Source organism: Crotalus tigris, unplaced genomic scaffold (assembly GCF_016545835.1).
Source record: "Crotalus tigris isolate CLP2741 ecotype Arizona unplaced genomic scaffold, ASM1654583v1 scf7180000019640.300790, whole genome shotgun sequence".
NCBI lineage: Eukaryota > Metazoa > Chordata > Lepidosauria > Squamata > Viperidae > Crotalus > Crotalus tigris.
The window spans coordinates 154,598-298,400 of record NW_024097634.1 but is presented as its reverse complement, the minus strand read 5'-3'; the positions used below and the strand labels follow the sequence as shown (position 1 = coordinate 298,400).

Sequence of the window (143,803 nt, the reverse complement as noted above, 5' to 3'; positions counted from 1 at the left end):
TTATATTTCTTGCAGACAGCTGGTCATTTGCATTCTTTTAGAGAGTCAATGAGGCCACCTGGAAGTGTATCTGTGTCCTCAGGGTCACCTGAGTAGTGGAGCCTTCTTGGAACTGCTGAAAGGACTATGTTATAGATTGGAGACAGATGATGTCATATCCCTCCCCATCTATTGAGAGAAAGCTGTTCAATTTTAACATAGATGGCCTTTTTGATCCCTCTTTCAAACCAGCGGTCCTCTCTGTCCAAAATGTGGACTTTGCTGTCTTCAGAAGAGTGGCCTTTGTCTTTTAAATGCAAATGGACTGCTGAATCTTATCCTGATGAGTTTGTTTTCCTACTGTGTTTCTTTTGGGCTCTGAAGTAAGCATTATTTTGCCTCGTCACAGGCCGTCTGTCCACGCAGGCCCTTAAGTGGGGTTTACTTTCAGAGGCCCACCCCACAAAAATCAGCTGGGGCTTATTTTCAGGGGTGGGTTTACTTTTGGGGAAACATGGTATGTTGTGCCAATGCGTTTATGAAGTGGTCGTTTTGTTTCCCCAATGTACAGATCTGCACATGTCTCACTGCATTGTACTGCACATGCTACATTGCTTAGTTTGTATCTGGGTGTTTTATCCTTGGGGTGGACAAGCTTCTACCCTAGTGCATTCTTGGGTTTAAAGTGTGCATGTATGTTGTGTTGGCTGAAGATCCTTCTGAGCCTTTCAGATATTCCTGCAATGTATGGAATGATGACGTTGCTTTGTTTATTGTTCTGTTATGGGGGAGCTCCTGCTGGGTCTTTTTTGGGATTTGATGAAGGCCCAGTTGGTATAGCCACATTTTCTGATGATTTCCTTGATATGTTTTAGTTCTCTCCCTCCCATCTTTGCTGATAGTCAGGTCTTCAGCTCTAGTGGGTGGTGAGAATCAAAATGTAAATATTGCTCTTTGTGTGGGACTTTTCTGTAAACTTCAATGTTAAGGCTTCTGTCTTCCTTAAGTGTATTGCACAGTCCAGGAAAGCTAGACTATTTTCTTTAACATTTTCCCATGTGAATTTGATGTATCTGTCCATAGAGTTATGTTTGGTGAGCACATGTTTTGATCTTGACCCAAGTATCATCCACATACCTATACCAGTCAGTGGGTAGAATTCCTGTGAAGGAGTTTAGGGCTTTGGTTTCTACTTCTTCCATGTAGAGATTGACCACAATGAGGGATAAAATAAGGTGAGCCCATGGCACAGCCATGTTTTTGTCTATAAAAACCTTCATTGTATTTAAAATAGGTAGTGGTCAGGCAGAGGTCCAGCATGGCACATATGTGGTCTGGGCTGAGGTTGGTTCTTTCACCTAAGGTGCTGTTTTGTACCAGAGTTTCTTCACTACCATGACAGCTTCAGTTGTTGCAATGCAGGTAAGAGGAAAGTCATATCATAGGAAACCATGGTCTCATCCGGATCCAGTTAGAGTTTCCAATATATCCCTTAATTCAGCCGACTTACTCTGATTTCCTGTCCTTGTTCCCTATGACACTTTAAAATGTACTTGGACAGTGATACCATGAGTCCACTCAATCTTCTTTTCTACTCATTGACTATCTGAAGTTCTGGGTAGCCTGAAAGTTCTTTCAGCCTGTCTTCATGGGCTGAAGTCCCTGTATCATTTTCATCACCTTCCTCTGAACTTGTTCCTATTTATCAATATCCTTCTGGAACTGTAGTATCCAGAGTCATAAACAGTACCCCAGCATGGTCTCATCCATGCAGAATAGAGGGGAATAAGGGCTTCTCTTTCTTTAATACAAATCCTCTTCTAATTAAATCCAGAACTGTATTAGCCCTTCTAGCAGCTGTCTCACACTTTCAACTCATGCTCAGTTTGTTGTCCTTAACCAAAACCAAATCCTTCTCAGAATAGTGCTTCCAAGCCACGATTCTTCATCTTATATGTGTGTGCCATATTTTGCCCTCTCTAATTGTAATAGCTTAGATGTCTCCCTGTTGAAGGACATCTTATTCCTCTTATCTCAGTCTTCCAGCTTGTCCAAATGAGATTGCCATCTTGATCTGTCATCCTGGATATTGGCCAGATTTCCCAATTGTGTGTGTCAGCCACAAATTTGATAAACAGCCCATGAATTTTGTTATCTAAGTTGTCAATAAAAAATTGAATAAGACTGGACCTAAGACATAACCTTGCATGATCAAACTGGATATTCCTGTCCAACCTGATGTAATCCACTTGAGTGTGGTTGGTGAACCAACTGTGGTGTCTTCCCAACCACAATTTAACAACTTGTAAATGAGAATGTCATGTGGAATCCTGTCAAAGTTTTTGCTGAAATTGAGGAAGATCACATGCAAAGCATTCCTCTAGTTCACTAAAGCAGCTATCTTTTTAAAGGAGATGGAGGACAGATACATGCTGACTCTTGGTAATCAAGACATTGTCTTCAATATGTTTACAAATTGCTTCTCTTATAAACTGTTCTAATATAATATATTTTTCCCCAGTTCAGATATAATTTAACATTCCTAATTATCTTGTAAACGGGACAAGGAATATTTCCAATGCTACATTTCCCTATACAGAAATTAGAAAACCGTTCTCATATAAAGTATTTATTTTAAAACTACTTGAATAAAAAACATCTTACTTCATAGAAATTGTTCTTGGCTCTGAGCTAGGCCCAGTGGCTTACTTTTTCATAAACACATTTTTATTGAATTCAGGAGCATTGCTGAAAAAAATGATACAGGATGGGATCTGGTGAAGAATGCCCTGAAAAGCCTTTTGCTTGGGTTCTAAATTCACATTAAAAATGTAGAAGAATAAACAGTGCTAATGATATTGGCAGTTTATACTAAATTGGGAGGTGTCAGAACAGCAGAGAGTACAGCAAGGAGAGAGGAGGGGTGACGATAGAAAGTGTAGCAAATGTCAGAGGGCAGTAAATGGAAATGCGTGACTTGTGAAGGCATTGAGACAATGAGGGTGCAGACCAGGGAGCTGGGAACAATGAACAGGATATTAGAGTTGAGCTGGCAGGCAGATATGGTGGTGGAAGGCTTGGTAGAGTATGCTGGAAAGGTGGTGGAGAGGAGGAGGGTTCGTATTCTGTGTTTTGCTGTCAGTCCAAATATGGCAAAGGTACTGAAAGACTGCATACATCAATACTGACAAATTGTAAGAACTGTAGAGATGTTAACTTTGTATGATTTAATTGTGACTCAAAGAAAAAAAAGTGCTGTGGAATGGCAGTTGGGACTTGCAGTTTCCTCTTAAACATGTTCTCACTTCATCACATTATGGCAGTGGGAAAGATTCTTCAAAGTATAAATATAAAATTTACGATACTTTGTCAATTTAAATTGCTGTTTTCTTTCTGTAAGTGCAAATTAGTGTAATGAATATTCCAAGCTTGTGATATTTTAGACATTATTTTGCTCAAAACAGGAGTATTTGTTCAAAGTTTAAAATGACTTTACCTTAGCAATTTATCTTATGAATTTAAAATAAACTGACCTAATAATCATTTCTGTGTTGGCTTATTTTTAAAAAACAAAAAAGGCACTTGTTCTAAATGTTACATTTCATGCTCTGAATAAATTGAAGGTTTGGGTACTGGAGAGTGACCCAAGTCAAGAAAAATCTCAGCTTGAACAGAAAAGAAGCAAACAAAAGACCCCTTTCGGATTAGCTTGTTATTTTATCTCTGTGCCCCAAGATTCAAAAGACATATTAGAAATCCAAGCTGCAGACTACAGAAATCCAGGTTGCAGGCTATTCCAACGGTGCTGAACCAACTCCCATCAGTCCCAGCCAATTGGCCATAGCAAGGGACCAGAAGAGCTGTAGTCCAAAATATCTGGAGGGTGCTAGATTGCCTGCATCCCCCTTTATATTTTAAAACAAGATGATATATTTCTTCATTGTATCATCATAGTCCAGATGTTCGTCATAGTGAGAGATTCATAAAAGGTATTGGACAAAATAGAACTCAGTTTTTCATCTGCTACTTTCCCCATAATGCACATTAATATTAAACCGCATAACATGTTTTCTCCTCTCTACCCAGGATGGCTTATTTTTAATGCTTTTCAGTTACCGTAATGCACAGATGTTCTTGAACAAGAAAAGCAACTCAGAAAGACATATAACCCAGGGAAGGAGGTTATGCATATAGTTTGCATTAATACCAGTAACATTCATGATCAAGAGGAGAAAGGGACCTAACTGAAATTTCCCAAAATTGCTATCAAAGAGATTTTCCTCCCAAAGAATCCAGAACCTTGCTGTGTGTATAGGAGGCTGGGTACTTTGCCAGTATTCTTTGATTTCTCCTGATTTTGTTCTGTTGACATGGCATACCTTAACCAAGGTTTAGGTAACCAGCTCATCACAATACAGGATTTTCTCCTCCAGTCAGCTAAAAGAGCATCACCCAGGATGGGTGCCTCTTAGATAGTTCTTCAGCACAATGAGAAATCCTGTTCACTAAATGTATCTCTTTTTAGCAACTATTAGAGGCTTGCTCTGTCCACTAATGCTACTCAAGCTCACCTCCCTTCCATCTTATCCTTCTGCTTTCCCCACCACGCTGCCCATTCCTCATGACTTGCCTTTCCACTGTTCCCTTGGTGGGCTATGCCCTGGGGAGCTATTTGAAATCTTCCTGTCGCCACTCACCAGGACATTGCTCAAAATGTGAATTATTCATTCTCACTAAAAGCCCTTTTTGCTGTCTTGCTTTTCTCAAGTATTTGCTATTGCTGTGTAACCGGAGCTACTGCCACATGGTCCCTTTTTCTGTGGTCATCTCCCCACCAGCTAACAGTCATGAGGAGGGGGCTGGGAGTATCTGGCCTGGCACCAAGGTGCACATTTGCCTAGTCTAGTTTCAAGGTGATTATCAACTTCCCAGGAATTTCATAGACAGCAGCAAGAGAGTCTGTCTCTCAGGAAGGCATGAGTCATTAAATGGAATACCTTTTCCATCATGGCCCCCAATCATGAGGAATTTTCCTCAAAAGTTCCAGAGTGCTTCTTTTTGTTGATCTAATGAAGGATTGAACTACTATACAATTGCCAACATGAGTTTGTCAAAAACAGATCATGCCAGAAAAAAAGTATTGCCCTCTTTGACAAAATGACTAAATTAGTGGACCAGTGAAATGCTGCAGACATTTGTATACTTAATAAGGCATTTGACAAAGTAGACCACAGTGTACTTCTTGGTAAGACAGAAAAAAAAATGGGATAGACTGCATCACCAACAGATGGATTCATAACTGGCCAAACAATGTACTCAACAGAATTACATTCACATAGAGGGAAGCCTGCAGTGGGGTGTCCCAAGGTTCTGTCTTAGGTCCAGTGCTCTTCAACATCTCCATAAACAGTTTAGATGAGGGGATAGAAAGGGAACTCATAAAATTTTCAGATGACACCAAGCTGGGGAGAACAGCCAACACTTGACAGGCTTGAGCACTGGTCCCTATCCAACCTAGAACCAAGGAGAAATTTCCTGACAGTGAGATCAATTAACCAGTGAAATGACTTGTCTCCAGAAGTTGTGGGTGCTCCATCCCTGGAAGTTTTTAAGAAGAAATTGGACAGCCATTTGTCTAGAATGGTATAAAGTCTTGTGCTTGAGCAGGGGGTTGGACTAGAGAACCTCCAGTGGTCTTTCCAACTCTGTTTTATTGCTTCTGAACGGGCCCTATTATCTTACCATACCGTGATAGAATCAGCCTGGATTATGACCTCAAGATAGTCAAACTTCTGCATATGATCAGCAGTCTGATAGCACCTTTTCCAACAAATGAGCTTTATTAAAATGTTTAAATGCACAAAAGATTGTACCACTTGGAAAAGGTGCTCCTAGACTCCCAGGTTTTGGGTTTTTTTTTTACCACCATAGAGAAAAGTTATCTCCTTCTATCTATATGAAGAGTTACCTTCTCCTGTAACTTCTGCACATGTTAAATTTTGGGATGGCTTCACCTATGAAACTAGGAACGTTTGCTTAAAATATTTGTTTGTACCTATAGAAGAGAATATTTGTAGCTCAGTGTTGAGCTGTGGGGTCTTTGGTGCTCTCTGAGAGTACCAAAGACCCTACATTTGTTTGTGTATGCCCACTTGAGCAAAAAAAGATTCTTAGAACAGCTTACCCAGATCAATAGTAAGTTTTCCTTTAGTCTTTTATTCTAAAAAGCCATAGCACACATTGAAAAAGGTGTGCGGAGTAAGTAGCGGAAAAACAAGCTGAAATATGCATAATGTGCTTAAAATTATACTCGGTTAACCCCAAAAAAGGAAAAGCTTATAATTAGTAGCAGTGAGGAGGAAAGTCAGAGCAACAAGTCCCTCACGAATGGCATGAAACAGTCCTGCTTTTCTCCTCTATCCTGCAGCACGTTGGAGTGGGTATTGCTAAATGCCAATTGTAATATTAACTGAAAAAAGATGGTTGTTGACGACAGTAGTAACATTGCTGAAGAAGCAGCAATACAAGGCAAATTGGGACGAGCTGAGGAACAGTGTGCAGCTGCCCTTAGATGTGTTATGATCTATACAGTGTTTCCAAAGCAGGGAGACCAAGCATTGTGCAGATTCTATGCATAGGTACATGGAAATGGTCTTAAGAATGACTGGACATATGCTAAATCTCAAGCCTCAATATTTTAAGAAGTGTCCAAATAAATCTGGGGATCTATTCACTTTCTCATTCCATTGCCATTCATGCTAGAGAGTTAGTATATGTGGGAGGAGAGGAACTAAAGGGCACATTGGTTGAGGCAATGAGGCCAGCCTTTTGTTTCTTTCTCATATATTGGGATAGAATTTGAGATAGGTCTTTGTTTTATAAACCATATTAAAAACATTCAAGTTTTCTTCTGTTTCGTTCCTCAAAATATCAGAAACCATGCCCTGAGTTCCAGTAATTATGCCCAGAGAGGTACACAAAAGAGGCTTGGGGTCCATTTTCGGCCATAGATTGTCCCATTTGTGATATACACAGAGACAGAACCTGCTAAAGATGAGGTATTTTTGTATGAAGTTGTTGTCTGAGAAGTGCCATTTGTCTATTTCCTCTGTGTTGCTTGGCAATTAGCATTTTGTAGCATTTCTTCAATGCTTCCTTCAGCCTGATTTCTGCTGCAGTGCTAACATGTACAGTTATGTGGAATGAATGCATGATAAATGAATGTACAGGTAATGAGAAATAAGAATCACCTGGCATGTATAAGCAGTAAGCAAATCAATGTGGGTTATGTACACATTTAATGTAACATCTAAATACATAATAATCCCTTTTTATATCATATTCAGGTCAAGTAATATTGCAGTTAGATAAATATTATTTTTTTGCCCTCCTTTCACCCTGATTTTTCTATATTCTAGGAATATGGGGTAGCTAGTGGCAAACTGTTGCTTCAGCATCAGTATTGGACAGTGTCATAATCCCATCAAGCTTCAGAGTTTGGAGCCCACTGCAAACTACATGTCGTGTGCTGTGATGCTGCATCATGGCTAGCACTTCTCATGTTTAGCATCTAAAGCTTAGATTCAATAAAGTATCTTAGTACTCTAAAGAAATGTGATCTTGGGAGTAAGAAGAGCATCTGTATTTGTCATATTTATCAAGGTATTAAAGACGATGGAAAATTAAGTTTGGTGTCTTCAAATCTGCTTTTCACTAAGAAGCTATCAAAAAAAGCAAGCTAAAGTTGTGTTTTCAGCTGCTTCTGAAGTCCACTTCTAATAATTTCCTTATCCATGGAGAAGCCAGAATAGCTTGTGGCATAAAAGAGAAATCCAGAACTCGAACTGCATGTGCTTACAGAAACCTTTGGGAAATGGCATAGCTAGAAGACACATGAGTTACCATGAAAGGAGGACAGAAAAGACCTACTCAGCTCCCCTTTACTGATCCTCATGAAAGATGGATTAGCACACACTAGATCATGTTGATTAATCATTTCCATTTATTGTCTACCAATAATTTTTGGGTTTCAAATGGATGCCACCTGACATAACTGTCCCTCCCAGTCAGGGCCGGTGCACACTGATAAGAAGCATCTTTTTACCATTGTCTGGACTGAAATGAGTGCTGCCAAATACTAGGCATAATGCATTGTAACAATCTAACCTAGCCCCTCCCAAAAGTGGAGTCCAAAGATCTGGGCTACATCAGTAATGTCTGGTCTCAGAAATGGTTGCTAGTTGAACAGCACTTGTTAACCCTCTCTACAGCAAGGTCACAAGCACAATCTGAATTTGTGTGACAGTGTCATGTCTTCCAGATAGAGAAGACATTTCCAAAAGCCCAGTTTCCAAGTGCAAATATATTTACTGGTCCTAGCTTTAGACCTTGCCTAGATGAAAGCCCACAAGTTCTGTGTTTCTCTTGGTAACTTAGTTTCTCATGCTAGTGGTCTGTGTAGTCCCTGGTATAGAGTTACTTTGTCACTATTAACGTATTTTAAGATCCCATTGTTATTTCTCCAACACAACCCAGCCCAGCCCATCCACATATGAGAACAGCTCTGAGACTTGAAACCTGAAATCCTTTTGTGTCATTCTACACAGCTGCTGCTCTCATCTTCTCATGTGTAGGAGCTTGGGAGTTAACCCTTTCTGCAGCAAGGTCAGAAACACAATTTGAATTTGCTTGACAGCATCACGTCTGTATCCACCAAGATGCTCTAGGGATGTACTGGCCGTGATGTTACTTGGAGACAGTGATAATTAGCCTCGCTCATAGAATCTGCTCAAGCTCCACCAGTTGGTACCTACCCCAGGAGTCCAAAAAAGGGAAACTCTTCGCTAAAGAGGAAATAGGAACTAAGTGTCATGGTTTGTACTAACAGAAGGATGAATGGCTCTTTACAGTCATGGTAAATAACAGTAACAATAATGTCTGAGAACATTCTATGACATTTTTTTAAAAAAGCATTTTATAATGAATATAAAGTGATAGTGCTGTTTAAAGGCATAACACCTCTCATATACCCAGACACATATAAAGTCTTGTTATTAAGCAAAATGACAACTGAGGGAGCAGTAGTGGCAGGCTTCTATGATGTTTTCTTTGTTGAACAGCCAGTGCTTTTTTTGTACATACATAAAAAAAGGCGCCAGAACTCACACATGTCATATAACCCGCCTTGCCTACCCTACAAGATTCCATCCAAAAAAGGTGCCGGAACTCCGTTCTGGGTGTTCTATGAGAAAAAAAAAGCCCTGTGAACAACAGTTATATATGACATACATCTTGTTCTGAAATCTTTGAAACCTCTAAACTGTTTCAAGCATGATAGTGAATTTCACTCTTTTGCTGGTACCAGACTTGCCAATATCTTCATGTGAGATGGGAAATAGGCACCGTTTTTGTCACCACCAACAAAATGATTAGGGCCATTCTTGGCAACTGGAGATTCAGCTTTTCAATCTAGATCAGGGGTGTCAAACTCAATTTCATTGAGGGCCGCATCAGCATTGTGGTTGCCCTCGGGAGGGCCGGATGGGTGCGGCCTACTGGGTGGGCATGGATGTAGTGGGTGTGGCCTACTGGGTGGGCATGGTCAGCTCTACATCATTCGCATCAAGGGTGCCTGTGGGAGCCTGGGCAGGAGTGGGACAGATCTGAGGGTCTCTGGCAGAAAGGGAGGGACCAGGGCAGAGCCCATCAAGCTGGATATGTGAAGTAGGCGAGGGCCATTTGCTGGCCACTTCCAGGCGATGGTGCATTTCTTCATTCCTCACAAAGAGTGACACTTCCCCAGCATGCAATCAGGGGGCGGGGCCGACACAACAGGGGCTGGTTCCTCACTGTTTCCAGATGGTCTTGTGGACCTAAGACTGAATGCATTTCAGCATAGATGGCCATCACAGAATTGTACATTGGCTCCCGGCCGGCCTAGGCCAGGGCCAAGGCAGCAGGGGCAGTTCCTTCACTATTTCCAGGATGGCTTCGCGGGCCACATGAAACCACTTCGCGGGCCGCATCTGGCCCTTGAGCCTTGTGTTTGACATGTCTGATCTAGATCTATCACCAATTTACCTAGGGAAATTATTATTCTTTTTTGTTTTGCTTTTATCTTTGGAAGTTAGATTGGAACCATCCTGAGACAAGGATCTGTCTTTCTTTATATTACTTTATCAAGAGCCATGATCAGAACATCAGTGTAACAATGAACAATAATTGGAGGCTTTTGTGTTACAACAAATCTTGGCAGATTAATCCCTGTAGACCTTGCTCGTAATTGGTTGTTCTTTTATTTTATCCTTTGTTGAAAGTGGTCTAAATTTGCCAGCTCCAGATGAAATGTATTTTTTTTTAAATTAACATTTGCCTAAACATAAAATAGTGCAATCATGTTACAGAAGCAAGGGGTGGAATTCAGCTGCATAATCTGAGGTAATTTGAAATAAGAAAATTCAGCTCTACTTCAAGAGATGGAAAAAGTAAGTTTTACATACCCTGTCCCACGTGTGTTTGTATACTGCTTAAACTAGACTCTCTCTCTCTCCTTTTTCTTTCCAAATTCTGGATCAAGGAATCACATTGTTTTTATTAAATCCTAGGATTTGGTTTTCTCCCTACAACATGGGTGTCAAACTCGCCGCGTCACATGATGTGTTGTGACATATCACAATTTTTTTTGCATTGCCGGAGCTGGGGTAGGCACAGCTTCCACATGATGCAACCGGTGGCACCCCTGCCCTACAACAGAAAAAGGATTATGGATAAAAAGCATGGTGTAATGAACTAGGGGTTATAATGTTGTAGAAAACAATGGAAAAGAAATAGGAATTCCAAAGATTTCCCAGACATTGTGTTATATTTTAAAGTCCTCTTTATATAACCATAGGGACTAAAACTTTTCTTTAATAATATTAGACAACTAATATTAGATTTTGAACACATTCTGTAAGTTAGCCCACTTGAAATTTCTTGGTTCAAATTGTTGCTCTATGATGCACCATTTTGCCCAGTTAAAGGTTATGACAACAAAGGTTTTAGTATGTATAGATAAACAAATGCTATGATTTTTTTGGAATCCAAAATTTCATATAAATAATGAAAACTGTCAGTTCTATAACTCCTTAATGATATTAGATTTACTGTGTCATGATCTGCACTCTGCAACTCACTTCAACAGATACAGTACTGCAGATGATGGACAGTGCTCTATACTGATTAAATCTTAAAAGTTGCACTTTTCTGTGATGCTGCTTCTGAGGATCTGAGGGAACTTGACAGGAGGCTGATGAGGCAAAAGGCCTCGAGCAATCAGACCCAGTGGAAGAATAAACATGTCCTGAGTCTGAACTTGAAAATTATAAGTTGCTTTCTATTTTAAGGAATGACCTTAATTTCACCAGTTACAGGTAATCCTCAACTTACAACCACAACTGAGCCCAAATGTCTGTTGCTAAGTGAGGCAGTTGTTGCTTTACCCCATTTTACAACCTTTTTTGCCACAGTTGTTAAGTGAATCACTGCAGTTGTAGTAACATGGTTGTTAAGTGAATCTGGCTTCCCCATTGACTTAACTTGTCAGAAAGTCACAAAAGGGGATCACATGACCCTGGGACACTGCAACTATCATAAATATGAACCAGTTACCAAGCAACCAAATTTTGATCATGTATCCATGGGGATGCTGAACAGTCTTAAATACGAAAAACAGTCATAAGTCACTTTTTTCAGCGCTCTTGTAACTTTGAATGGTCACTAAATTAATTGTTGTAAGTTGAGGACTACCTATAGTTCCTTCAAAAAACAATTTTCTTGTCATACAAAAAGATTGTTATATTATATTTAAACAGTTATTTTTTTTTATTTTAGGGCACTTCCTACTCTTTGAAACTGTCCTGTAGAATTCCATAGATGTTTTCAAGTTAGAGCAATTTTGATTTGGCTATCTGGTGGTTGCTCTTTTTCCAAAAAAAACAAGGGCTCCTGTTGCATTGTGGGGCAACAGTTGATGGCCCTGAAAGGCCTTCTCAAACAGCATACAAAGACTGATAGCTCCTTCTTCATGAGTGCTTATCCTGTCACTCACCAGGTCCCTGAGGCCTTTCCAACTGCAGTTACACATCAGCAGATAATGAGAGAGAGAACAGCCAGCAGACCCAGAAACATCATCAAAACGGAGTCAAGAAGATGCTAGAGAAGAATGCACAAACCCTATAAGAGTCATTCAAAAAAGGTGATATGCGGTAGCTGAAGTGGAACATTCCTACCATCACAGATAGGACTTAAGAAATTAGGTAGTGTGGCCAATGGATATAGATAATTATGGAAATGAATAGAATAGAATAGAATAGAATAGAATAGAATAGAATAGAATAGAATAGAATAGAATAATTTATTGGCCAAGTGTGATTGGACACACAAGGAATTTGTCTCCGGTGTATAAGGTCTAGATTCCGGGGGCAGAAGACAAGAGGTCTCCTAAACTATTATTTTAAATATGCTTTGGAGCATATTTTTCAAGTCTGGTGCTTTCCAGATATTCTTGGACTGTACTCCAGCTGGAAATTCTGGGAGAAGCAGTCACAACTGGAAGGTTATTTTATAGAAATACATTTGAAATCACAGGTTCACTATTGTCTAAAAAAAAGAAAATCCTCTTCTCTGAAATATCATGACAGTCCACTGATAGGGAAACTATACTAGATTAAATTCTCAGTTCTGTGCAACTACTAAAAGGATAGGTGTCTTCTTAGTGGATGGATTTGGCAACTCTGCTGATAGAATGGGGAATATCATTCCCCCTTCTTCATTCAAGGCCTTGCTTGCCGCAGGAGATTCTGTTGCTGGGCTGAAATAGCTACATAAATCCAAGCAGAGTTTTCTTCAGGATCCATGAGGATAGAAAAAGAGTTGAAACTGGCATCAACCGTCCCTTCTGCACTGTCTTCCGCTTAATAGGCCTTTCCTATCAAGAACCAAAAGTGGTCAGATTTACGGCATCATCCTTTACCCAAGCGGTCATTTTATTTTAAAAATTCTCATGCTTCAGGCTCCTCACCCTCCTTTGTGCCTGGATGCCAATGAATTTTTAAGTTTTCTGGAAATTCTTTAGAAGCAAAAGGTTTTCAGTAAGTGTGCATGGATCATGGAAAGAGGACAATGGCCTGTGTAGATTGAAGAAGGATTGAATAGCAGTATAGTTGCCCCCCCCCCCACTAGCTGTTTAACACTCAGGATGCTACTGTAGTGTTCAGAAATGTGAGGGAGGGGAGAATCGCCATTAGAAACTTGGTAGTAAACAGTTATTCTGCTACTGCTGCTATGGAAACAGCAGCTAAAATCAGAATAATGTCCATAGTTGGACTGACAGGAGACCCCACAGTATAGGCTGAATTGCCCAGGTCTGTTGAGGGCTTTGAGAACTCTAGTAAATATTAATTCTCCAACATGCCAGGTTGTCCTGCATAGCAATAGGGTGATGCTAAGAGTAAGCCCTAATATTCCCTACTTTTCAACTTACCAAGTTCATTCCCTACAATATTGGTGTTAGAGCAGGGTTGATAATAGGCTACAGCTGCAAAACCTTTTCTTTTTTCTTGCAATTTTCATAGCCCCTTCCAATGGCAATTGCTAAAAATCAAGAACATGATTTCCTGCCATTTTGTTTTTGTAAGTACATGAAAAATGTAAAGTAAGTCCTAAAAGAAGACTTAAAAGAGAGCTCATCTGGTGGTTAAGGCACCAGATTAGAAAATGGGAGACATGAGTTCAAGTTTTGCCTTAGTCATGAAAGACAGCTCGGTGAGTTTGGGTCTATCACTCTCTCTCAATCCAATCCACCTCACAGGGTTGGGAGGGGGGAAATAAGAGGAGGAAGGTGCACTGGGTATATTCGGTGACTTGGGCTGTTTGTAAAAAATAATAAAATTGAGATACAAATAAATAAATAAATAGAATACCATAGAAATGCTTTAGAAATAACATAGTTAAAATTCCCAAATCCCCCCTCCCACAATTATAAGGAAAGGAAAAAAACCCTCAGACATTGCCTACTCAAATTCACCTTTATAGCATCACTGCCCTGATCAGGTACTTGCTTTCAGAAATCTTAAAGAGCGTGGCTCTATCAACCAAAAAGTTTCACTTTTTCCCCAGCAGTCTTCAGCAATATTCCTAATGTAAGAACTTCAGCAACATTTCTGGCCAGAAGTGGTTATACAAGAGGAAGTCAGACAATCTTGTATATTGTAATATGATTGAAAGAGTGGTGTTTCCTTGCAGGAGCAAATGAAGGAACCCACCGGAAGCTGCTGCTGAAATATACTTCTGTTCATATGTGAGGCAATTTTGATGTTAGAAGAAAGCCTCTTTGGCCTCACTCAATGGATACGTTCTTTGATGTTTCTACCTTCAAACATGGCAAGTCAGATTTAAATGTGACGGGAGGGCATCTTTGAAGGGCACATTTGTACAACAGCCCATTAAACTAATTATCCATTTAAGATCAGCCCTTTCACTTCTCTGATGACCTGCATACAAGCCATCCAGACTTAAGAATCCCCAGCATGCTAATGTTGCATGAAGAGGTGATACAACCTGATTTAAACAAATATTGTTTGAATGCTGTCCCACTAAGGTAAGGTTTCTTCTATCCCTGTCACTTATTATGAGGTCTCACAGAAAAAAGGAACTACAATTTCATTTTTTTTTTAATGACAGGAAAGCTTTACTCCTGGCATAATGATCAGAAGTTAGAGGCCATTCATAACAATTCTTAAAAGAAGGTGCATGGAAGCACAAATGTGTCTAAACTTCATGCATCTTGCACAAGACCAGGCTTCCAGCCACTCCCTTAACCTCCATAAATCATTTTCTAATTTATAACATGAATAATTGATTTTGCTGTAGCAGCCTCAGCGATAAATCTCCCATGCACACATGCATAAGAAAATAATAATCCCTCTTGGAGTGATTGGGGCTCCCTCTATTGATTACCTGTGCAGAGGGGCTCTTGCCCACGATTCATGTTCCAGCTCATCTTGCAGTACTGCTGGCAGATATGTGGGGAGACAGAGGAGACAGATCTTGCTAGACCAGGGACACACCGCAGCTCTGTAGGCATGTGCTGTTTAAGGTCACAAGATTCTCCAGGAAGAAAAGGGGGAAAAGGGGAACTGTGGCAAGAAAAGATCTTGCATTTCTTGTTTTCCTGACACTTTATTTTGGAAAGTACTTGTCATGAGAGAGATGCCTTTGTCCTAACTTTGTATTTGGTGTAGGAACCTTCCATGGGAAGCTGGGATGAGCATATGTGTGCATTAGTTGTGGGGCCATAACAAGGAGTAGGAGAGGCCATGACTGAAGTAAGTGTGACCACCACCCTTTTTCTTTCTGCCCCAGCTAGATGACTTTTGCTGGAAATCTGAAGTTCTTGCAAAAGGCTTTTCAAATTAAACTGTTTTGCAGCTTTCTCTTTAGCTTGAGTTTGAAGCTTGTAAAATGGGCCTCCTGTTTGGAAACAAGCACCTACTTTGCCCTTTAATTCCACATGCTTGAGGGCTGTGTGGCTTCTTATTCATTATGAAAAAATAATTCTGCCCATAACCCATAGCATGCCCATTGCTTATTATTGTACTTCAGATCCTCACTTGATGTGACCTGGGAGTAAGAATGGACAATGGTACAGAACCTTGCACAATCTCAGCTCACATATTTTTAAACATCCCTGCCCCTATGCACCTTTAATAGTAATTGAGAATTGGTTGTTCCATAAAAAGTGCTGGTAATGGGATAGTGCATGGCGGAGGAATTTCCAGTCCCCTATCCTGTTCCAAAGTCTTTGCTAACCTTAAAGTGTCAGAATCTTTATAATAAATCAACAGAGCAACTGCATGCTTACAGTTTCTGCAAAGATATGGTCTAAAGTTGGTTCCTCAGCAGAATTCATCCTTTGTGCACACACATGCATGAGCATAAGACAAGCACAAAGCAAGATTCAGGAGGTGCATGCTTCAAGAAGCTTGGATTAAGATCTTGAGAAAGTGAGAATCGTTTGAAAAATGCACACAAAGTGGCATGTTCTATTGATCTCATTATAATGTACTTCCCCACAAAGTGTGCTTAGAAGATGGCAGCCATGGACAGTTACTTCATTGACTGTTTCTGTCTTTTTACACATTTTCTTATTTCCTTTGCAACATCCAACAGTAGCAGGTTCTACAGGCAATTATGTGCTAACCATAATTTTAGAATTTTCATGGGGGATGAACAGGTAATTTCCTCCTTTCCATGCTCTTATGGATTCACAAATAAATATTCTCTATGGAGTTACAATATCCCAACATATTCTGGGAATGCTCCAACACATGTTCTGATGGACTTGAAGGAAACAATCCACATTATGCATGCACCCTGTGGTTACTCTTAGGAAAAGGATACAGTGCTGGTGTAAATGTGTATTACTATAGTGCTATTTGGACTATTTTCTCCCCCCCCCCTTTTTTTTGTTGTTGTTTGTTCCACTTTAGCCTGTCTTAATTGATCCATTCACATTGACTAAAGTTTGGATTTAGAGATGTCCCTCTTTTATTTCTTGGGTTAATTGGATAAAAGTGTCAGGCATATATATGACTACTGTGTTTCCTTAGTTGTTCCAGGCAATCTACACACACACACACACACACACACACACACACACACCTAATATATTGAAGCAAAAGTTGTTTCAGGTAGAAAAACATAGAAATACACACAAATGGAGTAGTTATATAAATTTTAAAGCAGATGTGTACTCTTATTCCATTTAATTTGGTCCTCTACAAGGTTATGAAAAAGGACAAGTGGGAAGGGAGAGATTTAAAGCAGAGAATAGGTGGGCAGGTATGCGTGGAACTCTACCTGGGCCTTTTTCCTTAAATTGCTTTTTCTCTCCTGAAGCTAGTTATTTTCAGTCATTAATGGCTAAAATAATTTCAAAAGGAGATTGAAAAGAAAGGGAGATATGATTATGGGGGTGGAGAGGTTACATACATACACACCTGCTCATGATGTGCTTTGAATCCTCCTCTTCCTGCTTTGTGAAAATTCAGCAGCATCTGCTGCCACATTTTCCTTGTTGTGGCCCCAATGTTCAATCTATTTGTCCCAGCATCCCGATCTGTGTGCCTATGAGTGCAGCCATGCATAGATTCTTTCATTACTTAGCAGAGGTCTCTCCCCGTTGCCCTTCCAGCCCAGGTCCAGAGCCCTAGAAAGTTGCAGCAATGTCACTTCAGCCCTGCCGGAAACTAATAAAGCAGGAGAGTAACCGGGTGAATCTCTATACTTTTAATATACAACGTTAAAGGGTAATGGGAAAATCAATCCCAGCAACAGCAGGGTTCCCTCTGCTGCAAGTGCAACAAAGACACAAGTAGCATTTGTTGGGTCCTGCCAAGGAAGCCAGAGGGGTCAAGTGCTGTGTATTTCAAGCTGTGCCAAGTTTTGTATCCCATGACTAGCTGGATGTTCATGTAGTACCATCCCTTCAAAAGTGTGAACAATGAGGTACATAGCAAAAAAAGATGTAACCATTTATCATTTTTTTAGATACAACTTTTTTTTCTGTTTAGCATCATCTGTTAAATGCTGGGTCATCATACCATCCTAAATTATACCCTGAAATGCATATTTGAGGGGGTAGCACTAGCAGGTGTTTCTGCCTTTTTGGAGGTACAAAGCTCCAATTGCAGAGTAGATAATAATTCTGCAATCTTGGCCAAAGTAGGAAGCTGGGTTCTCCTTACTTAGTCCACCTCCTACTTTATAAATCTAGTCTGGTGTTGGACCACAGAAGGTGCTCTTCTGGCTGCTACTGTTCAGGAGTTGTGGTTAAGGATGTTTAACAACTAACAGACCAATATGGACTGAAAGTGAGCCATTAATGTTTGCCAGTTTCTTCCTAGAGAACCAGGAACTCCAAATCAGATATTCAGCAATTCCGTTTCAAACCCATTCAAATTAGTGCAGAATTTAACAACAATGGAAGCCAGGAGAAAAATAAGTTTGAAATTAACATGGGTGACCAGAATATTTTCTTTCCCTCTTTCAGTCCTCCTTTCCTCCTTCTAGACATCCATCCATGTATTCTTATATCCTGACAAGCATTTGAAAATGCAAGGTTACTGAGAGTTGCAGGAATATTCATATTCCAGCAGTGAAGGGCAGGAATCGCTACTGTTATTACATCTTCCATGGCTTAGAAGAATAGGCACTTATCATCTGCATCAGTAAAACCTCCCTGCTTAGTAAATTAAACACAGCAGAGAGTAACATACCAGCTAGTATCACATATGCTGGCTCCTGCCAAAATACAAGGCACAGCACCTGGTACCTACTGCTGTGTGCCCAGAGTGAAGCTTTTTTCTCCCTATTGTGCATATTTTGTATATCCTCCAATAATATAAAGGAGTGTTAGATTGGCAATTCAAAAGAAATAATTGAATCTATCATAATGATACTGTCTTTGTTGTCTCAGCTAGTTGCCCACTTCAGACTTGTTTGTCCCACCAAAGTGAAATTTTCATGACTTGGAGGCGTTCTGCCTATCCCTATCAAAAAATAGAGCAGGTGAATATCTCCAGCTTTGATAAATTGATTATGCGCCATCAAGTCATTTTCAATTCTTAGCGTCCATATAGATAGATTCTCTCCATAATGATCTATCCCTAATTTGATTTTAGATTCTCTCCATAATGAACTGTCCCTAATCTGGTCTTTTAACATCTCTATAACTGAACCCTCCCAGCTTGCTTGCTAGTAATCCTCTTCTTCTCTTTCCTTTCACTGTTCCCAGAATTAGGGCTTTCTCCAGAGAGCTGTATAATGTGTCCAAAGGAAGATAATTTGTGCCTGGTCATTTGTGCCTCAAGTGAGAACTCTGATTTTTTTGATGATGATTTGTTTTCTTGACTGTCCAACTGTATTCTCAGGAGTCTTCTCCAATCCCAAAGTTCAAAAATGTCAATATTCCTATCCTATTTCTTTATTCATTTCTATAGAGTGTCTCATGGAACATCAAGGTTTGCACAATTCTGATCTTTGTAAGTATAGACTTATCACAACTTTTGAATATTTTTTCTAAGGCCTTCATGACTACTAAGTGCTAATCTGTGGTGTATTTCTTGATTGCTTGTTCCTTTCATATTGGTGGTTGGTCTTAAAAGGCGGAAGCTATACACCACACTGACATCTTCATTATCAATACTAACACTAGTTCTTCTACCTTTTGTCATTAGTTTGGTCTTCTTTATATTGAAATTAAGTCCCATTTATTTCACTTTGCTTCTTGATTTTTATTACTAGAGCTTGCAGAACTTTGAATGTTTGGCTGTCAAGATAGTATCATCAGCACAGCACAGATTATTGATGTTTCTCCCTCCAATTTTCTTCTCATCTTTTCCAATCCAGTTTGCCTTAATATATATTCATTATAGAGATTGAATAAATAATGGCAAGTATATAGCCTTATCAGACTTCTTTGCCAACCTGGAACCAGTCTGTTTCACTGTGTTTTCCCTAAACATTAATTTCTTGATTTATATATACATTTCTCATGAAAACAATGAGATTTTTCTGGGATTCTCGTCTTTCTAGGATTCAACAACTTGAAGTGACTGACAAAATCAAAGGCCTTTCTATGATTAATGGAGCCATAGTGTCTTTTTGGGGGGTATTCTTTGGCTTTCTCATTTATCCCCATGCATCAGCAATAAAGTGTTCCTTGGCCTTTTCTAAAGCCATCTTGAACATCTGGCATCTCTTTTCCCATTTCTTCCTCTAATCCAGTGGTTCTCAACCTTTTTAATGCTGCAACCCCCAACTGGTCGTAAGTCGAGGACTACTCAACTGGTGCAGCACCGTTTGCAGAATGGGACTTTTGGCGGGCTCAGTAGGGCAGAGACAGCCTGGACAATTCCTATTGGCTTTTGAAAGCCAATAGAATTAGACTCTATTCAAGAGAGTCTATTGTATTGGCTTTCAAAAGCCAATAGAATAAAAGGGAGTAGCACAGCTAAGGAAAAGGGGGAAAAAATGGCAGACTGCATTGTTTGGAGACCCCGTGAAATGGTCGTTCGACCCCACATGGGGTCCTGACCCACAGGTTGAGAACCACTGCTCTAATCTATGTTGGATGATCCTAAGCACTATTTTGCTAGCATATGAAATTAAAAATATTATATAATAGTTCGCACTTTCTCCAGTTTTACTTTAACTCATATCCAGAACAACTAATTGGCAACATTCCTAACGGAAAAGTGAGGTGAAGTACAGTTGCAGAAAAGTATTGAACAGAGTTGGATACATGTGGCATCTTCAGGACTGTGATAATTACTCTTTCATTACCTGAGAGTCTGATTAATTAACTTTACTGCTTCCAGGAAAACTAATATGCACACATCTTCGTATCAATAGATTCTTGGATTTCAGTGATCCAGTTCATTTTTTTACATTATTGTGTAAAGGACTTATATTAACATAGATGTGGAATTGTATTTGTCTATTCTCTCTCATGAGGAAGGGGAACAGGGAAAAACATTTTACAATTTAATGATTTTTGACCTTAGCTACTGTCTTGCAATTGCCTTTGGTCAATGAATCAACAACATGATACAAGATTATTCTTGTAACATAGGAATAGGTCTAGTAATTAAGCATAGGTAGAGTTGATTCATGCTGGTTTCAAGGAGCACTAGGACTTTGTGGGGTCCTGGGCACTAGAGGCTTCAGACATAACCATATAGCAGCAGCCATATATTTTCCTGAGGACAAGACGATATCTCTTTCTCTATCATGCCACCATCCTTTTCTTCTTAGTTTTGATGTGATCTTGTTGGCACAATTTCACTGGGGCTAAATACTATAGTTGTAATTAATTTATAGTTAAAATGAATAAAATCACAATTGTATAACACCAAACAAAAAGTTAATAGAATAAGAGCCAAACAATTAGTAAATGAGTCTCAAATGGAGAAAAAAAACCCTTCATGTTCATGGTATCTCCCTTGTCAGGTAAATATCTCCCCAACCATTGATGTAATTAATGTAGCCAAGCAATGTGACAGATCTACCCCACAGGCTGCCATTACAATTTCAAGAACTTTCCTCCTCCTTCTCTGTAAATCTAAGCCAAGAACTTGTTTCTTGCCTCTAAACAAGCTCCCTCAAGCTTCAGCACCATCAAGGATTAGAGTACATAGTCATGCTTTGCTTCTAAGAAGAAACACATTTATCAGATAGGACTAGCTGGGCTAAAGATTCTTCCATAAAGGTTAGCATCTTACCTGGCAAGATCTTTTATAAGTGTCCACAGAGGAAAGGCCAAATTGCAAGTGGAAAAGAGCACTTAACACATATGGGGAGATACATAATATATTTCTTGTGGATTGAATTACCTCTAAGTCTCTCATGTCATTATCATTATAAAAGCAGGACTACACTACACAAAGCATAAGGCTCAACATCTTACATCTGAACATTTTGATTTCAGAATAATATCCACTACAGCTAACAAACCGAGTTATGGCATTCTGGATCTTGGGGTTTGAAGTATTGTGTACCTATACAGTTTTGGTTTCTTCATAGTTGTAGATGTTTGGATGAAGGTATCTAGATATTTGACAAATCTTTGACTTGTTCAGTTACAGATACTATTATGTGCAATTGTAAAAGCAGTTAGCTTTTACAATTGATCCACTTCTTCTGAAAGTGGGTGGCCAAGTTTTCTTCATTGCAGATGGTTGCCAAGGTTGCAAACTCTGGATGTGTGTCAGGGACAAGACACCTGCATCATCAGCACAGAGGAGGAGAGTTAGTAGTTTATTCACTAACTTCTGGTGAAATTTATTATGTATTTAGTTAACAAATTTATATAGCTGCCCAACTCACACATAGATAACTCCAGGTGGCTTACAACCTTGATTGACTGTAGTGTGCCATGACTGATTCTGGACAGCTTACATTCTTTCAAAAAGGTAATAAGGATACAATTAAAATTAGCAATATAATGATAATCTAATAATATAACAGGATAATAAATAACAAATTACATGCCAAGTAATAAGAAAGACTAAAATGATTCCTAGAGCCCCAAAATGTCTGCTAAACCAGGCTTTAATGACTTTGTGAAAATCCAATAGGGTAGAGAAATGAAGTTCGAGAGAAAGGAGTCAGAGATTGAGAAACTTAGTTTTAGACAGAGCTTGAAGGATAGAAATGATAGAAAGTTGAAAAAGGAGACCGTAGTACATCCTTAATAACTCATTTCCAATAGGTATTGCCAAATCCTCCAAAGGTGGCGCTTCTAACCTGCATGTAAACTATTTTATGGTATGTAACATTACAATTAATCAAAGGTACTCTAGAGTTCTTTCTGCCAATTTCAACCATAGGTTCTCTGTAGATATTGAGCCAAAGACTGCCTTCAAATTAATGAAAGTGACAAACATTGGGATTGACTAGAATACCTACTGAATACTGAGAATCTATCTGAAATCTTTTCCACAAAGCTCTTCTGTAAAGGTATATGAGATCTTATAGAGCCAGGTTAAAAACCACTAGCTCAAATACATCTTCCCAAGGGAAAACAAAGCACAGGCTCATCTAGGCAGTATAAAACTAAGCAACTAACAAACACTTTACTTAAAAAACTTAGTCACAGAATGTTTAGAAGGCCAAAATGTGCTATAAACTTGGAAAAGATCTTGGAAGGGGAGCAGAGTTCTGGGGCAGCAGAAGAACATAACTTCCTGGAAGCAAACTATGTTCATGATATGCTACCTTTTTGGTCTTTCAAAGTTTATCTTTGTAGTTTACCCCATTACCTCATAGTTATACCCTAATAGCCTCAAATGATATGTGTCACCCAATAAAATTCCAGATTGCTCTGTTGGTCAATCACATGTATATTCCAGTTCACATAAGATTGTAACCCCACCTCTCCTTAAGCCTGTATTTGCCTCCAGTGCTGTCAATAAAGATATTTATGTTTCATTGTAATGTGTCCTGGTCTGCAGTTCACATGGAGAGCATGACAATTAGATATTTTATTACAAAGGAAAGCTGAACTCAATCTCTATTTATTGGCTTTCAATCCTTCTAATTGAAATATCAACAAACATTGTATAGAAAAAAATGAAAGAGAAAAAGAAGCAGAAGCAGGAGGGGGAGAAAGGATAGATAGAATGGTAGCTACTGCTACTCATTGTATTGCCTTAGTATTCTTCATTACTCTACATGGTATTTACCCTCACTATTTATTAGTTGCTCTAGCTGGGCTACCTATGGATCCTCTAAAACCCTAATTATTGGTCCTAAAGACTGAGGTTGATGGGAATCATAGATCAACAATAGTTGGAGAGCACAGGTTTCCCAGCCCTGTTTCAATCTGAGATGCAAGGTTTTTCTTTTTGGGGAGAGCCAAGCTTTTCCTTCCCTACATAATTTGTATTCCAAATCTACAACTCACCCTCAAATGATGTACCACTTGTTTCCAATTATGGTAATTTAAAATTAGTTTACTGATGATAGAAAATGTAATTGGATAGGATAGGAGAAAACTAACATTAAGTTGCAATGTAAAATGAAATAAAAGTCCAGAATGGGACAAGTATGCAAATCTTCTGGTCTGCTGACAGAGAAAACAGTGAAAGCTAGGATTTCTCATGCTGTAGATGCCTATTTCATGGCGCTTCTGTTCCATCGTTGAAAAGAATACAGGGCTTTCAACCAGCCTTTTGTTTTCAATTGAAATATCATCTCTGGATTTGTAAATGTTATCCATAGTACAGCCTTCAGTTTCTTAGCTTCAGGCGAGTCTCATTGCTCCCTAGACTAGCACAAATAAGTTACTATTGACCTTCCTCTAGCATTCATTAGCCTGACTCCAAACCTGTGATACACAAATATAGGCTGACCAGAGGAAAGGACAAGATGTCCTGTCCTTCCATTCCATTTCCAGAAGACAATGACTCTGAGAGCTCAATCAGAGTTCAACTCTAACAAAAGAAACGGATCATTCCCCACATCTGACAATGACAGCAGGCTATTTTAGGGGATGAAGGGTAGACCATGTGGCATATACTGCTTGGTGATCCAAGAGACGAAAATGGCCTAAGACCATACAGAGGCCACAGAAGAATCATCTTGGCGGATTTCATTGTTATCTTCCAATATCTGCTGCCTGAAGCAATAGTTTCACTTTGTCTAATGGCAGGGCGAATACAGCACAAGCAAAATTCTTTCATTTTTTTTTTTTTTTTAAGAAGCAAGAATTCAGGAGAAGCCTGTTGGCATCTTTTCCGGTTAACACAATTTATTAAAAGGCATATGCTTTCATGATGCTCGTTATGATAAAGGGAACTGCAAATTATAAAAATCTGTTGCTATTGCACGGTGCCTCAGGAGACTGGCAATAGGACAATTAATATATTTATAAACTTTTACAAGTGGTTGTGATGGAGAAAGGTCAGGGTAAGAAAAGCTTAGGTTTCAAAAGATATCCCAATACATGTTGCCTTTTTTTTTTTTTTTTTTTTTTTTTTTGAGGCATCTGAGTCTCTGGAAAAGAAAATATCTCATCAGGGCATCAGCTAAGGCAGGCATTAGACCAGAATGCTGCCTGCCAGAAAGTTAATGAATTGTAATATAATGACACTTTTATTGCCTTCTCTTTGTGATATTTTTGATGAACATGCCAAAGAATCAAGCTCTTCAGAAGCAAACAGCCTGAAAGTGATTCAAGAATAGAGGCCTAAGACAGGATTGGCCCCTGACAATAAGGCAGAAATGGGAGATGACAACACAAAGCACAGTCAAATAGATCACATTCAGTCTAATGGCAAACCAATATTACCCATATGTTGGTTTATGCTCCCCAACATTCTAACACAGAAATTTTTGTTTAGCTTTTCACCTTAACCATTAAGTGGAAATGTCAATTAGTTTGAAATTTAGGACTTCATACATATTAGCAATTGTTTTTGTCACAAATTAGAGATTCTTATACCATGATAAGAACCAAGATTGTTGTTATGTATACATGTGAACAAGCAAAATTCAAGACCAGTGTTTGTTATTCTGTAAAATCTTTTCATAGACAAAACTCTACTCCTAGCAACCCCACAAGAAGACAGTTTTCTTGCAAACAATACAGAAATGGATTTCCATTTCCTTCATCTGTTTTTTTTTAATCCCCAATCTAGCTGCAGCCCTAGAATTATTTTGGGGTTTCCTCTTCAACCTCTACCAGACAAGCCCCAGCTTCTGAGTCCAAACAAGATCAACTAGTTGCTGTTGCTTCTTTTGCAGTAAGTGCGACATAGTTTCTGCTTTATACTGGGTTGAATTAATCAAATTCCTTGATTTGCTGTCATTCCATGGATATACAGTACAATTAGCTGCATGTTCTTAATGGCACCTATTTTCACTTCTCTCCATTAAATCCTTGTGACAGATGACCTTATATGATTACCATTCCACCACTATTTGCATACAGTATCTTAAAATTTCTTTGTCAGTTTTCCTATCTTTATTTCATACTGTACCCAGGTGCACAATTTCAGCAATTTGCTCTTCTTCTTTTTGGAGTTGTTACGTATGTACTTATTATTTGCATTTTCTAGTAAAACAAAGCTACCTCCTTGGTCTTTGATAGGTTAATGTTCAGATTCATCCTTCTCCTTGCATTATACTAAGATTTGTTGCAAATCATTCAGGTTCTCAGATAATAATAAAAAAATCCCTGCTCACCCCTATGGGTACAATGTGTCTTCCTTAGTCTCAGGTCTCTGTCAGTGGTCTGGGAGTTTGACAGTTCTATGCAATAGCTTAGCTGTTCCTAGCACTGCACTCTTCCAGACAGTGACCTCTGTTGTGGTTCCGGAGATCTATTGGAGTCACTCTCTCAGTTTAGGAGTCACAGCCCTGAATGCTCCTACTTTCTGATATTGCTGTTGCTTGGCACTGCTACATCTATCACCATCATTATCTTCTGCTCTTGTCTACACCATGATATCTTGCTAATTTGCCTATCAATCCTTCTGGATCTGGAACTCCCACAGGATCATAGCCCTCTTATTTTCCACAGCCTTATATGAAATCTCCCATCCAGACTTGGCATGGTTTTGCCCATACACTGAGCAGATGTTCCTGTACACAATGCCAGCTACTTGGTTGTGCCTTTTGGTGTATATGCTATTCCTGCCTGCATCTTACATCTCACCACTACGTATTGGACTGTCTCTGGGGCCCCTCTGCACCTTGGTACTGTCTAGTGTGGTAAACCTTTGCTTTTATGAATCTGTTGCTTAGTGCCTGTTCTTGTGCTGCTGTGATCAGTGCCTCATACTACCTTTTAATCACACCGTTTCTAGCCTTCTAGGATTTTCCAGTGTCTGCCATCTCAGCTATCTGCAGGGTTTTGTCTTGTCATGGCACTTCTTCTATTTGACCCCCCCCCTCCATGTCTTCTGCTGCCTCAGGCATTCTCCAGCAGTTCATCTTTATGCGCCATATTACTGATGTGCTCTTAGATGCTCTGGCTTTCATTCAGGACAGTGGTTTTGACACTCACCAAACCCTGCCTGCCCTCTTTCTGGCTGATTTACAGTTTCTGGATATTGGACTTGGGGCAGAAACCTCTAAACATAGTGAGGAGATCTTAGGTTTTCACATTGGCAGGTTTCCTGTCTTGTTTTGGCCAGCCTACTTTTCTGGCAGGATATCTGATGACTGGCAGTGCATACACGTTGATGACATGGATCTTGTTCTTCCCATTGAGCTGGCTCTTCGGGGCCTACAGTGTATTATCCTTTGATGATACCTAGATGTTTCTGTCTTCCTTGAGTACTTATCAGTGATTGTGGAATACCAAGGTACTTAATAGCTGGTCTGTATGTCTGCTATATGGCACACTGGTAGTTCCACCCCATCGGTCACAACTGCTTTCCCTCTCTTGACTACCATCTGGCCAACTTCCAAATGACATCCCAATGTTCTCACTTTAGATCCATGTCTGATGGATCAGTGAGTCAATATCTTGTTCACTCTTAGCATATAACTCGATATCATCCATGTAGAGGAGGTGATTGATGATAGCTCCATTCTTGAACTTGTATCCATACCCAGTCCTTATGGTTATCTGGCTGAGTGGGTTCAAGCCTATGCAGAACAGCAGTGGGGTCAGTATGTCACCTTGATACACGTGATGACCATTTGTGTGAGCTGTCTTGAGTTGACTTCCAGTGTTGTCTTCTGCAGTCCCATTGAATTCTTGAGGAGTGTATTTAATGTCCTGTTGACTTTGTATAGTGCCAAGTACTCACACATCCTTGTATATGGCATTGTGTTGTAGGCTTTCCTGTAATCAATCCAGCTTCTGCTCAGATTGGTTGGTCTAAGACAGTGGTTCTCAACCTTTTTAATGCCGCAACCCCCAACCGATCGTAAGTCGAGGACTACTCAACCAGTCGTAAGTCGAGGACTACTCAACTGGTGCAGCACCATTTGCACAATGGGACTTTTGGCGGGCTTGGCAGGGCAGAGACAGCCTGGAAAATTCCTATTGGCTTTTGAAAGCCAATAGAATTAGACTCTATTCAAGAGAGTCTATTCTATTGGCTTTCAAAAGCCAATAGAATAAAAGGGAGTAGCACAGCTAAGGAAAAGGGGAAAAAAATGGCGGACTGCATTGTTTGGCGACCCCCGTGAAATGGTCATTTGACCCCAAATGGGGTCCTGACCCACAGGTTGAGAACCACTGGTCTAAGAGATACACTAGAGAAGCAGAGGCTAAGAAGATAAATGCCCTGTTCTCCAAAGGTGTACTCTCATGTGCAGTGCAACAACACAGTAACAGCAGAGCCACCAACAGCAGGCACTGAAGAGTACTGAAAAATCATATAGGAGAAACAGAAGACACAACAGCAATGCAAAGTGGCTGCAGAACCTAAGAGGTGACCACAACAATCTCCCAGAACAGGAACCAGTCATTTTCACAGTAGCAGATACCCAAGAGCAGATTAAGAACATAAGAATCTGGACAGCACCTGGCCTCGACACCTACTTGAATGAGTCTACATTCACATCTACTTGATAAAGAACCTAATAGCACTGCACAAATGCCTAGCAGCACAGATGAACCCATGCTAGCAGCAGGTTCCCACTCATACTGGTTAATACAAGGAAGGATAGAGCTGATTATGAAAGCCCCCTCATAAGAGAATGGCACCGCCCATCTACTGGCCAACAACCTGCCTTCCCTCAACATGGTAAATCTTATCGGGAATCATAGTGGCCAAGCTATAGGACTACACGGGCCAGTATGTGAGCATAACTCAAAATGGCATTGAGAATAACACCAGAGACTCAAACACTAGTTGCTCATAGATAAAGCAGTTGTCTAAGACAAGCTCTAAGCTCATAGCAGTGCTTTGAGCCTTTGTTTAGCAGATTCTAGGGTTTCAAGTAGACTCAGGTCCTTGTTTTTTTTTTTCAGTAGCTGGGTCTTTTCTTTAATGTTCACACCCTTCTATAATTCCACCAGCTCTCTTCAAGTTGCCTTAATCTTAGTCTCCAACCTCATTTTCTGGGGAGGGATACTTGTTGCTGTTCTTATTGATTGTGTAGCCAAGCATCTCCAGAATTACAGCAGCTGTGTTGTATATTAGTTCATTGGTCTGAAATATGGTGGTAGTAGAGATTGTCATGAGGCCCCTACTGACATAGCATACTATCTGACGGTACTTCTCCACTGAGCCTTGGTAATCTGTCTCGAGAGTTGACTTTAGCTAGTTTATCCATAAACTTATGCCTCATGTCAGCATCTGCACTCTATAATGGAGAGGTGGTAGTGATGTTCCAGCTTCAGGGACTGGCTGCATATCTATTATCCTTCTGGATCTTCTTGAATATGGGACATAATGTTGATCTATCTCAAGTTGTGAGACCAGCTTCCTTTTCACTATGTTGAAGCATTAGGTAACTACCAGTAGCTGTTTCTCAGTTAGTATGGATGCAGGTCTTTTGTCCATCCACAGTTCCTTCATACATTTCATATATTTCCTCTGTCAGATCTCCTGTTGTGGTAGCATTCCATAAATTTTAGGTTCTCTTGTCTCATCCATGTGGTCTACTCAAGTAGTGCACTTATCATCAGATTGTCTTAGTTCCCCAACAGCTAATATGGGTCTTGTTAATTCGAGTCTGTAATATTAATTGTAATATTACATTTGAGATAGACAGGTAAACTGTTAGTTTGCTTTTGCTCAAGGACTTCTAGTGGTAAGGTAGGTGCCAGCTAGAATTTGAACTTGTCTCCTTGTCAAAAGCAGCACTCTAACATTATGTTATTCAGCCACACACAGTATTTGTGTGTGTGGGTTCATTTTTCCACTCAATACATTTCTAATGTCATCACAATATTTCTTATTCATTTATCTGTAAATATATTTAACAAATAGGGATGCTCTGTATGAACCATTTACTATGCATGCTACTTATTTTTGTGCATGATTTACTTCCATTCTATACAATGGTGGGATTCAGATATGTGAACAACTGGTTCTCTGTGTGGATGCCGCTTCCAGAAGTCTATTCTGGTCTGGGCAACAAAAAATTAGCTACCGGTTCTGCCAAACTGGTGCGAACTGGCTGAATCCCACCACTGACTCTATAGCATTCTTATCAAATTCTGTAATCAATATTTAACTCTATATTCATGTAAAACATTCATAATTCAAGCCTATTCAGTTTAGCATACATTTTCTCCACAGCAATGGATATACAATGGAATGTCTTTCTTATATTTATAAGTTTCTTAATGAACAGTAGGCGTGAGCTTAAATGGACTCTAGAAGATACAGGAAGACCTGGAGGAACATTGTCCATGAGGTTGTGATGGGTTGGAGACGACTTTGCAACTAACAACAAAATGAACAGCAGAAGAGCAAAAAACTAGTCTATACCCCTGCTTGCCATTTAGCCATAATGCACTTCACAAACTTTGCTCAATGATGCAGCTCACATGGTCTTCAGGCATACTTAAACCAATTCCTGCCTTCCACCATATTGGTGAAATTACTTTCAGGTAAAGCCATGTGAGATAATGAATGTGCTGAAATCTTACTAGCTGTGCTGCTACTATTTTAAAAGCAGTTCTGAAATTGAACTTAGCAGTCTTACATATGGTCCACAATCAATAATCATTTGCTAATACCAAATAAATAATAGTTGATAATTGTTTTCCATATTTAAATTATTTGGCTCTTTATGCATTTCTATTGCCTTTCTAATAATTATGCAGATTTGTTACAGTGTGCCAAGATGCTGACATTCACAAAATCTATTTTGGATTTGGTTCTTGTTCATTAAGTCAAATTCCTTTCATGTTCTTTAACTCTTTAAGTTTCATTTGTCCAATGTAAGTGTTCCTACACTGATCAATTTATTTTACATAGTCTTTCAGTTCTTAGATGACCATTTATCCTTATTAAAGGTAACTGTTGTTATATCTTGCCCATCAACCCAAATCCTATTGCTATACTTTTTTGTATAACATTTCTCATCAAGTTAAACACATCTGAGATGTGTAAATAGTTTGCAGGCTGTTCATACTTTGGCTGTTCTGATATTTTTGTTGCTCTAATAATGTTTTTAAGTGTATCCATTATTTATAAGGGTGTTGAATTTCTTTTGGTTTGATGGCTACATCAATTATTCTCAAATGCAAGTCATAACATATAGAGCCAACTACAATCAAAACATTCAAAGTAGCAATAGTAATAGCATTTAGACATATATAGCTCCATAGTGCTTTACAGCACTCTATGAATGGTTTACAAGATCAAAATATTGCCCCCAACAATCTGGATCCTCATTTTACCAATCTCCGAATGATTGAAGGCTGTGTTAACCTTGAGCTGGTCAGGATCAAACTCCCGACTGTGGGCAGAGTTAGCTTGCAATACTGCATTCTAACCATTGTACCCCCAAGACTCTTACTTCTAAAGCATGACATAATAAATCCCCCTCCTCTAAAGCATTCCTACAACCCACTGCAAAGACTGAGGAACAAGCAGGTGATATTATCAACCAGTCACATATATCCAAGAAATGAACAGTAAGCTCCTCTATCTACACCACCCAAGCCATCATGAATTCTAAGATTTGTAAATCTACCTTCTCCATTGTGCCCATTGTCAGCAATATCAAGTCACCCATCTATAGACATCATTGCATATTGAGAAACATCTCTAATATTTCTTTGGAAAATAGCACTGTTTGATAAAAAGAATAACCAACCAACCTTGGAGCATTTCAGTGATATCTTTATAAAATTGAGAATAAATAATTTAATGACACTTTGGTGTAGTTTACATTTTTATTTATCAGCAGATTTAGCATCCCTGAACCACCAGATATACACATAATAAAGGAGATATGTATAGGCAGTTGCTTCAATGCTTCAATGCAACACAACCCTCTATAAAATGACAGCTATTCCCTTACCTTCCCTTTTTATTATTTGCTATTCTAAGTCATAATTTTCCATACATCATGCTTGTCACTAGATGAGCCCATAGATCTTGACTACTACCAATAATCACGGCTTTTGTAAATAGAAATGTTAACTTAAATCTTTTTATTAAGCTATGTAAGAAGTAAATAAAATTACAGCTTTGTCATGCCTCAACCACAATACCCAATGAGGTACTGGATAATTTGATTAATATGGCAGAAATGCAACTAGTTTTATCCTAAGTAACTTCACATTATTCTGTACAAGCTGCCATATTTAAAATCTAAACACTGTGTTATATTGTGCACATCTTATCAATTGGGAGGAATATATAGTATACTGATACACTCAGGAATGACAGGATATTTGGAAATTGCAGAAACATAACAGTTATCTCTCTGTGGATACAAAGTACATAGCAATGAAGGAAAAAGCTCATTTAGGCTATTCCAAATTCTGTGGGAAAAGATTTTGCTACTTGTGAGTGTTCCCAAATTAAGTGATAACCAATTAACTGGCTGTGGACATTTGATCAGATGTATTTACATTGTTTTCAGAACAGCCAATCATCTACACATATACTGGGTAAGCAAATTAGAGTATGAGACTAACAGTCTTAACATTGTTATTTATAACTTCCAGAGTTTCTGGGCAAATTATATGGCAACTTTCTACTGACTTAATGACAAAAGTCTTCTACCCAGAATCCTAACTACAGTAAGACCCTGACAGCAAATTTTCACTGAATGTTATTTCTCTATCTGTCCTCCCCATTAGCTCTAGCTTTACTCAAAATATGTGCATTTTCAATTCGGTCAGTGTCTTGTTATCAGCACCAGCCTTCTAGCGTTGGCATTTCTCAAGAGATTCTGCTGGTTGGTATTTCTGACTTTGCAATATGGTACTGCCATTCTTCAGTACCACATGAATACTCTCATCACAATCAGATAAGCAGCATCAAACAGACACATTCAGACAGAAAAGAAGTCCAGACAGAGCTCCTCTTCTGAACATGAATACCTAGGGATTTAATAACCCAGCTGGGTCAATCTTTTATATCCTAGTTTCTATCACCCAAGCACTATCATGAAACTATCTAGACTGATTGCCTGCAAAAGATAGAACCACCAGTCTTTGACATATATAGTCAAAGTCACTACTCAATTCCAACATCCAAATTAAAGTATCTCTGACATATGACTGCCTTGATTATAAGAGAACACTTTTCAGAAGGAGCAGTTTAAATAGTTTTGCTGCCAAATTGCTCTTATTAGGAAGTTTTTTTCCTTATTATTCCATCTTTCCTTTAACTTCTCCATTATTTCATATCCTGAATTCTGAAATGATGTGAAACAGATTTCTTTCTTCTGTATTCCATGCATTCAGTTATTGAGTTGCTATCATACTACAGCTTCCCTCAGCATTCTGTTCATCATTATCATCACCATCATTTTAGTCATTGTCTATCTCCATGGTGGTGAACCTATGGCACGTGTGGCACTCAGAGCCCTCTCTGTGGACACGCGTGCTGTCGCCCAGTCCTAGGCCTTCAGCTGGGTTTCATAAAACCTTTTCGCTTTAGGCCTCCGCTGCCGTGTGCAAAAAAAGAAAAAGGTTCAATCAATCAATTTTAACTATTCGCAGGGAAAAAAAGATCTCGCAAAGTTGGAATTGATTGATTGAACTTTTTAATCCCACCCAGTCGGCCATTACCACTGCAGCCATCCCCACCCGATGGACCACGCCCACCCAATGGGCCACACCCACCCGATGGGCCATGCCCACCTGGCACCCGACAATACATAAGTGGGTTTTGGGTTGCAGTTTGGGCACTCAATCTCTAAAAGGTTCGCCATCACTGGTCTATCTACCACAGGATGAAGGTCTCTTCCACATGTTTCCAACCAATATGGTCCTGAGCTTTCTTTTGCCAATTGGGCCCACAATATTTGCTGATGTCATTGATCCATCTTGTTTTAGGTCTCTTTTGTGGACACTTTTTATCCAGTGTCTGGATAAAAAGTGTCCACACTTGATGACTGCCTTGGTGTACCTGCCATCAGTTCTTCTTGCCATGTGACCATTTCAATTCTTTTACTCTCTTGATGATATCGTATACTTTTGTTTGTTCTCTAATCCATGTGCAAGTCTTTCTATCTTGTCTTGTAATGCTGAGCATGTATCTTTCCATGGCTCTTTGCTTTTGTATCTATTGTGAGGTTAGTGTCCAAAGATACTGTAAGGACCCACCCCACTTTGCATCTTAAGAAGACAGAACTCTTGGAATAATTCTTCCAACAGGAATCCTTTATTAAGAGAAGTGGTTGCAGGCATGCTAGACAGGACTTGGGGTTCAAGCTCTTCCATTCAAGGTTTTAAGGGGTTCCCCAGTAGTCCCACCCAATCAACCCCCCTTCCAGTGATAGTTTCAAGTATCACAATTCCACCCCTTTTCTTCTTTCTTCCGTCTGGATGGAGACTTCAGATAACTACATGAAAGGCAAATACTCTCCTTTGGTATGCTAACACTTCGAGGTTACAATAAACACACATTCAACATTCAGCCCTTTGAAGTGTACTGAAGGAAGTGAGGGCCATAAAGCCCCTTTGTTCTCCCCCTTCTCTCCCTCTTATGGCAGAATCCAGAGATGGCAGAATTGGGAGTTTCTATATTTGATAATTAAAGATGAAATATAATTGGATTCTGACATCCGGCCCCTCTTAACAATAAGAGAGATCCACCTGAAAGAAAACACAAGTATAAAATTTAGTCAGGCTTGTTAGGATACTCTGTGTGAAACTTCTTCAATAGCTTCGGGGCTCTGACATGACGTTTATGGACCCACTCATTTTGTGAGGCAGGGAGGTGTTTCCAGGCAACTAGGTACTGAGTTGCCCCATGATATCTCCTAGAATCAAGGACTTCCTTTATTTCGAAGTGTTGTTCACCCTCCACCATGAGTGGAGGTGGTGGTGGGGGGATTTTTGGCCGTAGATGTGACTGATGCTCTCTTTTCAGCAAGCTGCAATGAAAAATTGGGTGTATTTGCCTGAGGTTTTTGGGTAATTCCAATTCTACTGTTACTGGATTTATGATTCTTTTAATTGGAAAAGGTCCTATATATTTTGGTCCAAGTTTTTTACAGGGCTGTAGGGACTTTAGGTATTTTGTAGATAAGTACACCATTTCTCCTATAATGAATGGTGTAGGCTCAACCCTTTTTTTATCGGCTTGTGCTTTGTATGCCCGCCTAGCTTCATCTAGTGATTTTCTGACTATTGGCCAGGTGTTTTGTAGGTTTTCCATCCATTCTTTCAGTGAAGGGATCGTTGGTTCTTTTGGGGTTAACTCTGGCATAGGGTTGAAACTTTGACCGTTGGCTATTTGAAAAGGAGTGTAGCCTGTGCTGGAGTGGACTGCATTATTGTAGGCAACTTCTGCAAAAGGAAGTAAGTCCGTCCAATCACTCTGTTGGAAATTTAAAAAACATCTCAAATATTGCTCAAGTACCGACTGGCAGCGTTCCGCTTGTCCATCTCCTTGAGGGTGGTGGCTAGATGTCAATCCCTGAGTGGTCCCTAAGAGGGATAAAAATTCCTTCCAAAATGCAGACGTAAATTGCACTCCCCTATCAGAGATGATGCGTTGGGGTGCCCCGTGCAATCTGTAAATGTGCTGGATGAAAAGTTTTGCTAAGGCCTTTGCAGTGGGAATTTTTTGGCAAGGGATAAAGTGCACCTGTTTGGAAAATAGGTCCGTGACTGTCCAGATAACAGTATTCCCATTGCTTTCTGGCAATTCCACTATAAAATCCATGGCTATTTCCCTCCAGGGGGCTGAGGGACTTGCCACTGGTTGTAATAGCCCTGGCGATTTCCCTTGCAACCTCTTTGCTGATGCACAGGTTGGGCAGCTGGCAACATAACTTTCTATGTCCTTTTTTATTGATGGCCACCAAAATTGCCGTTTAATTAAGTGTAAAGTTTTTACAAATCCAAAATGCCCTGCTGATTTTGTGTCATGGCAAAGGTGCATGAAAGTTAGTCTTTGAGTTGTTGGTATATATAACTTTTCCCCTACCCAAGGCAACCCGTCTCTCATTGTGCACACATGTTTGTTTTTCTGGAACCAGTCATCTGTTTCCAAACTTTTTCTGAATTCAATCCCAGTTTGGCTGTCCAGTTGTGGTTTTATTTTGGCTTGGGTTCTTGTGGTTACTGGTGCTGCCAGTTGTGACTCTGCCATTATTGGTCTAGAGTCTGTGGTTCGTGCGCTGTTATATTGAGGCATGCGAGATAGTGCATCTGCCAGGAAGTTCTTTCTTCCTGGTAAATGTTTGAGCTTAAATTGGAATTGGTGAAAATGCTGGGACCAGCGGGCTTGTTTGGGATTGAGTTTCCTGGAAGTTTTCAGGGCTTCTAAATTTTTGTGATCAGTCCACACCTGGAAGGGGATTTTGTTGCCTTCCAGGAACTGTCGCCACGTGAGTAATGCCCAACGTATCCCATAAGCCTCCTTCTCCCATACGGGCCAGCGCTGTTCTGTTTCCGTGAGTTTCTTGGATGTATATGCACAGGGTTGCAATACTGTATCATCATTTTCTTGTAATAGCACAGCCCCCACTGCCACATCACTTGCATCTGCCTGTATTATGAAGGGCTTGTCCATGTCTGGGTGCCTTAGTACTGGTTCGGCAGAAAAAAGTCTCTTTAGTCTCTCAAACGCTGCTTGGCACTCCATTGTCCATGTTAGTGGCTGGCTAGGTTTTACTGAGGATGTTCCCTTCGTTTTTAGTAAGTTAGTGAGGGGCAAGGCTATCTGTGCAAATGAGGGGATGAATTGGCGGTAAAAATTTGCAAAGCCCAGGAAACTTTGTAGTTGCTTTCTTGTGCGGGGTGGTGCCCAATTTAGTACTGCTTTGACCTTCTCCGGGTCCATTTCAATACCCTGTGGGGATATGCGATAGCCTAGGTAGTCTATCCTTTCCTGGTGGAATTCGCATTTTGAGAGTTTGGCATATAGGTGAGCGGCTCGCAGCTTCTTTAAAACCGCTCTGACAAGTTTGACGTGTTCTTCTTTTGTTTCAGTAAAGATAAGAATGTCGTCCAAGTAAACAAGGACCCCCTTAAATAGGTGCTCCCTTAGAACGTCATTGATTAATTGCATAAAGACTGCAGGGCCCCCTTGTAATCCAAATGGCAAGACTTTGAATTGATAGCACCCCATGGGGCAGTGTAAGGACCCACCCCACTTTGCATCTTAAGAAGACAGAACTCTTGGAATAATTCTTCCAACAGGAATCCTTTATTAAGAGAAGTGGTTGCAGGCATGCTAGACAGGACTTGGGGTTCAAGCTCTTCCATTCAAGGTTTTAAGGGGTTCCCCAGTAGTCCCACCCAATCAACCCCCCTTCCAGTGATAGTTTCAAGTATCACAATTCCACCCCTTTTCTTCTTTCTTCCGTCTGGATGGAGACTTCAGATAACTACATGAAAGGCAAATACTCTCCTTTGGTATGCTAACACTTCGAGGTTACAATAAACACACATTCAACATTCAGCCCTTTGAAGTGTACTGAAGGAAGTGAGGGCCATAAAGCCCCTTTGTTCTCCCCCTTCTCTCCCTCTTATGGCAGAATCCAGAGATGGCAGAATTGGGAGTTTCTATATTTGATAATTAAAGATGAAATATAATTGGATTCTGACAGATACATAAAGAGCTGCACAAGGCAGGGGAACCATTTGGCTTAAAAATAAACCTGAAAAAAGTCAGGTTATGTTTAATAAATTCACCAAAGAAAGAACTTTTTTTTATGGAATAGAACTAGACATAGTAACACTACATATACTTTGGCCAACGGATCTCAATGTAAGGTGATACAATAAAGGAAATTGAACGGTATGTGGTTGGCAGGCATTCAGCAAGCTAAGCATAATTTTTAAGAACAACTTCCCCCTATGCCTGAAGAGAAAACTTTTTGGTCAGTGTGTATTACCTGCCATAACATATACCTATATTTCTGTTGTTAAACTATGCAATCATAAAGTGAGATGTCAGGCTTAGTAATGTCAATCCTAGCAGTCCTGTTTACAGAACTATGTTGGTCATTAACTAGGAAGTGATACAAGTCCCAGGCAAGCAGGCCCGTGGGTGCACAGATGCTGCAGGGGGTAGTTGTTACAAATCATGAGTAAGGGGATGGATGCTATGGTGGCTATGGACAAATATCATAGGATAGGAGGTGTGGTGTCACAGGGTGCTGCTGTGGGCAGGGACTACCAAGCACAGGCAGGAGTTTGTATGATCTTGCTACCTTCACATCATGCTATTTCGGGGGAGCAATATTACATGAAGCAGTTAAAAGGGTAAGAAATAGCAAAGAAAAGAAGTTAAAGAATTTGATAGGAGGAGGAAGGGAAACACAGCTTAATCGTGTTTATATCAACACCATTTGCTCTCCCTCCTCATATCTATTCTTGCATATCATGTTGCTTCCACCATATCCATACATTACCTCATACCTTGATGTTTCTTCAGAATCTAATCTTCCCAACAATGGCTTTTTTGATCTTCCCTTTGTCTCAACTCATTTTCTTTTTTTCCTATATTTCTCTTAAGATTCATTTGCTATTCCATCTCCTTACATGAACAAATTACCTCTACATACCTTTGGCCTGGTTACTTACCTTTGTATTCAGTCCACATGTATTCAACACCCATTTCTGATTCTATATTTTCTTGTTTTATCATACACACTTCTTCATCACCCATTTCCCAGTGCACCCGTCTCACATTTATATTTCTTCTGATATACGAACTGTCATCTTCATATAATGAACTGGGAAGAAGCACACTCTAATACTCGGACATTTTTCTTTCAACAACAGATTTCCTTGCAACAGACTGTGTAATACTCACTATCTGTTTCTGTAGTACTATATCTATCTATCTATCTATCTATCTATCTATCTATCTATCTATCTATCAGCATTTTCACTTTTTAATTCTTAGTAAGCATTCTACTAAATTCATCTACTTATTGGGGGGAGGGGTTTGCCATCCACATATAACTTGCAACTGCATTTTTCAGATCCACACTCTTTGTTTCATCATACAAACTATTCAACTTTTGCCATAATTTAGAACAGGGGTCCTGTTGGAATCAGAGACCAGTCATAGCAGGATGCCAATATATCGCACTGCCTTTCGCAGTGTTTATTGCTTTATACAGTTTTCCAAGCAGCAAAAGATAACAGAGCAACAGCATAGCAACAGCATTTTTATTGGTGGATTCTCCTTGTCAATCCTTAAGAATATCAGCTAGGGGCACCAGCAAGGGGCAGTTTTCTGCAACATCCTGTTGGTGTGAACTAGATGAGATCATGTGAACTAAGTGAAATCATGTACCAGCCTGGGGTAGGTTTCCTACATCACCATGGCAATATGAATGGGATAAGATCATGCAGGGATTTGAGGCATGTGGCATTTGAGGTAGGCAGTTTGCTACTCACGACCTCTACCTGACCTCTATTTTTACAGGGTCCCAACTCTCCAGTCTGTGGACCAGTACTGGGCCGCAGCATGCCAGCAAAAGGTCTGCACAAACAAGCAAAGCACCATCCGCGAGATGCAGGCAGCACACAAAACCACGTACCCTCTGGTCCACGGAAAAACCTTTCTCCGTGGAACCGGTCCCTGACGCCCAAAAGGTTGGGGAATTCTGATTTAGAATGTTATACGGCACCACTTGAATGGCATCATATGCATACAAAAATGTTCATGTCCCCAACAATATATCTCTAACATTACACAAACTTTCCTTATACATTTATCCATGTACATTAAACAACCAAAGGCAAATAACCTTGTCTTACCATTTGCTCAGTGTTAAACCATTCACTAAGCGTTCCAGGCATGCTTTACTTCCATGTTACATTAACTTTATCATGTTCGGCAACCAACTTTAAGCTCCATATTTTATGCAAGTGTTCTACAATTCAAGTTCATCAACAAATCTACAATAAATGTTGTTTCTCACACAAATATCTCATATAAAAATCCAAAAGAGAAGTGATAATAAGAAATATAATATCCAAAAAAGGAGTTTCAGTGAGATATAGATCCATTCAGTCTCCAGCTCTTCACTATTGAAAGATTTCTGCTGAAGAATTTTCTTGATCAGCAAGTTTTTCTAAGTTAATACACAATGGTGTACATAAAATTATTCAAGTGAGAAATAAATTCTTAATCCTGGATTTTTAAAAATGATATAAAAAAACCATTAAAATGTAGTGAATGAGAAATCATACATAAATATAACCATAATTATTATCTTGCTTGCCAACAAAATGTAAAGGCTCATAGAAAGTTTGAAAGTCTAGTCTAACCTATCAAAGTAATTTGAATTTTATTTCTACTTTACAAGGTAGTAGCCATCTTGCCCAATTAGGGTCAAACACTAATGTAATAAGCAATCTGTCTATTGTACAACTTCATATATGTCATTGAAATTGGTGAAAGTGCAAGATGCAAAGTGCAAAGTGCAAGATGCGGGACTGAACTATGTTTGAAGATTCATTGATTAATATCTGAGTCTAATTTTTTAGTCCGATATGCATCACTTAGATTAGCAATAGCACTTAGGAAGGAAGGAAAGAGAAAGAGATTGAAGGGGAAGGGATGGAGATGGAAGGAAGGAAGGAAGGAAGGAAGGAAGGAAGGAAGGAAGGAAGGAAGGAAGGAAGGAAGGAAGGAAGGAAGATCGAAGGGGAAAGGAAGGAGATGGAGAAGAAGGAGATTGAAGGGGAAAGGAAGGAAGGAAGGAAGGAAGGAAGGAAGGAAGGAAGGAAGGAAGGAGAAAGAGATTGAAGGGGAAGGGATGGAGATGGAAGGAAGGAAGGAAGGAAGATTGAAGGGGAAAGGAAAGAGATGGAGAAGGAAGGAGATTGAAGGGGAAAGGAAGGAAGGAAGGAAGGAAGGAAGGAAGGAAGGAAGGAAGGAAGATTGAAGGGGAAAGGAAGGAGATGGAGAAGGAAGGAGATTGAAGGGGGAAGGAAGGAAGGAAGGAAGGAGAGAGATTTAAGGGGAAGGGATGGAGATGGAAGGAAGGAAGGAAGGAAGGAAGGAAGGAAGGAAGGAAGGAAGGAAGGAAGATTGAAGAGGAAAGGAAGGAGATAGAGAAGGAAGGAGATTGAAGGAGGAAGGAAGGAGAGATTGAAGGGGAAGGGAAGGAGATGGATGGATGGATGGAAGGAAGGAAGGTTGAAGGGAAAAGGAAGGAGATGGAGAAGGAAGGAGATTGAAGGGGGAAGGAAGGAAGGAAGGAAGGAAGGAAGGAAGGGAGAAGGGAAGGAGAAATTGAAGGGGAAGGGAAGGAGATGGATGGATGGAAGGAAGGAAGGAAGGAAGGAAGGAAGGAAGGAAGGAAGGAAGGAAGGAAGGAAGGAAAAGGTGCCTTATAACGCCCGACGGGGAAAGATATTTTAACCCCCGGTGGCTGATTGAGGAAGCCAGGTCCGTCGGACCAATTTCCAAATAAGCCTGATTGGGGAAGCGGGAGTGTAAATGAAGTATCAAAGGACACTTCCCATTGCCCCTTCCCCTCCCTTTTTGGCTACCACTGGGGAAAACGCACAGGCGCATGCATACAGGGGTAAGAAAGCACAAACTCCCGGATTAAAACTGGTGCCAACATTTCCAAAGGAAATGCTCCGAGCCGCGAAGCCTTATCCAAAGTGGGGTTCGCTCGAATGATTTCTTTTCCCTTCCAGCCATTTTTTTCATCCCCCATATCTGAGCAGAGCCACTGCCAGCCTCCCCCCGTAGCCAAGGGTCCTGGACCAGCGCCTTTCCAAACTCTGGCACTGCTTGTGGCAGGGGTCGGTGTGGGAGAGAGGGATCCTTTCTTACAGCCCCAAAACGAGTTTTCTCCTTTGATTTTGGGGCCCCGTTGCCGGCTCGAGGGAGTGGATCGTGGCTCTGTAATCTGCCTCAATCGATAGAAAGCCAGGAGGTGAAAAGAAGGAAGGAAGGAAGGAAGGAAGGAAGGAAGGAAGGAAGGAAGGAAGGAAGGAAGGAAGGAAGAAAGGAAGGATTGACCTTTGGAGAGTCATGTTTTCCCAGATGGTGATGAACTGCAATTCCCAGCATTCCCCACTCTTCCACAGTGCTTTTTAGGGCTGCTGGGGATGGTAGTCCAGTAAGGTCTGGAGAAACACACAGATGCCCTAGCAGAGAAAATTGGCTGGGTAATTGCTGTGGCTTTACTTGGAGGCATTCTGCAGCTCCTGAAAATCACTTTAACCAATTTTCAGCAAAGGCAACAAGTAATAAAACAAGCAACAGGTACCATTAATAAAATAGCTCAAATTGTCCTTTCCAGCGCAGATGAAAAGAACCAGGGAAAGGGAAATCGCATCTGCCTCTTTGACCAACGGGAAGAGAAGTGGTAGGAAAAGAGCTGCATTTTGGCCTGGGCACATAGCCTTGCCCACAGGCAAGGATGCACAAGCAGCTCCGCACAATTCCCGGGGAGGGGGGGGGAGGCTCTGGCGGAGCAGCCCAGCGGCAGCGCCAGCAACGGCCCAGACCCGGCTCGGCCTGGCTGCCCACGCAGCTGAGCCGGTCGGGGGCGTGCACGATGGCGCTGCGGCAGCAGGAGCAGGCGCTGTCGGAGAAGGGCACCCTGGAGGCTGAGGAGCCGGTGGAGGAGGAGGAGGAGGAGGGCGGCGGCTGGATAGAGGAGTGGTGTCTCGGTTCCTAAGACCATCAGAAATATGTGTTTTCCGATGGTCTTAGGCGACCTCTGTGAAAGCATTGTTCAACCTCCAAAAGGATCGCGACCCACAGGTTGAGAACCGCTAACTTAGACTTATATAGTGCTTCACAGTGCTTCACAGCCCTCTCTAACTGGTTTAAAGAATCAGCCTATTGCCTCCAACAATCTGGGTCTTCATTTTACTGACCTCAAAGGATGGAAGGCTGAATCAACCTTGAGCCCAGAGACTCCAACTGCCAAATGCTAGCAGCCGGGAGCCAGCAGAAGTACCTGCAGTACTGCACTCTAACCACTGCGCCACCTGGGCTCAGAATCAAAATGGTTTACTTTGGTCACTGAGTCCAACCCAGTTTAATGAGAGTATGAATATGAGCATACAGTTTTCTGCCTGTTTGTCCTACCTATACAGTGGCTGTTGCAGTCATACATACATACATACATACATAGAATCAAAAGACTCAGCAAAACACTAAGTGAATCAAAAGACTCAGCAACCTCAGAAGAAAAAAAACAGGACTCATGTACAAAATACACTGTGGGAAGGGCTTTAGTTAGCTTATGTTCTGCACTGATTTCATGTGGTTGCAGTAGTGTGTTGGTGGTTTCTGAGCTATTCTTGATGTATTGGGTTTGTTTGTGCTGTATGGGGTTGAGTGCTTAGGCACTTTTTGATAAAATTATGTGGATATCCATTTTGTTGGAAGATGTTGTATAGATGCTCTGTTTCCTTTTTCTTGCTGTTTAGGATTGCTGCAATGAATTTATACTCTTTAAATAAAGTTCTTACACAGCGTCTCTTGTAGGAGGTTGGGTTATTGCATTGGTAGTGGAACATTTGATTGATGTGGCTAGTTTTTTGGTACACTTGTGTTTCTAATTTGCCTTTGTGGTCTCTGCTGATCAGGATATCCAGGAAGGGTGTGAATTGTTCTCTGCTTCTCTGGCAAACTGGATTCCTTCGAAGATGCTGTTGATGGTTTTGTGAGTGTTCTCTAATTGGTCCTTTTTATTATGGTGAAGGTGTTGTCTACATATCTGATCTGTATTTTGGGTTGCATTTGTAGAAGTGCTATAGCGTCTAGATGTTGCATAACGACCTCCACTATAAGTTACCTTGAGGTAACAGGAGTGGCCTAACTTTTATAAACAAACAAACAAACAAACAAATAAATAAATAAGTCCTGAAAGTAGTGATCTCATAGCTGTACCTTTAATTTGCTAGTAAGTTTTTCTATCAAATTGGAACTATGTGGTTACTTAGAGGTTTATGAAATCCATAATCCTGGATGTTTCAGTCTTCATGTATTTGATTAAGTCACGTGTGCTGGGGAGCAATGTGGTCATTTGGGATCTAGGGACATGAAAAGAGCTGTGACATCAAACGAAACTATGATTTCGTCCTCATTTATAATCATATATCTGATTGTTTGAAGGCACTATAGTGGGGAGTTGATGGAGAGTTTGTTTCCTCTTGTGAGGTGCCCAAGCTTTTTTGTTAATTCTTTTGTGAATTAGATAGGTGCCCTTGGTAATGATACAATTGGATGGGGAAGTATGTGTCAGGCTTGTGTATTTTGGGACATCCATAGAAGTGTGGGAGGATGGGTCCAGTGCTTCTCATTCAATTTGGTCTTTCTTGGTGAGGTCACTGAAGCTTGGATAAATCAATACTCTCCCACTATCTTCCCTAAGAATCCACGTTCTAGGGCTTACCATCCTGAAGATAATGTGAATTTCTTAAAAGAAAATGCAAGGGAATAAGAGGGGATAGGAGCAACTGATAACTTTCAACTGACAATTTTTAATAAATTTGTTGAGTTCCTCAGCTTGTGATTCTGAATTCTACTTTGACTTGGGTTCAGCTATTAGGACAAAGAGAAAAATGCACAGAATATGTAATGCTCATTTCAGAATGGGAGGCAAAGAATTTTTTCCTATGTATTTTCAATGCATTTTCTATTTCACATGGGTCATACAATGGATGGGAAGGTAAGGTATGTTACCTTGGAGTGTAATGATGGCATCTCTGTATCAAATTTTCTCAAAATATGTCTGATGATTTTAGAATGTAACACTTTATCACCCCTAAGTAAGAAATGGATCTTTTCCTTCCAAGTCAGTAAGTAAAAAAATATTGTTGTGCATGTGTGGAGCAGACAGCTTCTATTCCTACTGCCTAAGGCAGTAGGGAGAAAGCACAGCTTTGCATCAGTCTTCACACAAAAAGAAATTATAGCCCAACATACCAAAAAAAAACTACTGCAAAAGACAAACTACAAACAAAAATTAAAATAATCAAGAAAATTGTAAGAGAACATCTATCCAACTTGGACGAATATAAATCACTGGGACCCAACAGATTACATCCCAGAGTTCTGAAGGAGCTGGCAGATGTTATCTCAGAACCATTGCACCACCTCTTTCATAAATCTTGGAGCATTGGGGAAGTACCTGAGGATTGGAAAAGGGCTAATGTGGTTCCCATCTTCAAGAAAGAAAAAAAGCAGACCCAGGAAACTACAGACCAATCAGTCTAACATCAATACCTGGGAAAATCCTGGAAAAGATAATCAAAAAACAGATCTGCGAACAACTAGAAGCAAACAAAGTTATAACCAATAGCCAGCACGGGTTTGTTAAAAAAGATCATGCCAAACCAATTTTATTTCATTCTTTGATAAAGTGATTAAATTACTAGATCAGCGAAATGCAGTGGACATAGTATTCTTAGATTTCAGTAAAGCATTTGACAAAGTAGACTACAACTTGCTGCTCAGTAAGCTAGAAAAAGGTGGAATAGGCAACATCACCACCAGATGGATTTGTAGCTGGCTGACAAACCATACTCAACGAGTAGTCCTAAATTGTACTACATCCACATCGAGAGAAGTAAGCAGTGGGGTACCACAAGGTTCTGTCTTAGGCCCAGTATTCTTCAATATCTTCATAAATGACTTAGATGAGGGAATAGAAGGAGAACTCATTAAATTTGCAGATGACACTAAACTGGCAGGAATAGCCAACACCCCAGAAGACAAGCTCAGAATCCAAAAAGATCTTGACAAACTTGAATAATGAGCCCTATCCAATAAATGAATTTTAATGTGGAGAAATGCAAAAATTTTCCTTTTGGGCAGGAAAAATCAAAGGTATAAGTACAGATTAAGTGAGACCTGACTCAAAAACAGTAACTGTGAGAGGGACCTTGGAATCCTACTGGATGATCACTTGAATATGAGCCAGCAGAGTGCAGCCACCGCCAAAAAAGCTAATACAATCCTGGGTTGTATAAATAGAGGCATAGAATCAAGATCACATAAAGTATTAGTACTGCTTTATAAAACCCTAGTAAGACCTGGAATACAGCAACCAATTTTGGTCACCATACTACAAAAAAGATGTTGAGGCTTTGGAAAAAGTTCAGAGAAGAGCAAGTAAGATAATCAAAGGGCTGGAGACTAAAACATATGAAGAACAGCTGCAGGACTTCGGTTTGGCTAATTTAAAGAAAAGAAGAAACAGTGATGATAGCAGTATTCCAGTATCTGAGGGGCTGCCACAAAGAAGAGGAGATCAAATAATTCTCCAAAGCACCAGAGGGCAGGACAAGAAACAATGGTTGGAAACTGATCAAAGAGAGAAGCAAGTTGGAATTAAGGAGAAACTTCCTAACAGTAAGGACAATTAACTAGCAGAACAGCTTGCCTTCAGAAATTGTGGGCGCTCCATCACTGGAGGTTTTTAAGAAGAGACTAGACAGTTTTCCTGCTTGAGCAGGGGACTGGTCTTGAAGACCTCCAAGGTTCTATTCTATTCTATTCTATTCTATTCTATTCTATTCTATTCTATTCTATTCTATTCTATTATCACTAAGTGCATAACGTTGGTAAGATTCAGGAGAAAAGCAGCCTGTAAATTTTAAGGACTCGCATGGCGCTTTTCTTCAAAAGGTTAGATTACGTCCCATATTCACCGGAAGAACATTACAGACTATGCGAATCCAAAAGAAGAATTCCTTCAGGCGCTTAATTATGACTTTTCTTAGGACAACTAGATCGGAAAAAGGTATTTGAAGTCCTGCAGCAAAATTAAGAGGGTGACTCACGATACTACATTTCCCAGCGGCCCTTGCGGAGAGAACGCATTAAACAGGATAGGGTCGGACGGAACTAGTGAAGGCGGAAGCAGCTATGGTGAAGTGATCCTGTTCGTACCGGGTAACTGTTTCTTTTCTCCCCTTCCCGTGTTGGGCTTTGCAGATGTCTCTCTTCCTTTGCTTTCCATCCTCGTCCCCTTGTTTTCTGGGTGATGTACGAGGTCCTTAATGCCGTTCTTTTCCTTTTCTCTTGCTCCCCATACCCACGAAGTGATAGTTGGTGCTCCCCACCAGCTCTGATTGCTTTTCTTGGGCTGGCGATAGTACCGGTACAGTAGTTCACGTTCAACAACAGGTGGGCAGCAATTGATTTTCGGAAAGAAAGACGTTATATTATTGTCTAATATAGAAAATTAAAGTTCATTATCAGATTACGCTGTATAATCATGTCATAAATCTGCCTCAATTTTTTCGAACTTCGCACGACCCTGCTCTATAATTCAATCTAAAGTATATTCGTGGTGAAGATGTATTTGGGAAAACATGCAGCACACTGTGCAATTAAAATATTTGGTATCCTTAACACTTGTGTTATTTTTCCCTAACTTTGGGAACATCCTTTTCCTGCAAACCTCTTAAACACTTATTTTGAAAAATGCAGGAAATTGGATAATTCCTGCATCATCACTAACAGTACAGGGTACAGTTCTCTAATGCCAATATTGTTTTACAGGGTAGTCTTAAATATTTTTGTTACATATTTTTATGACAAGCTTCAAGAATAATAATATAGGATTGAGAAATGCTTGTTTAAGGGTACCTGGTTGAACCTCATTATGCATAAATTTTACATTACTTTGATTCATTTTTTAAATCAGTCAACAAATTATCTTCCTTCCCTCTTTCAGTAACAAAACTAAAACTATAATTATATGTAAGTTAATTGAAAAAGTATTATGGTTTGATCCTGTGAGGAAGTCTGCTTTCCACTTCAGAAATGTTGCATGGCTTGTCAGCCTGCATGAAGCAGTAAAAAAAGTATGTTTGAAGGAAAATGTTGAAAGACAAAGGGCTCTTAAATAAATCTCTTTTTTTTAGTGTTTCAATTTTTAAGGGATGAATCCTGACATTCTGATCTCATTTCAAGGCTATTATTTGGCCGAAATTAACTCTTCACTGTTACAATTATAAATATTGTTATTTTTATTATTTAATATCACTATACCACTTGTAAACGTTTCTCTCTAGGAAGCTTTCAGAGCATTAATGCACAATGTTAGTATACTATGCTACATTCTAGTGCTTTTGGTTGCCAGAAGAGCCTTGCAAATACCAATCTATACAAAAACTACAGAAAAACTGGGTAATTTTTCTTATGAAAAATTCATAAGGATAAAACTTAATAAAAGTTCAAGTATAAAACTTCTAAAATTTGATGAACTTTTAACTTTTCATGGTTTGAAGGCTTGGTGACATACTTTAATGTATACATAAAAATAAAGATATGCAGTTCAAACTCAAATAAAACACTAATAATATGAGAAGCCTAAGATGCTTAAAACTTCCATTTCTTTTCATTGATTACAGATATTCAAGTGCTATTGAGTTTTTGATAAGTTCAAAAGCTGTGAAAGAACATGTAATATTAAAATGCAGATTAAGAAATTTACATTACACTTTTTTCTTAATATAGAAGATCCAATAACTAACAGTGTAAAATTTATTAAAAATGAGATTTTTTTTGCAATGTTGGCAATAGAAAATAGTATTATAGAACCTAACTGTACTCTATGCAGATATTCTAGGTAAAACTTTCAAGACAGATGGTTATCTATTCTCCATTTGAATACATTCAGTGACAGGAAGCCGTTCACCTCTCCAGATAACTGATTCCAGCATCAAACTGCATTTACTATAAAGAAGTATTTTCTAACATTGTCAAAAACTTCCTTTCTGTAACTTAAATGCATTATTCTGGGTTCTGCACCCTAAATTCAGGTACTTCCATATTTTCTTAACTTTTTCCAGAGACTAAATGTATCCCACTCATTCAATATCTTGTATATAAATTAATTTCTATTACCCTGACGATCTTCACTGACATTCGGTGAACCTAATTCAGTTTCTCTGATTTTCTCTGTGTCAAAGATCATTGCTCAGAATTAGACACAGTACTTCATAGTGGGGTCTGACCAGTAAAGTACTGTTACTTTCCATAACTTGGAGAATTCATAACGCATTCTAAAATTTCACTTAACATTTTGTACTCTTATCACACTGATTACTTATATACCTTTTGCAATCAATTACTCTTTCATTTTTTTCACAAATATACTAAGTTCCCCATATCACTTTTTATTTTTTAAATGAAAAAAATTTGCTCATCTCTTAAATTTTATTCAGTTAATTTCAGCTAATTTCTCTAACCTACTAAGCTCAATTTCAGTTTTATTTCTGTTTTCTGGGGAATTAGCAATCTCACCCATTCTTTAAATATTCCTTGTATCTCTTCATTCATGTCCTTAATAAAAATATTAAAGAGTATAAAGCCCAGGATTGATAAGTATGACGTTGCATTTGATACCTCTCTTCAGTTTGATGAACACCCTTTTGAGTATGATTTTTGAAACAGCTATGCTCCCATTTAATTGTGATGCTATCCAGCCCACACTTGAGTACTTTGTTAATCAAATATAACACATCCTACAATCTGTTAAGGAACTTACCCATTCAAAAATGAAATAAAATTAGTCTGGAAAGCTCTGTAATATTCCATTGATCTGTTAGAACTTTGGAAGCAATCTCTTTAGGATCTGTCTTAGAACATTCCTAGTATCAATGTCAGAGTAGCTGGTCTGTAGTTTGCTGGATTTTTGTGAATTCTTGCTGCTTCAAAGAAGCTGCAGCAAGAAGCAGCAAGAATTCACAAAAATCACCTGCACCTTACTGGTTGGCTGACCCATGGCAGACATCAACAATAATGCTGTTATTTCTTCCACCAGATATTTTAACTTAGATGTTCTCTGCAACATTGTTAAGTTGATTTCTTTAGATTTCTGAGCAGGAGTCGATATTTTTAACAGATACTGGAACTCCTCCCCTTTCTACAGTTTCTTTTTCTTTTGAATAAATTGTTTTCTTTACTGTTCTTTTTCAGTTGGGAGTCATCCCATCAGTCTCCATTAAAATTAATAAAACACATTAGATTTCTGCAACAAGAATTCATACTCATCTTGCTTATGTCTTATATTTTGAGTACTAGTGTATAGTCAATGAAGGTCATGAACTTTATGAACCAGTGATTTTGCTGACTTTTATTTGAATGGTTTAAGAGGCTCCATTGCAGAAACACTTCCACTTTCTATAGTGCATTTTTCCAATTCTTTTATTTCTGTCTGCCGTAGGATTCAGTTAAAACCATGGTTTGGTCAAAAACTCTTTGGAAATACAAAACTTGTCTCATAACAGTGGTCCATCATCTAGATTACTGAGACCATCATCCTGGAAATCAAATCTCTCTCATTGACCCAATTTGGGTAGCCATTTATTGAATTGCAGTTTATTTCTTTCCCTTTTTATTTTTTTCCCATGAACTAGAAAAATAGTTGAGAATACCACCTGATCTTCCAGAACCTTGAGTTTTGTTCCAAAGTTTTTAAAGCCATTCTTTGTAGTATTATTTGTTCCCATGTGTATTATCAGGAAAAAAAATAGACCTGGTAGCTCTTCAAACTTCCTGATTCTTAATCAAGGCAATTGATAGGTCCAGTTATCATTACATATGTTTCAGTTACTTATTGTGCTGATTCTTCTGTTTGGCTTTTTACAGGACACAATTGCCTTGTAAGTTCCACCATCCTGTCTTCCATTCTTCAGTGTTTCTTTCAGCTATAAGAGTTTGAACTGAGTTCCAGCAAACAGTACATTTTTTACAGTTCTTACCATTGCTCTGATCTATTGAGGTTATTCCTCTGTTTGACTGTTTTCTGTATGGAGATTTGTTTCCATTGTCAATTTGTTTTGTAGCCTTTGAACTGATAAATCCTTAATTCGCTGCTCCTATTCTTTGCATTTCCTTCAAGAACTGCTACTAGCTTGCATTTATTGTTAGGATTAAATATTATCCCACTTGTTCTATTTCCTATTATATAAATAGTACATATTTTTAATATAACCATACCCTGTTAACAGGTAAAATTACCTGTCTTGCATCTAGTAGTCCACTACTAGTTTGATACCATTGAAATAATCTCCCCAGTGAAAAGCCATTTTGTAGTTATGATGAAAGGATCAAAAGTGACTGTTCATCCTTTAGTTGTGTTGTTTAATGGATTGATACTAAAGAAACTTAGATAATTTACAATAATGCATTGATAGGTGCAAATATAGGCTCAATCTTTGAAGGGAATGGGACAACAGGGGGTTGGACTAGAGCAGGGGGTTGGACTAGATGACCTCCAAGGTCCCTTCCAACTTTACTACTATTACTAACTCGCCACAGCCAATTCACCACGGCCACCTTGCTGCAGGACAACTCACCACAGCCAACTTGCCAAGGGAGCATTTTCTATAAGAAAGATAAATAAGATTCTCTCTTCACATTTTAGTAGTCTTTGCTGGGTGTGCTATTTCCACAACCTCATGTGTTCCATTTTGTGTTGGATGTGAAAATAGAAATATCTATGACCTGTTCTTGTAATATATTAGATGTAATGAACTAGTGTTGAAAATCCTTATGCTATTTTACAAATTATTCTTCTCACGTGTTCTAATGGGAAAAGGGTTGAGACAATCTAGTAATATAGTAATTTGGAAAGCTGCATACTTTCCTTTTTCTTTCTTCCTAACATTTGTAAAACAGTTCTAAATATGAATTGTTATTCCATTACAAGAAGGGAAACTTTCTCATAGGTTACAAGCCATCCCTATGTGACTGTCAGAGAAAAGGGATACAAAATGTTTAGTATAAGATTACATGAATTAATTAAGCTATTTATAAATTGCATTGTAGGATTAAATCCTTCCAAAGTGATACACACAGAATGAATAAAATAGTGATATCTTAGGTAGCTGCATAAATATTCAGAAGCAATTGTATTAAGAAATTACTTCGGCAGATACTGACAACCTAAGAAAGGGAGCAATAAAAAGTGAAGCTGAATGTTCTCCTAGTCCAAAGGTAGGCAACCTTGGCTCTTTTATGACTCGTGGACTTCAACTCCCAGAATTCCTGAGCCAGCATGAAGTCCCCGAGTCATAAAAGAGCCAAGGTTGCCTACCCTTGTCCTAGTCGTTGCTAAAATCCTGAACAGAAAGGGATTGCACAATGGGCACTGGCAGTGAAATTGTCTTGGCTCTGCTTGTGAACAGAATTGACTTTACCAGTGGACACACCAGCCCTGATTACAGGCAAAAATATACAGGTGAAGTCTGTGCTTAAGAATATTTTGGAGCCAAATTGATAGTTCTTAATACCCGCAAATTGGATGCTGTAATGTGCCTTTTACATAACTGGTGCAAATGATATGTTACTGAAAAATTTCAGCGGGGGGGGGAAATCACATGGTCCCAGATTGTTAATCCCTGTCCTAGTTTAAGACCCTAATTTGTTTGGGGCAGTATCAAACTATTATCACAGATTATGTAAAAATAATTTATATTCTCATCTCTCTAATGCTTGATCATGTGGTGTGGCCCAGAACAATTATAACAAAACGATTAAATACAGCATTCGGTAAAAATGACATTTTTCTTTTGTAAAAATGACAAGCAAAACCTATCTAATAGAACATTATTTGTAGGACAAAATAAATTGTGACTGTTTGGCAGGATGTAGAGAGCTTTCTTTGAATTCCAGCAATGCTTTATTGCTGTCCTCAGAATCTGGGAGATGATGCTGCATTTGGGAAGGATCACTAGTGCCTACCATCCAGTAAGTCCTTTACTTCTGCATATGGGTCTGGAAAAATTTATGTGAGCAGCAGCTGTAGTCTTCTGGGTACAATGGATGAACCACAGTAACTGCTGGGACTTTATTGTTTACAAAAAGATTCTATTTATCAGAATCCGTGCAGGAGGAAAGTTATATGATGTCCCTTGCTAGTGCTGTGTAGCATCTCCTTCCTCTCTTGGCAAACTTGTGGTCCCGGGAACTTGATGCCTCATTAAACATATATCCCTTCATTTCCAGCCTCCCGGCACTGTTTTTCACTATCTCCTGCCAGAAAATGCCATAACTGCTATTCTTTATCATGGTGTTTCAGTTTCCTTGCCTATGCGGATATTGCTACTAGTGACCAATAGTGTGATGTTCACTTTGGAGCAAGAACATAGGGCAGTGGTTCTCAACCTTTCTAATGCCGTGACCCCATAATACAGTTCCCCATGTTGTGGTGACCCCCAAGTGTGTGTGGCCACCAATAAGAGGGAGTAGGACAGCTAGGGAAAAGGGAACAAAATGGTGGACAGCATGGTTTGGCGACCCCCATGAAATGGTCGTTCGACCCCAAATGGGGTCCCGACCCACAGGTTGAGAACCACTGACATAGGGGATTTGGGGCAGGATTAGGAGCAATAGGATAGCTATACCTGAAAATTATTCTGCTCCTTTTATACCAACAGCATCTTTATTGTTATTTTATTTATTAAATTTGTTTGCTACCCATCTCACTGCATATGTTCCAGGTGGCCCGTCAACCAAATAGTAACCATATTTTAAGCCATTTCTAGCTATTGCAGAGGAAGATGGAGGATGATATTTTCTGGTTAACTTTTCTTCTCTGAAGAGGAGAAAAATAATCTGCAAAATCCAGATTTGTGACAGTACTACAGCAAGGACTTCTGGGGAAGGGGGCTTATCTAGTCCTACCCCTTTCTTGTCGTTTTCTATCCTACATGGAATTATGGAGGGAAGATTTGAAATGTAAAAAAGTATATAGAGTCAGATTTCCTAGAGAAGCCTTTTTTGTGGAACCACTTTGTCATCATATTGGTGGCAAGGTTGCCTAAGGGACAGTTGGTTTGGGATTAAAATTAATCCTGTCCTTGCCACTTGACTGAGCTGTGTAATTATAGGTCACCTCATATGCATCCACATGCATTGGTTATGCAAACAGCCATTCTGTCTTCAGTAGGGGAAATCACATGATTAGAGAAAGATATCAGAGCAGGGAGATTTTGGAGAATGTGAAGCGGCAGAAGTTAAGAAATCTGTATTTTCAGTTTTCTGCTACATTTGTATAAAGAGAATTCTTTGAATGCCAATAATTGAGAAAAGTTTAAAGTATTTGTTTTCTAAGGATGTGCTGCCAAGATTTGATATATTGAAAGCAAAGAGTACTTTCTTTTCATTTTATGGATATAAATTATTTTTATGAGTGTTAATACTGAAGAGAGGACAGCTATGCAGTTATTCTACCTCTTATTCTAAAGCTTGCTATTTTTCCCACAAGCTCTTCTGCTGATTGTATTGTTTGCCCAGTTTAAGGCCTAATGTGATCAGTTTAGGCTTGTGGTTTTGAGAAATTTATATAGATCTGTCTACAACAGTGTTTCTCAACCTGGACTGGTTTCTGAGGTGTGGACTTCAACTCCCAGAATTCGCCAGCCAGCCTTGCAAGCAAGAGTGGCTGGGGAATTCTGGGAGTTGAAGTCCACACCTCAGAAACTGGTCCAGGTTGAGAAACACTGGTCTACAAGGTTTCTTCCTGGTGCGCTGGAGGAAGATCTTTGATTAAACATAGAATAATAGAGTTGGAAGGGACCTTGGAGGTCTTCTAATCCAACCCCCTGCTTGAGCAGGAGTCCCTATACCATTTCGGATAAATGATTGTCTAGTCTCTTTTTTGAAATCCTCCAGTGATGGAGTACCCACAACTTCTGAAGGCAAGTTGTTCCATTGGTTAGTTGCTCTCACTGGTAGGAAATTTCTCTTTTGTTTCTTCTAGATTGTGGGATTCCACTCTGGATTGAATTGAAGGAATGGCGATCAGAGAGTATTGTTTATTATTTCCTAGAGCAGTGATGGCAAACCTTTTAGAGACCAAGTGCCCAAACTGCAACCTAAAACCCACGTATGCATCGTCGGGTGCTGGGTGGGTGTGGCCCATTGGGTGGATGTGGCCCATTGGGTGGGTGTGGCTGCGGTGGTAACAGCAGACGGGTGGAACTAAAAAGTTCAATCAATCAATTCCAACTTTGCAAGACCTTTTTTTTTTGTCCAGCGAGAAGTTGATTAATTGAACATTTTTTTTTTGTACACGGCGGTGGAGGCCTAAAGCGAAAAGGTTTTATAAAACCCAGCTGAAGGCCTAGGACCGGAGCTCTGAGTGCCGCCTCTGGCACCCGTGCCATAGGTTTGCCACCACTGACCTAGAGGAACAGTTGTTTGGGGGAGATCATGCTGTTTCTTTTTGCTTCTACTTATTTTACTCCAGTGTCGTGTCATTCTTTCTCAGCTCCAGCCAGGGTGCTTTGGGCAACTGATCTTCCTGATCTTGGATGCGTCCGATCTGCCATTCCCCCTTCCTTTGGGGAGTGATATTTCTACAGACTGAAATAGTAGCAGCTCTTTTATCATTGTCAGCTCATCTCTACTTTGCTCTCATCCTTTCCAGGTTTCTGTCCCTGTTCAGTGTCTGCATTTCCTGTCTCCAGAAGCTATGTCTTGCTTGCCTGAACTGTATTTTTTTTCTATCTTCACTCGCTTTCTTTGAATTATTTTCTTGTTCTCTCAGTTCTTCATGCAAATTTAGTATTATCTGCAAATGTAATTGCCAGGCATTTGGAAATTAAAATTTGAGAAACTAAGCCCAAAGATCAGTTGCATTGAATGTTAATGCTGCTTTTCTCCCCAGCATCATTTGATGGCAGTTTTTGATAAAGGCTTATGCTTTTTAAATCCTGATCATAGATGATTCCATCACCGTCTAGATGAATGCATCCTAACAGTCTTATGTTCACTTTCCCTGATGTGAATTTTTCTTTATAACAGTTTTATGTTTAGTAGGGAAACTTTCCAACTTGCATAGCTACAAATGCTAGAAATCAGACCACAGTTGTGGACAAACTGTCACAAAAGCAACCAAACCTACCCTTTGCTAAGCCTTCCTCACCAATGTATTTGAACCATATATTAATTATTCAGAATCAATATATTAATTAGTTAAACTTGCCTAGTTTACTTTGGAATGCTTATTGTTGTAAGTGTCTAGTTTTAGTAGTATATACTGTACCTATATGGCTGTAATTTTCTGAAGGCCATTCCTCTCATTTCCCCCCCCACACACACACCCCAGTTTTCAATACAGATTTAAATAATCTTATTCCTATTGGACTCCTTGTTAATTTCATCTCTTTTGTTTTTTATTGATGTACTGTCTAGCAGGGTTTCTGCTCTTGATATATCTACACAATCCTGCCTAATTCCCTTAGTCCTTTGGTCAGACATTAATTCACTTTTTTTCTTTGTTGCCTTGTCTGTTTTGTGCAAGTTTAAAAGAATAGCACTGACTCTAAGCTTCCTATTGGTATTGAAGTGGTGTTAGTAGCTGTGCTCATTCCAAGGAAACTGAAATGGAAAAAAAAATGAAAGGTTTGATTTTTTTTTTAAGTGTTATCTTTGCACGTTTGGAATTTCCTTGTGAAGTGTGGTTGATTCCTTGCTCTTTGTGTAGGTCTTTGTATTCCATTAGAGAGAAAAATGTTGCGTGAAAGGGTTTTTTATTTTCAAGAAGGGGCTGTAGAACTAGATACCCTGTAGTTACAGAGCTGGAGAAGGGGTCATTGGTCAAAGAGATGTGAATTTCTATGGTTCTAAAAGATGAAGGAGGATTAGGGCAAGGATGGGATAGGGATCTCTTGCTTTCCAGCTGGCTGGATTCAGTACTATTTACTGGCTTATGACAAATGTTACAAACATGCTTAAAGCGCAATTTCTTCTTTTGGATTTACAAAAGAGATGTGCTAAAGCTGAAACAGCTTCTGAGAAGAGATAGTAAATAAAAAGAAATCAAGTTCTGGGGTGTTAATGGCAAAGGAAAGGAATATAAAGTTGGTTTATTAGATCAAGGTTAAAATATATATGTTGTTGTTTCTGGTAATTCTAATTGGATTTTCGTTGACCAGGATTGGATGGTGAGGCTGTAAAGATTTGTTTATAGACAAGATGAGATTATGGTAATATCAGAGAAAGTGATAAGTTACTAAATTGTTTATATTGTCAGGATGAAGATGAAAGTCTTTTCTTTTCTTTTCTTAGCACCAGGAGTTTTGTCCATGCATGTACCAGTATAACAGCATATAATTGGCCTTCTTTTTAGATCTCAGGGTTAAAACCATACCCCTACCTCCTAAACTGTAACATATTTTACTGTTTGGGATGATTTAGGAGTGAAAAGATGCCTTTTTTGCCTCTTAACTACTCACAGATCTCATCTCAAATAATTGAACATGCTGCTGCCCACTCCTAAAACTTCTAGGCATGCCCTCACCCCACACCTAAGGTCCCTGGGAGGTCAAATAGGATTAAACTGCAGGCTCTAATTATAATAAGATGCTTACTCTTGACTCATTGTCCCAACTTCGGATGCATAGCTGTTTGGAGAACAGTCCTTAATTTTCAGGAGATGAGGGATTATGTATCTGTCTCTGGGGAAAAGGCTATAGGACTTACTAGTTTGAGCTATATATGTTATTGAGAACAGCAGAGACATTTGGGAGAGGTGCAGTCCCAGTCCTATTGTACCAGTTTAGTGTCTTAAGAGGAAAAAAGTGCAGATGGACTCTGGATCTCTGTTGGCAAGGTCTTCTGTTGATGCTCTGCAGAGAGGGAGAGGCACTCTTTTCATGTGCCTGGAGACTAAATGAGTAGACCATTCCAAAGGGGTTTCTAATTCAAGTTGTTTGGAGTCTCCTTGCACCTCTCTCTTGTTATTAATATTATTATTTTATAAGAAGTTTCAGTTCTACAGTAAGCCATAAAGAGGGACATTGCGTATGTATGAGTGCTAAATGACACATGGTGCTGTCATGCAAGGGCACTTTGCTGCTCCCTAAGCACCAATTGAGAGCTGTTCCCTTTGTGCAAAATGAGTGGAGGCAGGTGGAAGGAGAGATGGGTTTTGGTCACTGCTAACCCCAGGGAGGGTGGAAGCTGAATCCCTAAGGCCAGGAATAAAGTTGGCATATGCCTCACCTCTGCAGTACTGTGGGGCAAAGTTCTAGTCCTTTTGTCAAGCCAAACGGGTTGTTGTTTCCCTCCTAAGATCGAGGCTCTAAGGTAAATACGCTATTGATGGAGTTATGGATTGAGTGGAATCGGAAACCTCAAAAGCTAAAAATACAGTTTGCTGCCAGGAAGCAATACCGTACCAGCTGCTAGAAGCTCATGGGTGCCACTACAGCCTTTACTACTAGCAGCTGTGTTTGTGCAGTTATTGGAGAAGGGTTTTGTGCTCTTAGGGCACAAACTTTTAGAGTTCATGCTCTGACATCTCACTTGACTCTGTTTTCCTTAAAGGGATGGACTCTTCACCCATAGCTAATTGTTGAAGCTGTTCTCTGTGAACATAGTTCATTTGACATGGCTGTCAAAATTAGAGCTCCAACAGGAATATATTCTGAAGTTGTCTATATGAAGAGCCCGATTGCAGTTATAGTTAAAAAAAAGACAAGTTGCATTTTGATGGATTGGTTCTTTTAGCACAATTTGGGGATATTTTCCCCTCCCACCTTGCACCATCCTAGCATTACAATTATTCTGGGTCTTGTTTCTCAGTGGGCTCCCTGTATTGCACTTTTTCTTGAATCAGGCAGAGCAACATCTGGATCTGAGAACTGATTACAATCTTCTTTTTGACCATTTGTGACTAACTGATGGATTCCAGATTTCATTTGCTTAAGGTCCTTTCCAATCCTTTTATAGATACACCTACAATAAAGCTTTAAGATGAAGATGAAAATGCAGAATATCTAAGTTGTGCTTTACTTTGTAGATTCTGAAACACGTGGAAGAGTTGTTATCATCTCTAGATTTGCAGAAAATGCTAGGTTAGACTGAATTGGAGCTGAGTTTCTTACAGTTATTTGTTTTGTTTAAACCTAGTTATTATCTTAACGTATTATTGAATGATATCACATTAAGCCATAATATGGTTTAATTTGGGAGATGGCATAGCATATTATGTAAATATAGCTGTCATGGTTTTTTAAGCCAGGTTTAGGGTTTAACATCTTGTGCAAAGTTCCTCAATTGTATAATTGCTAGAAAGGTGGTACTGGAATAAAGTAAAGCACTGAATTATACAGGATGAGGGGAGCAGAGATACTTTGGATGGTGGTGGGACGAGATGGATCCACTGAAGGATCTTTCAGACAAGGAATGAGAAGAAAGAATAATGAGGGGATAGAGAATACCCTGTGGACTTGGGGAAAATTAATATGGAGCACTAAGACTTTATTTCAGGTGCATAAAAAAATGGAGAAAACGTTATGAGTGATGGGAAGAAAACAAGGCTATGAGGGAAAACTGCAAAAAGAGTTACAAACTTTGAAACAAACAAAAAAAAGAGGGTAACAGGAAAAATATGCTACCAAGGGAACAAGACCACATGCTGGGTTGTAGAGAAAGCAAATAAAGAAAAGCTAACAGATGTTTAAGAAATACAAACATACAGAGAAAGAAGAAAGCCTGCTGCACAATGCAGAGAGGAAGAAGGACCAACAGATAGTGATCACAAAACATAGTTAAGCTTGAAATCAAGCCTTTGTGTGGCACTTTGGCATTATTAAGTCACTGAAAATGTTCCTCGGAATAAGCTAAATATTAGGTTTCTGCTCTAGAAGCTGTTATCTACTGATCTCTAGTCCCAAACTTTTGTTTTTGGCTTGACCTCCTGCCTCGTTTTAAAGTTAGATGATTCCTTGTGTAGTTTTTCAGTTGCCTTGCCTTGTAGTATAGATTAAGGAACTTACTACAGAACTTAGAGAACAAGTTAGAAGTTTTGTTGTTCAGTATAGTGTGAAAAGGAGACACGCCAAGGGACACTGATTCAATCCTCTAAGCATGAAATGGATTGGTGCCGAGGCGTGGCGGGTGGGGGAGGCATCTGATGGAGTGTGTAATAGACTGCGGATACAAGGGAGATACAAGATCTTGAGAAATAAAATTTGTGAGCTGTACTTCCTCTTGTTCTCTTTGTTTTGCATCTTGTTCTGAAAAAGAAAATCCAAAATCTCTGCAGAGGCTGACACAGTCGTTAGAGTCTAGTTAGACTTAAAATATCACAGAATAAAGCATTTGAAGGATATCAGGAGTGGATCAGGCTAAAGGCACATCTAGTCTTGTCTGTAGTTTGCAGTTCCCAGACATAATCTCAGAGAGACATTCGTTTCCCACTATTTGTAGCTTACAACAACTGACCAGTATCTTCTAAATGGCCTTTTTCATATTTTTGACTCTCGGTATTTTTGATGTGGCACTTAGACGTGTATTTTAAATTATCTGTAGCCACCACGGCCGTTAGCCCAGCTATACTGTTCAGGAATTATGGGAACTTTAGTCATAGAAGCTATATCGGAAAGGCCGTTCTAGTTTTTCAAAGCCAGTGACTAATGCTGCATCTTGTGACAGGGAATTCTATGAATAAAATGGTATGGCATAAATAACTTTAGTGTGTTCTGAATCTGTAGCTAATTAATGTAATTATAATCAAATGTGTCTATCCTTTTCATCTCTGTAACTTTAAAATTCTTTAATTGAGTATTTGAGTATTAATTGCTCCTTGCTTGAACATTTTGTTTCAAAATTAAAAGTCTCATCAGTGGTGGGGTGTTTTTTTTTCTGTTCTGCAACTGTTCACTCCTACAGTACAATTTTTATATGTAACCCAGGTAAACCTCTGTGAGGTAGGTTGTCTTTGAATCCTTGCATAAGAGAGACTGGATGTTTTATAGTTGGGTTCATAGTGTTTAAATACTGTATAGTCTTAACAATAAAACTATAAGATGTGAATATTGTGTTATTCATGGGAATTTGTCTCAAAACATGATTGAGTTATATATATGCACACTGATAGATGATGTTCACACATAGGTGATGCTCACACTTTACATGGAACACCAGCATGGATCTTCTAAGGGTGGCAAGGAGAATCAGAGGTTGTTGAAACAGCTGCAAATTCTGACAGCAAGAGAGGTTTAATAGAAAGTGTGACTGGCTGTGGCTTTTCAGACCGTGGCATAGTGCAAGTTGTGCTGCTTCATGATGACAAATTGTGGAAAGATTGTCTCGGCACAGATGAAGAATGGCTGAATAGCTGTCAGGGGAGGGTGGTGCAGTGGACACACAAATTGTTCTCAGGAAGGCTTATAATTTTCAAATCCAGTCTTGCTCAGCACAGAACTTGTGGCTTCAAGAGTCTAGAAACTTCTTTTCCTTAAGGGCTCACTTTTTCCAAGCCAGTGCCCTGCATTCAGGTTGGAATTGATTATGATTGATTATGTACCATCAAGTCAGTGTGAGGATTCTTAGCGACATGTATAGACTTTCTTCATGACAATCTATCCCTAACCTCATCTTTCAGATCTTCTAGCAGTGCACACATTGCTGCATAACTGAGTCCTCCATCTTGCTGCTGGTCATCTTATTCTCTTCCCTTCCATTTTTTCCAGCCTTTGGGTCCTTCTCTAGAGAGTTAAGTCTTCACAGAATATGTACAAATCAAGTTGGAGTATAGCTTCCAATCTGTAAAGATTGGTCATGTTAGCTGGGAACTTTGGAGACTGTAGTTCTGCACAAATGGAAGGCTCTAGTCTGGAAAGTCTATTCCAAATGATTAACTCATTTGGCTTCTTGGCCTTTTCATGCCTGGTCAATTAAATCAACATCATCTGGTAGAGAGGGCTTCTCAAATATGGCACACAAATCATCAGATGATGCAATAATTTTAAGAGTGACAGATTGGCAGTGAAACAAGTACATCTGAAAGTTTGTACATTTTCATTTTTTAAAAAAAAATTATACCATTTTGGCGATGTTCCTGGGGTATTAAAAAATTCTGGTTCCATCTCTGTCTGCCTTTCAGAACGTCATTTTTTTTCATCAACCTTGTGAGGCTTCAAAATGATTATATGATGTCAAATGATATTCTTGGTGGGTTTTTTTTAATATATATGTTCATTTTTTGGTTTAAAATGTTAATATGTTTATATGCCACCTAGAGTAAAATTAAATCTAACAAATAAATAAATGTTTGTTTTTGGTTAGTTCAGGCTGCCAGTTGGTAAGTTCCAATTTAGGCAAGAGAAACTGTCCCTGAGTTAATTAAAATCTTGACACAGAACCAGAGATGTAGAGTATGTATTATCTTTATTTTCACTTGAATTTATTTCCTAGGGACCCTGATGTTCATACACACACACACACACACACACACACACACACACACACACACACACACATTTTAGATTGCCAACAAAGATTTAGATTGTCAACAAAGAATAAAGGGAGAACTGGAATATATATATAATCATGAGCTAAAAGGCACTGAACAGAATCTGAGAACCTCTTTGTTTCAGCAACTGTGGTTGAAAGGAAGCACTGAAATCTGCAAATGTCAGCAGCTTTACAATAATAAATATCCCCAAATTTATTGTTGTCATCATGCTTTTGGACTCTGATTGGCTTGAAATCAAGCTCAGTAAACTTCCAATTCTAAAAATTACAATTATATTTTTAGAAGCCAAATTGCATAAAACCAGTTATACATCAAAATAAGTGCGGGTGGCTGAGCAGTGAATATGATGACATATTCTTGTGAGCAGATACAGCCAACAAGAATAACTTGTTGGTTATTCTGGTTGTGTTCTGTTGCTAAGCTTGGCTAACCAAACAACAAATGCCTTGTTAGCTGTTTCACCGATGAGTAAGTATAACTAGGTGAATAGGGTATGTTTATAGTCTATTATCATTTAAATGTATATGCTATGAATTTCCAGGGATAAATATACATTTTCAGGAATTAAGGCAACTTATAGCTGAAAGTTTTACAATTTTGTCTGGAAGGCACCCATTAATTCAGCAGACCTAACTTTGAAATGAATTGTGGTATTCAAGATGTGCAGTGATAGGGGACTTGGTTTTTTTCAATGTGTTTTTAGATTACAACACCCAGAATTCCTTACTTAACCTGACTAGCTGGGGTTGAGCTGCATTATAGTCTGAAACAACAGAAGGTTGCCTATTCCCATTCTATCTAAAGAGAAAAAGTGGTTTCATTGGAACTGCAGAAGAGACACAAATGATAGGTTTAAGAACAGATGTAAGTTGCATAATGGAAAGTTCTTTAAGGAGGCTTCTGTAGAAAAAGGAAATTGTAAAATTTTCTCTGGAGATTTGTAAGAGAAGACTGAATGAATATATTCCATGGTAAGCTTCTCAAAGGGTTGATAATTGAAAGAGTTTGATGCCTGGAGCATTGGGTTATTCTGATTCTCTGACTACTCCTTATGGAAAGTAGGTTGAAGAAAAGCTTGGTGGGCTGTAGGGTTATTGCATAACCCTGGAAAATATACGAGGGAAATGCAAGGATCTAAAGCTGATAAAAGTTGGAGTAGAAGAATTTGAACTCTCTGGCTATATCCATGAAAAAATATTAAGACTTTTAGTTAATTAATAATGTGATATTCAGGAAGACTCACATATGTATTCATTTTGCGGACACATTGGCAAGGGCATATTTTCAGCTTTCCCAACATCAGTCCAATTATCTTCACAGTCCTGCTAATTTTCTAGTAAATTGCTTATTGCAGTCTTCCCCAACCTTGCACCTCCCAGATGCATTGGACTATAACTCCTCCTTCCTTACCTGCCATAGCTGTGCTAACTATGAATGATGGAAGTGGTAATCTGACTTATCAAAGTATAGGGGATACTCTTTTGTGGAGTCATCAGAGATACACTGGGAGATCCTATTTGTTCTTGTGTTACTCCTTGCAGTTCCTACTTAACTTCTGTATTATTCTGTTTCCTTCACAGAAACAACTGCTGTTTACCATAATGCTGAGTTTACAACCTCTTTTTATTGTAACATTTGTGATGTGTTGCTCTACTTGATATTTGTTACACATATGATATTTGAAAAGTAATTATGAGCAGAGCTTTTGTTTGCTGTCATTAGTGTTGTTGCCATGAGGTGCATTTAGAGCACCCAGTTTGTGGAATACAATTCCTCCTTCACAGTGGGTGTGACTATTCTGAAAGAAATAGATTATACTTTGAGCTGAAAAATGACTCCTTTGGGCTGAAGCTGTCTTGATGATACCTTCTCACTGAATCAATAAAGGTGAAGGGGACCATTCTGTTGGTTAAAGTAGTTTATTGGAGAATTTTAAAAAATCCAGTCGTTCTATCTGTATCGTGGTTATGAAACAGTTTGTGGACTCAAGTAAATTTTGCCATACATGCCATGGTTACTCATAGTTTCAAATAAAACAGTTTATTAGGAGGATGCTTTTCTACTTCAAAAGATTGGCTGGACTCTAGAGGAGAGCATGAGTAGAGCCCTTTGCCCTATATTTATGCTCTTTTCTAACCATGGCACTCTGACATAAAGCTCTTCCCCAACAACATAGTTCAGCTTCATGTTTTTAACCACTTAGATATTTAATCATTTACCTGTCTGTGGTAGATTGCAATGCGGTTTTAGTAGGCAAGTGGTTGATCTAGTTGCCTTTTTTCTATTCCCTTTGAGGGCATCTGTGTGCCCAGGTGACGCTGAGAGGCTTTTCTTAGTTGTTTTGGTGTGAGCCTTTTCTTCCAGACCCCATGTCACCCTTTAAGTTATCCTGGGTGGATTGAATGATGATTTTATTGCAAATCAAGAATGGGGAGAAATGAAAAGAGAGAAGCTGGGTGGAAAAGGTAAAAGCAGCCTCATCTATCGGAGGAGCTTCGGAAATGAGAACCTTGGATGAATTTCTGGTGCTATTGATTGGTAAACAGTTTATACATCCTGACATTCATAATGTTGGTATGCTGCTGATAGTCCAGATTAATGGACCCAGGGGCTGTCCATCCGTCACTTCCCATTAATTACTAGAGAGGTGTTTTTTCCAGTGATTTACCTGACAGCGAGCCATGATGAATAACCCTAAACCAAGTGGGCAGTGATTAATCATGAGGCCACACCCTTCTCCAACTCTTCCTTCGCCTTTACCACAGGACAAACCCTGAAACCATCTGTCTCCATAAACGTGACCTGATGCATATTTATAGGGGCCCCCGGGTCTGGCAGAGAGTAGCCTGGTTGTTTGTGCCAAAGCTTATGAAAAATAAATATCCCCCGCAGAAGGGGGCTGAAAGTACCTGGGGCCATAGGATAGTGGTTAGGTTTCAGGTTGAAGGGGGATTCAATAAGAATAAGGAAATATATCTGTTTCAATCTTGGTAGGAAAATACAGATTTGTGATGAAGGGAGATTATATACCTTGCACTTTTTCTTGGCTTTGAATCATGAGAAATTTTTTAAACTTAAAAATGAGGAGCCGAGAGTGGTAAGCTAGCCTGCCATAATCTGCTGCATATGTAAATTTGGCCATTCATCCATGGTTAAACTAATCAAGGAGAGAACCAACCTAGAATTAAGGAGAAATTTCCTAATAGTTAGGAGAATTAATCAGTGGAATGCCTTGCTTCCAGAATTGGTGGGTGCTCCCAGTGTGGGTGTACACTGGGAGTTTTTAAGAAGAGATTGGAATCTCTTGGATTGGAAATGTAAAGAGATTTTCTTTATATTCCCAATACTTTGGGAATCCTCAAAACATTTATATTAAATTCTCTGCTAAAGCATATCAAGAGTTTTTTGTTCTCTTCCTTGTTTGAAAATGGGTTTGATCCAGTACAGGAAATGCCAACTGGTACTCTTATAGATAGCTGGCAAATGAACAAGAGTCTGTGTGGGTGTACACTTTATGAGGAGTGCATTTCTAACATTTGTGGATGTTTCTGAACCTCTTCGGATGTAAGAGAAGGAATAGTAGAAACTGGGGGGTGGAGTCAAAAGAGGAATCAGCCTAAAGTCGCTATGGAGCCACACAGACTAAGTTCAGTAAGAGCCGAGGTGGCGCAGCAGTTAGAGTGCAGTACTGCAGGCCACTTTAGCTGACTGTGTTCAGCAGGTCAGCGGTTCAAATCTCACCGGCTCAAGGTTGACTTAGCCTTCCATCCTTCTGAGGTAGGTAAAATGAGGACCCAGATTGTTGGGGGCAATGTAAAATATATATACATTGCTTACTGGTGTACACCACTTAGAGCAGTGGTTCTCAACCTGTGGGTCGGGACTCCATTTGGGGTCGAACGACCATTTCACGGGGGTCGCCAAACCACGCTGTCCGCCATTTTTTTCCCTTTTCTCTAGCTGTCCTACTCCCTCTTATTGGTGGCCACACCCACTTGGGGGTCACCACAACATGGGGAACTGTATTATGGGGTCACGGCATTAGAAAGGTTGAGAACCACTGACTTAGAGAGTACTTGCACTTAAAGCAGTATATAAGTCTCATAAATAAATAAATAAACCCCTCTTGAATTCCAGTGACTCTTATCTACTGCCAAAATGTTACTAATTGTTAGTTGAGTAGATTCTTGTGCATAGGCATGAATAGTAATAAATTAGTTTAATTGGAACGTCATGTGTGGACCTGGTCTTTTTCATCTGCCATCATGTCATTTTACGTTGGTATGGCTGGGATGAACTAAGGTAGGCTTAGACCACCACCACCTATTTACTCTGAACTTTGTCAACAAAATGAGTTCAAGGGTAATTGTATCCTAGTTAATATTGGTATCCATTGGTCTTTCCAAGCAGTTCAACAAACAAGGTTTCGTTTATTTTATTAATTCTTCACTATTCTCTAAAGAGGCCAACTCTTTCTTGGAGGACTGATTGGGTTGGGTTAGGAAACGTCCCCATTTTGACTGGGTTATGGTGTTCACATAACCAAGCCCTGTGTCATATAGGGGTTTATAGGTGATAAACCAACACCTCGAATTGCTTAAACCGGAATAAACTCAGGGTTTGGGGGATTAAAATGAATCTTCTCCTGCCCTACTACTTTCTGAGCTGTAATATTCAGACAGTACATTTACCCCATTGTTGAACCAGAAAAGCATATTGTGTAAATACCGCCATCCTGCCATAAATCCTGCCTCGCTCAATAACTGTTGTTAGGAGATACAGATAAATGCATAAACCTGAGCTCTTTATATACCTGTGGTATGTTCAATACAGTATCTTTGCTCTTGCCTTATTAATGTGTAAACCATCATTTAATACCATATATGCTATATATTTTTGGAACATGTGACATTTTATAGTCTGTCGATCTTTTGCTTAAGGGGCTTAAATCTGTCCCTTAGGAACCTGTCAGTTTAGAATATATATACTGTACTTCTTACATATCCAGGGGAATGCAATTGCAAAAGAGAAAAGGGCACGGTAAAATCCCTTCCATGGCATTTGGAGAGGAGGAAGAGTGGGGGGGGGGAGGAAGGAGGGAGAGAGGAGGAGGAGGAAAGTGTACAAAGTAGTACTCTGAATCCTTTTTCCTTTGTAAAGCTTAGTAGATTTAAGTAAGTATCCATTTCATTTCCATATAGAGGCAGAAAGGATAGAACGTGTCAGAGACTGGTGCTCTTTTTAGACTCACACAGCAACTGAAAGCCTAAACCTAGTTCTTCAGATAAAACAAGCAAGTGAGCCATAGAAAACACCTTCAACTCAAGACTTATATTTTTTTTTCAGTTCTTTATATATTCCTAATATTATCCCGCTTCCATATCTTGTTTCCTATTTTCCCCAAGGAATGCTGGATTCAATATTTTAAAAACACCTTTGGGTAAGGAATCTTCATTGCTTCCTTTTCAGAAGTAGGAAAACAGGAAGTTGAATCTATACCTGGCCATTTTATGTTGTACCCAGCCAGTATTGTCCACTGAAACTGAAGTGATCCTTTTGAGCAGAAGAGCAGAACTCTTCCCTATCACTTTCTGCATGCAGAACATGTATCATTGAGCTGTGGGCTGCCTCTGAATCTCTTGGGCAGGGACATAAGCAAAAAATATAATAAGGCAGGTTCTCTGTACTTCCTGAATTTTGTGAGTGCTCTGTGTCATGCAGAACTTGGTAAATAGTTCCCCAGCCTTCATTGACCCAGCAAAACATTATCTTATATCCCTTTAGAGCAGTGTTTCTCAACCTTGACAATTTTAAGGCATGTGGACTTCAACTCCCAGAATTCCACAGCCAGCAATGCTGGCTGTGGAATTCTGGGAGTTGAAGTCCACATGCCTTAAAATTGTCAAGGTTGAGAAACACTGCTCTAGAGATGGCTCTGCTTCTTTTCATTAATTGTTCCAAAATTTATACAATTATACATCTATAAAAACAATTTTCTTCAAATTTACTAGTATGGCCAGTCAATTAATATACAACACATATAAAATGTGATAGGGTAAATAGAAAATGGGGGTCTTATAGTAACATGATCAAGATTTAGTTTGTTAATTAATAGAAGAGAGTCTTGACTGATTTTTATCCTGGAGATTTGCATATATCCTTTAAATAAAGAGAAAAACAAATTGCCAGTTGTGCAGAGTATAGATTAATAAATCTGGGTGTTTTTAAAAAATATTTTTTTCTCCCACTTTAGAGCAGAGACACTGAATGATATTTGCAGCAGCTTGAGGCTAGAGACTAGAATTACAATGCAGAATAAAATTGCCTACCTATTTTATTTGCTGCTTCACCTATCCTAAAACATACTTATTCTGTAACTGTCTTATTCTCAAAATCTTTTTGAACAAAAGTGTTCATGTGGATTTTAAGTATAACACAGAAACTTCTGGTTTTGGATACAGTTTGGGGTATTGTAAGAATAGCTGAGCTTATGACAAACACCACTGTGATTTCCTACAGGATAGTGGCAAAGCTGATAAAAACCCTGAGAGGAGTTTGATTAGAGTTTGAAGCAGCTGGGATTAGGATACCAACATGCAGGAGACAGCAGGTTGAAGCTTACTTATACCAGTTTTAAAAATAACAAGCTACACTAGGTTCCATCTATGAGCATGATTTATATCTTTCTTTTTGTGCCTAGTGCAAAATTGCTGTGGTTTATTTAGGCATGATTATCCTCCGTTCTTGAGGGCAATATCAGAAAATGTTTAGCAGCAGAGAAAGAAACCACAAAGGAGATCTGATAGCCTCAAAATCTGATGCAAGGCCTATAAGAATTGTTCTAGTAGTTCATTGATCAAAAGAATAATCAAAATGCCAAAGTATTTAAGCAGTAGAGCTTTTTGTAGAGCAGTGGTTCTCAACCTTCCCAATGGCGCGACCCTTTAATACAGTTCCTCATGTTGTGGTGACCCCCAACCCCCCCATCCAGCTGGCCGGGGGGGGGGTATCAAAAACTTGACCAAAAAAAAAGGAAAAAATGGGAAAGTATAGGTAGTCCTCGACTTACAACAATTCGCTTAGTGACTGTTAGAAGTTACAACAGCACTGAAAAAGCGAATTATGATCATTTTTCACACTTATGATTTATGATTCCCTTCCTTCTTTCTTTCCTTCACCTCCTTCTTAGTCTCTTCCTCCTTCCCTCCCTCCCTGCAATTGTCCCTTCCTTCCTTCTTTCCTTCCTTTCCTTCACCTCCTTCTTTGTCTCTTCCTCCTTTCCTCCCTCTCCCATTGTCCCTTCCTTCTTTCTTTCCTTCCTTTCCTTCCCTTCCCTTAGTCTCTTCCTCCTTCCCTCCCTCTCTCCCATTGTCCCTTCCTTCCTTCTTTCCTTCCTTTCCTTCACCTCCTTCTTAGTCTCTTCCTCTTTCCCTCCTTCTCTCCCATTGTCCCTCCCTCCCTCCCTTCCTTCCTTCCTTCCTTCCTTCCTTCCTTCCTTCCCTCTTTGTCCCTTCCTCCCTTCCATTGTTCCTTCCTTCCCTCTCTCATTGTTCCTTACTTCCCTCCCTCTTCGTCCCTTCCTTCCTCCCCCCCCCCTCCATGCCCAGGAAGGGACAAGGGGAGGGGGATAGGCTGCCAGCGTGGCTGGGGGCTTTGCTGCTGGCAAACCTGCCTGAGCACAGGCAGAGACAGGAGAGCTCCGCCCAGCTCACTTGCTCAGCTTCACCGAAAGACGTGCCGCTTGCTAAGTTAGCAGAAGCTCCAGGATCAGCGCTGGGCTACAGCTGATTCACGCTTCTGCTAAATTAGCGTTATGTTTTCTAGCAAAGCTCGAGCAAGTTTGCTGGGCAGGAGCCAAGGAGAGCAGTTACAGCTGCAGAAGCGCGGATCAGCTGTAGAGGCTCGCCTGGATCCGGGACAAGAGGGAGGGAAGGAAGGACGGAAGGGACAAGGGGAAAGAGGGAAGGAAGGAGGGACAAAGAGGGAGGCGAAAGGAAGGAAGGGACAAGGGGGAGAGGGAGGGAAGGAGGGACAAAGAGGGAGGCGAAGGAAAGGAAGGAAGGAAGGAAGGAAGGAAGGAAGGAAGGAAGGAAGGAAGGAAGGAAGGGAAGGGACAATGGGAGAGGGAGGGAAGGAGGAAGAGACCGAGAGGTAGGGAAGGAAAGGAAGTTCCAGCCAGGAGAGGCTTGCCAGCCTGCCTGCCTGCCAAGGAACAGAAATGCGCAAAGCCAAGGAGAAGAAGGTGGCGGTTTCCTCCCAAAGGGGGCTCCTTTTCTCCATCCCTTCCCTGGGTTTGTGGGGAATTTCTTGTCACCAACGCTGACAGGTGCTCCTTCGAGCCCGCTGCGAGCTTTCTCGCCCCCTTTGCTTCTCCCCCCCTCCCCCGCTTTCGTGAGGATTGTGGCACCCTTGGGAAGCCGATTGTGCTTTGAAGCTTAGGAGAGGAGGAGGAGTTCCTTCCTCCTTCCCTCCCTCTCTCCCTGTCAAGCCCCTGCAGGCTCGACATGAACAGGCGGAGGAGGAGGCGAGGACGGGCGGGGTGGCAAAGGAGACTGGCGGCCGTCACCAGACCTGCCGGCTGACAAGTGCAAGTTCGGGGGTCGCCAGCTGACAGGCGCAGGAGTTGGGTGCTGCATGGCTTCCCCTTCGCTGACCTGCGTGCACAAGAAGAAGTCAATCTGATTGCTGTACAATGAGTCTCTGGGGAGGGTGGGGCCTTGCTCTACGCCTGCGCTCTTCATGCGCCCCCTGCAGGACACATTTGGTAGAGTTCGTGCAGACTGCCGCCAAGCAGCATATTTTCCAGAAACAAGTGAGGTGGAGCGGAGGGGGGAAGGGAGAGAAGGCAGTTGACAAGCCCTGCCTAAGACCATCGGAAATATATGTTTTCCGATGGCCTTAGGCGACCCCTGTGAAAGGCTCGTGGGACTCCCAAAAGGGTCGTGACCCACAGGTTGAGAACCGCTGCTGTAGAGGAATGTCAGTTACTGATGCTATTTTGTGTACAATATCATGCAGAACCATCTCTGGGTTGTGCCTCTGTGTTTTCCTTATTTCAGAACAATTTTTTTTAAAGTACTATCATCTCAAATCTGTTCTGATGAATTTTATTTTAATTAGTACATTGTGCTAATTTACATGTGGTGCTGCACTGAACTTATTGTCTTTCTCTCTCTCCCTCTCACAGATACTGGTATTAATAAAGCCATGCAACCAGATACAGACAAAACCAGGGGACGACTTAGGAAACCAGACATGGTTCTGTATGTCCCAAGAGCAAGACGTGAGATGGCAGCCTCAAAAAGTGGCACTTCCGTGGCCACCAAATGTGGGAGGGAAAGTCACTGCACCGCCATAGTGAAGGAGAGTGTTAAAGCATGTGAGACAGGACAAAACCCTAAAACTAGGAAAGAGCTGCTTCAGAATGATCAGGGAAAAGCCAAGTGTCCTCAAAAACAGAGAAGAACTTTTTTCCAAGACTCAAGTCATAATGATTCATTCTGCCAAAAAAAACTAGGCACAAAGACTCAGGGAGAGAAGAGTCCAACATTCCATCAGAAGGCCACATCACATCAGTTGTTCCCTTCTTTTAGCTTCCCAGACCCAACTCTTACTGGAGTGAATGAAACAGAGACATATGGGTGCTGTACTGTACAATCTGCTGTCTCAGGGGAAAGAATGGCAGATTTCCAGCCAGAGATTAGTAGTATCAACATCTCATGGAAAAACAAGCGTAAGAACCCATCAGAAAAGCAGGTCACCAGCAGGACCAGGAGGGCAGTACTTGTCTCAAAAGAAGCAGGACTGGATGAAGATGGTAAGCGGACTGTCTCGGAACAGAAAATGCTAAGTGAAGATAGCAAGCTACTTTGCAAAAACAACGGAGCAAAGCCTTTAAGTAAAGATGGTTCAGTATTGACTGGAATAAGTGAGAACAGTATATCTGGAAATGCAGACAAGAGGATTCCAGAAAACATAGAGACATATAAGGGTAGTTCATCCATCTGCACAGAGGAAGGAAACTCTGATTCAGCATCCATAAGTAACTGTGGTTTGCTGGAGCACATTGATAAAAGCAATCTGTTTCCTATGGAGATAACTAAGTATAATAGATGCAAATGTATAGAGCAAAGCAATGCCAGTCAAACAGCAATGAGTGACAATGGCATCTTAGAATATGCCGTGGTAGAGCCAAAGGAATGTGATAGATTTGAAGATGCAAAGGAGAGCGTTCCTGCTTCAGCACAAGCAAATGAGCATGGTGACAAGAATGAGAGTGGTATCTCCCATCATTCAGTTAAATTTATCTCTGATCAGGTTGGAGTGAGCTCAGATAATTTGACTGCTGATAGTAGTGGGAACATTTTAATTCAGGTGGAGACACATAACCTCATGGAGAATGCAGAACAGTTTCCAGATAATTCAAATGTGTCTATAGGTGTTAGTTGTTCAGACAGGACATCTGAGAAGATAGAAGATCTAACCAATTCTGTCTTTAAGGTAGCAGGTGATGAAAAGTTACAGGCATGTGATAGTAAACATGATAAGGAGAAAAGCCTCTGTCATGAGACAGGCCAGTGTAAAGTTTATACATTTGAGGCAAAGGCTACACGGACAACAGCGGAAAGCATTTTGGACTTGATTGACCAGAACACTGAGAGTAGAAGTAGTGTGGAGCCAATTTGTCCTTCCAAGGAGACTACCAGCTGGTCGCTGAAGTGTGCCTCTGAGAAAATGGCATGTTGTCCAGGAAGCATATTGGAGAGAATAGGAATGCCCTTAGGAGTGGAAAAGCCAGCTTTGGGAGAACTGCAGTATCCCTCTGAAGACAAAGGAGAAGAACCACCCACAAATTGTGTGCCATCTAGTTCAGAAGAAACCACCAAGACCAGCACTGGTCCTGTAAATCACAGTGAGGCTGACAACATGGCAGATGAGAGCTGGGATGCCCTGTTTAATGATGATGGGGATTGCTTGGATCCACAATTATTAGAGCAGGTGAGTTTTTCCCCCCAGAGCTGAAGCAAAATGGTAAGAGCTGCATGCATGTCACAGGCATGTGACATGGCCAGCTTGAATCTAATATATGCTTACATCAAAGCTAGCTCAGTCTGGTCTCTTCCTGCCTTTTACTGGAAGATCAAGCCATAATCATTACACATAGAATTCTCTGTTGAAAAATTCAAACCGTGATGCTCAGAGTAAACTGGAAAACCATTCAAAATACATATACATGGTTTTGTAATTTAGCCCAGTGTTGTTTCTAAATATATTTTTTTTAATTTTGTATTATCTGCATGTTATTGCGAGATGAAGGAGAGTCAATGCCATTGGAAAATGGTATACAAGGGCAGGAAAATTGGCAATTGCCTTCATAGGAAGGAAAAAACAAAAATGGAGCCCAACGACACCTTTTCTGATAGACTTTATTAAAAGACTCCTGCCTTTTAATAAAATATGTTAGTTGAAAAAGGTGACTCCTGATTGTTTGCTACCATACATTAATGTGGCTCTCCTTCTGCAGTATCTACAAGAAGCAGAATGAAACCCCAGAAATAATAAAAACTGTAAAGCTCCAATTATATTAGTGAAAATATGCCCTATTTCTTGAACATTTAGTAGAGGTTTATATTATTTCCCCCATTCACTGTCCATGAGAGTTAGTAGTTCACCCAGAAAAGCTCTTATCAAGGATGCACATTAAATAATATTTTTTTGGGGGGGGCTACGTGCTTTCTGTTCTCTTTGATAAATTACAGGGAAGATCGTGTATGGTCTGCAGTAGGAACTGGAAGAAAATTCTGCATCCTGCATGGCTAGCTTGTAGCACAAACATTGGCGATGAAATCATAAAACAAAGAGAAGCAACGTGAATGATTATTTATAAATCCAACACCTGCAGTGGGCTGAAGCTCAATAAGGCCAGGCTCTGGAATGCAATAAAGAAATATCCTCCATTGACAGTATATAAAATGCATGTAATCAAGCAGGGGGAAGTGCTGTGCGTGGGGCCTGCGTTGCCATTGAGCAGCTTCAGCATGATGAACACCAGCATGGAAAGATGGACTGTGAAGCTTCATGAAAATGGCAGTTTTTTAATTGGCTTTGACTTGTTAGCATATTGCCCTGTAAGGGTAGTGCTGAATGTGTGGCGATGAGAAGCACAGCCCAGGGAATGTGCTTGCCTTGCCTTCACTTTACGAGGAAATCTCAGTGTTGGCTGGATGGCTGAGGACCCTTATTAAAGCTTAAATCAATATCGCGGCCTTGTACTTTTGGAGTGACGCAAAGGTACCTAAAGTAACAAAGTATCCTAATATTGCTGCAAACTGCATATAGGCTGCTCAGGAGTCAAGGTTGATCTGAGTTGATTCAGCTTGCTAATAGCTCCTGCAAACCACTGAAATTAACGAAGCAGGCTCATTACCCAGGCTTAGCTCATAAACCATCCTAAAATTCCCTATAACGGAACCTGCTAAAACTCTGCAGGGCCTGCTTTTACAGGAAATGGCTGTGGGTTCACTACTGCTTATTCCACTTTTTTACAGTCTAGAAATTAAATCTCTCTTACTAAGAAGGTAATCCAGATCACACGTGTGGCATATATGGTGGAAAAGAACTCTCTACTTTCCTATGTTGACATGAGAGCACCTCAAGGGCAATCTTTCTTTCTCAGAATAAAAAGAGCAACAGGAATGCAATTGCTGTACAGATCAGTGGCACCGGATGTCTGTTTCACAATACGGCAGGCCTCCGAGGCACGGGGCATCCTTCACCCGTGCTCAGCAAATGAAACTATATCCTTGTGCAAGAGAACATCTTACTGCATTTACATTTTTCTGCAGCTGTGATAGCTTGCCTGGTGCTTTGGGCTGAAAAATGAGCAAGAGAATTATTTGCATTCATTCATTCAATTACTATAGCCACACATCCCAATCAATGACTCTGGGCAGTTTACAATTCAAAAATTATATTGCATGCTGGTGGGCATTGGGAAAGGAAAAACAGTTTAGACTATCTATCCTAGGGCTATGTCCTTTGCTTTCAATAAGGCTTGGTCTGCTCTGTTGGTATTGTCAGAAGAAATTGTTGTCCATACTTAACCAGGACCAGTAAGGGTGTCTCTTGCTCCAACCACAAAGCTAGTGATCACTTCGCATTATTATGAATTCAGCATTATAGAATATTTCTGCTTGGTTGAGCTAAGCCTGTGTCTGCTTTTATAAGAAATTATACAGTACACTCTGTGCATTAAATCTTACCAGTTTTAAAAAGTTAGGGATAGTTTCTTTTTTCCTACGTCTTTCTTTTTGCTTGGCAGAAAGTGCATTCTCCATAGCTAAGAAAGTGGAGGTAAAATATGGCACTGATTCCTTAATAAAAACTGGGTGATATAGCCTGTCAAGGAAACAAGTTCTTGGCCCTTTTTCAGCAGACACCTCTTATAGCCTACAGATTTCTTCAACGTTCTAGTAATTGTACCATTGCACTTAGAAAAGGAAAGGCCCAGCAGTACCGTGTGCCACAGACACTTCAAGGAAAAACAAACCAAAATAGGAACATAATCTTTTAACCTTGAAGGCAGGATCCAAATGAAAAGAATCCGGTTATCTTTGTTAGGAAGATCTCATAGGGTAATCTATGAAGTCACTGATTTAGGGCAACTTCCCTCAAAACTGTGAATTGCAGCTTCCTATGACCAATCATCAAAAATGGTAGAGGGAGAAGTACAGCCCAAAATATCTGGTTGCTGGAAGTCTGGTTAGCAGCACATTCAGATCAAGATTGTTGTCAGATTACATATGGCAGTGAGCTTCACTATGCTTGAACCACTCCTTTGAGCGTGTCTACCACCATTGCTTGCTTACCAATAGGTTTATAAGTGTGTGAAGGTGTATGTGTGTCTGTGTGCAATTTGTGCTTCTCATATTTTCTTTAATGAACATGGAGCTCTGTGTGTGATTGCATCAATAAGACACTTTCACATGTTATTAGATCTGATTTCTCTCCCCCATTGCTTACTAGAAAGGACCTGTCATCAGGCTCATGAAATAGCAGGGCTCCAGGATCATGAGACAGATGGATTTAAAAAGATTCTTTTAAAAGTGCCTCACAAAAGGGTGCAATGCCACAAATTTACCTTAACAAAGAAAAATGTTGTGTTAATAAAAACCGTGAATATGGGACAATAGCCAGAAAAATGAGTTCGTGTAAGACTTCTGTTGAGACCAATTACCCATAGTATCACTTTAATGAGGTACAAGATTTTGTTTGGATAAAACAGGACTTGAGTTGCACACTGTGACAGATCTTGGGCTGTGTGTGAGCTGTATTCCTTGTTCGTGTGGGGAAAAGTCGGCATTCAAGCATTCCAAAAATTCTTAGTGGGCAATCTAATTGAACAAAGGGAGATTTCACACCAGCAAGCACTACCTGAGAGTTATAGTCACTGCTTAAATTATTTTGCATATGTTACTGTATGAGATCATTGCATATGTTAAAATGCTATTCATTTAATCCCAATGGAAATTTCCTGTAAAAAGATAAAAGGTAGAATTTGACTTTTCTGCAGCGGCTGTAGCCATGTTAATGCAAAGGTGCATTTATCCATATCTTCCTGTTTGTGCTGAAGAAAGAATAAGGTGAGATAAAAAAAAGAGGATAAAAAAACCCCAATCCTTCACAAACAACTCGTATCTAAATAAAGCAGGATTTGTGCTATTATTTGCCCCACTGAGTTTACTAAGGTCAGTCTAACTCATTTTGTTATAAAAGAGCAAGGTTAGGGAGAGAGGGTTACTCATGGGGAAAAGAGAAAAGCGAGGAAATTTTGGCATATTCCAGAGAAAATACTTTTAATGTGATTATAGGTTGTGTGTTAGGGCTCTAATGTTTATATATGAAGAAGATAGGAGCGTCGTGCTTATTCTTCATCTTTGTGAGTATTGAAGTGAAAGAAAGAAACACAGATACGTGTGTTTTCCTTTGGAATGAGGAAGGAGGTATATGTTTTAGGTGAAATATGTGAAATTAGGATTTGTGCCGTGCACCTCCCAAACCTCAGCCTTTCCTATAGTATTGGATTATAGTTCTCATCATTTCAAGCCAGCATGCCTAGTGGCTCTATTGAAAGGGCTGAAAGTGGGGATGGCTCCTGAATGAGTTTAAAGGCTGCAGTGATCTTATCTGTCTGGTGAAAGCAACAAGATTTGTTTATTTAGCATTTGGGTAAATGTTTCGTCTAGCAAGGAAAATTGGGATTTTGCTCTGATATTAGACTACTTGATTCTTTACTCTAAAATTTTGGATGGATTTTATTATTATTATTATTCTACAAACTTCCTTCCTTCCTTCCTTCCTTCCTTCCCCCCTCCCTCCCTCCCTCCTTCCTTTTCCCTAATTGCCTGGGCATCCAGAGACACAACCTGTCCCACCACAGGCATGAGTACTCTTTGGAAAGGAGACTTTCAACCAAAAGCTGGGGCTGACTTTATGCGCAGTTAAGTTCACAGTTCCTTATGCAGTTCATGATAGGAAATTCCAACACTAATGGGCCCACACTCTCATTATGAATAAACCCTTTTAAACATACTTGTAACGATACAAAGCTATAGACACACTGCATTACCTGGTGCACATATGTATGAGTAGCTAGCTGTCTGGTTGACTCAGATTTCACAATTAAAATTGCAATTTGTACACGTGGAAAGTTTTAAGAAACTTTGTCTTGTATTTCCAGTGGTCCCTGGAGGCAAATTCTAATCTTTGCATTTTGTGAACTGTCCTGTTTTGACTTGTCATCCTCCTTGCATCCAGTGGTTTGTGAAGGGCAGGGGTGCTCATGCAGTGTGCATTCCACAATCTCAGATAATCTTCTGTGCCACTTGATATTATGAGCACTCTGCTCCATAAAGCATGTCTGAGGCCCGATCCTGCTGGGATGTAGTGTTGTTCATTTGAACTTTAGATGCTCAGGTTCATGGCTTAGTTTTATTAAACCCAGCAAGATACATCCTTCTTTAGGTTCCTGTTGCGACAGTTCCACCTCTTTCTCTCTGGATTGCCATCTTTTTCTTATATGATCCTACCGCAAATCCACATTCCAGGAAGAATTATCTGAATTACTGTATTTTATTGACTCAAGAGAGGTGAATTTATAGAGTCTCCCTGTGGAACTGTGGTTTGTCCTGGTAGAGATGCTTGAAAAAACAGAAATCCGCCTGAGTTATAGTCTTCTTTGCCAACAGACTATGTGCTGATGTGTGCCATTAAAAACCCAGGACAAGAGTTCTACGAACAGATCAGCAGCAGCAATAGTAATCAGCATCCATCTGTCAATCGCAACACAGCCAGAATGACTTGGCATCCTTATTGGAAGAGACATGTCTTTGGAACAGAATGGAATGGCCAGAGCAAGGCAATTTGGTGCAAGGGTCAATGTCCATTATGTTATCATGAGACAGGTTTGGTGACAATATCAAAGATTTCTTGAGAAGAACTCTGCCAATTCAGAGATGCTTGTAGAAGCTGTGGTTCCTTCACTGCAGAAGCAAATGTCACTCTTGGATGACCTTTCTGATTTAGGGTTGAAGACCATGTCAAACATGCAGTTTCCTTGTGAAATATAATCACTTTATGAATTTATTTACAAAACATTGTTTTGCATTGCGTTTAAGTCCTGAGAAGATCATCAGGTAAAAATTAGCTATAATCAAAACCAGAGCGCATATAAAAAAGTAGAACAAAGCCAATCAAATATTTATGCAGCAGGCAAGATTTTTAAAACACTAAAGACAACTCTCTTTTGAAAAAGAGTCTGCATTAGGTGTGGGCTCCATAGCCAGGTGCTGCCACTGATAAAACCTTGTAATGCATCTCTACCATTTGCCCTCTTTTGGCAGCAGAATAACCAGACTTGACAAGTACGTGCAAGTCAAGGATAACAAAGTGTTCTGGTCTCAAATCATTTTAGACTTTAAAGATAATAATCAGCAATTTGTATTAGACCAGAAACAGTCAGAAGTCAGTGCAGTTTAAACAAGAACAGGGCAATATTTTCAGAAAAGCAGATCCAAGAATTTTTTGAAAATAGCTATATCTTCCAATTGCAAAATAAACATCTTGTGTTACATTTAATTACTATTAGCTGTAATTGCCATTAACTGTTATGCATTAATGTGTTAATTTATTTGTACACATTATCTATTTAAAGATGTTTACCAGGACATATTCCAAGGAATATATTGGGCTCAGATCTTCTCCTTGTACCCCAGTCTTGCAGTTAGCATTTTATCTCGTATCTATTCTAACCATATCTAGTCACCATGCGGCTTGCCATAGTTGTTTTACTAACTGCATTTTGCAACTATCTCAGGTATTGGTTTAGATGTAACTAATGCCTTCCTGCTGGATGGATGCTTACTGAAGCAGATGTTCATTCTAGCTTCCTCCTCTGGAAACAATGAGGGAGAAATCCACCTAAATCTGGGGAAAGAGCATGCAAGCAGCAGAAGGCACCTAATCAATAACTCCCAATCTCCCATGGATGATCAATCCTTTTCCAGAGCTGAGTCTATAGTCCCATCAATCAGCTAGTGCACCCATTCCCAGCTGACATAAATGTTTGCGATGAGACAAGAGAGAGGCTGTCGTTTAAGGGTTGGGATATAAAATTAGACAATGGAGTAGATCTCTGAAATGACATCTGGAATCTACCTTGGCCAATGCTCATTTCAAAAAAAAAAAATCAAAACAAAAGACAGTTTTGCTGTGTATCCTGCGCTTCATGCTTATAATTAGTCTCTGCCCTCCCTCCAGCTGTCTACCTGCACTCTCCGTGGCACAAGGCTACAGGAGCCGCATTTTGATTATTACAACTATTCTCCAGCTGATCAGGACATGAGTGACTCTGAGCTGCCACATGTCATTGAAATCTATGACTTCCCACCAGAATTCCGCACTGAGGATCTACTGTGTGTCTTCTGCCATTACCAGTAAGCAGTTTGGTTCTGTTTCTCACTTGTGTTTTCCAGCGTAGTCTATCCTCTGAGCTGAAGTGGCTAAGATGTAGCACGTTAGAACTGCACCTTTTCAGTGACTTGTTTATTTAAGAGTCACTGACCAGCTGCTTGCTTTTATTGCAGCCACCCCTGCTTCAAGGCCATTATTATCAGCTTTTTCTAATGATGCTCAAGTTTGGTATGTTATTGCCACCCATCAAGAAATATTGTATTGTTCCCGTTCTCTAAATATTCTTCCTGTCCTGCAGTGAGAAATCCAAGTGAACACACATCTATTTCCTAACTATATATTTTCTTTGAAGTTGCATGTAGTTTGATAGTTTTTGTTGTTGTTGTTGTTGTTGTTATTGGATCACTGCCAATTTTTCAACTTTTCTTCTTTCATCAGGAAAAAAGGCTTTGACATTAAATGGATAGATGATACACATGCTCTGGGTATCTTCTCCAGTCCTATCACAGGTATGACCTGCTTCTGAAGACCAGACCTGCTGGGTGTGGTGTCCTTGGATGGAAGATGGTAGATGACAGCATTTGTTGGGTGGGGAGACTCAGGGCTCCTGTTCTCTTCCTCCCATTTCTCATCTGACATTGCCTTTATTCACCATAGCACGGGACGCTCTCAATACCAAACATCTGATGGTGAAAACCCGTCCCCTGTCACAAGCTACACAAGCTGCAAGGACCAAAGCCAGAGCTTATGCGGGTGAGTCCAGAAAAATTCAAAGAATCTCCCAGATTAACATTTTCTAGCTGCTGAGTCATATATATAGTCTTGCTATCGGTATTAACGGAGGCCATCTGATTTTATACAGAGACAGAAGTGAGGCTTCAACTGTCCTATCCACCTTTGCTCTGCACATGTCATAGATTGATTAGTTCTGGTCCTTAGTGCTGATAAAAATGCCTCCCGATCAAGAAAACTGTTCCATTGGAAATATCCATCATTCCCTCTTAAATTTAGCCTTTAGAATCCTGTGCACGCTTCTCCAGTGAAAGAGCTACACTAACATCTGTTGATGGTGTCCTCTTAGCATTGCAACATTAGCAAGGATCAATCCTATAAAAAGCTGGGTCATCCCCTCTCGAGTTGCTGTTGGCTGAACTAATTCCCAAGACTCTTTTCAGGCAAATATGATGTGCTGCTCCATGACTTCAGTAGTAAGCACAGCAAATATTTTTTTAGTTTTCCAATCCTGGGTTGTCCAACATCTGTAAGACTGAAAAGTGAGTAGCACAATGTTAACACTGCCATATCGCATGGTCTGATTTCAACATTGTATTATGGGGATAGAATTAATAGATCTGGAGAAACAGCAACTGTAAAGCTCTGAAAGCACTTGTATATTTGGCCAGTGGTTTCTTAAGTTCATTGCAACTTGTCCTCTTTACTATTCTTTTTTCTCCCAGTTTCATGGGAAAGTCCATTAAAGTTGCTACCAATCTGTCACTCTGTCTTGTTACATTTGAAGTAGAAAGGAATGCCTATGTTTTGGGGAAGAGAGCCATCTGTTCATATTTAAATATGCTTGTCTGTTTTTCCCTCCTCTTAGAATTCCTGCAACCCGCCAAAGAGCGTCCTGAGACCTCAGCTGCTCTGGCCAGGAGACTGGTGACAGGTGCCCTTGGTGTGCGAAGCAAGCAGAGCAAGGCCGAACGTGAAGCTGAACGCAAGCAGTTACAAGCAGCTCGAGGTAAGCTTGAAGGAGCAGAGACACTGTGGTGTTGGAGGGGTGTGTGTGTCTGTGTGTGTCCGTGTGTAAGAAGTTGGAAGATATAGGAATGGATATTTTACTTCTACTGGTAGGAGTACCAAATGGCTAAGATGGAAAAAATGCAGGCTGCAGTATCATAGATAGCAATGAGAAAAATTACATTATTTCTCTGTGTCTTGGTTTCAAGCTACCTTGCTACCCATCTCATTTACTATCCACATTCAGGAAGTCTATCTGGTCTAAATGTCTGCTTCAGTGCAGTAAGCCAAAACATCTTTGCTATCACTCTGCCAGATCTACCTGAGTTCCCTAGGGAACCTCTGAATGGCCAGTGATTTCCTTGTCTCAGGTTCATCAGAAAAACTGACTGCGCTCTCCTGAAATATGCAGGGATATACAAGAAAGAATCAAGTGCGCTTAACTCTTCAGCATCTCACTCTCTGCCCATCCTTTATGTGCACCAACCAGAGAGCAGTGATAAAGCTATTGGTCTGGCTGGGGGAAGGAGAGTTTTCCATCCTAGATGGAAAACTAATGAAATCAACGAAGTCTTTGCAGATTCTTACTGTACCCTTCTCTGGTAGAAATAGAAAGAAGACAGTTTCTGCAGAATCAGTCAGTTTCTGCAGAATAGCTTGTGGATATTTGAAAATGAATTCCCCCACCCTGCAATGGTGTAATCCCTTGAGTAATCCCTTGAGTAAAGGGTTAGTTTACTCTTTAGTTGATGCCCGTGTCTATGGTACAGTCTTCTGTTTATGATGGGCATCTGGACGCATGTGATCTTCGGAGGATTCTACCTAGCTTATCTCCAACTCCTCATCCTCCTGGATTGCCCAAATTGAAATTGAACCCACATGTTTGACAATGCAGCTTTTTGCCCCTAGGGGTGTAAAGGACAATCATGTTGAATGACTAGAAAATATAGCATAATAAATGTATTAGTTATAAAAGCTATCAGAAGTGTATTTCCTCTTGCAAAATGGTAAATCTTCTGAACAACCTCTGTTCCAGCTCATAATCTTGTAACTAAAAATTCACCCTGTACACTTGTTTTCAATTTAATCAGAATTTCTGAGTTTTGGGAAGAAATGTATTATTTATTTTATTTACCTGATAGATTTCTGCCCAGCTTTTCCATAGTAGCTCTAAGTGGCTTTCATGGATAAATCTTATTTATTTATTTATTTATTAAAATCCTGTGAGATAGATCGGGCTGAGAATTGAATATGACTGGGTGACCTGAATCCGGGTGTTTGCAGTCCCTAGACAGAACCCCTGAGAAGTTTTTTGCCAGAGCTGGTGGATATGAAAGGCAGAGCTGAATCTTGTCCAGATGGATCAGAAATGATAAAAAATGAGGATGAAAACATTAAATATAGAAGCTATGAACTCCCTCTTGAAAAAGAAAGGGTAGAAGTTAGTTTTACTGGCCCCGTGATCTTTTATGAAAGTGCTATACTTCAAGCTCACATTTATCATTCAGGCAGCATTGAAAATCAGATGAGAAATGCAGTTCATTTACAATGCAAATATTATATTTGTAGTATTTTTCTTTAACAACATCCTTTGCACCTCAGGAATATGCTGATGGCTTTTTGTCAGTTCAAATGATAAATCTCCAGGTCTTCCGTTTTCTAACATCGCCTCTTCTCTCTAATAATTCTGGTAAACTCAAGTCCTCTATCTTTGCCTTTCCCTACAGCCCCTCCCCTCCCCCCATTTTTCTATGGCATATCCTTAAGCAGATATTTTGTAGAGTATCTGTTGACCTTCTTCAATTGTTCTTTTGAAACTGGAGCATAAGCATTGATTATTCCAGTTTTTTTAGACGTTCTTATTGTAATTAACTGTTAAAGATTGCTTTTTTCTACTGGTTTGGCTTTTTGAATAGGACATGTGTCCGATAATCACTGTCATTTTTTCCATCAATACTATTGGGATCAGATATTCTATAAGTTCAGTGCAAAAGACATTTGGGGGGGGGGGGAAGCATCAACATTAAGTATGTGATGTCCAGGTTTATGTAGCCTTGTTAATGGAATGCCTTTATTGTCCTTACTAAGGTCTTGCCTCTTCGAATCCATGCAAGATCTAGCAATTGTTATTTTCCTGTCCTTTTTCTTGAAGGGGATTGGAAGAGAGCAAGGACTCCCAGGAGCAGCGAGAGCAGTTTATAGCTCTAATTAAATGCCTTGAGGGAAGAAAGCTGTGGTATATCCAGTCCCTCTAGGAAAAAGATATATGGGAAATGTGATTGTGTCAGGTCTTCAGTGTTCAGCTAAGGACACTAGGTGGCGCTCCAGTTCTGTTTACTGTACTGAACAATAGTGCCACTCCAGAATTCAAAACCCTGAGGCAGGCTGAGCTTCAAAAATGTAAGAAGAAGACATGCATAAGAATAGCTAATTTATTTTAATTGTAGCTACCAACTCAGTAATTTGCTACTCTTCTCTGCTGAGTAAGCTTTTAAGTGGATTACAAGCAAATTCTCTAGGCTGCTGTCAGGTGAAATGCAGTTCTGTAAGACGTTGCCTGGATCTGTAAGAAGGGATAGGATTCAGGCACGCTGGGCAGGGGAATTGAGTAAAGACTTCCAGTGTGCAATGATGTGAGCGTGTCCACAGTTTGCTGAGGTAGATCTTGATCTCTGCACCAACTAAGCAGAGACAACAGCCTTCTATGTCACGAGGGATATCAAGAGAGAATGCATGCACACCAAGGCTGCACTTAAGGGTTACCAAAGTCCTGGAAGTTGCTTCTCTGATCAGCTCTATATCATATGACCGCTACTTCCCTAACCACATTATTCTCTTGCAGAGCGGAAGCTCTTGGAGGCCAAGCAAAAGGAAGATGCCTGGGAAGGTCGTGAGTGAGTCAGCAGCCAGTGTGAGAAGAGGAATGTTGATCAGGCCTGCTTGAAAACTTCATGGAGTGGAACTGACAAATGGCAGCTTGTGCTTACAGCACTGAGGGAATCTACCATCCCCTTTGTGGGGAGGAAGCAATAAGATATGGGGAGTTGTGAGTGCATTGGAGTAGCCAGACATGCCAGGGTGAGTCATGTGAACCCAAGCTACTGGGTTGACTGGAAGACTGTAAAAGAATGGGACTGGAGTCTGGCAGTACCTCAGGAAGAGCTGCTATATTGTTAACAGTCCTGCCAGTGCTGTTCTGAATGCCATAGAATGTAATCCAAATGCACTCATCACATTAGTTTAAGGCAGCATGGATGCAGGCCCTATCTGTGCTCTGGGTCACTGAATCATGTTGTGCTCAGTGGGATGGGACTGAATTGCGATAGCTTTTAGATCAGGCCCACTAGGATGGCCAGGTGCCCAATGCTGAGCTTGCTATTAAAGATGATTTGATTTTATATGGTGTCGTGTGATGCAGGCAGCTTTACTGCCTCCAAGTAACTCTATGAATCTTCAGCACTGGAAATTAAGCAGAGGTGTGACAGCAGTTCAATGAGTTGTTGTTACTCTGGTTGGCCTAGACCGAGAGCCTCCTCTTCCAGATTCTTTAGAATGGAAGTCAGCATAAGATGCCCAGAAGAAAGGAGCTTCTCTCTTATAAACCCATTGCTGGTAGAACCCTGGTAAGTTCACCTGAAGAGCTGAGATGAAAGCAACGCCTCCTCGATGTGGAAATCAGGAGACCCTGCTACCCAAGCAGATTCTGGACCTCCTAGCAGAACCATTCCCAAGAGGCTCTGTGCACTTGTGGGATTCCCCTCCTTCTGGCAGGAACATGTTGGCAGCAGTCCTTGCAGCATGTCACTCCCACCCTGTAAAAACAGGCATAAGTAAAAAGCAAGCCAGCTCTGGCCTGTTGGATTTCACTTTACAGGCATCCCCCCCCCCCTTGCCTCCCATCCCTAGGAATGCTTCCCAAAGACCAGCAAACAAGGTCCTTTCTGTTCTGAGCAGCTGCATTACCACCACCCAAAAAGCAGGCAGATTGGCTGCTTCCTGTAAGTGTACATCAACAACACACCTTTGCCAGACTGAGCCGGAGATTCCTGTGGTCAGACACTCCCAGCTGTGCTTGGGGTCAAGCCCTCTAAGCTTGGACCAAGAATTTGGGGTGTCTCCGCTTGGTGCAGAGATCAAGATCCAAACATATCAATCTAATCTTGCTACTGCACAGCGGCAGACACGATTGCTGCTCAAACTCTAGATCAACAGAATCTGTCCTAGTCCCAAGTTGTGGGTCAAGACAGCGCATCAGAGGTCATTGGAGGTGGCATTTGGGAAGAGAGAGAGAGAGAGAGCAAAGTTCACTGGGGAGTGCCTGGCCTGCCACATTGACCTAGTCAGAGAGAGACTGGAAATGCTCTGTATGGGACATTCTGGCTGAGACTGTTTGGGGTCAGATCGCACACAGTAGGCCAAGGCAGCTCTCAGAGCTGGAATGTTCTGGCAAGCTGCCTTTTGCTGGCCAGCCAGACATCTCCATACCTGGAACAGCAACCGGTTGCGTCTCCATTTGAGCAGGGTGGAATGTTTGCCTGTGATGTGGGCAATATTCTGAAATAGGAGCGGATGGGTAGTTACTGCTTTTCCTGGCAATTCTAATAGCCTAATTCCCTGCTCTGCCAAGCAAGTGATACCTGAAACAAGCCCTGTCTATTTGATCCAACTAAATATTCTCAAATCTGATACACCAGAGTGGCTAAATTAGGTTTCATTCCCATTTATAGTTTTTGGCAGTTTGCAGAGCCTCCCTGCATGAAAGGCCATCAGCATTTGCATCAGAGTAGACTAGCCATCCAAGTAATTTCATATTTATTGAGAAACAATTACAGTGAAGCTCATTGAAGAATTGTATTTAATTCTTTTGTAAATGTGGCTTTAAGGTAAACATGCAGATCATTCTTCAAGTTGACATACCCAGGTCCTGTGCTCAGCTGGTCTCATGCCTTATTCCAGACAGGATTTGTCTTTTCGATCTGTTATTATCCTCTTTTCCTGTACTCTTTGTCATTTCTGTTACAATTGCACTGTTGTAAACCATGCCATAGAATTTGAGAACTATTTAAGTATCTCCAGAAACAGATTTGTCTCCTCGGTGTTGCTTTAAAATCTAAGTACCAAAAGTGTGTAGTGTTCAGATCTGAATTATGCAAAGAGGCTTCAGATTTAGCATAGACACCCAGCCCCCTCCCCCCCATCAGCAGTTCTTTAAAGGAGACAGGCCCCTTCCTGGTCTTCCATAATCATCTCTATGCTCAAGAAATGACATGAGTAAGTTGAGTTCAGAAGGCATTAAAAGCATCTGTGAACACTCATGTGTTCTTGGATGTTCCCCTTGTATCAGGGCTTATCAGATTCCCTGTCCCATCTACCTTTCAATTTTTTCTAGTTTCTCTTAATTTTAAAAGAAGACAGAGAAAGCATGCAGAACACGCTTGGATCCTTTAAACTCATTAAAATAGTGCTGCTCTGGGACATGTGACCAAAAAGTGAGATTTTAAATGAAGATGGCAACACTCCAAGCTCATTGCCTCTCCACAGAGGGAAGATGTTTTTCTGGATTTCTTTTTCTTCTGTTGCCCCTGGTTTGATCTGGGTCATTCTTGAACTCAGTTTTTTTTTTTTTTTTTTTTGCTTGCTTGCTTTATTTCCAGCACCAAATTACTTTGTTTGCTTTATTTCCAAATTTGGCCCTGGTCTGTTCAGTTCTCAGATAATTATTGTGCTGAGGAGAGGCAGAAGAGTCCTGGGTCCCTCTGCGTAATTTCTTCCAAATATTCCATTGGATTGGAAATATTTGATTCTTGTCCTTTTTTGTCCTCTGCTGCTGATAAAATCTTGTGTCCCAAAAACTTTTGCCAGCCACAGAAATTGAAGAGTATATTCAAACGCATGTCAGTGACCATTATGCTGACCAATGGTGGATAAATTAAGACAGGTTCTGCCCATTTGTATTAATTAGCAACTCTGTTACATAAATATTGCAGATATACAGTATTATGTAGAGAAGGCATTCAACTGACATCACTGTTGTGATTAGAGTATCAGTATGTGTGTGCACAGAAACAATCAGTCCACAAAACTCATGGGGGGAGGGGGAATTGGCAGGCTAAAAAAGGAACAAGAGACGTTGAACTTTAGATCTAAAGTACCAGCTTCCAGCATCATCTTTATTTACAATAATTCCTCTGGGCCTCATAGACATTCTTTTAAAATAAAAGTGGTGGGTTACTGCAGCCCAGTGTTTTGTTCAAGGCTGCCTATTTGGCCAGAGAAAAGGCTAGCTAAAAGCTACTTATTTATTTTGCAATATTTGTAAATCACTCTAATCCTCCGACACTCTGGGAACTGTAGGAGTATCATGGGAGCTAGTGTAGTTAACAATCAGCAATTTATATAGAGTTGCTTTCTGGTAATGGGCTATTTGTGATTGCTCATGCTTGCTATAACAGCCACTTGGGGAAAAGTCAAGTCCACCCACTCTTCTCCCCCTCATGGCAACCTGTGGTGTGAGTGCCTGTGATGCGCTCACAAAACTCAAACCTGGCTCTGACTCAGATAGGTTGGAGAACCCTGATATCAATTATGGGCTGGTCAGTTGGACATTCCTGGAAGGATTAGAGGAGCTTGCTGGGCTCTGACTCTCTATCTCTCCTGGTTGTTTAACACAATCCCTCTCAAGGGCCTTCCTCTGACCACGTACTCATTCTCACATAATTTAAGCCCAGTTTGATTCTTGTGGGTTGCTGGATCCTCTGCAAGGTTCAGTGGCACAGGCCTAAAACTGTGCCAGCAGCTGATTCATTTTTTTTCTGGGCATTGATCGTTGGTAAAGCATCTTCAGATTTCACCTTCTGAATATTCCCTCACTGCAGCACTCCTGAACTGGGGTTAGGAAGAGGAGAAATGTGTTAACACAAGAGTCAGTAATTTGGTTCAAAGCAAGAATACTTTTTAAAATGGCAAAATGTTTCTAGGTATTTTCATATCAGAACTGCGGTCATCCAAGGAAACCTGGCCATTGTTGGTTGCAGAATACAATTATTGAATTTACTGCACATTTCAAGATAGAAACTTGGAAAATCTGATCCGGCCAATTCTGGCTTGGGCACCCTGCCCATTCTCCTCTGCAGTGATCCTATTGTGACTCAGGCGCTACTTTATCAGGAAATAATATTTTAGCTAAATTCAGCCCTATTGGTATTATGAAGAACATTTAATACTCAAAAGTAGTATTGAAGCAGTACCATAAATGGCTATGAAAGAAAATATCCTCCGGAGTGGTATGTTTAATTCTTTCTTCATTTCTTAAATCCTCAGTTTAATTGAGTTGAGTTGGAATGAGAGTTTGGATCTTTGCCATCTATTAAGGAATCATTGTAATCCGTTCCAGTGGAATTCAGTTCCCTCTGTTTGTTGCGTGATAAATTTCCATTTCTTGTTCATCTGTTGTATATATAATCCTCTTTTCATGGTTGCATTTCTCTTGGGAAAACATGTGCATTTTTCCAGCTATTTAAAATGTAGTGCTTTCTTTCTGAGAAAAATTAAGTATTCTTCCCTGTCCAAATATACATCTAGTGTTGTTGGAATTGCTTTTTGAGACATGAAAGTTGGATGGAAGTTGCCTCACCATCATAAGAACAGTCTAAGTCAGTGTTTCTCAACTTTGGCAATTTGAAGATATGTGGACTTCAACTTCCAGAATTCTGGGGGTTGAAATCCACATGTTTTCTATCTGGCAAGGTTAAAAACACTGGTCTAAGTGTTCTTTGCAGAAGTACCAGGCACATAGGAACTTCTAGAAGAGACTTTTCTGCTTGATCAGCCTGCCATACACTTCAAATTTTATGAGAGGTTGCTGACAATAACATATTTTGTCTTCCACTACTTAAGGAAATATATAAAGACAGAATAACTGTATGATATCTCTTGATTGGTAAAGTTGGCAAGTATCTGGAAACAGCACAGATGTGACATGGTGTAAAGTTAATGACTCCAAAAGCCTCAAACTCGTACTTTTGAAACAAGAATTTTGATATTTGAACACTTCAATAAGGGTCAGAGCAGCATCAAACGCTTTTGGTGAAGTTGGGACAGCCATTTTGAGTCTGAAATGGGGTGTTTCAACCTCAAATAATTCAGACTAGAAATCTTTTGCATACTCTAATACCTTAAAATGGAGAATTAAATGAGTAAGGTAAATGTGAGTCTGTATATAATTAAGAAGAGGCTGTGCAAGAAGTTTGGAAGTGAAGGAGAAATGACTAAGAAGCAGACAGATAATTTATGGAGATGTGGGGGATATGAAAATGTAGGGAATGAGCATATTGAGCAAGTGAAAATTTGAGGCGCTAGGCTTTTTTTGCACATCAGCATGAAAAATGGCATTAAATTAATAGATGAGGATTTTATGTCATAGAATGAATATGAATTCTATGTTCTTTCATGTCCTTTCTGTTCCATGTAAGCCTCAAATATGGTTGCCTTCTTGCCTGTGCCCTCCATTAAACCATGAAGGTTCTGTTCAGCTTCCACTGTTAAATCCATCCTGCAGATTGCAATCAATTTCTCTTTTGCTTTTCCTGTTCCCCATGTTTCAGTTATTTCTGCTTCCCTTATGCCTGTCTGGTCCATCTAGCAGAGATATTTAATCTTCAGAGCGAAGATCACATAAATTACTTGATACAAATGATGACAAGGAGAAAAAAAATCAAAGGAGATGAGGAGTCTAAGAAAATAGAATCAGTCTCATATTGCAGAGTTAGCATAGCACTGAGCTGGAAGATGGAAGTCTGAGGTTGTACATACAAGATATTTCATGAAAAATGACTCCCCTTGAATTGCGAGTTGGTGAGAAAATTTGCTGAAGAAGCTTACTAAGAATATTGGTCGCACAAATAAATATTGAACTTATATTATACTCACAGCTAAAATAATGTGTACAAAAGTGTTGAAATTGCTTTCCAGAAACTCCTGGAGTTTCTCCATGAGAAAACCAGGAAAGATATACATGTTTTCCAGGAAGAGAGCTTAGGTCTCATTTTTTACTGTCTTCTTCAGAGTTGAAGAGAATTCTTGCTTGTACTTTAAAGAATAAAGACCATATCAAGACACTACTTGAGATGAAGAGCATGAGGACCCTTTATTCCATTCCATACACAAAGTATTATTTCAGTGTGACAGCAATTTCTATAGCTTCAAAAGCAACAGAACATGCACACTTATGTTCTATAGCATCTTAACACTGCTTCCTGTCAAAGTATATGAAATGGATGTTTCCTCTACCTAACAGAAGATTGGTCTTCATACTGCTACTGCTTGATGCTGAACAGAAGAGACAAGTGAAGTTTAATAAACTCTGCCTCTTTTTCAGAATTTAGAAAAATTCTTCTTTGGGGGAATTAATGGCAAAAGATTGATTATTAGAGTGTTGTTTTTTGAAAGTTGTAAATGGGCTGAAGGTCTATATGTAATTGAAATAAAATTTTGGAGTTAATTATAAGAAGGTTTCCTATGGGAAATGGCTGGTGTTTTGAATTCTGAAAAAAAAGATAGGATGGGACCTTGAAAGTTGGACACTAAAGGGAACCCAAGATTACAATTAAAGGAGATGTCCACTTAAACTTGGCTTACCAACACAGAATGGAGCAAAACACTTTAACATTGGACACATTGAAGGATATTAAAGGATATGTGTGAACAAAAGAATGCCTGCCTACAATGTTTAGATAAACAGTGTGTAAATGATTTTATAAAAGAGGAACAGGTTCTACCAGATAAGACTGATATTGATTTGAACATGGATTTAAAAATGGCAGACTACAAGAATGATCTGGAAAAAAGATGATATGTTGGGTATACGAATGAAACTGGCTGATGTCTTAATAATGAAAAGGGATATATACCAGTAAATAAAAAAACAGAAGAATGACTTGGATAACCTTCCTGTGTTAAATTTATAAAAGAGGCCTGCTGAATTTTGAAGGATTTTATGAAATGATACAAAGGAAAATAAATCTGGTACATATTTGAAGAGATTACAGAACAAGATTGTGAAATATAAGGGAAATAAATATAAAATTGGTTTATTTGGTCAAGGTTAAAAAAATTATATTTTTTAATATCTTTTTTAGTTTGTATTAGCTTTTATCTTTTTAATTGTAACATTTAATAAAATTATTACAATTTTTTTCACTCCATTTTCACACCCATTCTCCAGAAACCAAATTGAAGCCAACCTTAATTTCCCCCCCCCCACACACACACATTTCTCTTGGCCTTGAAGCCCAGAAAGCCCCATGAGCGAATCAGTTCTCTTTCCGGTTGAGAATTCAGATAATGAGAATCAGCGTCCCACTGCCTGAATTGTCACAGGTCTGGGAAAAATAAAAAATCTCCTGACCCTCCCTACTTCACATAAAATAGATTACCACCAGTCCAGTAACACTTTTTAAAGAGAATTGTTTCAGAGGAGGAGCCAAACTGTTGCGAAGGCTCCGTTTCAGCTAAAATACTCCTTTGCTAGTTTGTGAATTTGGAAGAATTGTATATCAGCATTTTTGTGATCAGGTACTTTTCCCAATGAGTGGAACCTCTGATGGGGCCTTACAGGAAAAACAGGGTTGGTCTCTGCTAAGCTCTTTCCATCTCCCACTGCACCACACATTCTTCCTCCACTTTTAAAGGAGAGAGTGCTTCTCTGCCCCCTCCCCCATGATTCATTATGAAATAAGCTGGACTCCATCCCCAAGAAGGCCAGGCAGATTAGCCTATTTCTGGCTGCTTGTTAATCCATTACAGGATTGCCAATGAAGGTGAGCACTCCAGCTGAGCTCAGTTGGAAGAGAAAAGCAAGCTTGCTTTGGGGAGGGGGAGATTACAGTTATAGTACAACTCCAATGTGGTGCTGGAGATCAATGGGGCCGTTGAGTATTGGCTTTCCTTGGGGCAGGCATAAATCACTCCCATCCATTCCTCTTCCTTCCTTGACATGGGCCTGAGAGCTGTCCCTCCCCCTTCCACAGTGCCTGATGTATTACAAGCTCCTGCCTATATATCTAAGCTTTATTTGTTCCCTAGATGAACACTGCAGTGGGACTGCTGAGGGAGGCAGGTGCCGCGTTGCTATAATCAACTCTTTCTGCCTGACTTCTCCCTCATGGGCACATGGCTTGCTTCACTCCTACTGGGAGATCTGTGGATATTCCCTTTGGATTTGAGGCAATCCTGCTTCCAGCCATCTCTCTACCATTCTCTGTGAGCACTATCCTCTGCTATCCTGAGCCAGTCTAATGCTGCTGCTTCTGAAGCATTGCTTCCCTGCTCCAGACAGGTGGGCAGACAAACAGATTGGCTGTGCTGTTTCCATGCTTTCTCAGCTGGACTTTGTCGTTTGAACTCACATTAAAAAAGTGGATGTCACAAGAAACTCTGCCTGTAATTTCTGTCATTCAAGCATGATTATTATTATGTGGTTCAAAAAGCCTTTTATTGGCAGGGTCAAACTTCATAAATTGTACAAAATTTCACCTTTTGTTTTTCTTGGGAGAGGCTCGTGATTCTTCCCTGAGCAGGTGATCCCCAAATAGTATTTTACACTCCCTATTAACCATCACAATTCATTGCACATTACTAACTCCATAGTTAATAATACTGTCCCACTTCCCTAATCTCTTACTATTTAAACTAATAGCATGGCCCAAGTAGTGTCTTCTTACAGAAGGGTTCATAGGTGCCTTTTCTGCATCCTTTGGTCTGACTTGAATTTTTGGATCTGGAGGTATCTACATCCATGGCAGGATGAAGCTCTTCTGCACCAGAGGTAAGGTGGGTATGGATGCTTGGGTCTACTGGCATGTTGCATGCTGTTGTATGCCTTTGTGGCAAAGGGGAATATGGGGCTGAAAACAATGATATGTCATGAGATGGTTTGATATGTCTTGAGATGAACCAGGCTCCTGAGATAAAAGCTTGTCAGCAGATGATGCTGGCTGAGGTAGTTTTTCTGGGTTGCAATACTCACACACCCCTTCCGCCAGCAAGGCAAAAGCATGGTCCTCTTTGCTCTGTACTATTCTCTTAGCTGGGCATGAGAAAGACTGTAGTGTCCCCCATCAGGTCATTTCAGTCCCATATTTGACCATAGTTGCCAAGCTGAATAAATAGAGAAAGCGGACCAGACAAGCTGGACTATGTAATGTAACGCAAAGGAGTGATAGCCACAGCACAGCCATAAAGTCTGTGGTACCACTGTGTGTGTCAATCCTGGACAAATGGCTGGGGGAGGAGAAGAGGGTCTTGAAATAATCTGTCTGTAGAGTCTAGTTCTTGTGCTAGCCAGCATCTGCTTGGATTCTACCATAGCCCATGCTGAATTGTTTTGAGCTGTGAGAAGATCTGGATCCGGGTTCTTTGGGAATTCCAGCTGTATCTGGAATATTTGCCTTAGACAAAGTTGCTGCTCAATCTCCGTTGTGCTTCCTCATCCCACTCTATCATGGCACCATACTCGTCACCTACAAACAAGACAGAAGAAAGGAGAGCTGTTAACCCCACTGGCAATGCCAAAGGGCAGGATATAGCACCAGGCTGTGGGTACACATTTTATTTTCCAACCAGGTTAAGGCTTTCTGTTGTGTGTATACCTGTATGGCATCCATGCAACCAAATACGATGTCCCTCATACTGGCACTGACAGCGAAGGGCATTGTTGGAAAAGTCAGACTCTGCTACCTCCTGCTTAGGGTTCACTACAACCTGACAAAAGAAAGGGGGGGAGGATGGCTTGTAGTTTAGGTTGTTTGCTCTCTTCTCATCTTCTCTGTGCCCCTTCCCAGTTTTAGTAAGAAAAAAAATCCACAACAAAGCAACTGACAACGGGCCAAATTTAGGCCTAGGAAGTTGCTTAGAAATAATACTTCTGTGTTTAGACCAAGCCAGATTCCTTCCCAGACTTACCTGGAATATGTAACTCCCAGAAGGCACATCAGTGATATCTATCCACTGGCAGTCAATATCATGTCTGTATGTGTCCCAGCAACCTACACTGACACCCTGCTCTCCAAAATTAGCACAGCCAAAACGCCGCTGCATTCCTATATGGAAAAGAATAGGCTAAGTGGGAGAAAGTAGGCCTTGTCTCACTCACAATATACTTCTGATGTATGTACTGTATGTAGTATTTGGGTCTAATTTTGTTACTGTCACCTTTGAGTTTCATGAATTTTTACTCTTACCTTCTGGGCAGTTGGTGTCCTCCAGACAGAAGCTGGCCTTGTGTCCCTCAGCCACCTTGGAACCATTGAGTGTCAGTAAGTCGTAATGTGTGAAAACCTCAATGCTGTGGAAATGTCTGTGGGATGATGAAAACGAGGAATTAGAAGGCTACTATAGGTCAGGAAAAACTACTGCTTGGAAGAAGTGGGCTTGTCTAGGCAATAGCCAAACAGTCCTTCCTGCTTCTTGTGGTAGCGAAAAGCAAAGATCTGCTGAGCCATGAAACAAAGCAATGTATAAGAATTAAGTGGGGCTTTTGGCTCAATTGCTATTATAGCTCTTCATCCATGCTCAACCATAATGACAGCTTTAGCATAAACATTGCTATTTTCCCAGATGCAACAAACTGAGCTTCCACCATAAAAGAGTTGGCCAGGGTGGATATCTTTCAGTGGGACACGTGAGCTTTAACTTACAGGGAAATGAAAAGGCTAGGTTTAGAAAAGGAAAAGTCTGGACGTGTTTTTTTTAAATGACTAAACAAAATTACCAACAGGAATTAACAACAGCTTTTAGCTTTTGATTGTACACATGCATCGGATAGCAATAGCATTTTCATATGACAAAGAAGCACGTATTACTGGCCATGTTGTGTCAAGAACTGCCCACTACCTGTGGCATTCATGCCATATCCATGCATGACGGCCAATTTTGGGAAGGAAGTCAGCCTGGCCCAGGTTGTGAATCTGAGAGGAGAAGCGCAGCAGGCGTCGATGCCCCTCTGGCCAGTTCATACGGTCAGCAGAGGCAGAAAGGCAGCCTTCCTCATGGGCACAATATAGCATGTTCAATGGGCGGTCCTCAAGATAAGCCGTCTCCTGTATCAGGTGGGCATTCATTACTAGATCTGGGGCATCTAAAAAGACAAGTGGAGTATGAAGTCTTAAATCCATACAGTGTGAATTCTAGGCCCATAATGTTAGGCAGTTGACACCCCACTCCAAATAGATCACATTCTCCAGATTTGTCCATCATACTGTATATTTTGCACTCTCTCAGCAAACATTCCTTTCTTCAACCTCAATATAACCCAAAAAAGAAAAGAAATATCTGTCTTTGTTCTAAGCAAAAAGGTGACTCTCAAGACTGCTGTGATGCCTATGGTAGCTGCTCTACTATATGTGATCCCACTGTCTTAGCTTTAAATACCCCCAGGCCAGACCATTCCTATTTCCACTTACTCTGGGTGCAGGTGACTCCTGCAACAAAACGGCCACCCCCATTAGGACAATGCACGGGTCCGTGGTGCTGGCATTGTAGGATAGACAGTTCTGTGCCTTTACAGCGCACACCGCTCAGCACCACCTCAGAAGCATCTGCATTGCCTTGCCAGTACCATGTTTCCTGGAATAGGAACAAAGGGGTAGAAACCAAGTAAGTACAGACTCTGAATTTGAAATCCTTGTCTTGGGTTACATAAGCTCCCAGGTTTCCTTTAAGCCCTTGCCTAATCATGATTAACCTGAAAGCTTGGAACAAAAAGCCTCAGGTACCATCTTTGCAACTGAGTAAGCAAGTCAGCATTGTGCTGGTGCATTCAGTACTTAACATTATCAGAAAACAATGCAGACAATCGCTTACCTGGAGAGCATGGCTTGCAAAGCCCAGCCCCCTCTGTCGACAAGCAACCATGGCCTCCATGAGTCCCCAGTGTTCCCCACACACAGCACCCCAGCGGAAGGCACTTCCTCTGGGCACCAGGACTTCCACAACACCTTCCTCTGAAGTGCGCCCACCAGCCAGACGAATCTGCATGGATGAAAACTGGCTTAATAGAACAGAAGAATTATGATATAATTCTGGTTTTGGTTTTTAGTCAAAGAACTGGATCTTACTTGATGTTGGGCATCTGTTTGGGGCACATTGCAGCGGACAGCAACATCATTGTCATGCCGGCATCCTGTCTGAGCTGCTTTTTGGGACCTGCAGTCCATCAGTGATGGTTCATGTCCCTTGCACCGCACTTTTGTTAAATGGATAGGACCCAGGCCTGTAACATGAATTATTCTTGATAGGGATGGATCGCATCACATTGCATATCACACACACTATACCCCAAAATCTTTCCCACATGCACAGTTATCAGTCTGATTCTCTCTCACTAGGAATACATGGATCTTCCTAGCTTCCATTCTTTTACTTTGGTCCCACAATTCAGTCTTCCCCAAATTAATCCTCTTCTTCCTGTTCCTGAAATTTATCTCTGGTATTACAGAACTTTGTCACCCTTTCTGGGTTTTGCTTGCTTCAGAGAAACTCCATGAAACATTTCTTAGGAATAACTTATCCAGAATCTTCCTTCTCCTTCCATATTTGTCAAGGATGCAAGTTTCCTGCTTTGAACCTTACGTCACCCACTTTATGATTTGCTTCATCCCTTCCACTCACCTTGGCCCAACTGTGCTCCTGAAAGAGCTTCTCGTGCAGTGCCATAACCTAACTGCCGACACACCACACTGGCAGCAAGTAGATTCCAGCCTTCATCACACACAGTGCCCCACTGGTTACCTATTAGCACTTCCACACGCCCTTCACCTATGTGTGCACCTGCACGGAGACGCACCTTGGGTTCCTGCTGGAATGGAAACAGAGATTAGGGACTAACGAATGGAATGGAGATAGATTAGAGACTAAGAGTGGATTAGTGACATTTATGAAAGACGGATTTTTGTTCTATGTCAACAGCCAACAGGGAAACTGGTAGGCTTCCACCTAAGGTTTTTAAATTGTAGTTCTCCTATTTCATTTTTAGTATTTCATGAAAGTTCTAAGGCTGCGCAGATGTCTTCCGTAACTCTTTCGTTTTTCCACTGCTATTCTAAGATGGAACAAATCTATAGGATCTATTCAGTGAACCCTTTGTCTGAAATCATCCTGACAGAGAATTAGACTGATCCTTGCCCTAGTACAGTAGATCCTATGGTTTCACTATGGTTACTGCTCTTCACCATGAGTCTACCTGTCAAGATATATGAGCCTCTATTTTTATTCTTTGGAAAATGGTCTTCCTTTTACCTGTTTAGGCTTGCTATGGCTGGATAGTTTGGCTTTCTTGGGCTGGAATTCAGGACCTGCTATACAGTTGACCAAGGCATGTATACCATGTGGGCAGGCACTTTGATTCTGAGCTTTTGGAAGCACATGTAGTTTGCATTGACCCAAGTGAACCTCAGTGCCCAGGCACTTAATCTGATGGATCCAGAAGGTATTCTTCTTGCTCAGGCTTTTTAGGCTGCAAAACAAGGGAAGAAATTACTGCCTTTTGTCAGATAATAATCCTTCTGGCCATCCTCCAGAAGGCTTTTTCCATGGCTGAACCGAAGTGCTATCCACCATCCTTGAGTTAGCAGAAAACTGTAGTAGCGTGAAATTTGCTGTCCTCACTTGCTATCCTGTTTCTATTGCCTTTGTTTCCAGTCACTGGAGTCACCTGAGTTTGCGCCAAGGTGACAACGCCTAGCAGAATTTAAACATCTAGAGTCTGTCCTTCAGTGGTGTCAGTATAAGGAAGAAAACGGTGCTTTAACACTGACACATGACTTCAACCTGTCTCGTTCATGGTTGGTGAGGAAAAGATGGCAACATTATTGGAACACATCAGAAAGGGGGGCAGGTAAATGTCATCATTAGACACAAGTGGGGAAAGGCTTTGAAATTTGGTGAATTAACTGCTCAAAGGCACAGGAAGCAATCCTGCAAATAAACTCTAGAGGCCCCAGAATCTCCTTGTCCCATATACTGAATATTGCAATGAGCCAACTCCTTACCTGGATCTTGGATCCTTCATTTTCTGATTCCAGAGTTTCCTGAAAGGTTAGATAATCAAATATAAATGCACTTTGATAGCAGCATTAAAAATGCCTTGCAAAAACAGTAGATGTATAACTCAGATATTTTACAGCAGGTTTGTTGACAATGTTTAGGGGTTTTTTTTAAAAAAAAAAAACTCTTTCTGAATTCTCATTTCATTGAATTACCAAGTACATTGGAGCTATGGTCCTTCGTATTCTCATCTGTTCTTTTAGGAAAGGTGACAGCACTATCCACTGGTTTGTACCATTATTTAAAGCCCCTGCCACTCCTGAACTAGTATCTGCACAGATGTTCCCATAAATAAAGTGTACAGCTATGGCTATCATCATAGAAAAAATAGAAGTACTTGAAGATGATGCAGACCAAAGCTTATAACATCTTTACCCATGTGGTAAAAAAAACAATGTGTCCACAGATCATGTTGGCATTCAGAGAATGTGTTCATCTTCCTCAACCTAGGCGCATCAAACATGGCTTCATTTGTGACCTAACACTTTGGGAGGACACCACACCAAGTTAGGATGGTCTAGACCAGGGGTAGGCAACCTTGGCTCTTTTATGACTCATGGACTTCAATACCCAGAATTCCTGAGCCAGCTGCTGGCTCAGGAATTCTGGGTATTGAAGTCCACGAGTCATAAAAGAGCCAAGGTTGCCTACCCCTGGTCTAGACATTGACTCTGGAATGCTAGTCCCATAGAACTGATGCATAAGCTACAGCCAGAAAGTGCAGGTTCTGAAAAGTACAGTCTTCACTATAATTACCCCACTGCGGTTTGGCTGGACCCCATGGTAAAATGGCCCTGGCATCCATAACTGCTCATTGCAGGACTGTATTTAGAAAGAGAATAGTGGGTGGAGTGTAGAAGATGGACAGAAGGAAACAAGCACATGGAACTACCAGTGCGTGGGGAGAAAAAGAACCCACAAAATCACAGGAATTGAACAGGCCTCTCAGGAGAAACAAAAGGAAATTTTAGAGAAGACACAGAAACACCACTGTTTTCTTAACAAAAGAATCACCTGATGCTTATGCTGCGCCTTATGTTAACATTAAAAGGTGGACCCTCCAGATTATGTTTATTTCTTTCTTCATCATAAATATAACATTGCACACGTAGCCCTTAGTACTTCTCACTCTTACCTGTAGAATCCTGTGGCCACCTGTCCTTCATAGGGGAATCCTAGCATCCCACACAGTACACGAGTATTGTTTCGAGTCCAGCCAGCATCACACACCTGACGCCAGCGTCCCTGGATCTTTGCTTCTACCGCACCTTCTGTGACAGGAGAGCTTAATTTGGCTCGGGCCAGTATCGGCTTGATCCGTACCTCCTCTACCTTTGTACCCTGCCCAAGAGAAAGAATGGATATTCACCTCCATTTTGGGGTGGCCGTTAACAAAAAGTGAGATTATCAAATGCATATGGTCAGCAACGGTGCAGGGACAAAACCCACTGATCATTACATTTCTGTGGGCATTGATCTCAGCAGGACTTCCAAATGTGAACACATAGTATTTGCTCCAAATTGTCACTATAGAAAGGAAGCAACTCCAGTCTCTAATCAGGTCCTCACCTGCAGCTGGACATGTGAAGCAGCAGAATTGAGTCGGCGGGGCCCTGTGCACACCACGCCACTATCTTCATTATGGTTGCAATCAGTCACCCCCCAACCATTGGAGGCACATTCAGCCAGGGAGCTTTCGGTACCTGAGCAGCGTATATTGTCCAGCCAGATGGGACCTGTAGATACATAAGATCACAAGTAGAAGCCCTGGTTGCTCTTTGCTGTGTTTAATTTTCCCCAGCCTGATCTCACTGCCTTTCCTAGCAAAAGCCACAGTACTTCCTGTTTACATTTGTCGGTTTTGTCAGTCTTTCAAATCAAACATTACTTATAATATATATGGATCATTTTGAGAAATCAAGCAAAGATTGTTATATCAGAACAAATAATTTAATTTTATATCACCAAAAAGAACCTCTTGTTAAGTACATATTTGATGAAGCATAGGAGAGGTATAGGAAAATGGGAAACATCTGGATAGTGATCAGACTAGAGTAGCCTTCCCCAACTAAGTACCCTCCAGCTGGAATACAATTCCCATCATTCCCCATCAGAACAACTGATAACACTTGCATTCCAGTGTATCTGAAGAGCATACATGAAGAAGGCTGGATTAGTGGACAAAAAAGCACAGAGAATGTGGGAAATCTGGTTTCATGAATACAAATGTATTCCTAAATACAAATGTATTGTATTGTATTGTATTTACATTTAATTTAAGATGAGCACACTATGGCCAATGTGTTACTTTTATTAGACTTTGTCCCTACTTTCTTTTGGCAATGTTTAGCACTTACAGACTTTCACCTGAAGTTGAAGTGAACATAGCCCAAAGTACCTACAGCATTGTAAGAGCCCACTTGCTATACAGAACTGTTTTGCTATCTCTTGCTGAAAGAGAAAAATGTGAGATGTGTGGGATGCAATCTCCCCCATCTTCCAATTAAGAGTGGTTGTGAGCCAATGAAAAATAAAATCTTGCTGGTTCACATGATCCCTTAGACCAGGAAGTTACATAGCTACTTGAAGGTTACATAGTTACCTGAAAGCTACTGTAGAGCTTAAATAATTTGAGTACTTTCATACTAAATACCACCTTTATTAGTGAGTTTCCAGCTCTTGGCACTGAAAATGGGTATCACAACCCAGGTCTGGAAGCACTACAAAGTACTTGAGACCAACAACATTCTCCATTCCTGCCCATCCTTACCATCTCCTGAGCCATATTTGGCGCTGTGAGCCCAGTTTATGGCCTGATCATAGCCCAGCTCTCTGCAGGCCACATTTGCCACATGGATGTTGAAGTCATCATCACACACTGTGCCCCACTGTCCTTTGTACAGCACCTCCAGCCGCCCTTCACCTGCTTGGCTCCTGGGCCCCACCAAGCGCAGCTTAATTTTGGGATGTTTTGCCCAGCTAGGAACTTGAAGACATAGGAGGAGGAGGAGGAGGAGGAGGAAGGTAAGAGGATACACCTGCAGAGAGTGCATTTCTGGTCCAGTGCTGGTGGAGACCCCTGGAAGGCAAGGAAATTTGATAAAGGAACATGGGAAAGGAAAGGGTCAGTGGCACTTCTTACCAGAGAATCCCTCTTTTTCTTAATAGACAAGATAATTTATAGCAACAGTATAAAAATAACCAGGAGGAAATTTTTAAAAAAAATAAAAATCAGGAGTAGCAAATAACAATTGCATTGTAAATTATTCATAAGCACTTAGCAATATGGCAAATCTTAAGAAGTCCCAGATTCTTCCCCTCTTCCTCAACGGAAGGAGAATGACAAAGGGGGAAGCAGGCACAGACATACCTGCCAAAGGGACAGCACACACACCCCCAACCACCCACAAGAGCAGGATGCCACCTCCTCCAAAATCCTGCCACATCAGTAGAATGAAATGATTGGTTGCTATAGCCTTCTATATTTGTGACCAGGGTTTTGAGAGGCATTTCTATCTGAACACTTGATGCCTTTCCATGCAAAGCATAGCTTACGGAGAGGGGACAGCCATGCAGATACAAGTCCATCGCCCTCTCTCCCCGTGCCCATTGATCTCAATCTAACATACTTCACTGAGGGGTTTGATTTATCCATTCCATGCTGCTCGGGGACTGTGCTAAAGGACAAATTGGGCTCCTTCCCTTATGTTCAGTTCCAGAGGAGCTCCGGGGCACTTAACCAGGGCAAGTCAGAGGTACTGGGTATTTTATCAGTACTTAGCATTTAGTAGCCTTTTTTGTTTTTACTGTTTTTTCCTTGGGGGGGGGGTTAGCTTAGTCTGTTTTATGATTCTACTCCATCTTCAATTTATGATTCAGTGCTTCCAAGTTAAAGGAGTTATGTAAAAGCAGACCCCCCCCCCACACACACACAACTCCTCCTCCCGCGCACCCACAGGCAGCAGCATCCAGAGTCGGTCTTGTAGGCTCGTCAGCCAGTTACTCACGTGCAGCCAAGGAACAAGGGGAAGAGGTGCTCTCCCGGGTCCGACAAACCTGTTGTCGGCAGCTGGCTCTAAAGGGGGGGGGAGGCTGGTCGCCCGCTGCAAAACCTCTGGCTGACAAGGTCCCGTAGAGACCCCGGCGGAGAAAGCGGCCAGCGCGAGTTTTGCCAGCAACCCGTCCCGTCCCACCCTTTTTATCCGCGGCATCCGCCCTTCGGCTCTGGCTCCTGCATGAATCTGGGCAGGGCGGGCGAGCGCCTCAGAGTACCCGAGAGGACGCCTCCCCCCCCCCCGAGGGTTGAAAAAGGTGCCCCCGGCCCCTCTGCGTTTGGGTATTCCCGGGCAGGGTTCTTCCCCCTCCCCGCCCAACGCCCCAAAGGAACCGCAGAACCTCCACGATAAAGCAATCCTATATCTCTTTATCGGGGGAAGGGGGTTCACCTGTTGGGTTTCTGCAGTACTTAAAAAACGTTAGCAGCAGGAAGGGCAAAGACGCATTTTGCAAGAGGAAAGGGTAGGAGCACCGTTGGGTGGGAGGGACGGTTCACATTTCAAGGATTGGAAGATTTGCACGATGCAGGTTCCCCGGTGGATGGCCCCCAAATCGGGGACCTCGTGGAGTAATCAAGCCATCAGAAGTACAAAATGGATTGCGAAAGGCTATTGCAAGGTTAGAGAAGGAAGGCGAGGTGGCCTTCAGAGTCGCAGCACAGACGTAGCTATCAGATCTGAGCTGCTGAAATCTAGATAACCACCAGAGGACGGGAAAGGCTACCGTAGGGGTTTCTGTACCTTTTTGCTGCCACCTAATAGTCATTTGGATCCTTACATCTCTGATTTGGTGGAGCCGGTGAAGTGCTTCTTTCTAGATGACCCTCCTGCACCCAAAGAGTGTCCAGTGCTTTGCATTATGGTCTGAACTCCAGATCTCCAACTGCAACCCAAGAACAGAGGATGAAAGTTGTTTTCAAAAACATGTGGAGTGTCATGTTCCTCTATGGTCTCATCTATGGCTATAGTCCTCAGTTTGTAGTAGTAACCTGTAGTTGTTCATTCCCACTATCACCACCACCATCTGCTTTTCTGGTGACTTACAAAGTTATTCAAATTCAGCCTGTTTGTTATATTATTGTTCACTGGATTAATTTAGTGCCACCGAATTTATGTAAACACAGCTATACTTATTTTCACTTAACAAAGAAAGAGTCCTTCAGTCATTGGTGACAGATTTTTCTTTTCAAATTATATCTTGTCTCACAACTAGCACACAATAGATATATTTGAAATAAGTGTGAACTATTATGGATTTGTTTTTGTTTTATCATGAATATCAAATGTGTGCACTCTATAGCATAGCAATGATAGTTGTACTTCTGGGAAAATTGGAGATTGGTCACTAGACAGATTGGTCCCTAAATAAGGGATCTGAAAACACCACTACTCTTTTTAGTTCTTTATGCTGTTGTTCAGTATGAACAACTCATTTTCAACAACAATAAAAATTAATCACAATCTGTACCACAATCAATCTTGAAAAGAATGATTATTCCGCTGAAAGGAGTGGCTATCATTTGAACCATGGTTTGCACTTCTCAACCCAAACCAGCAAAAATAATCCATGGCATCTGATCTGTATTTATTTATTTATTTATGAGACTTATATACCGCTTTAAGTGCAAGCACTCTCTAAGCGGTGTACACCAGTAAGCAATGTATATATATATTTACATTGCCCCCAACAATCTGGGTCCTCATTTTACCTACCCCGGAAGGATGGAAGGCTGAGTCAACCTTGAGCCGGTGAGATTTGAACCGCTGATCTGCTGAACACAGTCAGCTAAAGTGGCTTGCAGTACTGCACTCGGCTGTTCTGGGTAAAGCTTTTTTTTTTCTTTTTAAATGCATTGAGAAAAAGTCGAAGAAAGGAAAATATAGACTAATAATAATAATAAAGTTGGAAGGGACCTTGGAGATCATCTAGTCCAACCCCCTGCTCAGGCAGGAAACCCTATAGTTCTGTCATCTCCAATCCAATTAGAGCCTGTTTTGCCTTGAATCTATTTAGAATAAGAAGAGGCCATCATGCTATCCTTCAAATATTGTATCCTCCGTGTTCATTCTGCCTTATCCAGAAAGGCCAGTTCAAGGAATTACAAGAGTTATACTCCAAAACATCTGGAGGCTACCAGATTTCCTACCATTCCTTTAGTGCATGTACTGCTCGTACTATCATTTCCAATGGTACCAACAGGAAGAGCTCTGGAATAGATGTCCAAGCAAAACAAGCTACCCAGCAATTTTTGGCAGATTTACTGAGATAAAGTCATCAGCAACCATCAGAATATTTTGGTTGTGTTTGGGTTAGTATCATGGACAATAATTGGATATTTCCATGATGTTACTGAGATATCACAAATGAATCCTAGCGTTAAGCAGAGCTTTTAAATGTCTTGCTAATATAAACTAATTTGCCTATGAGGGCTGGAATTCTCCTTAATTGGTGTTTTAAAAAATGTCTATACCACCCACAGCAAATATGGCTCTGGAAAATATGGTTAATTTCCCCCAAACTTCAGTTTCTAGGGGATAATAGCATTATTGGGTGCAACAAATATTTTTAACGTACTAAGAATATGTGTGGTTCAGTGGCAAAATGTAAACTTTGGATGCAAAATATTCCAGGTTCGGCTGCTATAATTTTTTGTAGACATATTCAAGTCTCTTCTCAGATTGTCAGAGAGCAACTCTCTATTAATGTTAACTGTGGGTAAATGTGTCCTGTAAACATGGATACACTTAAATTCTTTTTGCATTGAGGGATTTTCTAAATTTCAGGTCTGACATTTTGCTGCCTATTCCTTTAAGGTTGCTCTCTTTTTAGGATCAGGCAGACGATCAGGCTGTACCCACTACGTAGCTCTCAACCTGCTAGATGAGTCAGTCTTGCTCCGCATTCCTTGCCCTTGATTTCGTCCCACAGCTCCCTGTAATCCAGTTCCACCTTTGCTATGATTTGTTGGACTGCTGACTCCTCCAAGTAGCAACACATTCACGACACCTCCTAGGCACCTGCTACTGGCTCACACTCTGTGGCCTCATCCTGGCAGTAGCTGCTCCCTCCCCATTGCCCAGTGGAGCAACGAACAGTAAACAGGAAGCTTGTTGCCTTGGCTGTAGCCCGCATCCCAGGCAAAAATGTGCTAGTGGCAACTGCCTGTTTGCTTATAAATTAAAGAGTAGGTTGCTGACATGAAGAGCCGGACAGAGGTGGGGGAAGCCTCAAAATAGCCCTGAGCTCATCATTCTGGCAAGTCCTTTTCTCTCTCTTTTCAGGGAAAGACCCATCTGGGATGAACTAGGCTATTTTTTACCAGTCCCAAACTGTGCTCTCAAACTTGATTTCCCATAAATGGAGTTAGCCCCACCCATCTGCAGGGCCCAGCTGAAAGAAGATGCCTTACACAGGATGAGCCCAGAGAACTTCTTGACTACTTTCCTGGTGAAGCCTGGGGGGGGGGGGGGGGGGCTTCTCTTGTCAAGCCAAAGGCTGGCCATACAGAGCTCTCTCTGCTTCTCTCTCCAGCACATGGCTTATGAATAAATGACGTCAGGGAACTTAGCAATTGCCAAAGTACCAGATTTTTCCAAATGTACTGCTGTGACCGAGAGCAGGCAAATTATGAATGATGGGGCAGACTGAATCAAGAGAAGAGCTGTTACCTTCCCAAGAACACTGGAAGGGCAACTTGTTTTCAGGCCACAATGTCAAAGTCTGGAGAGATTTGCCAGGGCAAACTAGCGCATGGAGATTTGTAAATATTATGGTTCCCTGTCCTGATCAACCTGAGCCAGCATATTTCTTATAATCAGAGGCCCAACCTCTAGGTGTGATTTGAAGCATGGAAAAAATAAAGTACATGAATCAAGTTCAAAATGACACTTTAATGTACTGTAACTGCTTTCACTTCATCCCTTATTTATCCAAATAAAATTTGTTTAACACAACCTTATCCAAATTGGCATCTTTCAAATGGGACTGCAGTCCCCAGAATTCCTGGGCTGAGTTAGCACGATTAACTTAGTAACTTAGTTATAGTTAAATTGGGGGGGGGGGAATCGAGGAATGCAAACAGGATCTATTTATTTGCAATTTAAGGAATTCAAAACTCAGTTTTCTCTCTGTCCCTAATATAACCTTTGAAAATTCTGAGACAAGTTAGACTAAATGCAACTAATTGGCCCAATGTTACCTTGAGAGCTTTGATACTAATTTGAGATTTGATCCATAGTCTTTCAATTCTTGGCCATATTTTTCTTGATCTTATGTCCAAAAAGTTTGACTTTTTGAATAAACTAAGGGAATAATATAAATAAATAAAGATATTTAGGAATATAAAAACATCTAAAATTACAAACACTAAATTCTATGCACAAGTAAACTAATTTCAGAGATAGAAAAAATACCAAATAAGATTGACACTCAGTGTTACAAGAAGATAGAAGTTATGAACATGTTTGTATAACATTTTTTTCTCCTCTTAGAACGAGCGAGAGGAATTTTGTCCACTGCTGAGTTAAATTGCTTTCCATCCATCCTTGACTCTCTAACATAAATCCAGTATAAAATTATACCCCACTGCTGATCCCCATCCTGCCTCTAGTGTGTCTATGTCAAATAATGTTGTCCTAATTGTATACTGTATATGTAATGCAGGCTAGGCGAAAGTGATGGCTGAGCTTTGCTGTTCTCCTTTTCCATATGTCATCACACAGGGAAAAACATCTGCCAATCAGGGCACTGCAGCAGAAATTGGCTGGGTCCAGCACCAGGATTTTGCCAGAATCTCCAGACGGCATCATCTGTTGCTCCCTCCTAAGCTCCATTCTGTCATTATAAAATTGGGGGGGAAAAACCCAAAACTATCACAAATGGAGTTTTTGGCAGAGGTTTAAGGGAAAAATTACATTTATTTGAAATTTATCTCCCCTTTCTCTCCTTTTTACGTAGTAACCATTCCTTTGTATTCTGGAAGTGAATGCAGAAGTGGGAAAGAGAGAGGGCAGTATTTCACTCTTCCTGTTTCAGCCTGTTATACTATTTCATGTTATACTATTTGGGTAGCAGCAATATTATCAAGTAAGCTTCATGTTTTGTGTCCAGGGAGTGATTGGCAGAAGTATCCAGATCATGAACCAGCAGAAAAGGGATACACCTGCATCAGTCTGGTTAATAAGCTCTTTCTGATCAATTATTCTACTATTCACCTTCCATGTCACAACTGGAGAATTGTAAAAGAACACATCTTAAGGATACTGCTGGACAGTATTAGAACAAAGGGGAAAACACTACTTTAGCACTAGTACTGACTTAAGCCAGCCTCGCTGATGGACTGGGGAACAAGATGAAGGCAACGTGATGGGGGTGGGTGAGAATGGCTGTTGTCAAGGAATGGCTATCAAGTACAAGTAGGGGCAGAGGAAGAATTTTTAAGTTCAGGTGTACTCACTGAACTTAAAAGAAAATTATTTTCTGAAAAAGTGGAAGAATTTTTTTTTCATGTCTTGGAGATCCATACATATCTCGCAGCACCTTGTTCTTCAACTAAACACGTTTGAGGGGGAGGGAGGCAATTAGAAATAAGAAATATGGTGCAGCAGCGGGAAACTGGGGAGGGGGATGAGGTTAATCTTTTTTCCCCAGTTGATGCCTTATTCCAAATTCCTCCCTTCCTCATGCTATTTATTTGGGAGAACATCAATCACTGTGATACTTTCTCCAAGCTCTACTTTTCTCCCTTCTTAGAGCCAAGAGCCCAGGGATAAGGCTTGGATGAAGGTTGTGGAAAGAGAGTGGGAATTCATCCGTAGCCTCTCGCAGATCACTCCTTTCCTCCACAACTACAGTACTTTTCATCCAGAGAAAGAGATTGGGGGGTTTGGATATCAATTTACTCACAACGTGACTTGTTTGGACTTGGCGTTAAGAGCTGGTATCAACATCTTGTACATTTTAGCTGCGTTCTAAGACAATATTGCTTATGACTCAAATGGTCGCCAAGAGCAGACCTGCACCAAGTGTCATGAATAAGGGGGCTTTCAAGTGTATGGCTCAGATTGGCAGTTTGGTTTCAGTATCAGAATTGAATCCCCCATCTTTCCCAAAGAAGATAACATTCTGCTTTCTCTCAGGTGTCCTAGTTGAGAATATGGGGGAGCCACTTACAAGCTCATCGTGCCACACATTGCTATCCCCAAGCATTCCCTAGGACCGATAGGCAACCTTGGCTCTTTTATGACTCGTGGACTTCAACTCCCAGAATTCCTGAGCTACCCCTGCCCTAGGAGTTATGTTGAGACCCTTCCCCCTTCTGCTTTCAAGCAAGATCTTCAGATCTTCCATAATCAAGACCCTCCTTTTCAACCAGTTCCCTTCCCTCTGAGATACTCTGAATAATGATTTTAATTCTTTTCCTCTGTTTTACTTTTTATTGTTAAAGTACCCTAAGATAGAACAGCAAGGCATTAATCACATAAATAAATAATCAATCCCTATCAACCCTCTCTCTCATTTCTTAGAAGAAGTGATTCTAACATTAATCTAGCATTAACAGGTAGAAAACAATGGCCAAATGTCTCTAATTTGGCCAAGAGGAATATCAAAGCATTACAAAGAAAAGTAAATCTTGCTTCCTCCCCACACCCCACAACAAGCCAGGTTTGCAGCTTTGATCCTGTTCATCAAGAGCAGACATGCCTGTACCAATGCACATGCAAAGGAAATATCTTGGGGGTCTAAGTAACCTATGGAGTTGTCACCCCACTGACTTAGTCCACTTAATTTTTCAGGCATGGTATAAACGAGCCTCTTTCCTCCCCACATCTCTTTGTCAAATGTTCTGCAGAAGGACAACCTGGCTGGGCGCATTGGTCACCCCATTGATCGCCAGGATTGATTTGGCTGCGCTCCCCAGTTAGAACCTCCAAACAAGCTCAGAGACTTGCACGGAAGACCTACTGGGAGGATCAAGAGATCCTCCTGCTTAATGAGATTTGCCGTCTGTCTTTCAGTGGCTCAATTTTGCCATGCATGGCGACATCTCTCAGGCTTTGAAGAAGAAAAACGACTGCTCCTGGACGGTCCTCCGACCGGAAACGCCGAGCCAGAGATTAAAGCTGGATTTGTCCTTCCAGGAAGGCGGGGAGCCGCTGACAAGGGCGAAGTTGCTCTTGCTTTCCTCCGGCACCGAATTTGGCCTCTCTCCGTCCTGCGCGGTCCCCGACAGCCCCGCGGCCCTTTCTGCCCCGCGGTAGCCTGCGGGGGCGGGAGGCTGCCCCTTACGCGATCGCCTGGACCCATGGCCATTCGCCCGGCCGACGTGGCAATGCGGGGAGGAACAGGCCCTCCTCCGCCTTCCGAGCGCCAGACCCGGGGCGAGCACGTGTCAGCCCCTCGGCTCGGGATGCATCCTGTGGTTAAGCCTGGGGAGCAGTTCAGGCGGCGCTAAAAACAGCTCAGGCGGGAGCTATTCTCAGCCCGTCAATATTTATATAGCTGTCTCAGGTGCAGCCCCTCGCTCCAGGGAAACTTTTATTTCAGGGCTGGTAGGAGTTCCAGCGATGGGGCGAAGCGTCGCACGGCGGAAATGGCTTCGAGGCCGAGCCACAGGGTAGGAACCCCTTGTTTCAGCGAGGAAAAGTGAGGGGGCGAGGGTGGGCCGCTTGCGCCCGTCCTTCCAGTCGACGAAAGGGAAATGGGCAGAGGCTGAGGGACGCGAAAGAGCCCCAGGGCCAGAAGCCAAGAAGGGTCTCATGTCCTACACTGTCTCTCACACAGTAGCCAGCCCTAGCTCTCTTTTACTGCTGTCTCCAAAGGTGCTCTTTAACGCAGCGTTCCTCAAAAGTGTCAATTTTAAGATGTGTGGATTTCAACTCCCAGAATTCCCGAGCCATAAATTTGAGAAAGGATGTTTAAAAGTGTGCTGCCTGTGATTAGTAGCCTAATCCTCCAGAAATGTGGCCAGTCTCCCTTGAACAGAATGTATATTGGAAGCCATTACCACATCTGATTACAGTGAATTCCACAGTTTTATTGTGCTGCATAAAGGAGGTTATGGACTTCCTGCATTTATTTTTAAGGAGTGATCCTGCTTTCTAAATTATGATCATAAAAAACTACACTCTCCCTTTTTTCTTTATTATAGATTAATTCCCGCATATATTCCTCTAATCTGCTGACTCTGGAAACTGCTTAGAGCAGGCTGTAAAGTACTATGAAGCGGTATATAAGTCTAAGTGCTATTGCTAATCTGCCTTTTCTTTTGCATCCTTTCTGGCAGCAGGTTGGGCTGCTGTTTGATTGGCAGAGTGAGGAAAGTGTTCTCTTCCATTAGAAACCACACATTATCTCAGAGTAATATTGTTGTTTTCAAGCACTTTTCATAAGTGTTGAGGCTTCAGGTTCACCCTCCTTTTTGTCACAGATTGTGGCTCAATCTGATCCAGTTCCTATCTCCAGAGTAATCATTTTCTTCCTGACAGAAGCTGGGAGTAAGAAAACTTCTAACCCTTTGTGCCCCTGCTTTTTATTTGTCAACTGGAAATGCTGCATAAGAAGCCATCTGTATTCATATCCATCTATCTATGAAGCATTTCTGGATAATGTTAAACATTTATGTGCAAACCTATGACTCTCCTCTGCCATCATCGCTGCAATCAGAGGAGGTCAAACACATGAGAAACCCTTCAACCTGAAGCAGAATGCCAGGACCGTCTCTTGAGATTGGAAGAAACCTGGCAGATACAATGTGGATAATTTCTGGTGTGTAAACAAACTAGTATTGCTTTTAATTTTTATTCATTGCCCCTGGCAAAAGAGACTTTGCCCCCCCTCTAAATGGCATGTGCAAATAAGAAGTCTCAAGAAATACACAAGGGGATGAAGAACCAGGAAGAACCTTTTGTTTTCAATCTGCTGAGTGAGATGACCAAGGAACTCTGGCTGCACTCATGAAACTGACTTAAATTGGTTAATTCATTTTATACATTGGCACAATGTACCCAAAATGGCTGGATTTACACAGCACGTTAAGCCACAAGGAAGCCTAACCAATGTTAAAATTTGCCAGCTTTTACATATGTGCAAATGTAGTTATTTAAAGCTTTAACTGACCTGGCTAAGCATGTTGTACAAACACAGCAGTGAGTTCCATCAGCCAGTCTGATTTGGAAAAGAAGCACAGGGAAATAATTGCTGCTATCAGCTGCCTTCTTAAGCAGCTTCTGCAGAAAACAGCATGGCCTTTTTGCTTCTAAAGGGAGGCAAAATTCCTGCAGTGTGCTCTTTGCGTTGCTGTGGCTGCCTTTTTCAGCCTTTCCAATAGTCAGCTAAGAAGCTTCTGCAAATGCAGTTTAACAAAAGCATATGCAACAAACCATGACATCAAAATAGCAACACAGGGATACAAATATGACATGTATTTGCCTCAGGATGCTTAATGCAAATAGAAAGTTCCGTGGTTTATGTGATTACATCATCTCTCCCTCTCCTGGGATGCTGATGGCAGATAGGGCAAAATGAAACACCTTAATAAATCACGTAGGTCTGTCTCCATGTCTTGATGAAACTTACTTGCCCAGGCCTGTTCTAGTTTTCTCTTATGCTAGTTTTGTTTACAGCAAGATCACAGAGATCATGGCTCAAAAATAAAGTTAAGGTGGAAGTTCTGGATTCAGCTCTTGACATCTCTAAGATAAAGGGATAAGGTCAAAGACAATGAAAAAGATGCTCTCTGCCGGAAACCCTGGAGAGTTACAGCCAGAAGAGGTGACACTTCAACTTAGTGTATATTTCCTTAGTATATTAACATTTTCATCTTCATAGGCTGACACTGAAGGCAAAAGAAAAATATATTTAGAGAATGAACTTGAGCATTGCTATGCTTTATAAATCATGACTCAGAGTGTATCATACTCTGAACTAACTAGTTATGTAATTACTAAACCATCATTAGTCAACTCATGGCTTAGCAATCTATGTAAACACATCTTTTCTGGGAATTGTACTGACAACTGGATTTTGCCTTTAACTTAGGACATCAGCACCAAGTATTATTATCTATTATAAATGTTTCCATTGTTAGCATTTTCTGTTTATGGAAAAGGGGCGATGGCAGATGACCCATGTTTTAGCTTCAGGCTAGGTCAGATCCTATATGTCCATCATTAGACACCTTGCTGCAAGATAGATGCTGTGGACACAGCACTGCCACTTATTACCAGTAATATCAAAATAGCTGTGCAAAAAGTGAACACGGCACCAACAAATGAGAAATACAGCTGCATTAGTAAGGCTATGGAACTGCACTAGAACAGGGTTACTCTGTACTTGCTCTTTTAAACCCCCTAAATTTAAGTAGCAATGCTTCCCTCTTGTGGCCATCTTTGGTCTAGCCAAGAAAAGAGTTGCACAGACTTTGTGGTCTCTTGGATTATGATGAAATACAGTAACTGTGTGAAGCAGTGATGAGCTTTCAGGCTGAATGACCTTAGAAGCTGTGCCATATAAGTTGTGTGAATCTAACTACTTTCAGTTTATTCAGTTAACTGTGATTAAACTAATCATGTCTTAGCAGAAAAGTGAAGGCCAGTTTTTGATTCTTTCCACTGTGCTGTTTGTTCTGGGTTCAATTCAGTTCTGAAAAGTTCCTCTGCTAAAGCATCCATTCTTGACTAGATGATTCCTATGGGATGTAATATAAAATGGGGCCCTTTATAATGTTCATATAAATAAACATTTACATGAAAAGCTAATTGTTCCTGCACTAATTCTTGCAGCTACTGTGATGCACAGCATGGTGGGGGGGAGGGGAACTTACAGTTAACAAGGAAATATTCCCAATGTGAACCAGCAATGGTGATACATAGGGAGTAGTTGTATGGGTTGCATTACAACTGAGACAGGATATTTGGGGTTGAAATATTTGTGAAGTAGAAGGCTCTATTTATTTTATGTAATAAGCTTCATCATTTCATATGATGTCTCAGAAATTATGTGGCTTTATATAACAATCTTGTCAGCCTTTGATAATTTCCTTCTTGGAAAAATCTACCAGCTATTGCTGCATACAACTTGCATTTACTTCAATTGATGTTTCTGCCAATTCCTAAGGAAACCGCATCGAAATGAATGGCTGTTGCTCATAAGCTGCAGTTGAGAAAGAGTAACATGAGGCCACTGGCAACCCCATCCACAAACACCATAACCAGCATTGTCTGTGCTCGCCAGTGATTGATGTGCTCCGATAAAACAAGAGAAATATTACAGTATTACAAAAGACGATTGGGGAAAGGAAGGTGTTTTTCAAACCTTTTATTAATCTCTGGATATTTTTCAGTAGGCAATGATTTTATAATCAGTTCTTCATATAAAACTCATTCATCATATGCAGGGATGGAGGTTACTGACATTCCTTATTGTGTCAATACATTTTGCTTGCAATCCATGTGTAAGCTGAGGTAGAGTATTAGATTTAAACTGATTTATTCCCACTGATTTCAATGGAATGGATAGCAGCCCAGTATTCTGGCTCCAATGCTTTGTGACTGAGATTAGCTGGTGCAGAAAATCCAACCGAGGCCGAATCAGCAAGGGCAGCTGGCTTCTGGCCACTTCCTGCCTGGATTTGCAGTCAGATTGCAGAGAGGTGTTTGCAAGCAGCTGCTTTTTGCTAGTGAGAAATATGACTCTTTTGGACTCTGGCTCAGTCAGGCATATCTGGCTTTGGATGGGGAGCACAAGGTTAGATGACATGAATGGAAGTAGACCGTCCTTAATCCTCTGCTGAGGTGATACTGCAACAACCTGGCCTTGGTTTTGATCTTCTGGAAAGCATGACTCATCTACGCTATAAGCTGGTTCTCAGGAGGAACATTTCAGAATGGCTGTATTTTCACAGGTCAAGAAGCAAAAAGCAAGATAAATAGCACACCTGGGAGTTTTGGAAGAAAAGAAATTGCTAAAGAGCAGTCCAAGACAATCTGAACTAACAAACCTCAGTACAATTGGATTGTTCAGCCAGAGAGAAAGCTACCCCACAGGCTTTCCTTCACTCATGACTCTGAATGTTCCTCTAACTATAGAAAAAAAGAGCAGAGTGCATCCCTTCAATGGTCCAAAGAAGAGGAATAAGTTGTGGAACAAGATAGAGGGACAAATTCCAGATTAAATAATACAATATGAAAAGTATGTTAGTTGGTTATAAAGTCAAAATAGATTTCCAGAAAAGCTCAGCTACTGTGTTCATAGCATCTTTTGTGTCCTACATGAAATAGCAGTGGCTATTACTTGCTTAGTGTCCATGCTACTCCAGGAGAAATGTATCGCAGTGGTATATTGAGTAATTTGTGATGAAAAAAATATGAGAAGATGCTAGTAGAACAGGCCCCCAAATGCCAGATAAGAGAGTTCATTTCAAAGGCTTGGATTGGAGAATGCCAGATTTCTCTCATTTTGAGCCAATGCAATAAATCCTGCTACTGGTTCACAGATTCTTGAAGTCTTCCAAGGCTACTCTAGCAGCATTGCGTCCCACTGCTCCCATTACACCTCCTCCTGGGAAGAAAATTGAGGCATTGAAGGAATAAAGAGGTTTGACTACAACAGAAAGTAAAATGGCAGTACTCTCAGAAATATTTGTGACTGGCAGGCAGGCCCAAACAAATGACCCCAACTCTTTCAACCCAACTAGCAGCCTCTTCTAGGATTATATTGCAGAAATGCAGTTCTCATAATGACACTATGGGCAAACACATTTTATGTCTTTTTTTATTGCAGTCTTGCATATACTACTCACATTACCCCTCCCAGACATACCCGGATGAGCACCACTTCCACAGAGGTACAGGCCTTGGATTGGAGACTGGTAACTGGAGTAAGCTGGCACTGGCCGGGCAAAATATAACTGATCCAAAGACATGGCTCCATGGAATATATTCTGAAAACCAGAGGCAGTGTCAAATGAGATATTGCTGAAGAGATAGGGCTTCTTATCTATTTCCCAGCAGAAAGACAGGGACTAGCTATCCTGTGGCACTCAAATTCTAAGAATAGCAGATGGAATAGATTTCCAAGACCATTTTACAGTCAAAAGCAGGAAGGATCAAAAAGTTTCCGAATGGTGATTTATCAAATGAGCCTTCAGAGGGTGGATGGATTTTAGGCAAGGCTACTGTGAAATTAAGGTATATAGTCTCCTAAATTGATAGGGAGTGATTCTCAGTAAATACATACCCCACCAGGTAGACCAAAGATCTGCTCAATGTCTGGAGGTGTTAAAACATCTATGCCAATGATGGATGCCTTGAACCCAGGTGCGTAAGCTTCAACACTATCAAATACTACAGAGAGAGAAGATATCTGGTAGGGACCATAAATCAGGAGTAGAACAGAACTCCCCAAAATTAATCTCTGATATGTCCAAGTTGAACTGGAGAACCTCTACCTTTAATCTTGGAATCTCCTCCCAGTTACTGTTGAAGACACTTAAACAGTTGAATCCATGGTCTGATATAATATAAGGCAGTCTTGTCATTGGCCGAATAGAATAAAAATACTTGTTTCTTGGTTTAATGCAAATCAATCATCATTTATCTAGGTGGCCCCCAATGTCTACTTTCTAGACAGGTTGGAATGCAAACCTTCAAGAACATAAAGCTATGGATGCTCTGTGATTAAATCATCCTTCAGTTGCTGCTAGGCTCCTGTTCATTCCAAGAATTTCCCTGTTCATCATGGAAATGCACACGGCTGTTCTCAGAGGTTATCTCTACATTGAAACTGCAACTAAGAGCAATAAATCCTTCTAAAAGAGTAAGGGAATTAACATTTTGTTGAAGATATGGTGATAAGGTTTGCATGAGTACAAAGAGGGGGGGATATTCTTGCAAATGAAAGATACTCCTTAGGTAAATGCAAGATTTACCTTTTATACCAAGATTACTCACTGCCAGGGTTTAGGTACCTCGATTGGCATAGTCCTCACGGTCACGGGGGTCCCACTGTTTTTCATCAGCAAGCAAATAGGGGGTGTATTGGGTAAAAAGTGAAATCACATGGCAGCCTGAGGGAGCCAAGGTCGGATCCAAGACCGATGGAATGCACATCTCAATCATGGGCCTAAACAACAAGAAAGAAGGCAACCTGTGACTCTTATTCCCAGAGTCGCTGCCTGATAGTTCTCTTTCTGTGGCTGCTAAGATCACGCTTAAGTTTTATATTAAAATGCTGGACTGGCTGTAATACAATCTTTCCAGCAGCTTGTAACAGAAGGGAACTAAATGAGGAACTTGGCCCCAATCCAAGAAGATAGCCCAAACCTTGAAACAAATCTTTTGAGAAGACCTAAAGTCTGCTGAAGGATAACATGACTGGACAAAGTCCTACTTGTTTCATAATATGTACTGACTTTGCAAACCTCGCTGAAAACAATATACATAAATCCAGAGGTGAACAAGAAGCAGCACTCCAGTTCTTGCAGAATGTCAACTTCTAGCATCATCTTTAAACTAGTTGGGGTTGCTGAGAATTGAAATTCAGCAATATGGGGGGGGGGAATCACCCATTCCTAGCAGATACTAGTAGCAAATTCAACTCTTCTGGCCAATAGAAGGGGAAATCAGAAGGAAATTGGTCAGATGGCAGATTAAACAGAAAATATTGGTCAAGATTGGTCATTTTATTGATCCTGGGTCCCTTTTGCTATTCTCATAAAACCAAGAAAATACAAATTTGAAAAAGGCAGTTTTCATTATAGATAATAGATGTCAGCTTATTTGGAGTATATGAATCCCAGCATAAGGCCTAAAATTCCCATTTTATTTATTATGAGATTTAAATAGTATAGTATAACCTAACAATGCAATTCCACATACAATTTATTTGGGAGTAGGCTTCAGTAATTCCATGAACTTAATTCTAGTGAGTAAATAAGCATATAATTGGGCTGTTAATTTCCTTTCTTCACAAAGCACAGATTGAGTGCCAAGGTGAATTATTATTCTGGATTTTAAATGGTATTGTGCACTTAAAACTGCTGAATAAATGATTACTGAGAGATGGGGAAAGCAGAAAACACCAGCAAACTCTTTGTTGTTGCAAAGAGATGGCACTACAAGATCAAACAAGCAATGCAGAATGTACATCTAAATTAGAATTTGTGCACTTCATTCAAACAGGAACAAAAGCCTGACAAATGTTGCAGTGTCTCAAATAGCTAATGAGACTGTGTAGATGCATGCAAGTAGGAAATTCACAGTCATATAATTATACCAGAAAAGAATCTGACAATATCTGTTTGTTTTGCTACAAAATGAGCCTTCACTCATTAGATCAAGATCAGATCATGGCAAGGGCTTTAGAGTAGGAACACTGGAGAGATGAAATTTGTGTTAAGTCTGTGCTCTCAAGTGTAGGAAAATTGGATGTTTAACTGAAGGGCACTGCCAGATTGAGTACTAGGAAGGCTACTTAAAAGAATACCTGGGAGCAAGTCCAACCACAATGCTTTTAAATATGCATTAAATAAGAATCTCATATATCAGAACTGGGCTGACTTCATTCTCTTCTGTAGCCGTTATCATTACTCGACAGGGTAAGAAAAAGTAGATTATAAAGTTGTCTCCCCAAAGCTAAGAAGACCCGTTTATACAATTCTCCATTACCACTCTTTGCCATGTTGGCTGGGAATTATAGGACCTGAAATCTAACATTACTGGAAATATCCAGGCCTTTTTTTGGGGGGGGGAGTGGATGCTTCAACTCTATTGAAGCCACTCAGAATTGCTGCTGATCATACCTTCTAGAAGGCCTCCCATTGCAAGCATCTTCAAAGGCCTGGTGCAAGGCATTGGTGTTTTCACAATTGAGATGGATGGAGCACTGATGGTGAGGCAAGGGGCTGTTGCTGGTAGTGTTTGAGACTGCCAGAAAATTGGGCAACCGATCCACAGCCACTGAGGATATGGGCAGTAAAAGCTGATGTCATAAATAATGCAAGGCAGTACAATAAATTTCAGTTCTCCAGATATTTAACACCAACATTCAGGAATTTGCTCACAACAGAAGTTCACAACAGAATATAGAGAAATAAATCAGATTTTATTGCAGATAAAATGGAAGCCATACTTACGCAGAACATCTACCTAACGCAACAGAAATCAAACCCTACATAATTTCTATATTAGGGTTTAAACTCTAAGCCTTTTGCTCTTACCTTTTCAAGTCTACAAAAATCTTGCTGCTTTCTTCTCCGCTTTGAGATTGGGACATCTGTTCAGTGTTTACAAAACTGTCCTGTCTAGCCTGAGAGCCATTGGTTCCCAAGTTTGTCAGCATTTTCTTTAAATTACCAGCCTCCTAAATTTGGTGGGGGAGGCAAATAAAAATAGATTTCCAATTATCTGGGCAATTGAGTTGGAAGAACAAAATATAATTCAGAAAAAATAAATGAACAGGATGCTATGAGAAGGAAGGAAAGAGAAGGTTCCCCAAAATTCTTTGAATGATTGAACAATACAAAACATCAGGAGGTGGGGGCTTTCTTTTTCTTTTCTTTTTTTTTTGCTTTTTTATTCTTCATCCCAGGTCTTTAGTATTATCCAATCTGAAGATCAAAATTTGTTATCGGTTCTGTAATGTTTCAGTTGGTCCTATTAAATTTACCCAGTTAGAGATAGGAAGGCAGCTCTGCCTGTTATGCACAGGACCATGGAAATTATTGGACCACTAAGAACCTTTACATGGAAGCTTCTCACCTATTCACTGCCTTACAGTTCTCACCATTGATCTTGGTCACTGGAGAGCGTGTGTCAAACTGTGAGATTCTCTGTACAAATTCCAAGGGCAGATGCTCCTAGAAAGAAGAAACACAGATGCTTGATTTTGAAGCAAAATGGAAACTAGTTTGGAGTTTAACTACCGAAACTCATTTGTCTCATTCTTCATATTATTTATGGTTAGTACCCATATCTCAGGTTGGGCAATTCATTGACAGAGAATAAGGACATTATGCCAGAGAATATGATGCCCCTAGTCCAGGGATAGGCAATCTTGGCTCTTTTATGACTCGTGGACTTCAACTCTCAGAATTCCTGAGCCAGCATGGCTCAGCTTGGAAACCTCTCCCTTTCCCCTCAGCATGGCTGGCTCAGGAATTCTGGGAGTTGAAGTCCACGAGTCATAAAAGAGCCAAGGTTGCCTACCCCTGCCCTAATCAGTATCCATTTCTGGAATACAATACAATTGGAAGTTTAATATTTAATATGAAAGCAATCCACTGTTTTGGAAAAAAAACTATCAATAGAACTAGAAGAATCTTTCTTAAGTTTCACTTTCTTAAGATTCTTCTGGCACTCTTTAGATATGCCAGGCATTAGATAGGAAGATAGAGAAAGCTATACTTGGAGCACATGACTTAGACCTCTCTCCTCTTTTCTTTTGGAAAACCTTCCTCTTTCCAAACATTATTTATCAATCTTTCTCTTATATGGATTGAAGGAGCTTTCAACAATCTTATTTGCCTGAGAATCCATTGTCTTCTAGACAAATTATAGTCCCTGCCTTATGGGTCCTTGTTGAAAGAGATGCAAACTAGAATGCAAATAAATCCAAGTTCTAGGCAAGTTCTAGGCACCTGGTTTTTAAGAGAAGAAAAAAATAAGGATAATGGTGATGGTTTTCTAACAAATCCTCCTGAGGCCTTCCCTGTTTTGTCAGAAAGCTAAACATACTTGTGGAGTCAACTCCAAAAAGGTGTGACGTGGAGATGCATTGGACAGTACCAAGCGGCTCTTCACTTCAGTTCCATCCTGGAGGCAAACTCCTTGAACCTTCTTATCAGAACTCAGGAGAATCTGGGAAACTGCCTGAGGAGTAAAAAAAAAAATCAGCAAATAAATATGGGTTCTCACGTGATTAGTAAAAACTGCCCACTTAACTGGTGGTAGAAGGGATCCTGGCTTCAGGCTGTCCCCTCCATAAAGAAACCAAAGTGTGAATATCTGTGTCTTGTCCTGTGATTCAAACAGAACCCAGTGTGCCACATAACAGCAAACAATTGCATCTGCTACCTCTTGTTCCATTGTTCTTTGTCAGTGTCTACTTTCCAGGAGGAATTTTTGACACTCAGATCAAGATTTGATAAATCTACTCACCTTATCAGTAAAGATCTCAGCCCCAAATGTAGTTGCACCACGAGCCAAGGCCCCAGAAAGTGCCCCCATGCCACCAGACACATAACCCCAGGCACCCTTGCGCCCCTCTACTCCTCCCATGACATGGTGCAGCAGAACATACCTATGAGAAAGAGCCAAAATTAGGGACTGCCAAGCAATATTATGAAGGCTGCAATTGTATTTTTAATGTAGATGTTGGCCAGAGCTTGGGTTTGTCTCAGACTTTCCGGATACCTTTTTCAATGCAAGTCTTCTGCCTCAAATACAATTTAGTCTTTATAACTGTATGCATTACAGTAATTGTGTGCACTATAACAGTTTCAGTCTCCAAGGGCTTTCAGAGTATTATAGAAATAAAATGTTATGATGCTTGGTATAACTTATTATCTATTTTCCTTGTGTCCAGCAGTGCTGGTACATAGATTGCTATTGATTGCCAACAAGATATAAAGGCTAGGAATGAATATGAAATGATGAGAAATGGTATGTGAAGATAGGAGGCAAAGGTTAAGTTGGAGAACCGCAATAAGAATTAAGAACAATATTATTACCCACTGCCTGGTGTGTGTGGACCAGCCATGGCACCAATCACTGCATCAGTGGCCAAAGTTGCTTTTAAGGGCTCTGATTCAAACCATAAATCCAAAATCTGCAGGAAGAGACTCAGAAACAAGCCTTGTATGGAACTCCTGAAGGAATCTATACATTCTGTGTACTCATTGCCTTCCTCTGACCCACAGGTGCTGGGCTAATCCCAGGGCCCTCTTGTAGTTCAACTTAAAGTTATCCAAAATTTATTCCTGAGCATCTAATGCAGTGGTTCTCAACCTGTGGGTCGGGACCCCATTTGGGGTCGAACGACCATTTCACGGGGGTCGCCAAACAACGCAGTCTGACATTTTTTTCCCCCTTTTCCTTAGCTGTGCCACTCCCTTTTATTCTATTGGCTTTTGAAAGCTAATAGAATAGACTCTCTCGAATAGAGTCTAATTCTATTGGCTTTCAAAAGCCAATAGGAATTGTCCAGGCTGTCTCTGCCCTGCTGAGCCCACCAAAAGTCCCATTCTGCAAACGGTGCTGCACCAGTTGAGTAGTCCTCGACTTACGACCGGTTGAGTAATCCTCAACTTACGAACGGTTGGGGGGGTCATGGCATTAAAAAGGTTGAGAACCACTGATCTAATGAATTATGGAGATAGCACAGTTATACAATTAAAAAGTTGTGCAAACAACCCCCCTCCCCATTTCACTGGAAGCTTCCTGATCAGATTGGCCAATGCCATTCACCTTGGAAATGGGAGCTGTGAGAACCTCATAATACTGTGGAAGTTGTTTTCCCAAGGCAAATCCTGGCAAGAAGAAAATAAGGTTATTGTTCACTCCACCAGAGTCGCTTGTTTGAGATGGACAGCTATAGAAAATAAATAAACAAATGTAATTCATGCCTTTCAAATATAGAACGAAAGAGAAACTACTCTAGTTAACCATCCCACACAGAGACTTACAGCTGCAGAAGATCCCCAATAAAATATCACACCAGGAAAACTCCTTTCTCTCTCTCTGTTTGCTCATCTTCCACTGCTGCTCATACACAGCTTATATGCCGTGCATGCTGCTTAAGCACTTTCAGGTTTACATTTCTTGGTTAGCACACCTTCGACAAAAAGCCTTCACAAAGTCCTTCCAGAGGTTATTATGTTAGTGCAAATTCTCTTGCAAATGTTGATTTCATAATCTAATTTAAGGAAGATGCAAAGTAATCTTAACTAATCTAGCATAGTCTTCATTCTTGCAGGTCTATTCTTTGGGCATTAGTGCACACATGTATGAGTATAAATAATTGTGCAAATTAGTGAAGCCCTCAATTTATCAGCCAATGTAGTTTCCAAGAGCTATATGGTTGTTTTGTTGTTCCAAGATAGAAACAAGTAACCTTTTGTTGCAAGGTTTTTGGGTTAGATAAGGTTACACATGTGGGAAAGGCTAGGTTTTATTTTAAGGCCAGTGCTAGTATCCATGTGTTTCCTTTTCAAAATTATTGGAAACTGGGTGCCACATTTTAGTGAACATGATCAGAAATTCTTTAAGGGCTGCAAAAAAGGAATCTAGGCTTTATATTTGGCCTTGGGATCCCAGTTACTCCTTCTCACCTTACAACAAGCTAAGAGGAGAGATTGTTAATTCAAGTATAAAGTGTATATGACTGGGTGTGATTCTAATCATCTATGCATAATCCAATACAACAGCCACTGAAGAGAAATCTGGGTACATATCACAAATGGCAGGACCTGGGCCACCTGTCTCTCACCTGCAGAGAACAGGGCTCTCAACCCCGCCAAAGCCCTGAATCGCTGACGCAAGGAGCCCTGGGTGAGTGCAGCTACATCCATTGGACAGATATCAAGGAGAGGATCAATGGCAGTCACCAAGCGGTTCATGAACGCTTCATACTTGGGAAAAGCCTGCAAAGGTAAAGGAAGAGAAACTACACAGCTTAGACTCATTTCTAGAGCAAGCCTTTACTTACAGATCAACACCCCAAGCGCTCACAAATGTTCAGGTATCTTCTTGTATTTCTTGCATCATAAGACTGTGGTATGTTCTACGCTCCTTACCCCTCTGCCTCCAGGATCAGTCCTCCCCAAATACCTGGGCATCCTTTAGTGAGAACTGGGAAATCTGGCTCTGTGTCTCAGCCATGCTGTTCCCCAGCAACAGCGAGCGAGGAACCTTCCCACCCTGACTGTCCTCCAGGATTGGAGTGAAGGAATAGGGGTCACGCAGCAGCACTTTTAAGCCATGTTTCTGCAAGACAGAATTATCACACACATGCAGTAGGGAGATTTGTGTACAGTGCTCAGACATATGGGCGGCTATGCCAAAGCGTATGTTACACAATGGTCCTAGAATGACCCTTTCCTAGCATACAATAGAAGAACGATCTCTTTACACCACTAACAACTGTACAAAGAGCCACCAGCTAATTTAGGCTGCAGTCTTAAATATGTTTATATATGGAGTAAACTCCATTAAATATAATGGGACTTAATTCCAGGTAAACTCCTCAACCTGAAGAGGCTCTCTTTTTAAACCTATTATCTGTTGGTTTCTGATTTCAGGAATTTGCTTCCTTGATTATTGGAATTTTAATCAAATTTATGTATCATATATACTGCATCAGCCCTCTGGAACATTGTGCCCCCCCCAGTGAGGTCAGCTCCAAACCTCCTGACCTTCCATAAGAGCCTAAAGACCTGGCTCTGCTAGTTAGCTTGCGGCTCCAATGGGGGGAGGAATCACAGTGGAGAAGCTTGATAGATTAACAGATCCTCCCTCCCCCCCCCCATACTGCTCCTGCTCTCCCTGTTTGGCTTTTTGTATTAACTTTTTATGTTTTTAATTTATATAGTTTTCTTTTATGATTGTAAACCTTCCAGAATTACCCTGAGGAAAGATGGGAGGACAATAAATTTTACAAATAAATAAAATAAAGCAAATGTCAAAAGGAATGGAGCTAATCTAAATTCAGGGGGAACAAGAATGTTCCATAAGGCAGGTGCTACAGCAGAGAAGGCACATCTCCTGGGACCCACCAAATGAAGGTCTCTAGTCAATGGTACCCACAACATGCCAGATCTGGGATCAGTATATAACAGGTTTCAGGAAAAAAAGCACAATTTGGAAAAAAACTATCAAACAATAACAAGCATTTCCTAAGGCTACCCAAAGCACAATCCATACCTTCAATTCCAGCTCAGTGTAAATCTGGGGTCTCAGTAGACTGAGCAGGTAAGAGGCTCTGGAGAAGTGAAAGCCTGCAGAATAGTGGAAATCAGGTGAACCAAGGAACAGAAGTTTATATGTTTGGGAAAGGAAAGTATTGGGTCAGTTTAACTCTTACCTGGGATGATTTCTTCAGTGACTGCAGCGCCTCCCACAATGTATCTTCTCTCCAGCACTACTGTTTTCAACCCTCCCTTTTGCAGATAAGCAGCCTGGGGATGCAGTGAGTGTTAACTTGGTCCTGAATAGTCCCACTTGCTGCTTTCCAAGAATCCCTGCTGCAGAACCTCATAATTGTAAGACCAAATATCCCCAGCAAAGAACAGTCTCTCTCCCCAAGTACAAATTAAGCACCTGGGACCTGTTCTAGAAATTGTCAAATGTACATCTTCTCAGTACCCTCCGTACTTACAGCCACTAGTCCATTGTGTCCTGTAAAGAGATATCCCAGAATGAAAAGCTACTTGTCATCATATGCTTCTTCTTATATAGGTGCAAATATTTTATTGATACCAGCATTTTTGTCACCCTTCTCAACTCTGAAAGGGTCCTCAAGAGAAAACATTCATTTGAAAAGTTAAAATATAACTTATAATACAATTAAGAACAGGTGATACAAAAATTTAAAATCAGCAGTGGGACTGCAATGCAAGTGGATTGCCATGCCTAGCTACCCCCAGCCAGCATGGTCAGTGATGAAGATGCTGGGAATTGTAATTCTGCAGTATCAAAACCAGTATTTCTCAACTTTGGCAATTTTAAGACAGGTAGATTTTACTCCCAGAATTCCCCAGCCAGCATGCTGGAGAAACACTGATCTAAATGATCAGAGACTGCTGATCCCTGTATATGTTTGGCATAGAATTAGAGTTAAGTCTCCAAATTCTGCTTGATTTTTATGATTGCATTAATCCTTTCAAAGACTTTTTTTAGCAACTATAATGAGGTGGCTTTCTGATATTTCAGTCTAGTCCTGACCTTTTAAATGACCAAAAATGACTCTGCTTAATTGAGATCAGCCAAGGTTGCTTAGATGCTATACCTAAAGAGCAATACAAAACTCCAGATAAAATATGCAATGTTGGCAAGCAGCAGCACTTGGATGGGACACTATTAGAAAAATACCTGGGAAGCAAAACATCCTTGGCAAACTAAGTTCATATTGTTGCCAAGAAAACTGCAGGAGTCAAGGAGGCCCCCAGCAAGCTTTACTTTTAAAAGGGCTACAGGACTGCATGGCCCACAGTTTCTAATTTAAAACTTCAACGCTTCATCTTTCCATGTCAAGGAAGCCTCTTGACGCCAAAATACTGTAGACACTGACTCCAAGTCAAGGCAATTCTACTAGGGCAGTGGGCCATATCCAAGCCTCCTTTGCTCCCGCATGTGTTAAATGGGCTTCATTCCTCTGACGCTCACCTGCCCCGATCACGACAGCATCGTACTCCCGCTTCAAAGAGGCTGCAGGCCGCGAATGGTTTGCCCTGCAGCCCCCCAAAATCCGGCGAATGCCAGTCGGGCCCAGGCGGCGATAGTGCCTGCTTGCCATTTTACACGTACTGAACTTTGCATTTCGGATCGCACTTTCGGGCGAAGAAACAGGGGAGGTCCTACGAGCCTTTCAGGAAGGCGGGGGAGAGGAGGGAGGAGGAGTGCCCGGAAACCGTCCCGAATGCACAAGTCAGTGGTATAGAGGGGGGAGTCGTTGCTTAAATCTTTCCGTGTCACCGTGCTTCACCAGCAACGCGGTGTCCCGGCAAAACAGGCCGAAAGCTATTTTTGATACAATCCAAAGCAGAGCTGCTTCCCAGCTCGAGACTTACATTAAGTCCACCAAATCAGTTTGGTGCCTGATGCAGAGCATTTCAGAAACTTCTTTCGCCCCTTCCAACATTACATAGTAATAATCATGGAAATGGATAATTAACGAGTCGCTTTCCAAGACAGGAGACCTCATGTCACCTTTCGCGTTCCGGAAGCGTGACATGACCAGGAAAGTATATTCTCAAAGGCGCTTTAGGTGCCAACCCACGGGGACCCTTCTCTTTCTCCCACGGGCCCACTCAGCTTCTAGATTTTCCAGCTAGTACATACAACCTGAAGGAAGGCTGTTTTCGAGGGACAGAGAAAGCCCTTTAGGGTGAACCTAATTAAGTGGCAGAAAAGGTGACGTACAATGCACATATTAACATCAAATCAAAATCCTGTGAGCCTTTGCTTGCAACCAGGCAGAACACGATCTGATTCACCCTGCAAAACTGCAGCATGGGCTCTCTCCTGTTTCTCAGCAATGCAGATCACTCTTCCCCCCCCCCCACCAAGCTGGATAATCACAGCCATTGCCAACATTTGCAGGCAGCTGAGATTAAGAGGGCTTCCAGTCAAGCGTTTAAAGAAATAATTAACTTCTGATATCTATTGGTATAATTACATCTTCCACTCGGCTCGCCTGGCCATCTTTCACATGCTTCTGTGTTATTTGTCCCCACCCTTCCTTCTAAGTGGTTGGAAGAATATTTCTGCTTTGCAGGGTTAATGAAAATCTATCCACAAAGGGCTTTTTTCCCTGGTATTTAAAACAATTGTTTACCCGTGGATGCTAATGCAGAATATATCCCATTGCTTTATTCTCGTTAACCTTTAACCGCAGCACATTTACATTATTTCAGAAGGAAGACCAAAATCAAAATGTTATATTACACTCAGAATGCCAGTTATGTCCCCTTCCACATAAGACACTTTTTTTACTTCCTCCTTATTCCACCACACTGAGTATTCTAGGTTGAGGCCATTGAGCATGCCTAGTCCTTCCTGGGTTCTTTGGAGAGGGGAGGCACTTTCTTGGGAGATCTTTTTTTTGCTAAAGATTGCATTCACATCTTCAGGTTTCCTTCACCCTGCTGCTGGACTTCACTTGGGACTCATTTGGCTACACAGCTCAGCTCTCTTCATTTGCATCTTAACCATGAACCAACATATCCGGTACTTTATTCTGCACTACCCTCAAATTGCCTTCATTTCATCATCAGCCTATGTATGACACAGTATTAAGTGGTGCTTAGCTACTTTTGTTTTAAAGTACAGTAGTAATCTTCCACCTAGACCTATCGACCTATAGCAGTTTCCAGACATATGAAATCTGACATGCTTTGCTAACTATCCTGTCAGCAGGTCAGGTGATTGTAAGAGGTGGAGTAGCAAACACCCATTAGCAACATCAGGCTTGTGTAGTGGTCACCGCCTAACCCTTCAGGTCCCAGCCTTCTCCTCTGCCACCATTCCTTTGTTCCATCTCCTGCCAGGAAGTGCTGGAAATACAGCCCTGCTCATGGGCAGCTGACAGAGCTGTGGGATGCAACTGCTTGTAAGAAAGTGGCTTCTCCTGCTTTATCACACCAGAGAGGAAGAGGTGACTGGGTTATCAATTTCATCTCCAAACTAGGTAAAACAGGAAATGGGGGTGAGCTGTCAAGACTTGCTGCCTCCTGAAAACCCCACCCTGCCAATGCTTTCCTGCTGGCTGCTGACATCCAAAACATGAGTGTGCAGCAAAGCCAGAGAGTTTCACCAGCGTGTCATGCTTAACATGACCTGCATATACAATGTCAGGATACCATGGTTTGGCAATAAGCCAACCCAAAGATAACAGATACAAGATAGGACAGCAATGGGAATAGTGAATTTCATATCAATAGTTTTCTGCCAATTCTAGAACAGGTGACTATAGTAACTCAGGTGTGGGAGAAAGCACTGTAGAATGATTTCATTATTAATAAAGAAATCCCCTGCCAAGAATTATGAATAAATCTTGGTTCTTGCTTTCTTATACAAGCAATCCTTATAAGTGTAATTACCACTTTTCCTGGATAGATAGACTATCATATTGAAAGTTTTTACAGATAAACATGAAACAGACAAAATAAAATAGCTGTACATTATATATACTTTTTCTATAGACATCATTGTCATTATGTTCATATTTCTTTTTTCATGCAAGTTTTACAAATATTTATAAATCATAGAGGGAGAACATGGTGCTTGTGGATGTGTTCCTTGACACCTGAAAAATTTCATGCCCGCCCTTTTGAAATTATATTTAAAGGAATAAAATAAATACATTGGAAGCTGGCATGCCGCAAAGCAAGATAAAGATTAAAAAAAAACCACAGAAAGCCTCTGGCGATTTTTTTTTTTTAAAATAGGGATAAAGGTCAATGGATGTCCTCAGCATAGCCCAACAACATGCATTACAGCCCTTCCATTGCTTAACCGACAATACGTTAAAACTGACACTTTTTAAAAATGGTCAGTCACTATGCAAAAGGAAATATTTTTAATACAATTAAAGTTGAACATGGCAAGTAAGGATAATTGCAAACAAAAAGACTAAATTAAGTGTGGTAGTCAAAGAATTAAGGGCATGATAGCTGGGGGGGAAACCTCTGGGGTACCCCAGTTCCTTTGGGACCCTGAACATGTACTTAATTTGCTTAATAGTTAATTCAGGGCTGTTTGGGCCCCATAGGCATTCTTAAAAAAGGCTTTAAAAACCAGAATGGTTGCAGTCTAGGACTCTCACGGGTTATGTAGATACTTAAAAATAAGATTTAAAAAACTGAATTGGAGTGATAGCTAGGATCTAACCAGGGTGGTGGATGGCACTCTCTTAGTTAACTTCTGTGTTTTATAAGAGGCCTAAAATGTTATCTTTTCTGCTCTTGGTTATTGTATATTACATTTCTCAAGCTTAGATCAATATTTAATGATAATGGAGTGCCAAACAAAATGAGGCACTATACGAAACAGGTAAATTTACAAGCTGTGCCCAATGGGCTACTGAATCAAAGTTCCGATGTGCAGTTATAAGAAAGGAAGTCCTGTACTACAAGTTCTCCAACACAAATTCACACCAAGGGCCAATGCTATGTCAGTAGCTGTGCTCTGACGTGAATCGCTTTTGGTATCCAAGACAAGTTTTGGGACAGAGCTCTTTGATGTTGTGAAGGAAGGCAAATGAACACACTGATCTCCTAGCTCTGAAAATCCAGTGGAGGTCAAGTAAAAACACTACCCAAGCTAGGCCTGTCCCACTGAAGTAAAATCAGCAGAGACCTGAGATGCAACCTAGTCCAGAAAGCGGCCAAATTGCACTGAGCACCAGCCAAGCCCTCTAAAGCAAGGGGATGCGTGTTGGCTCCCAGAGTTGCTGGGCCAAGTTGCGTGCCTGCTGGATCATAAGTTCATTTGGCATGATGCCCAGATGGATGGTCAGCAGCTCATAGCACTTCACCACTTCATTGGCATGTTTCCTGCCAAAATAACGGAGCAGTTTCCTGTTTGAGAGAGTAGAAAATGGGTAAAGGTGGGTGGTGGCGAAAGGGTGAAACCAAGAAAGTTCTACAAAGCCTCAATGGTCTATCCAGCACAAGACAAAAGCATTACACGTCAACTATCAACAGGCTTACAATAAGCTAAAGTATAGGCATACAATTTTAGGCAATTTAAAGATCTCTCCCAATGTTATGCAAAGTAAAAGATATAGTTGCAAGAATGGTGATGGTTACAACACCTTTCAACTTCATATCACAGAAAGATAACTTGGTTTAAACTTGGAATGTTAGAGGCCGCACACTTCAAAGTTGTGAGTTATACCAATGCTAGGAAGAGGCAGTTAAGCTAATTAAGCTGTAAATATTGTCCTTTTCATCCAATCACAGAGCTTGAATCAAATCCCTTCGGCACCCATCAGTATCTATGGAGTCAGAAACCTTGCTTACCTGTAATAATCACCTGCCAGTGTCCCAATGGGAACTGAATCATCAGAAAGCACTGGCACTTCCATAACCTCCAGCTTATATCCCTACATGGAAACAGAAAGAAATTGTTAGGAACTGAAGCAGATGTATGTATTCTTAGCTCACGGCTAAGGAAGGCATCCTCATCCTAGTGCTCTTCAGAAAGACTGGACTAAAGTCATCAGTCTGTACTATCTTCCTGTCGTCAGTACTTAATTGCCACATTAGTTGTTCATCCCCAAAACTGGAAAAGGCCAGTACCTCATCAAAGATGAGTAAATCTGGCTTTACTGGTAGGTCTCTGGAAGACGTGCAATAAATCAGGAAGGGTTTCTGATTGCAAGTTGTTTAAACAGCAGCAGAAAAAAAAGAGACTCTCCTTGGCCATAAATTATATCAATTAAATAAAGAAACTAGGAGAAGCCAGTTATAGATTTAATGGGGAAAGATTATGAATTTAATTTGGGTATACCAAAACAAATCTCTGTATATCATTTGCATCACACTCTAAAGAAAGGGTCTTCGGCTTCTGAATCAACCTCTTTTATATACCAAGTTGTAAAATAGCATCCTGCCCCTCTCTTTTCCTCTGAGTTCCAGGTTCCTCCATAATTACCAGCTCATTCTCAAACCAGAGGAAGTAGGTACAATAGTAGTCTCCATCCCGGACCATCAGTGTGGTGTAGCCCTTCTGCAAGTAGCTTCGAGCCAAAGCCACCAATGACCATACCTGTGGACCAAAGGCAGAGAGAGAAAGGAAGGTAAAAGCTGCTTTAGAGTCAGCCCAAACCTCAAATCCAACATCTCCCATTGAAATTATATCAATATATATATATACTTGTCAATCACCCATTATTACCTTCTTTTTTATAAATTCAAGCAGAGGTCCTTTGCCTAACTCTGAAGTAGATTCCTCTGATATGCCAAGTGATGGAGCCACCATTTGTCCTACTGTACGATCTACATAGATGAAATGCACAAGCCCTGGGAAATTTTCCAAATATGTAGATGAAAGCAAGTTAAGAACTTGGTTAAAGATTGGCATCTTTTCCATTCTGGCCATGACCAGCTCGAATAGTAGCCTTAAACATTCACTCTCTACAACAATATTTAGACATGTCATAGAATTTTTGGAGTCAAAAGTCCAATCCTTATTTTTTAAAAAAACACAGAATTAAATGAATAACAGAGCTATCATTTAATCTCTTTAGAGTTTAATATTTGTCCAGGAGTATGGATACCTCCTTGCTGTATTTCTGTTATTCTTCAACACCGTGTTTTTTTTATGGCTCTGCTCCAACAACTGAGAAACTTAGGAACTGTGCTCTTCTGCTCCCGTTTTGCCACATGCCTGTAGCAAGGGAAACCCTTAATAGGTTTTGTGCATTGAAGATGGAAAAGAAATTCTTCTTTTCAAGGCTGTTTTCCCAAGAAATTCCCTCTCTGCCAAGGTTGCTTCAATAGTTATTTCAAAACAGTATTTTGCTCAGTGCTTCCCTTTTCCTTCTCTAGAACCTCTCTATTTTCCTATAGGTCTTCCAGCATTCCCCCACCAAAATGGAAAGATGGGGAGAAAATGGTGAACATCAAAGGATATGACACCATGGTAACATTACGCTTGCTCTTCACCAGTAGGAAGTCTTTCCAGTCTTGGAGCTTGTCCCTGACAATACAAGGTGGAGAAAAATAAATAAATAAATTACTAATGCTGTTATGCGCACAAGTCATGAAAAACATAGCTTGGCACCTACAAATCCTGCAACCCACCAGACTCTCTGCTGCAAGTTCATCTTTCTGCTCCTTCTCACTCACTGTGTGAATTGCTGCACCTGCTCCAGCAAATTCTGAGGCAGGCCTTGGGCCCCTGAAGATCCAAGGAAGAGAAGCCGATATACAGCACAGAGCTGCCGCCGGACATTACAAAATGCCTGCAAAAGCCTGAAACAAAATAAATATCAGTATGTTTTAAGAACATCTCTTACTCTAAACATCACTCCTGATTTGGGCTTGCATTTTTTTTCTACAATTTCTTTTTATAAAGAGCACATCAACGATTCAGGAAAACTAATTATCCATATGGAATTCTTTTCCTTTTCCTAATATTTGAGTATGTTTTCTGTATATTTTCTTTGCTGTACAAAAGTATTAGCTGAAGTATTGGACTCTTTAGCTTTAGGGGGTACCTTGGACAAAACAACCTCTTGTTTAAACTATAGCATTCCCATTTTAAGCTTAAAACTACAGTTTCATCTGCTTCCCACCTCAGGAAATGATCTCCTGTCCCTCTGGGTTTTAGCAATCACAATCAGTTGGAGCTTTGAGAGCCCCACTCCTGCTTATTGTACCTTTCACATTTTAGTTCTCGCTATATTCAATTTTGAACATCTTTGTTTCTCCTTTGTTAATTATTTTAAACAAGATCTCTATTCTCAATACTCACAGGTGCAAAATCTAAACTATCCCATAGATATATTCTGCTTGAATGGATCAATTTAATTGTGCTTATCAGTCAGCAGGTGTGATAATTTTCACTAATACTCACTCCAAGGAACTCCCAGACTCACTTCGAGAGGAAATTTTGTTCTTTAAGTCCTGCCAAGTATTCTGCAACTGATATAGGGAAACAAGTTGCATTCAGAATCCATTGCACAACAGAGTTCAGCTCTTTTCTTATTTAGGAGGTCTCATTATCATTCCCATAGCAAAGTGGGATCTCAAGCACTCAATTCTAACCCATCCTGAAGGATTCGATTTTACCAGTAATTAACCCAGCCCTCTTCGTATTGAGAAAAACACCCACTAACAGTACTTATTTTCTGTGTAGGTGAACTTAATTTTTACCTGTGACTCTTGTCCACCTAGTTTCTTGACAAATTTGTCCATTCGATGTCGGAGCTCCAAAAATAATGGCTGAGAACGCAGAGGTTGCCGGGTCTCCTGTCCCTCTTTCAATTTCTTCTCTATCATTAGGATTCCATCCAGCAATTGGTAGAGAGAAAGAGCTACTTGGGAACTGGGGTTCTAGAAGACAAAGAGGGTGGACATTTAAAGGGTGGACATTCAGAACCCGCCAGTCTGGATGATATCAAATGAATGTTTGAGGACTCCGTTCACCTTTGTGAGGAGTACCAGCAAGATGCCTGGCCAGAGTGAAAGGCAGTGCAGTGTGTGTGGCATCATGGGGCAGTAGCCTTCTTTCAAGTTGACATCCAGAAATATTCTCCGTGGATTTGTAGCTTCTGAGGCTGGGGATTCTATAACATGCAGCAAATCCTCAGCCACCTAGGAAGAAAATGTACAGGTGTCATGGAATTAAAATAAAATGAACTGCAGTATATATTCAGATTAATGTTCCAAGATTTCTTGTTTCATTATGATTTAAGAATGTGCCAAGATAATCTGCTAATACTTTGAATTTGTGATGGCAATGTAAAGCAATAGCTCCAACTACTGACAATTTTAAAAAGCAAGTAGGGAATATGTGGAGCAGATATTAGTCAGAAGTGAATTCTAGGTAGCTAACTTTACCACACTTCTCCCTTATTACCACACTTCTCCCTTACGCTGATATGTACAGGTTTGAACAGAACATATACCCAGAGTTTTTTTAAAAAAATTAGGATGAGGCAACTGGTTCAAACTTAAATGATTCTTTCAGGACAAAAAAGAATTGGGTTGGAGAATGCCTTGGAATGGGCAGCCTATCCATCTATATTATGCAAAATGGACACATGTACTGTATCACAGAACAAGTCTCCCCAAATCCTCCAGCTAGGAGTCTGTATTGGTTGAAGACTATGAAGATTGTAGCCTAATACATCTGGGGGGTACCAAGTCTGGGAAAGCTATTATTAAAAAAATCCCTTGTTTTCTCTTCTGTCTTGAACTCTTTGATTCATTATAGAATAGTCCCTAGCCTCACTCCATTTGATGAGTTTCTTTATTGCTACATTTTATCTTTTGTGGAGTTTCATAGTGTTTGAGAGGTTTCATCTTATTCTTTTCTTCTTCATACGAGGACAACAAATGAATGCAAGCCTATGCTAGAGGCTTGGTTCACAGAAAGGACAGTGAGTGGGTGATGGGAAACCTAAAGTCATTTCTGATTTGGTGATAAAATAGATGAAGGTTAGAGAAAAGTGTAGGAAAGAGTAAATCCCAAAAAGATGAAGTACAAAAATGGATTATAAAGCTAGCAGCCCTAATCCAAGCACTTACCAAGAAATCAGCAGAATTTACCTCTCCATCACTCTGTGAATCCACGCCCTCAGTCCAGGCACTTCCTTCAGACAGCAGAAAAAGAAGAGAGACTAAGAGTGCTTCCAAACGGAGCCTCCTTATATACTTGCCTCTGCTTCAAGTACAAAATTTTACTGATATGTTCAGTCACAATCGTCTTCCACTTGGAGCCTTTGTGTTCTCACATATTTTCTTTTTTCCACAAAAATCCACTAAAAATAAATGTGGAGTAGCTGCATAATAACTACTCACTGATAATCCTTATAAGCACCCAAGATACCCTTACCTTCAAGAATGGGAAAGAAGTCAAAAAGACAGCAACTAACACAAGAGATTTTGACCATCATTGTCCAATCCAGGCATCTAGAGCAATACATATCCCATTTTTCCACAGGTTTTCTCAGCTTTATGCTATTATTTTTCTAATGTCACAATAGTAGTAGAGCTCTGTTGCAAGCAAGCAAGCAAATAGTAATTGCCATTTATTGCAGCCAATTAACATGCAATCCACTTATCCTGAAAAAGTCCTACTCAGAGCCATAGCAGAATGCCCCTCATTCTCCATAATCTCATCTCAATGTTCTCCACAATTGATCCCAAACTCACCCGTGCTCTGTTGGCTAGGGGAAGCCTTGGGGGTGAAGAACTCTTCAGGCATAGAGTGATCATCTGCTATCTGAGGGAAGGTGGAAGGGAACTGACTCAGCCAAGGCTCAACATGGCTTCCTCCCATATGCCCCTGAAGAAGTTCTTATAGTGTGCAACAGAGATTAACCATCCTGGCAAAGAATGTATCCCAAACAGCTTGTCCCAAACCTCAGAGAAGCTTTCTTGTTTTCTACTTATTCAAACTTCTGAAATCCAGTCCACACCCAGCGTCCAAATCCCAAGCCACATTAAGTATCCGAAAGACCAGCCTGTACTCACCTGTTCTTGAGAAGTGCTGTGGTGAAAGGGGTTGTTCACTGGAATACTCTCACTGCTTTGAGGTCTCTGAAGACTTATTGCTCCCTCTATAGGCTGAACAGACAGATTTGGCATCAGCATCCAGTTCCACTATAAAAAGCTATTTTTCCAGTGTTTAATTTTTCACAATGCCTAATCATAACTTAATTTTGTAGCCCTGTGGGAAATTAAAATAATAGAAAAACATGGGAAAATAAGCATTTTCAGAAGCTAATACTGTAAATAGAAACTGTCACATTCATCCCATTCTTCTTTTAAAAAGCTTAGGATAACATATATTTATTACATCTTTCAACTTCATTTTAGACAGGTTGAGTATCAATGACATTTACAGCTGATGAGGATTTGAACTAATCTTCTGAATTCTAATTCAAGTCCAATAATTAACTACCAATGTCATTCAAGAAAGACTCAAACATTTGAGCATTTGTACAAAATCGCATAGAGCCAATGTTGTTTAGTAATTAAAATACTAAAACTGAAGAGAAGCTGATGTAAGTTCATTTCCAACCAAAAGAGCTTTTGATCAGTCACTATTTTTCAGCCTAATACCCTTAATTGTTAAGAGAAACACTGGAGAAGGGAGTGCTTATTATGTTCTCTTAAGCATCTGAAGGAAAAATAGCATATATCTCTATTTCTGGCACATAAATATTTATATGAATAAAAGTTCTCCATTCAAGATCCCTATCACAGACTTCTGTTTCTACCTAATTCTACTTTGACAGTCCATCCCAGAACAGTTATCAAAAGGATTCTCAGAGGGAAGGAAGAAGAGGGTGATAGGCCAAGAGATTCTTATGCAACTCCCTTCATGTGGAATAGTTATTCCTTTACCTGGCCAAGCACTTCGGAAACAGGCTGGTCCTTAAAAGAGCTGGGATATAGATCCTGCACAATCAGGAGCAAAGTGAGCAGGTCAGCTGGTCGCAGAGAGCTGGCATTCCGGCTGGAAACAAAGTGCCGCCAAGAAAAAGAATGTAATTGTTAGGGAAGCCACATACTGTATCAACTTCCCTAAGGGACAAAGAAGGCAAACTGGAGGACCAGACAATAGGAAGTATCAAAGGAGGAAGCCCAGATAGTGGGAAGCATTAAATATTTTATTGGGAAAAGCGGCACCTGCATTGGGGGAATATGACTCAGGAGAACTAGGATTTTACCTGGAGTAAAAGGCAAGTAGTTTAGTGTGTATGAGCAGGAAGGCATGCACTACTTCATGTCCAGCACGTTCAGTGTTACTATTGATGAACTGCACAACCTGGCGCTCCAAGAATTCAATACATTGTTCACACAGCTGCGGATGGATCAGCCGTTCTACAGCCTAATAAAAAAGAGCAGAGGGAGATTTTTATTTCAAAAGCTTCTCCACTCCCACCTTTGGAGCTTGTAGTCCTTCAGACAATTCCTCTGTAGTACAAAAAGTACTTTTCTCCTCCTCTAAACAAATGTAGGATAAATTCCTTCATCCCAAGCCCTATTTAATTAAACAGTACAAACACCCTCAGTACTAGCACTTTCCCCATTCTAGCGGTCTCTCAGCCTATTGGCTCAAAAACTCCCACCTAAAATGGCCAATACCTGCTTTATCCTGAAGTTATGCTTATTTCTTACAAGGGACATTCACATATTCTGGCTTCCTATCTCCATTCTTAAAATGATGCACCTCACAAGCATTTCAACAATCCCATTCTACCTCTACAGCAAAACTCTGGTCTTCCTCACGCAGCTGGTTATACGTCTGCAGCAAGCTCTGAAAAAGCCTCCAGATGTGAGCTCGTTGTTCAGTTTCTGTTGGTCGAAGTCTAAAAAAAACAACAATCAGCTGAGTACAGCCAGAGCTAATTTTCCCTTTCACCACCCTCCCCTTCATGCTTTGCCATTGGTTCCCTTTTTTATCTACAGTAGAAAATGCATTCCACAGTCATTATCCTTAACTCAAGCAATACAACACAGTTGTTGATAAGTACTACAAGCCATACAACAGTTTCTGTGTTGCTGTATTTGCCTATCAATTATAATACTAACTTTTCTATCTCAGAACCTTATGACCAACTTCTAACACATGGGTGATATGTGTTAGAGCAGTGGTTCTCAACCTTTTTAATGCCGTGACCCCCCAACTGGTCGTAAGTCGAGGACTACTCAACTGGTGCAGCACCGTTTGCAGAATGGGACTTTTGATGGGCTCAGCAGGGCAGAGACAGCCTGGACAATTCCTATTGGCTTTTGAAAGCCAATAGAATAAAAGGGAGTAGCACAGCTAAGGAAAAGGGGGGGAAAAATGGCGGACTGCGTTGTTTGGTGACCCCCGTGAAATGGTCGTTCGACCCCAAATAGGGTCCCTACCCACAGGTTGAGAACCACTGTGTTAGAGTTTCATGAAGCTAGTATTCCCAACATGGAGTACCTGAAAATTACAAAGCCTAGAACTGGCATTGGCCAGACGGTTGTATTATAGCAGTGGTTCTTGACCTTGGCAACTTCAAGACATGTGGACTTCAATTTTCCAAAATTCTCTAGCCAGTCTCCTTCTCAAAGTTGAAATACAAATGTCTTAAAGTTGCCAACATTGACAAATATTTTATTACAGCTGTATGGCCAGGACTACTACATGTGCACATTTCTGCAAGTGTAAATTGTAAGTGTGAGGAAAATGAAAAAGAAGATCTTGCTCTCATGTCACTTAGCAACAATTACAAAAGAGGAGCTTAATGTTAGTAGAGCTGAAGAACAGCATATAAAAAGCCTGGTTGATGTTCCATCCAAGAAAAGGCCACAATGAAAAATCCAGCAAAACAAAAATCCCATCTTCACCCAGTCACTCACTCGCGATGGAAGAGGTGACTGTCCAGTGTGACTAGGCCGAAGTGAGCCTCAATTAATCTTCTGAGCACATAGAGCTGACGGCGCAAGTCATCCTCACTCTCATGGCCGTCTCCATTCATTGCAATGTAGAGGCACTCGCCAAACTGAAAAACAAGCAAAACACACCCACAGAACTGCATCAGCTACAAGTACAAGAAAACAAAATCAACAACATATTACTGGTAACGTTTACCATAAAATTAACATTACTTAGAAGTCCTTTTTACTACTCCAAAACTTCAAAAGTACATTTTTATTTTTAAATAAACCATGTTTGAAGTCAAAGGCAGTTCACTAATGATGGTTAAAGTCACCGAGCCCACTTTAGAGAACACTGTCTGAGACTTACCAAAAAGTGCCCATTCTACAATATACTGTTTCCAGGATGAATTTGGCTCGTGGTTGACAAAAAAATGACATTTATAATTTATTCTTTGTAGGAAAAAGGATAAAAACAAAAGTTTAGTTTAAAATATTGAAACCAAAAAATAAGGAAAAGAATACAGATAGTTCAGTGACCATTCATTCAGCAACTGTTCAAAGTTAGGACATCACTGAATGAGGGGACTGTTTCTCATAGGTGCAACCATTGCAATGTCCCATGGTCAGCTCACATTATGATGGTCGCATCCCATGGTCCTGTGATTGCCATTTCTGATCTTTACAGCTGGCTTCTGGCAAAGTCAATAGGGAAGCCAGCAGAATGTTGCAAATGGTGATCACCTGACTGCAGGACATTGTGGCCATGCAGGATTTGCCTAACAACAGCAAATGTTAGCAATGGAGATGCCAGTCCCAATTACCATCATTACATGAGGACTATCTTTAAATGTGGAGTTTGCTGTTTAATTATGTATCCTCGGATGTAATTGGATCTCAACTAGGCATTCCCTTCTACTAGCCTTCTTCTGCTGGGCCTTAAGAGTTACCTAACTCTGGACAGCCAATTTTAAGAAAGCATGTACTCAATAGTTCTACATCCTCCCACACCAATTAGATCTTTAAGGAGGATGTTAAAATAAAGTTATTTAAAGTGCTTCCATATAGACCAGGGGTGACAAACTGCTGGCCCATGGACCGGACATGTCACATGGAAGCCGCGCCCACCCCATTGCCAGTAATGGCAAAACCGGCCTGATACGTGGCACAACATCACGTGACAGCGCGAGTTTGACATGCCTGATATAGACCTTTCACTTGCTCTGCAAACAATTATTAACTTCTCTGGCACTGCAGGCAAGAAATCCCTTTTGGAAAGCCCTCTCCAAGCTTGGATATAAGAGGAGCTGAACTATATACAAATCCAGCTGAAGGATGATTCTCTTGGGACTTCATATGCACATATATGGATATATGTGCTTTAGATATCCATGGCACCTAGGTTATCAATTAAAAAGTCCAAATTGGCTTAGACCACAAAAATTAGGCTATGACATCCTCTGATAAAATCTGCCTGCAACTGAAACACTCAGAAGCATTAACTGAGAAGATTGAGAGACTCCTCAGCTAAACTGTAGAAAAAAAATCTGGGTGGCTCTCCTTTTTGACTGAAATACACCCATAATTGTGGGCAAATGTTACGTGAACTAATGTTTATGGGAACTAAAAAGCAATTCACGTAAGAAGGCCCCAGGTCAGGGAAAGATATGGTGATCTTTACTTACTGCTGCTTTAAGCAATGTTATTTAATACTGTTTTATTGTTATTTTTAGCTTTTTAAAAAAGTCAGAGTTGTAGAGAAGATTCTTTTTTGCACAGAAACAAAACAATTGGGAGAAAATAGAAAATATTACTTTGAAACTGGACAGTTAATTTCTGTCCTAAAACAAGTGGCATATCCAGAAGATATTTGTCCCCTCCCTGTTAGAAGTTCACCAACTGCTTGCAATACAGAGCAGTGAGTAATTACCATATGCAGCACATAGAGATGCTTGCCATTTTCAGCAGAGAAGCAAGTGTATGTGTCTCCTAACTTTTCTAGCATAGTTGCACAGGAGATGATCATGGGGGCAAACAATGTGTTGATGCTGTCTTCCACAGAAGGTATCTGTAAAAAGAAGGAAAACCAGCAAATATTCCTGTCTTCCAATTAGCACACATAACTTGGAAAAGCAGAAACCTAATATCCTTCCAAGAAGTTATACATAATCACTTAAACAGGAGCATGTAACTATTAACCTTCCCAACCACATTAGGCCTTGCACAGCAGGCCAAGAAGCAATATTTCAAAAGTTTACAGGGCCACTACTCCTTTCTTGAGTGATTTGGCAAGGCTTAAAGGACCCATTGTGCTCTTTAATCCCCTGAACTACAAAACATATACCGGTACTGTAGAAACAGGCCTAAAAACGTTTCTCCATCTACTCACATGGGGCTCTGGGGGCTGCAAAAACTGGCAGACTGCCATTCTGGCATCCAAAGAAACCTTAGGTACACTTGCTCTAATGCTTCAAGAATTACAATTTCTAAATGGAGCTGAACCCAAGAGCATCAGTCTCCTGCTCCTGCATTTCTGCTAATTTTCTCTTCAGATCTTACTTCATCATCATTCTGATCCTGGGTTCCAAATCGCTGATGTAGGATTGCCATAAAGTCTGGATCTGCCCAGTAGAAAAGGACTTCAGCACCCTCACTGGAAATGAGGATGCACTTCATCTGTAGAGAAATATACACACACATATGTACACATAGCTTTTAAGGTGGTTATCTAAATTTAGTTCCTGTTTATGAGGAGCTGAAAAACAAAGAAGAAAGAAGACCAGTTTTGGATCTAGCAAGAAATATAAAGGGGGACAGTAAAAATGGTAACCACTGAAGAACTGAGCATGGGTCAGTAAGCAAACTTAGCATCTATAACGGTGGATATCGGCTGATGGTGGTCCAAGGGGGCCTGTAGAAAGAAGGAAGAGCCAAGAACCTCTTCTCCACTGCTTGGTATACAGAAACAAAACTTGTTTCTACAGTTAGCAGAGGAAGAATGGAAGGAAAGAAGCAACACCCAAGCTCCCCGCTGGAAACCCACCAGGACTAAGCGCCAGGATGTCACGACGATTTCTCCGGAAGGAAGAGAACTTTTTTTCAGGCCACAGACGGGCCCGTTGCGCCCAATTGCCCTACCTTTCCCGTCCTGGGACACGCCTCCAAGCGAGGCAGGGATCGGTGCGAACGTGCAAATGCGGGGTCTTTTCAGTTTTTAAGCTGAGCAGAAAGAACGGCCCAGTCCCAAAGCGGTTCTCATCCACTCCAGACGAACTTGTGTAAGCCAAGCTAAGCCCGCGCGCGGCTGGGCGGGCGGGCGCGTGACTCTGCCCGGGAAAACGTAGGAACCGCAGACTCAGCTCCGCCTGAAGCAGAGAAGGCTCAGAGCTCCCCCGCCCGCCGTGGCCGCCCTTTGGGCGTTGCTATTTAGGGGTTCGGTTTTCTTTGGATCAAACCGGCGGCCAGCCTACTAGGCAGATGGCGGAGAGGAAGGAAAGCGCCATTGCCTCACCTATTTCCTCGCCACTCGGTTGGCTGTTTGGCTGGTTCAATGAAGCGCGCCGCTCCGCCTTTGAGAGGAGATAGGGCGGGGCTCTTTGCCAAGGTGCTGGCAGGGACGGCGAGATGAAAATTGGTTATCCGAGGTGAAGATGGAGAGACACCCCGAGCGACCCCTCGGTCTAGCAGGGCCGCAAAGGAAGGAGGCACAGTATGTTGCCTTTTCTCTGGGGAGGGAGGACAGAACCCCTTTTCACTTGCATCCTGGCTGCTTCCCGATGCCGCTCAACAAGTCCTTTTTCGGCTGTGAGGTGGTGTCGTGGACTTAATCTCTTCCCTAACCAGTATCTGTGGCAGCCTTACGTCTGTACTGATATCAGAGAAGTGTTTTCCCCTTTCTCCCATCAATTTTCGCCATGCATGTGAACTGATAAGTTTCACTGACCAAACTGAAAAGTAAAGTTTCGCTGGTCAAAGTGGTGCCAAGTGAATTCTAAGAGGTGTGATGACTTTAGGCTGATGGAGCCACATCTCCTCCTCTCTGCGTCCTAGCCAGTGCCTCCCACAGTATCTGCTTAAAGTATTAAAAATCCATCAGGAATGATCAGCATCTGACCAGAAGTGGAGATGGGGTTAGAGAGTGAGCTGCCTATTGAAACTAGAGTGAGCTGTCTCTGCTGCTTTAGGGCACAAGGAGGCCAGCACCTATCAGCTGGTGTTCAGGATGCTTCTGAAAGTGGGTTTAGCACTCTTCTGGAATAACAGTAAACTTGAAAGAACTCTTTTTGGACATGAGTTTAGTGCTATTCCAAAAGATATATCAGCTTATAATGTGCACCCACATAAAATGTGCACCCACATAAAAACCCTAAACTTGCTGGTCTAGTCATCTTTCAACATCTTCGCCTCCCAACCTCCAGCCCCAGTCCATTGTAGGAAGAGTATTGATGCATGCTTTCTCACTGGCTGATAATATTTGTGGGAAGGGAGGGATAAAAAGCCAGGGAAATCTATCCTTAATGTGCCCTGTACAATGCAACAAGGAGAGCACCATTTGTTAAGAATCACTAGTATGAGAAGTAAAGTTTGTCCTGGTATAGTTTTCTGCTGGCTTAAGAACTGGTTTGTAGTATTTAACTTGGCTGTGATGATTCACTTCATTGAAAAATGTGGTACAAATAAAGGAGAATATTTGTAGCTCAGGGTTGAAATGGGGGGTCCTTGGTGCTCTCTGACCTTGTTTTCTTGCAGACATTACCTAGTTTGGGTAATGAAATGTCTGCAAGAAAACAAGCAAGAGAGCACCAAGAACCCCCCATTTCAACCCTGAGCTATCCCCCATTGAAAAATGTCCGACCTGTGAGTGTGTGTGTGCGCGCATGTGCATATATGTGTGTGTACACATACCCTGACACTCCAGGTACACTTCTTCCTCTTACCATTTTTTTTCTAATTCTAGATAACTGTTTGTTCAGTGGCACAACTGAAATTTTGAAAGTGTTTTGTAGATGCTCATTTGTAATAGTTTCCATGAGAGGACTAGCCATTATTAGGAGTTCTCCTATGGTTGTTGTGATGAGGGAGTAAACATCACTTTTCCAAAAAGTTGCTCCTTCTTACTGCTTCTAACCTAAAGGATACTTTCTTGTTTACTTTTTTTTCTAGACAAGTGGACACATTTTTGAGAAAGAATTTTGTTTGGAAAAAAATTATGATTGTAGTGTAGTGGAGAGTGGTGCAGTGGCTAGAACAGACTAAAAACTGGGTGAC

General features: G+C 40.8%; 4 protein-coding genes across 12 annotated transcripts; 1 reads left to right on the top strand and 3 right to left on the bottom strand.

Moving 5' to 3' along the window:
- Positions 1 to 46,467: 46,467 nt before the first annotated feature.
- On the top strand, positions 46,468 to 84,971 carry R3HCC1L (R3H domain and coiled-coil containing 1 like). Of its 2 annotated transcripts, none has more exons than XM_039363970.1 (7): positions 46,468 to 46,529; positions 71,051 to 72,861; positions 79,681 to 79,856; positions 80,272 to 80,342; positions 80,491 to 80,586; positions 81,434 to 81,574; positions 84,416 to 84,971. In XM_039363970.1, the coding sequence occupies exons 2-7, from the start codon at positions 71,071 to 71,073 to the stop codon at positions 84,469 to 84,471; spliced, it is 2,331 nt and encodes a 776-aa protein (XP_039219904.1). In that variant the 5' UTR covers positions 46,468 to 46,529; positions 71,051 to 71,070; the 3' UTR covers positions 84,472 to 84,971. The 2 variants fall into 2 exon arrangements, with proteins under 2 accessions (XP_039219904.1, XP_039219905.1); XM_039363971.1 differs by lacking the exon at positions 46,468 to 46,529 and adding an exon at positions 46,542 to 46,763.
- Positions 84,972 to 93,045: 8,074 nt separating this feature from the next.
- LOXL4 (lysyl oxidase like 4) lies at positions 93,046 to 103,556 on the bottom strand. 4 transcript variants are annotated; one of them, XM_039363965.1, is made up of 15 exons: positions 103,470 to 103,556; positions 101,444 to 101,752; positions 100,243 to 100,409; positions 99,809 to 100,014; positions 98,619 to 98,657; positions 97,867 to 98,083; positions 97,240 to 97,426; positions 96,687 to 96,841; positions 96,433 to 96,600; positions 96,033 to 96,195; positions 95,464 to 95,707; positions 94,812 to 94,927; positions 94,534 to 94,670; positions 94,221 to 94,332; positions 93,046 to 94,091 (listed from the first exon to the last, which is right to left on the bottom strand). In XM_039363965.1, exons 1-15 carry the CDS (start codon positions 103,492 to 103,494, stop codon positions 94,021 to 94,023), a joined length of 2,316 nt encoding a protein of 771 aa, XP_039219899.1. In that variant the 5' UTR covers positions 103,495 to 103,556; the 3' UTR covers positions 93,046 to 94,020. The 4 variants fall into 4 exon arrangements, with proteins under 4 accessions (XP_039219899.1, XP_039219901.1, XP_039219903.1 ...); XM_039363967.1 differs by having other exon boundaries at positions 97,240 to 97,423; XM_039363969.1 differs by lacking the exon at positions 103,470 to 103,556 and adding an exon at positions 103,119 to 103,212.
- Positions 103,557 to 114,028: 10,472 nt separating this feature from the next.
- Positions 114,029 to 126,285, bottom strand: PYROXD2 (pyridine nucleotide-disulphide oxidoreductase domain 2). Its single transcript, XM_039363977.1, has 16 exons — positions 126,108 to 126,285; positions 125,101 to 125,120; positions 124,807 to 124,900; positions 124,647 to 124,720; positions 123,555 to 123,710; positions 123,214 to 123,367; positions 122,193 to 122,254; positions 121,457 to 121,554; positions 120,885 to 121,026; positions 120,462 to 120,596; positions 119,512 to 119,584; positions 118,529 to 118,685; positions 116,696 to 116,850; positions 115,966 to 116,072; positions 115,549 to 115,669; positions 114,029 to 115,287 (listed from the first exon to the last, which is right to left on the bottom strand). Exons 1-16 carry the CDS (start codon positions 126,235 to 126,237, stop codon positions 115,217 to 115,219), a joined length of 1,749 nt encoding a protein of 582 aa, XP_039219911.1. The 5' UTR covers positions 126,238 to 126,285; the 3' UTR covers positions 114,029 to 115,216.
- A 2,328-nt stretch (positions 126,286 to 128,613) lies between these two features.
- HPS1 (HPS1 biogenesis of lysosomal organelles complex 3 subunit 1) lies at positions 128,614 to 142,072 on the bottom strand. 5 transcript variants are annotated; one of them, XM_039363974.1, is made up of 19 exons: positions 142,047 to 142,072; positions 141,095 to 141,211; positions 140,466 to 140,603; positions 138,518 to 138,660; positions 137,385 to 137,493; positions 136,852 to 137,012; positions 136,526 to 136,637; positions 135,650 to 135,742; positions 135,329 to 135,398; positions 134,702 to 134,766; positions 133,598 to 133,765; positions 133,325 to 133,504; positions 133,026 to 133,093; positions 132,296 to 132,421; positions 132,081 to 132,146; positions 131,343 to 131,487; positions 131,100 to 131,213; positions 130,466 to 130,548; positions 128,614 to 130,021 (listed from the first exon to the last, which is right to left on the bottom strand). In XM_039363974.1, exons 2-19 carry the CDS (start codon positions 141,209 to 141,211, stop codon positions 129,859 to 129,861), a joined length of 2,121 nt encoding a protein of 706 aa, XP_039219908.1. In that variant the 5' UTR covers positions 142,047 to 142,072; the 3' UTR covers positions 128,614 to 129,858. The 5 variants fall into 5 exon arrangements, 4 of the variants coding, with proteins under 4 accessions (XP_039219908.1, XP_039219907.1, XP_039219906.1 ...); XM_039363973.1 differs by lacking the exon at positions 142,047 to 142,072 and adding an exon at positions 141,579 to 142,037; XM_039363972.1 differs by lacking the exon at positions 142,047 to 142,072 and adding an exon at positions 141,674 to 142,037.
- Positions 142,073 to 143,803: the final 1,731 nt, after the last annotated feature.

Bases quoted from the DNA above. Each gene is read 5' to 3' on its own strand.
- R3HCC1L (XM_039363970.1), top strand. From the start codon at position 71,071: ATGCAACCAGATACAGACAAAACCAGGGGACGACTTAGGAAACCAGAC. The intron at 72,862-79,680 runs GTGAGTTTTTCC...CCCTCCCTCCAG, and splicing joins ATCCACAATTATTAGAGCAG to CTGTCTACCTGCACTCTCCG. The intron at 80,587-81,433 runs GTGAGTCCAGAA...CCCTCCTCTTAG, and splicing joins CAAAGCCAGAGCTTATGCGG to AATTCCTGCAACCCGCCAAA.
- LOXL4 (XM_039363965.1), bottom strand. From the start codon at position 103,494: ATGACTATTAGGTGGCAGCAAAAAG. The intron at 98,084-98,618 runs GTAAGGAGTTGG...CTTGTTTTGCAG, and splicing joins ATGAAGGATCCAAGATCCAG to CCTAAAAAGCCTGAGCAAGA. The intron at 94,092-94,220 runs GTATACACACAA...TCTTGTTTGTAG, and splicing joins GTTGCATGGATGCCATACAG to GTGACGAGTATGGTGCCATG.
- PYROXD2 (XM_039363977.1), bottom strand. From the start codon at position 126,237: ATGGCAAGCAGGCACTATCGCCGCCTGGGCCCGACTGGCATTCGCCGG. The intron at 124,721-124,806 runs GTAAGAGTTAAA...ACTATTCTGCAG, and splicing joins CACTGAAGAAATCATCCCAG to GCTTTCACTTCTCCAGAGCC. The intron at 116,073-116,695 runs GTACCTAAACCC...CTCTCTCTGTAG, and splicing joins TGAGGACTATGCCAATCGAG to TATTTGATAGTGTTGAAGCT.
- HPS1 (XM_039363974.1), bottom strand. From the start codon at position 141,211: ATGAAGTGCATCCTCATTTCCAGTGAGGGTGCTGAAGTCCTTTTCTAC. The intron at 136,638-136,851 runs GTAAAATCCTAG...CTTTGTTTCCAG, and splicing joins CTACTTGCCTTTTACTCCAG to CCGGAATGCCAGCTCTCTGC. The intron at 132,147-132,295 runs GTGAGTGAGAAG...TTGTATTGTCAG, and splicing joins CAGGTGCAGCAATTCACACA to GGACAAGCTCCAAGACTGGA.